Source organism: Bubalus kerabau, chromosome 1 (genome assembly GCF_029407905.1).
Source record: "Bubalus kerabau isolate K-KA32 ecotype Philippines breed swamp buffalo chromosome 1, PCC_UOA_SB_1v2, whole genome shotgun sequence".
In the NCBI taxonomy this organism is placed as follows: Eukaryota; Metazoa; Chordata; class Mammalia; order Artiodactyla; family Bovidae; genus Bubalus; species Bubalus kerabau.
Window position 1 is genome coordinate 168,840,500 of NC_073624.1, and position 144,179 is coordinate 168,984,678.

Genomic DNA, 144,179 nt, shown 5'->3' on the forward strand with positions numbered 1-144,179 from the left:
AGGTAGAACTTCTTGGACAAACCTGGACAACTGACTACCTGGCTACAAGTCTCCCTAAAGCACCAGGTCCAAATCGGGTTTCAGGCTCATTCTCCTAAAAAGAAATGAGATTTATGTTGTCTGTTAACATTCAGATTATCACTCCTTCAACTGCTTCTAACTGGGTCTGTTGTACCTACATCAATATCACTGGTTTAATAAAAAAAAAAATTAAAAATGTATATGACCATGCCAAATGGCTCCATTCTTTGGAACAGGGTAACCCAAATGTTGACTCTATCTGGACCAGGGTCAAAGTTCCTACCAAATGTAACCTTGTTTTTACTCCTGCTTGAACCTGGTTATAATAATTTTTTTATTCATCTTTGGTACCCATCTTTTTAATCAACTTGTCTAGTTTGTTCTTTCTAAGGACACGACGATTTCCCAGACAAGGTAATGGTGATGCAGAGATTCCAACCACTCTTGGGAAGAAACCCTGCTGGAACAACAACAGAAGTTACCCTGGAGCCCACTTAATAAGACAGCATGAAGGCTCTGTGACCCCCACTAGGTAGGGTCTACGAGTCCCTTGCCAGCTTGAAGAAGTTATGGAAGTCAGACCTTTGCTCTTCATCTGCCCAGTAAAGATTTATTAGGGCTCATATCTCTCATGGGGGGGGGGTGGTTAATGTGGGAGATAGATGGGCTATAGGTTAGACATTTACAATTAGCCTCTTGTTTGCATTTCCTGAGATAAGAGTTAGGTGGGCTCCAGTTGAGGCATTTACAGTCAGCCTCCTGTTTGCCTCCAAATGGATATAACAACAGAAGCAGGGTAAATATCCAGTCTCTACCTCTTGTAAACATCTCAAGGAAACAATCATGGCAAGGACAAAGAGAGGCAGAGGCAAAACCCTGAGTAAAGAATTAAGGGATCTCCTCCCCCTCTTTTGGGACAAGGAAGACACTAAACATGCTGAGAAAGGCCCCTTGTGGGTCAAAAGTCAAGGAGTAAGGCCAGACCGTAATGAGTCTCGCTCCTCCCAGAAGCCTTCACTTAGAGATCCTTCTTGGTTGAGGGGTGCATGTGCAACCCAGAGGAGAGTACCAGGGTAGGTTAGGTGTGGGAAAAGAAAAGAAGAGCTGCTCCACATGAATGACTTAATTGGCTCCTTCCTGCGCTCCCTCTCACTAAGGAGGACGCCCGCATCCTTTCTCTCTGGGTGCGCGTCTCCGCCTTGCTTCAGTCTCAAGTACAAACATTTCTCTGTGTGCTCTCCCATGTGTGCTGTGTCTCTAATAATAAACTTTGTACCTACGTTTACAGACTCTGCCTCCGGGATAAGTGCATTTTTCACTGGGGCAAAGATCCAGGGGAAAACAGCTTCTAGCCTCTAACCCTTGCTGGTTTGGTGGCTAGGATTCCCAGTTTTCATCCAGGCTACCCAGGTGCAATTCCTGGGCAGGGAATTAAGATCTCACCTCATGCCACCACTCACTGCTTCCTCACCGAGATTACCCAGCTCTTAAGAAGATCAGGCCCTTCTCCTTTGTGGCACTCTTACATTTATAACTAACTTTGTTGCTTTGGCCTCACACAGGACCCAAGTTGGTCCTGATTTTGTACATTCTGTCCTGTTATCAGATCTGAGCTGAAGGTACTTCCTGATGTTTGTGTTACCTGGGAAGGAACCAGATTTTAGGGGCGTATCTGTGAAGAATGCTTTGTGAGAAACACTTTGTGGCCTGGTGGGATGTAGGCTGCAGTGGCCATCATGTGCAATGGACAGCTGAGCCCTAAAGACTCAAAGTGTCCTGGCAGTGATAGCCAGAGGGTTAGGAACGCCACCTGGAGCCTCTCCTTCATGAAGGAAATGGATATAAGCTAAGACGGACTCACTGGTGTGGATTCAGTCTACTGGTGGCAAAGCCAGAGACAGGGCCCCAGTGACAGAGGGGCACATAAACTGTGTATCCTAACCCTGGCTCCAAACCATGGGATGAATATGCCCTGCCTCTTCTGTGTTAACTGCCATCTGAAAGCCAATATTAGAGGTTTGGGAGCTTGCCACCAAAGTCATATATAAGTCTGCTTGGCCAGAAAGTTGGCCAGAGGCTGAGGCCTTCAGGGGTTAGGCTAAGTTCATCCTTAATGGATACACTTTTAACATCCCTGCCAATACTGTGCAGTGATTTAAAACATGTGCTCTGATCAGAGTAAGCGTGTCCTGAAGCTGAGGCTGGGCTGAAGCATCAATTCAGGTCAAAGTCCAGCCTCTTTTCCAGGCCATGAGAGGCAAGTGGCTTCAACAGACAGTACCTGACCTACAGTCAGCTTGAAGTTGGCAGCCCAGGTTTTCTTTACCTGCTGCTTTCAGGGCAGTCCGCAGCTCATAGGAGGACATGGTGCCGGATTTGTCAGCATCAAACTGAAGGAAAAGGTTCTGTAGGGAGAGAGCAGAGGTACTAAGAAGGAAGAGCAGAAGCCACTTCTGAGGCTCTTTTGATGGCACTAGTGGGGCCCACGCAGGAGGGAGATTCCTCACCAGGAGAGAAAGGGCAATGCTTGGCTAAGGGCCTCCACATATGTGCGTCTCTTTGCTTTCCTTTTTGGGGTGGAAGCACTGTGGTCCTTCCATAAGTACTAGAAGTAAGTGTTGGAATTCCACCTTGACTTCCTTACTTCCACCCTTTCAAATGCCCTTCTGGCTGGCAGCACAGCTCTAGGCTTGTATAGTCCCCCTGGCACCTACTGATTACACACTGTCCACTTCTTCAACTTGTCCCAGAAAACTTTGAATTCACCAAACTCTAGCTTCGCATTGCAACTGGTCTGTGCCAAGTCCATTAAGAAAGAAAGGAAGACATAAGCATCATTTCAACCCATGCTCCTGAGGCTGAAGAGGGGGAAGGCAATGGGCTGGCATGGGTGACATGACTGACATAGATTCAGGGCTCTGAGAGAGGTGGTTTAATTATTAAGCCATGAATCTCTGAAGAGGGATTATGGCAGGGGTGAAGGGGGATGGCAATAGAACAGTTGAAAACATGCACAACACACACACAAAACTCACATTCCCTTCAATAGGATCTCAAAGTGGCACCAAGATTCCCAAGTCCCTACACAAACATTTTCCCCACTGGCCAGTCTGTGCCTCTTGATTTTGTTCCACTTCTGGCACCAGCGCCACCAGGCTTTGGTGATTCTCTGTGAAGAAGACTATCCACATTCTAGGGAAGTCCGTATTACGGAACAATTCTTAACATCTATTTGTGGCCACATATTTGGAAGCATACATCCATTAGAGAAATGATGTTTTTACAGGAAATCAGGCTTAGCTTCTTGAACTTTACGTCCTTTTCTGAAATCACAAAAGAAAGCAGAATTCAGTTGACTCCTGATAAGGTAAACACATCCCCATCTGCTGAAACTCCTCCAATAGGTTGGTTAGATAAGGGGAGGTGAGGGTGGTGATGTGGTCACCCTTAAGATACAGGTGAGAGTAGAACATAGCCTTTGGGAGGAGAATATTGAAAATATGAAAAAAGCTTTAAAATGGGGATATCTTTCCATCCTTTATCTGAGTTTTAAAAATCCCAGCCAAAAAATATAAATTGTTATCATCAAGTTACTTGTAATGGCAAAAACTTAGAAATGATGTAAATGACCAATGGAAGGGTATAGACAATAGTTAGGTTATACCCACAGGATGGATTATTACACCATACTTAAGAAGCAAACTTTGAGAAGCATATATAATGACCTAGGGAAATGCACATAAAAATTAAGTTTAAAAGACAAGCTGGTTTTAGAAAAGGCAGAGGAACCAGACATCAAATTCCCAGCATCCACTGGATCATTGAAAAAGCAAGGGAATTTCAGAGAAACATCTATTTCTGCCATATTGACTAGGCCAAAGCCTTTGACTGTGGATCACAATCAACTGTGGAAAATTCTTCAAGAGATGGGAATACCAGACCACTTGACCTGCCTCTTGAGAAACCTATGGCAGGTCAGGAAGCAACAGTTAGAACTGGACATGGAACAACTGACTGGTTCCAAATAGGAAAAGGAGTATGTCAAGGCTGCATATTGTCACCCTGCTTATTTAACTTATATGCAGAGTACATCATGAGAAACGCTGGGCTGGAAGAAGCACAAGCTGGAATCAAGATTGCCGGGAGAAATATCAATAACCTCAGATATGCAGATGACACCACCCTTATGGCAGAAAATGAAGAGGAACTAAAAAGCCTCTTGATGAAAGTGAAAGTGGAGAGTGAAAAATTTGGCTTAAAGCTCAACATTCAGAAAACTAAGATCATGGCATCCAGTCCCATCACTCCATGGCACGTAGATGGGGAAACAGTGGAAACAGTGGCTGACTTTATTTTTGAGGGTTCCAAAATCACTGCAGATGGAGTGCTGACTGCAGCCATGAAATAAAAAGACGTTTACTCCTTGGAAGAAAAGTTATGACCAACCTAGATAGCATATTCAAAAGCTGAGACATTACTTTGCCAACAAAGGTCCGTCTAGTCAAGGCTATGGTTTTTCCAGTGGTCATGTATGGATGTGAGATTTGAACTATAATGAAAGCTGAGTGCCAAAGAATCGATGCTTTTGAACCGTGGTGTTGGAGAAGACTCTTGAGAGTCCCTTGGACTGCAAGGAGAGTCAACCAGTCCATCCTAAAGGAGATCAGTCCTGGGTGTTCATTGCAAGGACTGATGTTGCAGCTGAAACTCCAGTACTTTGGCCACCTGATGCCAAGAGCTGACTCATTGGAAAAGACCCTGATACTGGGAAAGATTGAAGGTAGGAGGAGAAGGGGACAGCAGAGCATGAGATGGTTGGATGGCATCACTGACTCAGTGGATGTAAGTTTGGGTAAACCTTAGGAGGTGGTGATGGACAGGGAGGCCTGGCATGCTGCAGTCCATGGGGTCGCAAAGAGTCAGACACGACTGAGTGACTGAACTGAACTGAACTGAAAATTACTGGAAAATTTTAAACACTCACATATTGCTAGTGAAAAGGCTAAAAATCACTTTGGAAAATAGCCAACTGTTTAAAACATTAAAAATAAAGTTGTATTAACCCAGCAATGTCTTAGCTAGATACACAAAAGAAATGAAAACACATGTCACATAAAAATTTGTACATCTTATTTGTAGGGCAAAAATAGAGACACAGATGTAGAGAACAGGCTTGTGGATTCAGGGTGGGGAAGGAGAGGTTGGGATGAATTGAGAGCGTATCATTGACCTATATACACTCAGTTCAGTTCAGTCACTTAGTCATGTCCGACTCTTTGCGACCCCATGAACCGCAGCACGTCAGGCCTCCCTGTCCATCACCAACTCCCGGAGTTCACTCAGACTCACGTCCATCGAGTCAGTGATCCCACCCAGCCATCTCATCCTCTGTTGTCCCCTTCTCCTCCTGCCCCCAATCCCTCCCAGTGCTATATACACTACCACGTGTAAAATAGCCAGTGTGAAGCTTTGTAAGCATATTGAGTTCAGCTCAATGCTCTGTGATGACCTAGAGGTGTGGGTTGGGGTGGGTGTGAGGGAGGTTCAAGAAAGATGGGATACATGTATACATATGATTCATTCACATTGTTGTACAGCACAAACTAACCCGACATTGTAAAGCAATTATACTTCAATTAAAAGATAAATAAATATAATAAATAATAAAAGAAAACTTGTACATGAATGTTCATAGCAGCATTATTCATAATAATGAAAAAATGGCTACAACCCAAATGTCCATCAATGGGTGAATAGATAAACTCAACCTGGTATATTCAGACAATGGAATATTCAGTTCAGTTCAGTTGCTCAGTCATGTCCGACTCTTTGCGACCCCATGAATCGCAGCACGCCAGGCCTCCCTGTCCATCACCAACTCCTGGAGTTCACTCAAACTCACGTCCATCGAGTCAGTGATGCCATCCAGACATCCCATCCTCTGTTGTCCCCTCTCCTGCCCCCAATCCCTCCCAGCATCAGAGTTTTTTCCAATGAGTCAACTCTTCCCATGAGGTGGCCAAAGTACTGGAGTTTCAGCTTTAGCATCATTCCTTCCAAAGAACACCCAGGACTGATCTCCTCTAGAATGAACTGGTTGGATCTCCTTGCAGACCAAGGGACTCTCAAGAGTCTTCTCCAACACCACAGTTCAAAAGCATCAATTCTTTGGCACTCAGCTTTCTTCACAGTCCAACTCTCACATCCATACATGACCACTGGAAAAACCATAGCCTTGACTAGATGGACCTTTGTTGGCAAAGTAATGTCTCTGCTTTTTAATATGCTATCTAGGTTGGTCATAACTTTCCTTCCAAGGAGTAAGTGTCTTTCAATTTCATGGCTGCAATCACCATCTGCAGTGATTTTGGAGCCCCCCAAAATAGTCTGCCACTGTTTCCCCATTTATTTGCCATAAAGTGATGAGACCAGATGCCAAGATCTTAGTTTTCTGAATGTTGAGCTTTAAGCCAACTTTTTCACTCTCCTCTTTCACTTTCATCAAGGGCTCTTCAGTTAGTCTTCACTTTCTGCCATAAGGGTGGTGTCATCTGCATATTTGAGGTTATTGATATTTCTCCCGGCAATCTTGATTCCAGCTTGTGCTTCTTCTAGCCCAGCATTTCTCATGATGTACTCTGCATATAAGTTAAATAAGCAGGGTGACAATATATAGCCTTGACATACTCCTTCTCCTATTTGGACCCAGTCTGTTGTTCCATGTCCAGTTCTAACTGTTGCTTCCTGACCTACATATAGGTTTCTCAAGAGGCAGGTCAAGTGGTCTGGTATTCCCATCTCTTTCAGAATTTTCCACACTTTGTTGTGATCCACACAGTCAAAGGCTTTGCCATAGGGTCTCCCTTTAGGTCCCACCCTTTGCCTTGCCCACAGCATCCTGGCCCCACATGAGATGCTCTCAGACAAGGACCCATCCCGAGGAAAGGAGAGCCATCCAGTGCCTGGTCAGAGGTTGCTGCTGTTGCTGCTGCTGCTAAGTCGCTTCAGTCGTGTCCGACTCTGTGCTACCCCATAGACGGCAGCCCATCAGCCTCCCCCGTCCCTGGGATTCTCCAGGCAAGAACATTGGAATGGGTTGCCATTTCTTTCTCCAATGCATGAAGGTGAAAAGTGAAAGTGAAGTCACTCAGTCGTGTCCGACTCTTAGCGACCCCATAGACGGCAGCCCACCAGGCTCCCCCGTCCATGGGATTTTCCAGGCAAGAGGACTGGAGTGGGGTGCCATTGCCTTCTCCATGGTCAGAGGTTGAGCCCTGACTAATCCAGCATGGCAAACATTGACTCCTGGTCCCAGGCACCAGTTGGTTCCACTTGTGACCGTCACCTCTGGACTGCTGGTGTGGGGTGGAGCGTGGCACAGACAGTTGCTCCCCTCCTGAAAGGGAAGTGGTTCAGGGAGAGAACTCCTGCTGCACATGCCGTCTGTCCATCACACGTCTTAAGTGCTTGCTGAGTGATCTTCCGTCCACACTGAACACAGCCCAGGCATCACCTCAGTAATAGCATGAAGGAGCTGCAGGGAACTGCCTCCCACCCGTTTCTGCATGTGTACTCTTGGGCTGTAGTGGGACATGTCGCCTGACACTCCTGGATAAAGGTTTGCTTGCCACTCACCACCTACTGACAAGACCGTCTCTGACCCTGAGTCCCGGGTCTCGAGGAATCACGGGGCGGGGCACAGGGGGCAGGGGGCACCCCCAGAGCAGCTGGTGGCCCCTGAACACCGCTGCAGCCGTCACACCACACAACTCCTTGGCAGTGGGCTCGGCAGCTGTGTCTCAGTCCAGCTTGTGTATCGCCCGCCCCCTTGCCCTTTCCTCACTGCCCATCCTGGGCACCGAACTGCATACCCCCTCTCTATTGCCCTGACCCCTCCTGTCAGCACTCACCCCTGGCCGTTTCCACACAAGGGGGATCTGGGGCCCCTCGCTGTAGAATAGAGAGGTGCTGTTGGCTGAGAAGCCCACGTCCTCAAACAGGACGCCCTTCTCCAGACACGCCTGCCTCAGCTCCTCGAAGTTCTGGCCGGAAGAGTAGATGATGTGGGCATCTTTGGGGGTGGCAGGCTCCTGAGGCCCTGAGGCCCAGTAGAGGTAAGGTATGGCTGTCCTCAGACCATGGACTCAGGCTCAGTGATGGATGGGAAGAGATGAGATGTATGTGCCATGCAAAAGGAGTCAGCACGGCAGCACCGGACTGACTGGCCCTTGACCTCAACCTGCTTTTCTGGGAACCTCCCCGTTAGACGGAAATGGGGCACACCCTGATGGCACACTGTCCCAGAGCCCTCCGCCCTCCCGGAGGCTCCCGAGGCACAGGGGGAGCCCTGAGGCTGGGCCAGTCCTGGGTGGAGCAGTGCTCTCTGCTTAGTGAAGGGAGAGACCTGGTGGGAGAGAGACTGCTTTATGGAGAAAGAGCGTGCCGTACCAACTTGCTCCAGCAGGTGGCGGCAGAGCTGGCTTTCCTGTGGGGAGAGGGCACGGGGTGATCTTGACTCACTTCTTAAATCAGACAAACGTGGGGTTCTGTTGGCGAAGGGGAGCTCAGTGAGTCACAGTAGTCCATGGTACATGGACAGATTGCTCATAGTCTCACATTTTGATGTAGAGCAGGGCTGGCGAACATTTTCTGTGAAGAGCCAGAGAGTAAATCTTTCTGGCTTGGTGGACCATGCGGCCTGTGCTGCAACTACTCAGCTTCGGGCTGAAGACCAAATGCAGCCACGACGCTGTATGGATGAAAGAGCAGGACTGTGGCCAGGCCGACTCCGCTTACCCGGCAGAAGGGCTGACTTTCGTCCACCCGGAGCTGGGTGGGTCTGACCCTGATGTGGGTCCGCTTGCAGGTGACATCCGTCCACCTCCCCTCTCCCAGGACATGGATTCTTCTGTCTCCGTCATCCACTGCAGCTGGTCTTGGAAAACAGCTGCAAAGACAGACATTGCATTAATGAAATTCCTTCCCCTGCCAAACTCTACAAAAGGCTCTCACATTTGAGGAGAAATGATGGTCAGTGGCAGCAGTTTAATAAAAATCCCAGCTGCCGTGTGAAACCCTGGGCTTATAAGCTCTTTACTGTGGAGTCAAGGTGTCTGGAATAATAGCTGTGATTAGAAAACTGTGGCATGAGTTTTCATATGACCCCTTCCCCCCCATTCCCAGGAACGGTCACTTGACTTCACACACTTTCTGTCAAGTGAATCCTGCATATAGTCCTCAGGGATGTACAGACACTGAAGCTGGGGACATCCGTGTTGGATGCCCAGGTTCGCCTGAGGTGACCTTGGGCAAGAGCCCTCTGCCCCCAGTTCTGCAGTGAATTGAACAACAGGTGACTCTGAGGGCTGAGATGTGTGGCTGGGAGCAAAGCAGCCAGCAGAGTGTGTGGGCTGGTCGGGAGCCGCAGGTGCCTCCTCCCCTGCCCCGTCTGTCCCCTGTCCCGTCTGTCCCCTGCCCCGTCTGCCCCCTGCCCCTGCCCCATCCTAGACACCAAATCTCAGGACGCCCCTCCTGAGCCTCCTTTGCTGCCTCTAATAAAGACTTCTTCCGTTTCTTTGACCAGACAATAAAGGATTCTGGACTGAGATGGTAGGGCTGCAGGCATCCTGTCGGGCATCTCTGTTTCCAGGTAATTGAGGAGAAGAGCCAGGGAGACAGATGCGACAATGCGAGGTTGGACAATGTCATCCATTCTGGTGACACCTTGGTCTGGGAAATGATCATCAGCCCAGATTTTTCAGAATTTCCCCTTCAACCCCCCCCCCCCAAGACTGGGGGAAAGAACCTTGAAGTGAAATTCAGCACAATCTGAATGTCATAAAGGGTTTACGGGATACTGGACTCTCCCCAGGCTCTAGGAATGTGTGTCTGAATACAGTGTCCCTAACTCTTCAGGTGAGGGGTCCTGCCCTTCCGTGTTGGTCTCTCCTGTGGACTGGATGAACACATCTTTTTATTTAAAGCTTATCTTAGGTAATCAGAGACTGCATTGTCATTTGTGACTAAGGAAAAATGTCCAGGAGTGGGAAATTCACTAAAAGGACTGAGCAATGCCCTAGCCCCCTATAGGTCATCCCGCCCCCTTGCTCTCCAGGACCATCATCTCAGTGCAAGGGACAGGCCTGCTGCCAGGACTCCGCCCTGGCAGGTCTGCTTGCCTGCCCCTGCAAGGGGCTGCTGGGAGGGTCCCTAGGAGAGAGTGGCCGCCTTTCCCCCCTCCCTCCCCTCACCGTGTCGCAGGCACGGGCACTCAGCAGAGCTTGTTGCCCCAACTTAGGGCTGCGTCCCTGTGCTCTGAGCCCCACTCCACTCAGCCCAGCAAGAGTAGCTGGACGCACATTTGCTGTGGGAACATAGAAAGCAGACACCATACCTGAGCCTCTCAGTTGAATGTTCCAAACCTTTGCTTCTTCACTGGGTGGAATATTTAGAGGAACTCAAGCCATGCCATCTGGAGGCCCAGGGGGATCTCAGCCTCCTCCATGCAGCCCCAAACATACGCTGGGAAGAGCAGTGCCCTCTGGAAGGCAAGGCCCAGATTTGCTCACAAACAGGGCAGGACAGTGCACGTTTCCTGTCACAAGCTCTACCCACTTGGCAGCAACCAGGAGGTGGGAAGCTAGAGGTTTCCATAGGGACCACTCATCATTTTAGCCGTGCTCCTCCCTTAAAGATCAACTGTAAAGTACCCCCCAGGTTAACTGACCCTCACCCTGGCCCTGGGGACTTCCCATCCTTTCTTCCTCTCTCCTCCACACCCTTGGCCTGCAGAGGCAGCTATGTTTCTCTTTCTCCAGCAGAGGCCTGAGTAAGCCTGTGTGTGTGTGTGTGTGTGTGTGTGCAGCAGGGCAGCGGGATTCAAGAAGCTCCCTGGGTAGATCTGTGAGGCCTCTGGGCAGAACCCAAGAACAGTGCTCTGAATCTTCACCTGGGTGCAGAGACCTTGTCCTGGGACTCAGGTGGACCCGGAAGTTACAGCAGAGCAGACAGGTGTGCACAGCGTATGAGCCTGCAGTGGGAAGCGCTCTGCTGTGGCTGCCTGTGGGAAGGGATAAGGAGCTGCCTGTGGCTCTGGGTGAGGTGTGCACCCCGCTGCCTGCATGTGGAGAAGAGGTGGAGGAAGGTACAAGCAGGAGGGGGTTGGGAGGCCCACACAGGTGCCCAAGTGAGTGGGGCCATGGCTCACACCAGGTGTGGTAGGAGAGAACGCAAGAGGAAGAGGCAGATTCTCTTCAGAAAATCACTTCTTCACTGAGGGCAAGATTGGACCTGAGCAAATGGAGAATGGAGGGGCAGACCTGGAAGACAGCTTCAAAACTTTGAGACAGAAACTCCCTCCTAATAGCTGGTGGGAGTGAAATGGGAATAATTTTTTTTGGAGAGCAGTTTATTAATATCAAAATTACAAACGCACAGACTCTCTAATCCAACCACTTACTGCTAGCAACTTATCCTGCAGACAAACCTGCACCCCTGAAAAGTGAGGATGTTCAAGTTAATCCATTTCATTGCATCATTGCTCACTTTAGAAACAAGTTGGAAAGCACTCAGTACACACCTCTGGGGGGATGATAAATAAAACAGCTATGGTCCAACCAGCCATGAAATGGGGTACCAGGCAGCCACAGAGCAGAACCAGGGAATTACACGAGGCACAGTGAGAGGGGTGGGCTGAACACAGGGGCAGTGTTTTCACTCGTAACTCCCTAGGCTTATTTGGTTGAATTTCTTCTTACATTGAGATGTCCATGAAAGGGTAACTCCCAGCGGTGGTTAGACAACAGGCAAATTTCACAGAGGAGGAGGCCCTGCCATTGCCCTATCTTCCTCTTTCAGACTCCCAGTCCCCCTGCCCTCGGATCCTGGTGGCTACCTTCCCGCAGCACGGAACACCCTGCACTTTTCCCGTACTGGCTGTCCTGGCCACCTCCTTCAACCTGTGCCCCAGTACTTGGCACTCACAGCAGGCACAAAGGAGCTCCACACACCCAGGGTGAGAATCGTCAGTTTCTGCAGTAAGCCGGGTCTGGTGTCTCAGAATTCACACCCTGCATCCCACGTGTACAGAAATGCTATTCCCTCCTTTCTAGCACCTGCTTTCCCGCTAGCCCTTGAGCTCCAAAACTGCATGGAAGACACAGACATCCTGGCCCTCTACAGAGCGTTCAGCCCAATGCAGTAAGTTTTCCGTCAGTTTTAAGCATGACTGTCTCAGTTACTCTCACAGCAAAAGCCGAGTCATCTCAGAGTGAGCACCGTCTGCGGTGTTTCTGTTGCTGCGGGCTCTCTGTCAGCTTACAGGTGCAGGGAGCGGGCCTCTGCTCAGCCCACCCGCTGCTGCGGTCCTCCCCAAGTCCTCATGGCTCCCAGCCCCAGGAGGCTTTCTCTCTTAGGTGGAAATGACTTTTACATTATAACTGTTGTCCCTTGGCCATTTGCTTTACTCTCCAGTTACTTCTCCAAGATTTGATGTTAAAAAAGTGTCACTTGTGGGTTTTGAGAAATCCTTTGCTCTCAATCAATAGTCCAGCTGTCCAAAACCTTGTCATAGACTTAGAAGTCTAGCTTGAAGCGCACAGCTGAGCAGTGATGTCCTTGCTCTGGCTGAGCTCTGCCCCCTCCTGGGGCCTCCCCCAGAAGTCTGGGCTTGCACAGGAGGCCCAGTTGTGGGCATGCACATCACGGTGTGCCCTGTGAAGTGAGGGCTTGTGCGCCGCCTCTTACCTCCCAAATTCATACAGCAAACCTGGCCACCAGACAAGGCTCCCACTTCTCTTCCCTGCGGCCTGCCATCCCTCATTGGGCTGTCCACCCCTCCCCCTGCAGGAGTCCATCTTCTCTTGGGTGGGAATGAGCCTGGCTAAGGCATCACATCACAGAGCGAGAGATCATCTTCAGGCGTCTGCCCACCACCCCCATGCCCTCCTCCCAGTCATGGGCCTTGTTGGCTCCAGAGTGATTCCAGTTTGGAGATACAGATCATGAACTTCCCTCCCACTTCCCAGAGCTGAGGAAGCTGCCTGAAGGCTCTGTTGTGGAACACAGCTTCCTCTGCAGGCTTACTTTCCCCAATAAACTCTAGGCCTAACCTGACACTGTTGAAATTGCCCTTGCATCCCTGAGAAGGAGCTCCACTCCTCAAAACTCCTATGTTGGGATTGACAGACGCATGCTACCATGTGTAACAGAGATAAATAGCAGGATTTACATTCAGTGTCATGTAAAGAACTGCAATTAAAAAAATTAAAAAATCATTCAGATATATACATATATATGTGTAACAGAATCACTTTTTCTGTGTACTTGAAACTAACACAATATTGTAAATCAACTATGCATCAATAAAAAATAGAAAAAATAGATAAACAGCAAGGATATGTTCTATAGCACAGGGAATCATAGTCATTATCTTGTAATAACTTTTAATGGAGTATAATCCATAAAAATACTAAATCACTATGCTGTAAACTTGAAACTAATGTACTATTGTAAATCAACTATACTTCAATGAAAAAAAAGTAAAAAAAAAAAAAAAGTGTTGCAGAAGATAAATATTCCCCAGCTCCTTCTCCTGTCCCAGCGCTTCTCTCTTTGCCACTTGATCTCATTCCAGGGGCTGTCAGGGGCCCCTGTGCACAGCAATTGGGGTCACTTGAACCCTGGGTGTTTACTCCCCATAATTTAAGGGCAAACACTCCAACTTTAATTTTTAAGCTATATATTTTATCTCCTCTTGCTCTGAAGCTCCTGTTCCATACAGTGCTAAAAGTTCATTTCAAATTTTGCTGTATGTCACAATCTTTCATTTTAAAATAATCTCTCCCTCTCTGTCCGTCTGTTTGTAAATTAGCAGTCAGTTGAAAGTTTAAACACTCTATAAGGTCCATTTCTCCCACTCATCGTCTTCCTTTCCCTTTCTTTCCAGTAGTGGCATAGGAATGGGGGATGGATCTTATGTATCCAGGGCACCAGGGTGGGGCCTCGGGGCCTCGGGGGAAGGACCAAATCTGGTGTAACTGTTATCTCATTTTCTCATCCGGGACCATGCATTGCCCTTTCCCAGGGCTCAGCCTGAATCCAACATTTTCCCCCAGTGAGAAGCCTCTGCCAGGCCTCTCCATCAGTCACTTCCCCAGCTCTTCAGTCTCAGCCATCCCCTCCCTAATAGTGGAAATTGTTGTGTTTGGGCTGCCTGGCATCCTTCTTCCTAACTAGAGAGTTGCTCATTTTATAAGCCCCGTATCTCATTCCTGGGTCTCATTGGAAGCAGATCTCATTCCTGGGTCTTCCTGGTGGCCCGGCTTCCTGACTCAGGACCTGCTCATCAGATGCTCCTGTGTGAGGCTGATCCAGAGCCGGTGATGAGAAGAAAGAAGCAGGAAGGAAGGACCGGCTGGAGAGCAATGTTTCTGTGAGCGTCAGTGACAGCAGCATTTCTCTAAGGCAGCCTCCTTACAGGCAGTTGTGGTTTCTGGCTTTGTTCTTTCTGAGCCTGAGTCTCAGACTCCCCTCGGAACAGTCAGCTCCCGAAGATCCCTTAATACATAATTTTTTTAAACGGGCAACTGTTTGCCACTGGAGGCGATCTGCCTGCCTGCCCTGGAGGGGCTAATCTCCAGAGCCTCTGACCACCTACAATTTTTTTCTGCCCCACCAGCAGACTCTAAGGTCATCTGTTCTGTGAGAATCTTGCAGGTAAGGGTTTCTGGTTGTCACTCACAGCCCTACTGGTTAAGCTGAGTAAGGGATAGCTAACTAGCAGCCCTGATACTATTGATGGTTGCTACTCATTTTTCTAGCCAAAAGTCTACATTTTTCAGCAGATTCCCAAATGAGCTTGTTTCCCCTTGGGTTAAAAACTACTTATTTCCCATATAGTTTTCCGGTTCTGACATTTTTGTGATTTTTGAGATTCAGTAACACAAAATGCTAAGCAGAACGAAAGAGATACTTTCTCCTCACATGTGTCCTATTATTAACAATATTAATGACTGGGCATTTGGTATTTTTAATTACTGGGAACAGCAATGAAGTCATTGGTACTTGCAAACAGGGCACAGTAGCAAGAGCATGACTAACATGAATTACTGCTGACAAATCAGGTTCTTTGCTACTTGAGATAAAAATTTGTGAAGTTTTTCTATAGCTGAAGGAGACATAATAAAAAAATCCTCTCATTATAGAGAATTGTTCAAGCTGGATTTAGAAAAAGCAAAGGAACCAGAGGTCAAATTGCCAATATCCATTGGATCATAGAAAAGGCAAGAGGGTTCCAGAAAAACATCTACTTCTGCTTTATTGACTACACCAAAGCCTTTGACTATGTGGATCACAACAGACTGTGGAAAATTCTTCAAGAGATGGGAATACCAGACGACCTGACCTGCCTCCTGAGAAATCTGTATGCAGGTCAAGAAGCAACAGTTAGAATCAGACATGGAACAATGGTCTGTTTCCAAATTGGAAAAGGAGTTTTTCATGGCTGTATATTGGCACCCTGCTTGTTTAACTTCTATGCAGAGTACATCTTGTGAAATGCCAGGCTGGATGAAGCACAAGCTGGAATCAAGATTGCTGGGACAAGTATCAATAACCTCAGATATGCAGATGACACCACCCTTATGGCAGAAAGCAAAGAAGAACTAAAGAGCCTCTTGATGAAAGTGAAAGAGGAAAGTGAAAAAGCTGGCTTAAAATTCAACATTCAGAAAACAAAGATCATGGCATCTGGCCCCATCACTTCATGGCAAATAGATGGGGAAACAATGGAAACAGTGACATACTTTATTTTGGGGGGCTCTAGAATCATTGCGGATGGTGGCTGCAGCCAGGAAATCAAAAGACTCTTGCTCCTTGGAAGAAAAGCTAGACTGCATATTAAAAAGCAGAGACATTACTTTGCTGACAAATGTCCATCTAATGGTTTTTCCAGTAGTCATGTATGGATGTGAGAGTTGGCCTGTAAAGAAAGCTGAGTGCCTAAGAATTGATGCTTTTGAACTGTGGTGTTGGAGAAGGCTCTTGAGAGTCCCTTGGATGGCAAGGAGATCAAACCAGTCAATCCTGAAGAAAATCAGTCCTGAATATTGTTTGGAAGGACTGATGCTGAAGCTAAAGCTCCAATACTTTGGCCACCTGATACGAAGAACTGACTCATTGGAAAAGACCTTGATGCTGGGAAAGATTGAAGGCAGGAGAAAGGGTCAACAGATAATGAGATGGTTGGATGGCATCATCGACCCTATGGACATGAGTTTAAGCAGGCTCTAGGAGTTGGTGATGGACAAGGAAGCCTGGTGTGCTGCAGTCCACAGGGTTGCAAAGAGTTGGACATGACTGAGCAACTGAACTGATCTTAACTGATGTATTCTCCAAGTATAATACTTCTGGGTTATTAAATTAATTAAAGTAATTGGAAACGCCTCATTGGACCTCTCTCTTACAGCTACAGTTGCATAGTTAATTATGTGACATAGATCTTATTTGATTCTTATCTTTTTGTGGTAAAGGTTTATCTTCAGCATCTCCTCCTGTGCCTTCTCTTTTGTCACTATTTCCTCTCTTTAATATACCATTGTCACATTCTCATAAATCGTGTATCCTCTTGATTTGGGAAGGCAGCAGTAGGCAGCAAACATGCTACATTTGTGTGGATGAGTGACTCAGGGAAAGAACTGTCTGCCTCCTTTAGGCTAGGGCTTCCTAGGTGGCTCAGTGATAAAGAACACTCATAAACTCTTTTTTAAATTAAATTTATTTATTTTAATTGGAGGCTAATTACTTTACAATATTGTAGTGGTTTTGCCATACATCAACATGAATCCACCACGGGTGTACACGTGTTCCCTATCCTGAACCACCCCCCACCTCCCTCCCCATACCATCCTTCTGGGTCGTCCCAGTGCACCAGCCCCAAGCATCCTGTATCCTGCATCAAACCTGGACTGGTGATTCTTTTCACATATGATAATATGCATGTTTCAATGCCATTCTCCTAAATCATCCCACCCTCGCCCTCTCCAGTTCAGTTCAGTTCAGTCACTCAGTCATGTCTGACTCTCTGCGACCCCATGAACTGCAGCACGCCAGGCCGCCCTGTCCATCACCAACTCCCGGAGTTCACTCAAACCCGTGGCCATCAAGTCGATGAGTCCCAAAGACTGTTCTTTACATCTGTGTCTCTTTTGCTGTCTGGCATACAGGGTTACCATTACCACTTTTCTAAATTCTCTCTATATATGCATTAGTATACTGTATTGGTGTTTTTCTTTCTGGCTTACTTCACTCTGTATAATAGGCTCCAGTTTAATCCACCTCATTAGAACTGATTCAAATATATTCTTTTTAATGGCTGTGTAATACTCCATTGTGGAGAAGGAAATGGCAACCCACTCCAGTGTTCTTGCCTGGAGAATCCCATGGACGGAGAAGCCTGGTAGGCTGCAGTCCATGGGGTCGCACAGAGTTGGACACGACTGAAGCAACTTGGCAGCAATACTCCATTGTGTATATGTACCACAGCTTTCTTATCCATTCATCTGCTGATGGACATCTAGGTTGCTTCCATGTCCTGGCTATTATAAACAGTACTGTGATGAATATTGGGGTACATGTGTCTCTTTCAATTCTGGTTTCCTTGGTGTGTATGCCCAGCAGTGGGATTGCTGGGTCATAAGGCAGTTCTATTTCCAGTTTTTTAAGGAATCTCCACACTATTCTCCATAGTGGCTGTACTAGTTTGCATTCCCACTAACAGTGTAAGAGGGTTCCCTTTTCTCCACACGCTCTCCAGCATTTATTGCTTGTAAACTTTTGGATAGCAGCCATTCTGACTCGCATGAAATGGTACCTCATTGTGGTTTTGATTTGCATTTCTCTGATAAAGAGAAAACACTCATAAATTCTTATAGAACTCTTTATGATCCAACTTTCAAAGGGAATGCATTAGCTTAGGTTCCTATGAGAAGATAATTTAAAAGTCACTGACTGTCAGTCATAGCTGTAAAGACACAAAGTAACATAATAATCATTTATTCTTTGATAGGACTTATTTTTTCATCTGAGTACTATGGTATGAGCTACCACAGTAACAAGTTCAGTTACTATGACTGATTATGAATATAATTTCCTATTTAATTTAAGTAATTAAAAACATGCAAGCAGGTAGGAATTTAAAATGAAACAGTCACTTTGTAAAACAGTCTGGTGGTTCCTCAAATGATTAAACAGAGTCAACACAAAATTAGTCAGTCAATTTAAAAAAGAAATGAAACTTTTTATTTGAACCGAATTTGAGGCTTATAAACTGAGAGGAACATCTTGAAAAGCGTTGAGAACTGTTCTGCCCAATAGCAGTCCAGGCATAGTTATATAAGTTTTCTGAGACAGAGGGCTGGACATCAAATGACATATTGACAGTTTACACAATAAAGATCTAAGTGGCTCCTTAAGAAACCAAGAAAGGATGCTATCTTTAAGGAATTGTTGATACTGGGAGGATGTTGCTCCTTATGGTTGGGCAGGCATTTCTGCCCATGGAGAGGGCTTTGGTCAGTGCCTGGTGCTGGGAAAACCCATGGACAGAGGAGCCTGGTGGGCTGCAGTCCATGGGGTCACAAAGAGTCAGACACGACTTAGTGACTGAACAACAGACAGGCACAGAATGGCGAGAGGAGGTCAAAGGGCAGAGAAGAGGTTTTATGATTAAATTTTGTTCTCTTGCCATAAAATGTGAGTTTTATTTCACAACATATGCTGTATAACCTGGCATTTCTGCTCCTAAGCATTGTTGTTGTTGTTGCTCAGTCACTAAGTCATGTCCATCTCTTTGAGACTCTGTGGACTGCAGCATGCCAGGCTCTGCTGTCCTTCACTATCTCCAAGAGTTTTTTCAAATTCATGTCCACTGACTCCATGATGCTATCTAACTCTCATCCTCTGCCACCCCCTTCTCCTGTTGCCTTCAGTCTTTCCCAGCTTCAGGGTCTTTTCCAATGAGTTGGCTCTTGCATCGGGGAACCAAAGTATTGGAGCTTCAGCATCAGTCCTTCCAATGAATATTTAGGGTTGATTTCCTTTAAGATTGGCTGGTTTGATCTCTTTACCATCCAAGGGACTTTCAAGAGTCTTCTCCAGCACCACAATTTGAAAGCATCAATTCTTCACTGCTCAGCCTTCTTTATGGTCCAACTCTCACATCTGTACATGACTACTGGAGAAACCATAGCTTTCATTATAAGGACCTTTGTCAGCAAAGTGATGTCTCTGCTTTTTATTAGGCTGTCTAGATTTGTCATAACTTTCCTTCCAAGGAGCAAGCGTCTTTTAATTTCATGGCTACAGTCACTGTCTCCAGTGATTTTGGAGCCCAAGAAAAGAAAATCTGGCACTGCTTCCACTTTTTCTCCTTCTATTTGCCATGAAGTGATGGGACCGGATGCCATGATCTTACTTTTTGTGAATGTTGAGTTTTAAACCATTATTTTCACTCTCATCTAGAGGCTCTTTAACTCCTCTTCACTTCCTACCATTAGGGAGCTATCATCTTTGTGTCTGAAGTTGCTGGTATTTCTCCCAGCAGTCTGAAGTCCAGCTTGTGATTCATCCAGCCAGGCATATTACATGATCAGCTTAGTTCAGTTTCTCAATCATGTCTAACTCTTTGTGACCCCATGGACTGCAGCATGCCAGGCTTCGCTGTTCAGCACCAACTCTTAGAACTTGCTCAAACTCACGTCCATTGAGTTGGTGATGTCATACAACCATCTCATCCTCTGTTCTCCCCTTCTCCTCCTGTATTCTATCTTTCCAAGCATCAGGGTCTTTTCAAATGAGTCAGTTCTTCAAATGAGGTGGCCAAAGTATTGGAGCTTCAGCTTCAGCATCAGTCCTTCCAATGAATATTCAGGACTAATTTCCTTTAGGATTGACTGGTTTGATCTTCTTGCAGTCCAAGGGACTCTCAAGATTCTTCTCCAACACCACAGTTCAAAAGCATCATTATCCAGTGCTCAGCTTTCTTTATAGGCCAACTCTCACATCCATACATGACTACTGGAAAAACCATAGCTTTGACTATATAGAAGTTTGCAAAGTAATGTCTTTTTTTTAATGTGCTGTCTAGGTTTGTCATAGATTTTCTCCCAAGGAGTAAGCATCTTTTAATTTCATGGCTGCAGTCAGCATCTGCAGTGATTTTTGAGCCCAAGAAAATAAAGTCTCACTGTTTCCATTGTTCCCCATTTTTTTGCCATGAAACGATGGGACCAGATGCCAGGATCATCATTTTCTGAATGTTGAGTTTTAAGCTAGCTTTCTCATCTCCTCTTTCACTTTCATCAGGAGGTACTTTAGTTCTGCTTTGCCTTCTGCCATAAGGGTGGTGTCATCTGCATATCTGAGGATATTGATATTTCTCCCGGCAATCTTGACTCCGGCTTGTGCTTCATCCAGCCTGGCATTTCACATGATGTACTCTGCATAGAAGTTATATAAGCAGGGTGACAATATACAGCCTTGACGAACTCCTTTCCCAATTTGGAACCAGTCCATTGTTTCATGTCTGGTTCTAACTGTTGCTTCTTGACCTGCATACAGATTTCTCAGGAGGCAGATCGGGTGGTCTGGTATTCCCATCTCTTTAAGAGTTTTCCACAGTTTGTTGTGATACAGTCAAAGGTTTTAACATAGTCATTAAAGCAGAAGTAGATATTTTTCTGGAATTCTCTTCCTTTTCATGATGTTGGCAATTTGATCTCCAGTTCCTCTGCCTTCTCTAACTCCAGCTTGAACAACTGGAAGTTCACAGTTCACATTTTGCTGAAGCCTGGCTTGGAGAATTTTGAGCATTTCTTTGCTAGCATGTGAGATGAGTGCAATTGTGCAGTACTTTGAACATTCTGTGGCATTGCCTTTCTTTGGGATTGGGATGAAAATTGACCTTTTTCAGCCTTGTGGCCACTGCTGAGTTTTCCAAATTTTCTGGTATATTGAATGCAGCACTTTTGCAGCATCATCTTTTAGGATTTGAAATAGCTCAGCTGGAATTCTATCACCTCCACTAGCTTTGTTCAAAGTGATGCTTCCTAGGGCCCACTTGACCTCGAACTTCAGGAATTGGGCTCTAGGTAAGTAATTACTCCATTGTGATCATCTGGGTTATTAAGATCTTTTTCATATAGCTCTTCTGTGTAGTCTTGCCACCTCTTCTTAATATCTCCTGCTTCTGTTAGGTTCATACTGTTTCTGTCCTTTATTGAGCCCATCTTTGCATGAAATGTTCCCTTGGTATCTCTAATTTTCTTGAAGAGATCTCTAGTCTTTCCCATTGTATTGTTTTCCTGCATTTCTTTGTGTTGATCACCGAGGAAGGCATTTTTTCCCTCTCTCTTTGTTATTCTTTGGAACTCTGCATTCAGGTGGGTGTATCTTTCCTTTTCTCCTTTGTCTTTCACTTCTCTTCTTTTCTCAGCTATTTGTAAATCTTTCTCAAACAACCATTTTGCATTTTTGAATATCTTTTTATTGGGGATAGTTTTGATCACAGACTCCTGTACATGACGGACCTCCTTCCATAGTTCTTCAGGCACTCTGTTTATCAGATCTAATCCCTTGGATCTGTCACGTCCACTGTATAGTCGTGAGGGACTTGATTGAGGTCACACCTGAATGGCCTGGTTGTTTTCCCTACTTCCCTCACCTGAAGTCTGCGTTTGGCAATAAGGAGCTCATGACCTGAGCCACAGTCAGCTTTGTTCTTGCTGACTGTGTAGAGCTTCTCCATCTTTGGCTGCAAAGAATATAATCAATCTGATTTCGGTGTTGACCATCTGGTGATGTCCATGTGTAGAGTCGTCTCTTGTGTTGTCGGAAGAGGGTGTTAGGTATGATCAATGCATTCTCTTGGGAAAACTCTGTTAGCTTTTTCCCTGCTTCATTTTGAACCTATCAGGTTGACTCTAGTGTTAGGGAAATTAAATAGATAGTCTTGCTTAGGCTTCAGAGACAAGCAGAGCAGGCCTCTGACCTTGCTTCTAACCTATCTGGACGCTGCCCTGACTACTGCTATAGGTGCCAGCCACGCCTGCTGTGAGTGTCAGGAGAGAAACACAGTAGATAGTAGGGATCTTGGAATTTTTTAAGTCCCTGGAGGAGATCTGGCCAATGACTCCCTGGACTTAGCAACAGTCCAAGATTTCAGAACAAAGCAAACAACATTATAAAATTTAACATAATACCAGAGCTGCAGTTTTGCTCAAAGATTGATGATGATATCTGTTTGCTTCCTGGGATTATAAATGGGAACATTGAGTGGCAGTCTTTGAAGTCTCACCCACAGAGTGGAGTCACTGCCTGGGACCTTTTCCCGGTTGGGATTCCAGATGTGCTGCGACACAGGACTTCCCAATGCTGATTGAGTCTGGATGTTGGTCAAAACCCAATTTGGTGATGTATCCTCTGCTGTTTCTGTTTCTCTTTTCTTTTCATGTTAGTATATTGAAATTAAGCTAAATAATTCTATGATAAATACTTGTATTATTTATTTGTATATCAGTTCAGTTCAGTTCAGTCACTCAATCATGTCCGACTCTTTGTGACCCATGAATCGCAGCACACCAGGCCTCCCTGTCCATCACCAACTCCCAGAGTTCACCAGACTCACATCCATCGAGTCGGTGATGCCATCCAGCCATCTCATCCTCTGTCATCCCCTTCTCCTCCTGCCCCCAATGCCTCCCAGCATCAGAGTCTTTTCCAATGAGTCAACTCTTCACATCAGGTGGCCAAAGTATTGGAGTTTCAGCTTTAGCATCGTTCCTTCCAAAGAACACTCAGGACTGATCTCCTTCAGAATGGACTGGTTGGATCTCCTTGCAGTCCAAGGGACTCTCAAGAGTCTTCTCCAACACCACAGTTCAAAAGAATAAATTCTTCAGTGCTCAGCTTTCTTCAGAGTCCAACTCTGACATCCATACATGACCACTGGAAAAACCATAGCCTTGACTGGACGGACGTTTGTTGGCAAAGTAATGTCTCTGCTTTTGAAAATGCTGTCTAGGTTGGTCATAACTTTCCTTCCAAGGAGTAAGTGAAAGTGAAGTCGCTCAGTCGTATCCGACTCTTTTCGAACCCATGGACTGTAGCCTACCAGGCCCCTCCCTCCATGGGATTCTCCAGGCAAGAGTACTGGAGTGGGTTGCCATTTCCTTCTCCAGGGAATCTTCCCAACCCAGGGATCAAACCCAGGTCTCCTGAATTCCAGGCAGACTCTTTAACCTCTGAGCCACCAGGGAAGCCAGGAAGCATCTTTTAATTTCATGGCTGCAATCACCATCTGCAGTGGTTTTGGAACCCCAAAAAACAAAGTCTGACACTGTTTCCACTGTTTCCCCATCTATTTCCCATGAAGTGATGGGACCAGATGCCATGATCTTCATTTTCTGAATGTTGAGCTTTAAGCCAACTTTTTCACTCTCCTCTTTCACTTTCATCAAGAGGCTTTTTAGTTCCTCTTCACTTTCTGCCATAAGGGTGGCATCATCTGCATGTCTGAGGTTATTGATATTTCTCCCAGCAATCTTGATTCCAGCTTGTGCTTCTTCCAGCCCAGCGTGTCTCATGATGTACTCTGCATAGAAGTTAAATAGTCAGGGTGACAATATACAGCCTCGATGTGCTCCTTTTCCTGTTTGGAACCAGTCTGTTGTTCCAAGTCTAGTTCTAGCTTATTTTGTCAACAAATCTTTTGAGCCTGAGACAAAAGTGAAAACTTTCAGCAAAACAGTTCACCCACCAACCTCAAGAAAATTTCCATGCCACAGATACTCTATAAAATGTTACTCAGCCCCCAACCCCTCAGGCATAATCTTGATTCCAAGAAACCCAAGACCTAGGCAAAGCTGTTCAAGTGCATGTAAAAAAAACTGGATGAAATTTTCCCTTCTGTCTTGTTCTATGTCCCTAAGAGTTTGACTGGTTAGCCAGGGCGGATCTGGCTAACTCTCTCTGGTCTCTGCCCTCTAGAAGGTGCACTTAGAGGGGCTGCATTTCATGGCCAGTTGAGTAGACCAGCGTTCTGAGACACAGTCACAAGCAGCACTCTCTGTGTCCAGCCATTCCAGCCCCACAGCTGGCTCCTGTATGTTTGTTGTCTCAACATTTGCCTCTTGTTACTGCTGGAAATGTCCCATTCCAGTAGAACCTGCCCAGTGCCATAGCTTAGCAGCTTTGTAGGCAGAGGTACCCCACAATTGGGGCTTTCCTGGTAGCTCAGACAATAACGAATCTGCCTGCAATGCAGGAGACCTGTTTGATCCCTGGGTCAGGAAGATCCCTTGGAGAAGGGAAAGACAACCCATTTCAGTATTCTTGCCTAGAGAATTCCATGGACAGACCATGGGGTCACAAAGAGTAGGACATGACTGACTAAGACTTTCTTTACCCCGCATTTCTGCTGGAGACCAGGGGTACTGTTTTCACTATACCATCCTTACCACCTATGCAATGAAGGTCTTTACTTTGTTAGACTATTTCTGGAAGTATACCTTTTTGAATCATAGGGTCTACCTCTGCCGCCTCACCAGGGATGCCTCTTGCATCAGTGGCAAAGATTTATTCTAAACCTGGAAAATTACCTCTGCTTATTTTCATAAATAGGCTTATTGAAATTGATCCTGAAAGCTCAACCTCTGTGCAGTGGTGCTGAATCAAATCTCAGAGACAGAGTTTTAGCTGAGGTAGAAAAGGGTCACAGCAGGCTTGTGACCCTCAAAAACTGTTTCCTAACCTGGGAGGTTTTGTCAAGGAGTTTTATAGCAATAGTTCAAGGGTGGGATTGCTGATAATATTAGGGTATGCGCAGAGCCTGTACTCCTTTAATCTGGTCTCAGGTGGTCTCCAGATAAACTTCTCTTGTCCTCACGATTATCAAACTGTGACCTTCTCTCTGGAATGAGGATTGGTTCATCTTCCATTCTCTGGGGCTTTTAGTTCTATAAATAGCCCAAAAGTGTATCCCTTGAGGAATATGCCTTGTGTATATCCCTTGAGGTGGAACCAGGACTCTGCCTCAAGGCTGCAGTATTGTTTCTTAACTGTTCCTCCCTTGTTTGTGCATCCCTTCCCTTCCCTGATTAGCGACTGTTCTAACCTGCCCTTTGGAACTCAGGAAAGATCATGGAAGGTGGAGTCTGTCCCCTACAAACAAGTAACAGGGGACGCAGAAAGGCTTCTATGCCCCGGAGCCCCGTAGGGTCTGGCTAATTTTCAGATTGAGTTGCTATTGGAATAAATACTCTAATGGAGCTCTTACTCATCAGTGGCCAAAAGACAGATCTTTTGAATTGAAAAGAAACTGGAAAAAATTTCAGGGTTAATGTGAAATAAAAATTTGTATTTTATGGCAAGACAAGAAATTTTAAACATAGAAAAATCTTCTTTACACTTTGGCCTCCTCTCTCTCCATACTGTGCGTGTGTATCTGCATTAGGCATTCACCAAACCTCTCCTGTGGGCAGAAATACCCACTCAACCATAAGGAGCAACATTCTCCCAGCATCAGCAAGACAACTCCTTGAAGGTTACATTCCTTCTTGATCTTCTAAGGGGCCACAATGACCTTTAGATCTGGATTGTGTAAACTGTCAGTAATATGTCATTTGATGTCCAGCCTTCTGCCTCAAAACACTAACATAACTGTGTCTGGACTACTAATGGGTAGACCAGTTCCCGTGGCTTTCTGAAATGTTCTTCCCAGTTAGTAAGCCTCAAATTTGGCTCAAATGAAGATTTTCCATTCCTCTCTTACATTGACTGACTAATTTTCCATCAACACTAAGCAGCTGCCTTACTGGTATTTTGGGAGGATCAAATTGAAAAGAAAACCCAAAGAAGGGCTATAATACCTAGGCTCAGGGACTCCCTTAATAAAATGAAAGAACACAGTCAGACTTAGAACAAAATTAAAAACTAAATCTGATATAAATCCCCCTTTTCAACAGAAAACAGCAAAATTCTGTAAAGCAATTGTCCTTCAATAAAAAAAAAAAAAAAAAAAAAAAAAAAAAAACCCTTTTCCTCCTTCCTATACTCCTGTATGTTCCTAACTCCCTGATTCCCCAGAAGGTCTTCTGGATCTCTCGGTCCCTGGTTTAACCCCCATTGCAAAATCCTCAAACAGTTCCCTTAGATCCTAAGACCCCAGCTTCTACAGAAAACGTCTAACTGCTAGCTTCAACCTCCTTTCCTCAAGAAGACTTGCAGAGGGCATTCAGGCCTGGCCTCTAGCCAGGGTCACAGAGGTTACCTGTGTCAATGCTGAAAGTCAGACGTGAGCTTAGCAGAAGTAACCAAGAAGAGCAGGGCAGCTCCTTTGGCTGTCCCTGTGATTCCTCCTACTCTCCAAGGCTCTGTGGTCATGCCCTGAAATGTTCCCCACGCCAGAGAATTCGAGTCCCCTGGATAGCAGTTGACTTTGAAAATCTAAAATGCTCTTACTGCCACTTAGAAGATCCAACAAAATTCATAGAGGAATTGGAAAGATTAATTGCTATTCATTATCCCACCCATAGACCCCTTGACTGGCTAATAGCAGGCATTCTTTCTGCCCACAACTACACTGTAGCTTGATGGTGCTTGTGGTAAAGAATCTTCCTGTCAATGCAGGAGACCTGAGAGGCACAAGTTCAATCCCTGGGTCAGGAAGATCCCCTGGAGTAGGAAATGGCACTCCATTCCAGTATTCTTGCCTGGAAAATTACATGGACAGAGGAGCCAGGTAAGGTACAGTTCGTGGGGTCGTGAAGAGTTGGACATAACTGAGGGACTGAGCACACATCCTATAGTTATCAGACAGTCTAGGCAGCCCCTGAAGAAGCCCTCTACCCAACCAGAGGTAATAGATGGCCACACCCTCTTCCAGGCCCTTTGTCAATGACCAGAAAATGACTTTAGTGTTAGTTGCATAGTCGTGTCCAACTCTTTTGTGACCCAGTGGACTGTAGCCCACCAGGATCCTCTGTCCATGGGATTCTCTAGGCAAGAATATTGGAGAGGGTAGCCATTCCCATCTCCAGGGATCTTCCTGACCCAGGTATTGAATTTGGGTCTCCTGAATTGCAGGCAGATTCTTTACCTTCTGAACCACCAGGGAAATCCAGCGATGGCTTTACTGCAGGCTAATATTCAAGGTTTCAATTCAGTTCAGTGGCTTAGTCATGTCCGACTCTTTGCAATCTCATGGACTGCAGCACACCAGGCTTCCCTGTCCATCACTAACTCCTGGAGTTCGCTCAAACTCTTGTCCATCTAGTCGGTGGTGACATCCTACTGTCACGAGAGTGTATGTTCCTCAGTTCTTTGTCTCATCACAACAAAGATTTGGAGCAACAGACATTAAAGCCCTCAGCGCGTCACAGCTCTCGGGTCTTGGACAAACCGTGCTACAGCTCTTAGGCAAATCAGTGTTACAGCTCCATTTTATTTAGAAGATAGCAGGAGAATCCAAGACTCGAAGAGAAGAGAGTGGAGGAGTGTGTGGGGAGGGAGGGAGGGAGGGAGGGAGGGAGGGAGGGAGAGAGAGAGAGAGAGTGAGAGTGAGAGTGAGAGAGAGAGAGAGACCATGAGAAAGCGCTTTGGCTCCTCCTTTTATATGTTTTTTCCCTCCACCTGGGCCTGCCCTATGCAAATTGGGCTTAGCCCGGAGTGCTGTTTGTTCTGCCTGAAGTTTTCACTCTGGTCCTCGGACCTTCCTTTGACCTTCCTTGTCTTTTAGCCACCGCCATTTTGGACTCCTTTTCCCTATTCTACCTACCTAACACTACCATCTCATCCTCTCTTGTCCCCTTCTCCTCCTGCCCTCAATATTTCCCAGCATCAGGGTCTTTTTCCAATGAGTCAGTTCTTCACATCAGGTGGCCCAAGTATTGGAGTTTCAGCTTCAGCATCAGTCCTCCAATGAATATTCAGGACTGGTTTCCTTCAAGATTGATTGGTTTGATCTCCTTGCAGTCCAAGGGACTCTCAAGAGTCTTCTCCAACACCACAGTTCAAAAGCATCATTCTTCGGTGTTCAGTTTTAATTATGGTCCAACTTTCACATCCATACGTGGCTACTGGAAAAAACCATAGCTTAGTAGGGGCAATTTCAGAGGCATTTCCTCCTGAGTTAATTGGTCAGAGATTGAAATTGTGCACTCTGAAAAGAGAACATCCAAAAGCCTTTGTTGAACTTTAAAAAATTTTATTTGTTGAACCTTTTGTACAAACTTTTCAAAGTCTCACTGCATTTAAATCTGGAAACCCTAGCAGAGGCTTCAGAAATTAGTCTCCTAATTTCTACTTAGTAGGAAATTCTCTCTTTGATAATAAAAAAGCAAATTCAAAATAGCATGGTTAATTAGTCAGGACAGCCATTAAACCTAATAGTGGAGACTGTCATGTAATTCTTTGGAAACAGCTTATAGGAAAGCAGGAAGGAAAGGAAATTAAAAGCGACCATTCTTGCTTTGCTTTCAGGTGGATTCCCAGGTGGCCCTAATGGTTAAGAATCCTCCTGCCAATGCAGGAGATACAGGTTTGATCCCTGAGTTGGGAAGATCTCCTGGAGAAGGAAATGGAAACCCACTCCAGTATTCTTGCTTGGGAAAATCCCATGAACAGAGGGGGCTGGCAGGCTGCATACAGTCCTTGGGGTAACAGAGTCAGAGATGACTGAGCGCACAAACACACACATTCCTGCTTTGCAACTTGAATCCTTAGGAAAAATAAGTATGACTCTGAGGATAATTTAAAGGTCAGGCAGTGCCTTCTCCATGTACCTGCATGCAATTGCCGGTTTTCAAGAAGGCAGAACCTTGGGAGAGAAATTGCCCTGAATTTACAAGAAAGGAAAGTTTAAAGAAAGACCCTCCTAGGCCTCAGCATCCCCAGAATTTTCATTGTCTCCACCTGAGGGACAGTTTTCTCCAAAGTGAGGGTGTCAGCAGATCCTCGGTCAAACCCCAGAGCCTGCCGTTCGATTTAAGATGGAGGCCCGGGGACTGGACAGCGCAGTTGACACTGGTGTGACTTTCTTTTTGCTCAGAGGATTTCTCTCTACCTGTCACTTCTGATACGATCTGAGCTGTTGGAGCCTCTGGGCTGGGTCCCTGCACACACCTCAGCTCTTCCCCACAATGTCAGGTCCTCTGAGCACCCACGTTTCTACTTTCTAACTGCTCACCAGCAAATCTTTTCAGCACAGATTTGTTGTGTAAATTTAATGCCACTGTACATTGTAATGAGAAAAACATTTTTTCATCCTTGCTCTCAGACCAAATCTCAAATCTTCTACTTTCCTTACTAGAAACTCATCTTGTATACCTGTGGCAGATTCATTTTGATATTTGGCAAAACTAATACAATTATGTAAAGTTTAAAAATAAAATAAAATTAAAAAAAAAAAAAAAAGAAACTCATCTTGACTTAAATGTCTCTGAAGAGATGAGTTCTTTAAAAATAAAAAAAATTGTCCCAGTTAGACTCTGAGCTTCACAAGCAAATGAAGTAGGATTGTTACTGAGTGTAGAACATATTCATGCTACTGAAAAAAGAAGAGACCATTTCCAAGTGTAGTTCAATGCTCCTCTCTAGGGATGCAAAGCCAGGAATTGAATCTATATAGACTCCCCTCTCCTTTTTTTTAACTGAAGTAGAGTTGATGTACAATATTAGATGTTACAAGTGTACAGTGTAGTGATTCAGAATTTTAAATCTTAGTAGCCATCAGCAGTGGCTATTGCTGCCAATGAAATTCTAATTTTGCAGCCTTTGCTAAGCCTCTGCATGGATGCCTCCCAGAGACCACCCCAGAGCCCATTTCCTGACCTCCAGAGACATGGACCTCCTTTGAAAACTTAAAATAAGCTTTATCCACACCCCCAGCTCTCGACTTACCTAATTTTGACAAACTTTCTCATCTGTGTTGCTGTTCAGTTGCTGAATTTGTCTGACTGTTTGCAACACTATAGACTTCAGCATGCCAGGCTCTTCTGTCCTTCAGTCTCTCCCGGAGTTTGCTCAAGTTCATGTCCACTGAGTTGGTGATGCTATCTAATCATCTCATCCTCTGATGCCCCTTCTCCTTGTGCCTTCAATCTTTCCCAGCATCAGGGCTTTTTCCAATGAGTCAGTTCTTTGCATCAGGTGGCCAAAGTATTGGAGCTTCAGCTTCAGCATCAGTCCTTCCAATGAAATTCAGAGTTGATTTCCTTTAGGATTGACTGGGTTGATCTCTTTGCAGTCCAAGGGATTCTAACAGTCTTCTCCAGAACCACAGTCAAAGCAGGGATTCTTCGGCTCAGCCTTCTTCATGGGACAACTGTCACATCTGTACACGACTACTGGAAAAACCGTAGCTTTGACCATACAGACATTTGTTGGGAAATTAATGTCTGCTTTTTAATATGCTGTCTAGATTTGTCATAGCTTTTCTTCCAAGGAGCAAGCATCTTTTGATTTCATGGCTGCAGTCACCATCTGCAGAGTTATTGGAACCCAAGGAAATAAATTCTGCCACTGTTTCCATTGTTTCACCATCTATTTGCCATAAAGTGATGGGACCAATGCCAAGATCTTAGTTTTTCTAATCTTGAGTTTTAAGCCAGCGTTTTCACTCTGTTTTTTCACCTTCACCAAGAGGCTCTTTACTTCCTCTTTGCTTTCTGCCATAAGGGTGGTGTCATCTGCATATCTGAGGTTATTGATATTTCTCCTGGCAATCTTGACTCCAGCTTGTGCTTCATCCAGCCCAGCATTTCACATGATGTACTCTGCATATAAGTTAAATAAACAAGGTGACAATATGCTGCCTTACCATACCCCTTTCCCAGTTTGGAACCAGTCCATGTCTGGTCCTAACTCTTGCTTTTTGACCAGCATACAGATTTCTCAGGAGGCAGGTCATGTCATCTGGTATTCCCATCTCTTTAAGAATTTTCCAGTTTGTTGTGATCCACAGAGTCACAGGCTTTAGCATAATCAATGAAGCAGAAGTAGATGTTTTTTCTGGAATTCTCTTGCTTTTTCAATGATCCAAAGGATGTTGGCAATTTGATCTTCGGTTCCTCTGCCTTCTCTAAATCCAGCTTGAACATCTGGAAGTTCTCAGTTCATGTACTGTTGAAGCCAATCTTAGAGAATTTTGAGCATTACTTTGCTAGTGTGTGAGATAAGGGTAATTGTACAGTACTTTGAACATTCTTTGGCATTGCTTTTTTTGGGGATTGGGATGAAAACCGACCTTTTCCAGTCCTGTGGCCACTGTTGAGCTTTCCAAATTTGCTTGCATACTGAGTGCAGCACTTTCACAGCATCATCTTCTAGGATTTGAAATAGCTCAGCTGGAATTCAATCATGTCCACTAGCTTTGTTCATAGTGATCCTTCTTGACTTTTTACTTCAGGATGTCTGGCTCTGGGTGAGTGGTCACAGCATCGTGATCATCTGGGTCGTGAAGGTCTTTTTTGTGCAGCTCTTCTGCGTATTGTTGCCACCTCTTCTAATATCTTCTGCTTCTATTAGGTCTATACCATTTCTGTCCTTTATTGTGCCCATCTTCGCATGAAGTGTTCCCTTTGTATCTCTAACTTTCTTGAAGAGATCTCTAGTCTTTCCTATTCTATTTTTTAATCTCTGTTTCTTTGCACTGATCACTTAGGAAGGTTTTCTTATCCCTACTTACTAGTCTTTTGAAACTCTGCATTCAGATGGGTATATCTTTCCTTTTCTCCTTTGCCTTTACCTTCTCTTCTTTTCTCAGCTATCTGTAAGGCCTCCTCAGGCAACCATTTTGCATTTTTGCATTTCTTTTTCTTGGGGATGGTTTGATCATGACCTCCTGTGCAATGTCACAAATCTCTGTCCATAGTTCTTCAGGCACTCTGTCTATCAGATCTAATCTCTTGAATCTATTTCTCACTTCCACCGTATAATTTTAAGTGGTTTGATTTAGCTCATGCCTGAATGGTCTCATGGTTTTCCCTACTTTCTTCAATTTAATCTGAGTTTGGCAATAAAGAGTTCATGATCTGAGCCACAGTCAGCTTCTTCTCTTATTTTTGGTGAATCTATAGATCCTCTTCTTTGGCTGCAAAGAATATAAACAATCTGATTTTGGTATTGGCCATCTGGTTATGTCCATGTGTAGAGTCATCTCTTGTGTTGTTGGAAGTGGGTGTTTGTTATGACCAGTGCATTCTCTTGACAAAACTCTGTTAACCTTTGCTCTGCTTCATTTTGTACTCCAAGGCCAAACTTACCTTGGAGTATCTCCAGGTATCTCTTGGCTTCCTAATTTTGCACTCCAGTTCCCTATAATGAAAAATGCATCTTTTTTTTTTTTTTTTTTTTTTTTTTGGTTTAGTTCTAGAAGTTCTTGTAGGTCTTTATAGAACCAGTCAGACTCAGCTCCTTCAGCATTAGTGTTTGGGGTCGTGGACTTGATTACTGTGATACTGAATGGTTTGTCTTGAAAATGAACAGAGATCATCCTGTTGTTTTTGAGATTGCACCCAAGTACTGCATTTGGACCCTTTTGTTGACTACGAGGGATAATCCGTCTTCTAAGGGATTCTTGTCCACAGTAGCAGATATAATGTTCATCTGAATTAAATTCACCCAGTCAGGTCCATCTTATTTCGCTGATTCCTAAAATGTTGGTGTTCACTCTTGCTGTTTCCTATTTGGTCACTTCCAATTTATCATGATTCATGGACCTGACATTCCAGGTTCCTGTGCAGTGCTGTTCTTTACAGCATCGGACTACTTTCACCATGAGACACACCTGCAGCAGGCGTTGCTTCTCCCTTGGCTTGGCCTCTGCATTGCTTCTGGGGCTGTATCCCTGCTCTTCTCCAGCAGTATGCTGTGCACCTACCGACCTGGGGAGGCTTTTCTGTGTCATATCTTTCTGTGTGCATGCGTGTATGTCATATCTATTTTTCTGTGTTATAGCTTTTTGCCTTTTCATAGTGTTTGTGGGGTTCTCCAGGCAAGAATACTGAAGTGGTTTGCCATTCCCTTCTCCAGTGGAGCACGTATTATCAGAGCTCTCCACCGTAACCTGCCTGTCTGGCGTGGCTGTGCCTGTCATAGCTCATAGTTTCATTGAGTTAGACAAGGCTGTGATCCATTTGATTAGTTTGGTTAGTTTTCTGTGATCTCTAATACTCCAAATAGGGAACATGAATTGATGTCTTTTGAACTAGTATTTAGACAACCAATGCCTTCTGGCATCTGTAAACCTGCCATTCTGGGATTAAATGTGCTATAACTCACTAGATATAAGAACTAACAAGTGTAGCTGAAGCCTAACATTGCCAGCAGGTAAATGGGGTGTGCCTTCCACGGACTGCCAAGGCTTCCATCCCTTTAGACCAGGAGCCTGGGCATACAGCAGGGCCTTTAGCAGAAAACTCACTCCAGGAATGGTCCAGTGTCATGCTTTGTCTTCTCTCTGGAATGTCATTTGGGCCCCAGAAAACTCCACAGAAGCCCTAGGGTGGTCTGTCACTTACTCAGATAAGGACAATAGAAACTTTCCCTTCTCACTGAAAAGGAACATGTGACATTCCAGGACAACATTGCAATCAAACCCTGAAGTTTGAGCCCATGGGTGGCATCCTCAAACCTCTCAATAAAGATGTGAGCAACTCCAGCACCTCCCTTTTTGGCACAAATGTCTGCCAAATCACATGTTCCGAAGGGCTCATAAACCATCCTTGTACAACCTGGAGGAACTGTACCTACCTTGCATAATTAAGCTGACCAATACCCAGACTATATATGGGTGGATCAAAAATCTGGACTTAGTTGGTTAAGTGAAAGAACCAAACCATACATTTACCAAAACCAAATGACAGGCCTCCTGTACCAGCTATTTTGCAAATATGTTTTGTTCTCAAATATTGGCAGAAGCACATGGGAAATGGAGGTCTGGGGACACCAATGACAATGGCCATAGAATGCTCCAGACCCTGGAAATTACAGATTCCATTCTAAACTTGTTGACAAGCACACTTTTTGTAAAAAAAAAAAAAAAAAATTATGTGGAAACTATTTAAAGAATTCCCATCTCAATGGTCTGGACAACATAGACTTGGGCACTTGGTTTCTTCTGTCACCAAATTCTTCACCCCAAATGCCAACCAAGTTATAAACCTGGGCTTCTTTGTTCATAATATTGGTGCCATATAATTGCGCCAGTTAAGAAATTGTAGAGAATCCGCTTGTGTATCACGACTCCGAGTTCTTTTCAGTGTTGAAGATCTTGCTCCCAAACTTCAGAGGTTATGAATTGGAAAAAGTAATCTTAAATCTTTCCATAGTAACAGAACAAGAGTTAAAAACCAGTATGCAAACTCTGAAAATACTCCAGTTCAAAGTTAACAGCCTGGCCTCTGGGGTGCTCCAAAAATAGCTTGCCCCAGGTACACTGCCCAGCAAAGCACACCCTCATAAGCAAAGGAACTGAGATTTGAGTAGTGAGGAGCCCTTGCTTCGGATCCAGAAAGAAACCTTGCTGTGGTGGGGTGGGGAGGGGCACAGAGAGGTGGGGAGATGGGCAGCACTGAGATCCTGTATTCAGGGGACAGAGAAAGCATGGCTGGAGTCCAGAGGACAGGGATGGGCTCAGGGCGAGGTGTAGAGACAGGCAGCAGCTGGCTCGTGGGAAAGCTGCCTTTGGGGGACTTTAACTCTGGGAGGCTTGATCATACAGAGCTTTTGTGCAATAGTTTTATTAAAGTATAAAAGGGATAGAGAAAGCTTCTGACATAGACATCAGAAGGGGGCAGAAAGAGTACCCCCTTGCTAGCATTAGCAATGGAGTTATGTACTCTCACTCTCTGATGTGATTTGATTTCCACTGAGAGCCTCATAAATAATAGATGGAAGGGGCAGCAGGGAAAACAGGAAGCCTGGTCAGAAGGCCTGTGGAAGGAGCCACGCATACGTCAGACAGAGTTATGAGACAGTCATTTCCTAGGCAGGTTGATAGGAAGTCTAGGGGTCCCCAAGGAGAGAAGGGTCTGGAATTCTCAAGGAGGAAGAAAGGACAAACTTTTTTTCCCCTCTACATTCCTTAAGATTATATAACAATAATGTATCCTGCTTGAGGACAGTCTATGGAAAAAACCTTCTGGCTAATTCTGTTATCTCAAAATGTAAATTAGGGGAGTAGGTCTGGTGAGGTCTTTACAACCTCCAGACATTCTTTTGATTCACTGTAATAACTAATTTGAGAGTATATAACTCCATTGCTAATGCTAGCAAGGGGGTAGTCTTTCTGCCCCCTTCTGATGTCTGTGTCAGAAGCTTTCTCTAGCCCTTTTATACTTTAATAAAACTCTATTGCACAAAACCTCTGAGCGATCAAGCCTCGTCTCTGGCCCCAGATTGAATTCCTTTCCCCGGGAGGCCAAGAATCCTGGTGTCTTTTCATGGGTTCAGCAGCAACCTTGCAGTTACAGGGCACCGCTGGGGCCACAGTCATCTCCCAACCCCCAAAATCCTCTCCACAAAGTAGCTGGGAAAGGAGACACTTTTATTACTGAATAAACATTACCCCAGAATGTTGTGGGTATCACAGGAAACCTACTAAGGGACTGCAAAAACAAGAAGCAACCTTACCCTTTTTCTACAGACAAGCAAATATAATCAATCCCATGTATGTTCTCATGATAAACAGTAATCAGACCTCATGTGAACAGACCTGATTGCATCTTGGTCACACAGAGTTCATCCAGCTTTACTTGGTAACTGGGGAACATCTGTGCTGGCCACTTGGCCTTGCTAGTGTTTAGGTGCCCAGTCACACCTGGCTCTTCTGAGACTCCATGGACTGCCTCTGTCTCTCACCATCTCTAAGTTTGCCCAAGTTCATGTCCATTGCATCAGTGATGCCATCCAGCCATCTCATACTCTGATGCCCTTTTCTCCTTCTACCCTCAATCTTTACTAGCATCAGGGACTTTTGCAATGAGTCATTCTTCCCATCAGATGACCAAAATACTGGAGTTCCAACTTCAGCATCGTCCTTCCAATGAGTATTCAGGGTTGATTTCCCTTAAGATTGACTGGTTTGATCTCCTTGCTGTCCAGGAAGCTCTCAGAAGTCTTCTCCAGCACCACAATTCAAAGACATCAATTGCCTGGTGCTCCACCTTCTTTGTGGTCCAGCTCTCACAACCATAGGAGACCACTGGGAAGACCATAGCCTTGACAATACGGACCTTTGTTGGCAGAGTAACGTCTCTGCTTTTCAGCACACTAAGTTTGTCATAGTTTTCCTGCCAAGAAGCAAATGTCTTCTGATTTCATGGCTGCAGTCACCATCTGCAGTGATTTTAGAGCCCCAAAAGAGGAAATGTGTCACTAGTTCCACATTTTCACCCTCTATTTGTCATGAAGTAATGGGACTGGATGCCACAATCTAAGGGTTTTTTAATATTTAGTTTAAGCCGGCTCTTTCACTCTCCTCCTTTACCCTCATCAAGAGGGTCTTTAGTTCCTCTTAACTTTCTACCATTAGAGTGGTTTCATCCACATACCTGAGGTTGTTGATGTTTCTCCCACCTATCTTGATTCCAGCTTGTAACTCATCCAGCCTGGCTTTTCTCATGATGAGCTCAGCATATAGGTTAAACAAACAGGGTGACAGCAGACAGCCCTGTCATACTCCTTTCTCAATCTTGAACCAATCAGTTGTTCAGGGTTCTAACTGTTGCTTCTTGACCGGCATATAGGTTTCTCAGGAGACGGGTAATATGGTCTGGTATTCCCATCTCTTTAAGAGCTTTCCACAGTTTATTATGATCCACACAGTTAAAGGCTTTGGCATAATCAATGAAACAGAGATAGATGTTTTTCTGGAATTCCCTAGCTTTCTCTATGATCCAGTGAAGTTTCGCAATTTGATCTCTGGTTCCTCTTCCTTTTCTAAACCCAGCTTGGACATCTGGAAGTTCTTGGTTCACATAACGCTGAAGCCTAGCATGAAAGATTTTAAGCATGACTTTACTAGTATGGGAGAAGAGTGCAATTGTCCGATGGTTAGCACATTCTTTAGTACTACCCTTCTTGGGAATTGGGATGAGGATCAGCCTTTTCCAGTCATGTGGCGATTGCTGGGTCTTCCAGATTTGCTTACATACTGAATGCAACACCTTGATGGCATCATCCTTTCTGGTTTTGAATTGTTCTACTGAAATTCCATCACATCCACTAGCTTTATTAACAGCAGTGCTTCTGAAGGCCCACCAGACAGTCACTCTTCAGAATGTCTGGCTCTGGGTGGCAGACCACACCATCGTAGCAATCTGGTTCATTTGGATTTTTTGTACAGTTCTTCCATGTATTCTTTCCATCTCTTCTTGATCTCTTCAGCATCTACTAAGTCTCTACCATTTATATCCTTTATTGTGCCTTGGGCAAAATCTTCCCTTGATATCTCCAATTTTCCTGAAGAGATCTCTAGTCTTTCCCTTTCTGTTGTTTTCTTCTAGTTTTATACACTGATCACTGAAGATGGGCTTCTTGTCTCTCTGTGCTGTTCTTTGGAAATCTGCGTTTAGTTGGATATACCTTTCTTTTTCTCCATTGCTTTTCATTTCTTGTCTTTCTTTAACTATTTGTAAGTCCTCCTCATACAGCCAGTTTGCCCTCCTGATTTTATCTTTCTTTGGGATGGCTTTGTTCTCTGCCTTCTGTACAACATTAGACCTCTATCCATAATTCTCCGGGCACACTGTTTACAAGTTCTAATCCCTTAAATCTATTCATTACCTCCACTGCATATTCATAGGGGATTTCATTTAAGTTATACCTGGCTGGCCTAGTGGTCTCCCACTTTCTTTAGTTCAAGCCTGAATTTTGCTATGAGAAGCTGATGATCTGAGCCACAGTCAGCATGATGTCTTGTTTTTGCTGACTGAATACATCTTCTCTATCTGCAGCTACAAAGAACATAATTAATTTGATTTAACTATTGGCCATTTGGTGATGTCTATGTGTAAAGTCATCTCTTGTGTTTTTGGAAAGGATATTTGTTGTGTCCAATGCATTCTCTTGGCAGAATTCAGTTAGCCTTTGCCCTGCTTCATTTGTTCTCCAAGGCCAAACTTGCCTGTTACTCCTACTTTTGCATTCCAATATCCAATGATGAATAGAACATCTTTTTCTGGTGTTAGTTCTAGGGGGTCTTTTAGGTGTTCATAGAGCTGATCAACTTTGGCTTCTTTGGCATTGATGGTAGGGGTACAGACTTGGATTACTGTGATGTTGAATGAATTGCCTTGGAAATGAACCCAAATCATTCGTCATTTTTGAGGCTACATCCAAGTACTGCATTTCAGACTCTTTTTGTCAATTATGAGGGCTACCCTGTTTCTTCTATGGGATTCTTGTCCACAGTAGTAGATATTATGGTCATTTGAATTAAATTCACTCATTCCTGTCCATTTTAGTTCACTGATTTTTAAGACATTGATATTTATTCTTACCATCTCTTGCTTGACCACGTCCAACTTACCTTGATTCATGGACCTAACATTCCAGTTTCCTATGCAATATTGTTTTTTGCAGCATCAGATTTTACTTCCATCACCAGACACATCCACAACTGAGAGCTGTATCTTCTCTGGCCTGGCCACGTCATTCTTTCTGGGTTATTAGTGGTTCTCCTCTGCTTCTCCCCAGTAGCATATTGAACACTTTCAAACCTGTGGGACTCATCTTTCAGTGTCATATCTTTTTTGATACAGTTCATGAGGTTCTCATGGCAAATATACTGGGGTGGCTTGCCATCCTTCCATGAATCACGTTTTGTCAGAACTATCAGCTATGACCCATCCATCTTGGGTGGCCCTGCATGGCATGGCTCACAACTTTATCGAGTTACACAAGCCCCTTCACTGTGACAGAGCAGTGGAAAAACAAACTCACATATTTATGACAGGAGGTGGTTTTGCAACTTGGAGCCAGGTGCCCACTGAACTGGGAGATAGGGTGCTGTCTCATTTAACATTTATATTTCAAAAGGAAGAGAAAGTACTTACAGTGAGGCATTTTCTAAGATGAATGCTCTGAGAAGAAGGATGGGAAGGGAATCTCTTTTCCACCCTTAACAGGAAAGATTTTAGACTTATATCTGTCCTTACACAGGTTCCACTGTGTGTTGGAAGCCCAGGAGAGCAGAGGGCAGGCATAATCAGGCTTTTGCTGAGTGTAGGTGAAAGTCCAGGGAGCAGGTGGAAAGTGGTGGCCAAAGGGCAGTGGGGTCTGCAAGGTAGTTGGTGGAGAAATTGCAGAGGCAGTGGGCTGCAGGTCAGGAGATCGTCAGCCTGCCTATGCATTGCTGTTGCTGTGAGCCTAGACAAGTTAGCTCTGGGGGGATCTCCTCTCTTTCCCCAGCTTGCTGGCTGAGAATCAGGCCACCAGCTGACCTCTAATGAGTGAGTGCAGCTCAGCTAATGCTTAAACTACACTCACTGCAAGCCAGGCCCTCTTCCAAACCCTGGCATATGTTAACTAATTTTATCCTCACAATAAACCATGGAACAGGAATTTTTCTCCTAGGGATTTCATGGAATGCCAAAATGCACCAGATATGTTCTTTGACTTTATCTAAAGAATATATGATGCAAAAGCAAAAATAATTCCTGCACCGAAAGAACCACAGTGCAAATAGTACATGCCACCCTGTGCTGCGTACTGTATGATGGAGAATGAAATGAAGAAGTGGATGTAAAGTGTTTGACAAAGATGTCAGGATATCAAAAGTGCCTAGTAAACGACAGCATCTTATTACTGTTGCTAATATTTCACTGGTTATATTTTCATGTGTATAAATATTACCTTTTCAGCTTGGCATAAGACAGGAGAAGGCTGGAGAATTTCCTATTTTGTATGTGTCCTTAGCACTAGGTCAAGACCTAACATAGAGTAGGTGCTCAATAATGATTCACAAAAGATGAGAATTATTGGTTCTTTACAAGTGGAGAGAACTTGTCATTTTTCCACTCCAGCATGGTGTCTTAAAAGGGGAGAATTTTGACTGAATGTTTTATGTTCTGCTCATTTACTTAGGATTTCTATTTCATCTTGAACCTGTATTGATTATATGGATTATGCATGCCACTTAGGTTTTCCCCCTTCATGGCTTAGAGCTATATTTAGAATTTCTTCTCAGTTTTTCTGATTTCCCCGCAACTGTGGTCTGTCCATGTGTGCTTGGTAAATGCTTGTTGACCGTTGACTGATAGTTTCAGCTTATGGCTGTGGAATAACCCAGTGAGTGCAGTTGGATATCTGCGTCCTGGTGAAGACATCTGGGATTCCCAATTTGGTTGCTTGGTGTTATGAGTTGCTCTCTCTGCCCTGACCTGGTGGGTCACCCAATTGGATTCACATATGAGAATCAGTTCCTGGCACAGGGGATCTCTAATGTCTGGAGCAGAGAGCTAAGGGAAGTTGTATTTTCCTTTTGCCTAGAATCTTGAGGATGAGAAATAGTCTTTTCTGAGCATCAGAGTCACACCTGGGTACCACTGGTATGAGTTTAGGGCTCCCCAAGGCCTGCTGGGGTTCCCAAAACTCCCACCACTCATCAATCATGGTACAGATATGACTATGATTATGAAATGGCAACTTTGACTTGAGAAGGACACCAAGACATGATTATCTAGAAGAGAGGGAGAAGGGAAGACTTCTGGGTTTTTCATCCAAATTCCTTATTCCTTACTCAGATAGCCCTGGTATCTTCTTGGAAAATATTTTGAGATCCAAGGGAACGGTGAGGTGGGAAGAGAAGGGTCGGGAGCATGGTACCTGGGCTCGGTGAGGCCCTGTTGAGAGCTGGGGAGTGAAAACAATCTGAAACTGAGGAAGAATGGGATGGCTGACCCTGGGTCGTGTGGACCTTTGTGAGTCTTTCAGGTTGAAAAATATATACAGATGACTCTTTACTGAATTATGGAACAAGGATATTTAGAAAAGATGCCAGAAGAGAGTCACATCATCTACTATGATTAAGGATATAATAAAGTAATATAAATAGTCAATTAAACCTTTTTTGTTTCATTATTTAAAATATTGCAAGTACAAACCAAATAGAGCTCTCTCAGCTTGGCTAGTAGTGTGACATGTAAGGCCAATCTTATGTCCAGTTAGCTTGGCCATCTGCTGTTGAACCAGTTATAAGGCAGCTGGTCCCTCTTATGGTGAAGATGACCAAAGCGACTCTCATGGGTACTTCTCACACAGATGTTCAGACAGGAGGGGCTATTCAGCTCTCTGCACAAAACTGTGGGGGTGGGGTGTTGAGGGACCCAGACTCCTGTTGGTGTCCTGGCAGTCTTCCCCGCAGTCCGGCAGTGTCAGATCCCCCCACACTCTGAGTCCTCTGCTCCTTCTCATTTACAGTAGGAAGGCATTAATTTTTCTCTTTCCAAATTTCTTTGCCATGATTCTCAAAGAAGAGAAGCTGATCATTAAATAAATATTTCTGGAGCTTGGTTTTCATAAGAGATAGCATCTCAGGCCCACAAGCACAGAATTTCTATCATCACAATGCTGGGCTTCAGTGGGAAAAGGGTGATAACATTTTTTCCATTTCGACAGCTGCTTCTTATCTAAACTTATTAAATGGTGAGCGGAACTGTCCTTGGTAGACTTTTCCCAACTGCATGTGTGCCAAAGCAAACACGTGGAGTTCAGCCACCTCACTTGCAGTAGTGTGAGGGCAAGAGAGTCTGAATGGAAAAATAGACTTGGAAATAGTATTTCTGTATCTGCTTTCACAGCACCTCACTCTACTGACACAGAAAAGTTTCTTCAGGTCTGTTCAGGGCCATTTCTGAACTAGGGAGGCACCCACAAAACAAACAGGATATGTGAGAATGTGCCATTTTAAGTAACACTGTACTCACAATTATATGACTCCTAATGAATTTTCATTGAAAAAAGCATAGTCTGAAATAAATTCCCTCATAGCTCAATTGGTAAAGAATCTTCCTGCAATGCAGGAGACCCTGGTTCAATTCCTGGGTTGGGAAGATCCACTGGAGAAGGAATAGGCTACCCACTCCAGTACTCTTGGGCTTCCCTTCTGGCTCAGCTGGTAAAGAATCTACCTGCAATGCAGGAGACCTGGGTTCGATCCCTGGCTTGGGAAGATCCCTTGGAGAAGGGAAAGGCTACCCACTCCAGTATTCTGGCCTGGAGAATTCCATGGACTGTATAGTGTCGGACACAAAGAGTCGGACACGACTGAATGACTTTCACTTCACAAGCCAATTTAATTCCTTAATTTCTATATACTGTGGTTAAATCATTTTTATTTTTCTAAAATTAATTAATGAAAATTTTCCATTTTTATTTCTCAGAAGTGCCTTTCATAAGGATACATTATTTTCCATTTAGAGTTTATAATGAAGAGCTGGTTAATCAATAAGATTCTGTCATCATTCAGTTTTCCTGATAATAGCTTCTGCGATTGAAAGTTTTCTTTTATGGCCAGATACACAATTTCCTTTTGTTTTTCTTTGTTTCCCCACTTTGGTCAAATCCAGTATCCAAGGCTTAAATTTTTCAGCTCTAAATTTTACCAACTGTATTTTTTAAAATCAAATTTCATCTGGTAACTAAGTTTATAACGTGATGTTCTAGCCATTCTCAGTGGATAGGCTATGTAGACTATTTCTACCTGTCATATTCATTATGTTATCTGTTTTTTGTTTGTATCATTATATTCAGAATTCTCTGGTTAGTAATCTCTTCATCTAGAAATGAAATGATGTGAATTATACATGAAATAAGGGCTATAAATATAGGATACTTTTACAAAGCTAATTTTTAACTAAAAGGAGAGAATATGCAAGTCTTTTATTGGCAATCTGAATTAACAGATTAGGTTAGAGTCAACAAGCTTTTTCTAAAAAGGACCAGGTAATAAATATTTAAGACTTTGCAGGTCATGTGTTGTCTGTGGCAACCAGTCATCTCTGCTGTAGTAGCTTGAAGGCAGTCATAGACTGTATGAAAACTAATGAGTATGATTGTGTTCCAATAAAACTTTATTTGCACATGGTCCAGATTTGGCCCATGGGCTATAGTTTGCAAATTCCTGGAATGGATGTTCATTCTATTTGTTTTATAAAAGTATCCTTTACTTGCCAGGATTGACCATGCTGCTACTGCTGCTAAGTCGCTTCAGTCGTGTCTGACTCTGTGCAACCCCATGCGGCAGCCCACCAGGCTCTGTCCCCGGGATTCTCCAGGCAAGAACAGCGGAGTGGGTTGCCATTCCCTTCTCCAATGAATGAAAGTGAAAAGTGAAAGTGAAGTCGCTCAGTCATGCCCTACTCTTAGTGACCCCATGGTCTGCAGCCTACCAGGCTTCTCCGTCCATGGGCTTTTCCAGGCAAGAGTACTGGAGTGGGGTGCCATTGCCTTCTCCAGGATTGACCATCAGTTCAGTTTGGTTCAGTTCAGTCACTCAGTCGTGTCCGACTCTTTGCGACCCCATGAATTGCAGCACGCTGGGCCTCCCTGTCCATCACCAACTCCCGGAGTTCACTGAGACTCACGTCCATCAAGTCAGTGATGCCATCCAGCCATCTCATCCTCTGTCGTCCCCTTCTCTTCCTGCCCCCAATCCCTCCATAAAGCATCAGAGTCTTTTCCAATGAGTCAACTCTTCGCATGAGGTGGCCAATGTACTGGAGTTTCAGCTTTAGCATCACTCCTTCCAAAGAAATCCCAGGGCTAGATGACTATAAATAGGGAGCTCCTAGAATACACATTAGAGATGGCTTCTTTTCACTTAGTCATTCAGGATGGCCGCTGTGATTGGAACATTGCACACCAACAATGTGTGTATCATGAAATCATACCTACTTTCTTCCAAGAACTCAAAACCTTGCAGCATCACATTAAGGACCATGACCCTCCTGTGAATGGATATAGGGATGGTAATCATTTTCCAATCTTATTGAAAATGGAGGCAGAAACATTGTCCAGACCCTCATCACAGGGCTAATTATGGATGAAGCATATTATATGATAAAATAAAAACTAATAGCAAAGGAAGGTATAACACTAACCTTGTTATTCATTCAAGGTTTAGAGTCATTAACCTCATCTGGGCATAGCAGATTAAGTCCTGAGCTTCATTGGGAAATTGCTATATACTTCATTATATTTTGCATGTTCCCTTTAAAATAAAACCAACTGAAACAATGTAAAATGGAAAACCCATTACAAAGAGGTTGAAATTTGACAGGACATATACTGTATCAATGGAATTGAATTTTTTAAAAATGCTCTTCTGGCCTCTGGATGGGATTAAAATTTTTGTAATTTAATTACTTATGGATGTTTTCAGCTTCATGTAACCATCTAAAAATGCCCCTAATTGTGTCCAGACAAGTAGATGTTAGAGATGAGCGATTGTTGGTACTAGTTTAGCAGCTCTACGTGTCAATCAAAAGCCCAGGTTTTTATCTGTCCCTCCACTCTAGTGTTCTTGTTGGCCTTGGTCCTTAAGTTTGTTGTTTTATGGTTGCAAGATGACCGCTCTGTCTCCAGACATTACATCAACATTTGAGGGAGGAAGAAGGGGTAGATAGAGTCTGAGCCACTGATTCTGCTAATAAAAGGAAAGCAGAAACACCTCCAGAAGCCCTCGGCAGATTTCTGTTTATTTCCCATTGGCCACAAATCTCTTACTTGGCTACTAATGGTTACAGAGGAGGCTAGGAAAGTGAGTGCTTATTTTTCTCAGTTTTTACGTGGATGTGGACAAAGGAGAAAAGTGTAGGAGGAGGATTCAGTATCCATTTGTGTTTGGCATAAAGTTTATCACCACTTTTCACAAGAAAGTGGAACTGAATTCACGAATTTTGTCATCTAATGTTAAAATTAACAGGGATAGATAAACCACTTCTTATTTATACAACTGCACTCAGTGACCAAGAAAAGCCATCAGTTTGGCTATAACTCCTGAAACATGATCCAATCACATTTGCCAGAACTTGCTATGCCAAATTACTATCTTCTCCAGTCCATGGCTTGCTGCATCCGAAGCAGCAGCCACACTTCTGCCAGCAAAGGCTGCACACAGCAGTCTGCAGGTGCGGCCCCAAGCATCATTATACGGATGATGACTGTCTTCTCCCCCTACAGATTCCTCCTGGGGGAATGGGAGGCTGGGACAATTTTGTTTTATTTACCAGAAATCTAAAGCTCGTTGAGCCAACTGAGAAAACTCTTTGTATTAATATGTTAGTGCTCTTTATTGGAAAGAAATGGACTTTCCCCTGATGAGCCTTTTTTGCAAAGGCAGACCCTCGGGTCTGTCCCAGCTCACTTGCTGAAGGTGAGCAGCAACGAGGGCTCAGAGAGGGTGGGAGTGTCCTCATCACAAACAGAAAAGCTTGGATGTAGGACAGGGAGCTTCTCCCTGTCCCCTGGTTCCAGTAAATAATGAGTTTAGTGCTTATGTGTCTTGAACAAAGCATGTAAGACTGTCTGATTCAGGCAGAGACAAATCCTCTGTGAAACAAGCAGCTTTGTCCTGGGTGTAAAAATAGAATCCCAGTCCTTGTGTTTACCCTTCTTTGTTTCCTTACCTCCTGCAAGCTGCTTCCAAGTGGGATTGCCTCACATGTGTAAATAAATCACTTCTTCTTTCCTGGATTGGCTGTTTTACTTCGCAGTGGTTCTGTGTGTGTTTGTCCCATGACAGGATGTTTGGTCAGGAACTGGGAAAGCTGGAATTCTGGTTTGGATTAAGGCTCATCTCACAAGCACAGAACAGACTTGATCCACAAAGACCTGAACATCATCAGCCTGAGGGACATCTTTCACCACTACGTCACTGCAGCCCATGACTGCTGACTGGCCCCACGCTGGGTCTGTGGATCCAACTCTAAGTGAAGTTGTCCACAGCCACCACTTACTTTCATTCAAATCCTTATCACCCAGACATAAACTGTCCCTAATGCCCACTGCTGCAGTGAAAGCACAGGAAATAGCACCTACCGGAAAGAACGTGTCCTAAATCGTGCATGCTAAGTTGCTTCAGTTGTCTGACTCTTTGGGACCACATGGGCTATAGCCCGAGAGGCTGCTCTGTCCGTGGGATCCTCCAGGCAAGAATACTGGAGCAGGTTGCCATGGCCTTCCCCAGGGGATCTTCCCGACCCAGAGATGGAGCTCGTGTCTCTTGTGTCTCCTGCATTGGCAGCAGGGTTGTTTACCACTAGCACCACCTGTCCTAAATCTGCATCAAAATTTTGTGGTTTGTTGGAACAGGTGCTCCAAGGCAATGGCACCCCACTCCAGCACTCTTGCCTGGAAAATCCCATAGATCGGAGGAGCCTGGTGGGCTGCAGTCCATGGGGTCGCTAAGAGTCAGACACAACTGAGCGACTTCACTTTCACTTTTCACTTTCATGCATTGGAGAAGGAAATGTCAACCCACCCCAGTGTTCTTGCCTGGAGAATCCCAGGGACGGGGGAGCCTGGTGGGCTGCTGTCTATGGGGTCGCACAGAGTTGGACATGACTGAAGCGACTTAGCAGCAGTAGCAGCCAAGGATAATTTACATTCTTGATAAAATGCTGATAAAGTGCTCTAGCAGTTTTCTGATTTATTTTAATGAGTTTAAAAGCCTCACATAGGAAACCCATCCAGCTGATAGTCACCCTTGAAAGTTGATCAAGGGACTTGAACCAATCCTGCAGAAAGTGTAAGCAGATATAATTTATTGTGTTCTACCTGACAATGATTATTTCCTTATTTTTTCCCAATAACATATCATTACCAAGACAGAAGCTTCTTCATTGGTTTAGAGCCTTTCTCATCATGACAAAGCTGGAATGAACTTTGGTATGAGTTGTGATCCCTGAGAAGCTGCTTCAAATATACTAAAAGATGTATGATCATGGGCAGGCTCCCTCCCAGCTGAGAGTGAGCAGGACTCTCCAAGGAGAATTACTCAAGGGTAGGGTTTGCAGAAGCTCCCAGAGGAGATGGAGGTAACCTGGGTGTGGTGGGCATGGCCAAGGCTAGAGATGGGGAGGAGAGCCTTTGAACTGAGCCCACAAAGGAGTGGCCATCCAGCAGAGTCAGGGGCTAACCTGGGCATGAACTGGGGAACCAGTGAGTCCCCAGGAAGATGGGTAGAAGGGGTCAGGACCAGCAACTCGTGGACTCAGGGAAAGACTGGAGAACAGAGGAAGGAATTGGATATTCTTTAGGAGTAAACATGGTGTTTATCCCCCTCCAGTTTAGAGAGTACTGGGTGAAAAGCCAGGAGCCAAACATCTGGGTGAGTCGTCCGGGGAGGATGGGCTCACAGAAGAGCCACATGGCGTTTGTGTGGGCGGGGAGCTATCGGTCACTATGCCCAGCTCCCCACCACTGCCCAGACCCCACCACTGACATACAGACACACATCACACTGCAAAAAGCCTTTTCTGCACACCTATGTGTATATACCACATCACACACACACACACACACTCCCCACCACACATGTACATACACACAAAAACATACATATACATATACAACACAAACAAACACACTACCTAGTGCACATAAATGCACACAGAATACACCACAAACATATATATATCCCACCACATACATACAGGGCTTCCCTCATAGCTCAGTCGGTAAGAATCTGCCTTCAGTGCAGGAGACCTGGGTTCGATTGTTTGGTTCCTGGGTTGGGAAGATCCCCTGGAAAAGGAAATGGCAACCCACTCCAGTATTCTTGCCTGGAGAATCCCATGGACAGAGGAGCCTGGCAGGCTACAGTCCATGGGGTCACAAGAGTCAGACACGACCTAGTGACTAAACCACCACCACCGCCACCACATACATACACAAACACTGCCACACATACGTAGATAGATTACACACACACACACACATATGCACATACATGCCACCACACACACACACACACACACACACACACATACCCCATATGTATATACATGTACCCTGTGCACCTACATATATACCACACACACGCATCACACCCTAGCATACACTTACATACACGTAGCATCGGTCAGTAAGTGCAGTTGCTCAGCTGTGCGCCACACACACTCTTCCAATGAGCCAGTGCTTCTCACCAGGTGGCCAAAGTATTGGAGCTTCAGCTTCAGCATCAGTCCTTCCAGTGAATATTCAGGACTGATTTCCTTCAGGATTGATTGGTTTGATCTCCTTGCAGTCCAAGGGACTCTCAAGAGTCCAACACCACAGTTCAAAAGCATCAATTCTTTGTCACTCAGCCTCCTCTACAGGCCAACTCTCACATCCATACATGACTACTGGAAAAATCATAGCTTTGACTAGATGGACATTTGTCAGCAAAGTAATGTCTCTACTTTTTAATATGCTCTCTAGGTTGGTCATAGCTTTTCTTCCAAGCAGCAAGCATCTTTTAATTTCATGGCTGCAGTCACCATCTGCAGTGATTTTGGAGTCTCCCAAAATTGAATCTTTCACTGTTTCCATTATTTTCCTATCTATCTATCATGAAGTGATGGGACAGGATGCCATGATCTTAATTTTCTGAACGTTGAGTTCTAAGCCAGCTTTCTCATTCCCTCTCCTCTTTCACTTTCATCAAGAGTGTCTTTAATTCTTCTTCACTTTGTGTCATCTGGTGGTGTCACCTGCCTATCTGAGGTTATTGATATTTCTCCCTGCAATCTTGATTCCAGCTTGTGCTTCAACCAGCCCAGCGTTTCACGTGATGTACTCTGCATATAAGTTAAATAAGCAGTGTGATAATATACAGCCTTGACATACTCCTTCACCAATTTGGAACCAGTCCATTGTTCCACGTCTGGTTCTAACTGTTGCTTCTTGACCTGCATACAGATTTCTCAGGAGGCAGGTAAGGTGGTCTGGTATTACCATCTCTTTAAGAATTTCCCATTGTTTGTTGCAATCCATGCAGTCAAAGACTTTGGCACAGACAATAAAACATCAGTAGATGTTTTTCTGAAATTCTCTTGCTTTTTCTATGATCCAGTCGATGTTGGCAATTTGATCTCTGTTTCCTCTGTCTTTTCTAAATCCAACTTGAATATCTGGAAGTTCTCAGTTCACGTACTGTTGAAGCTGAGCTTGGAGACTTTTCAACATTATTTTGCAAGCATGTGAGATGAATGCAATTATGTAGTAGTTTGAACATTCTTTGGCATTGCCTTTCTTTGAGATTGGAATGAAAACTGACCTTTTCCAGCCTCTGGCCACTGTAGAGTTTTCCAAATTTGCTGGTATATTGAATGCAGCACTTTTACACCATCCTCTTTTAGGATTTGAAATAGCTCAACTGGAATTCCATCACCTCCACTAGCTTTGTTTGTAGTGATGCTTCATAAAGCCCACCTGACTTCTCATTCCAGAATGTCTGGCTCTAGGTGAGTGATCACACCATAGTGGTTATCTGGGTCATTAAGATCTTTCTTGTATAGTCCTTCTGTGTATTCTTGCCACCTCTTCTTAATATCTTCTGCTTCTACACATACCATACTACATACATATACACATGCACAGCCTACCACACAGATATACACATACCATGAACACATCACTTCCCCTCACACACATACATACACACACCGTGCTACACCATACACATACATCACATACACACGCACACCTCATCACTCATATCACATACCACATCACACACATAAACCATCGCACACCACACTACATCCACACCCAAACATAAATACACACATTACACCATACATACCACTCATCTGTACACACACCACAAAGTATGCACACATGCACACACCCCACATCCTGCTGCACACAGACAGTGAAACCAATCTTGTGCCAGCCAGCAAGAGTGATCTCATTAGTAGACAGCCTTCCTCTAACTGACATGTTCTATAGGCACGAGTCTCAGAGCTACTTGGACATATGATCAACCCTGGTACCATTTGAAGAATGAGTGCCCTGAAGGGGAGAAACAGGAACCAGGGACCACACAGGTCATGGTCCTCCCACTCCACAGGTCCCAGGAGTCAGAGAACTTAGAACATTTAGAGGAATGTGCCTGGAGAGTGGCTTGTGGGATCTAAGGGTGGAACTTTTGGGAGGCCTTTTCTAGTTCTGGTCCCAAGATTCAGCTCTTCAGGATTCAGTTTCTCCACTGCTGTTGAGCCATTTTGAAATGATGCAGCAAAATCTAGTAACACACATATTTGCGGTTCAAGGCCCTTCCCCAAATTCACTAGTTCAATAAACATGTGTGCGTTATGATTTGTCTAGATAGCAGATATCCCCCCACAACCTAATACTGTCATTTTTGTGAAACATTCTGGCCCTTTTGAGAGCGAGGCTAAGACCCGTTTCAATTCTACACTGACGAGCACAATCTAAATTTCATTTGTGATGCCCACACCAAGTGCCTGAAGGGAAAGCGGACTGCCAAGTGGGAGAGCACCCTTCTCAGCCAAGACCCTCCCCTGGGCTGAGTGCATCTTTTTCTCAAGATGCAGGGCCAGGTGAGTTTACTAAACAGACAGTAAGGGAGTCCTAGGGCTAGAAGGGCACTCATGGTCACTCAGGGCAGAGAGAGGAGTGAGAAAACACTCACAGCCCAGCAGGATAGAGACCTGCCCAGGATGGTATGGGACTATGTCATCCCTTAGTCTGACCCATCTCTGCAAGAATCACAGACTGTTATCACAGAGAACGAACTGATGGTTGCAGGGCGGGAAGGATGGGGGAAGGGGTAGTTAAGGAGTTTGGACATGTATACACTGCTGTATTTAAACTGGGTAACCAACAAGGATCTACCATTTAGCACATGGAACTCTGCTCAATGCTATGCGGTAGCCTGGATGGGAGGGGAGTTTGGGGGAGAATGGATACATGTACAAGAATGGCTGAGTCCCTTCATGTTCACCTGAATCTATCACAACGTTGTTAATCGACTACAGCCCAATACAAAGTAAAAGCTGAAAAAAATCATTGACTGTTAGATGTGGGTCCAGGTCGACCTGGGCAGTGCGGGCCCAGCCCCCCCAGCACTGCTCCTGGGGCCACTCCACCCATCCTCAAGGTCTTGTCCTGACTTCTCCCTTCTCAAGTGAGTCTTCCTGACTATACAGGCTAGACCAGGCTTACTGTTACATCCTCAGGTTGCTCACGATTCTTTTTCTTCCTAACATTTATCCAAACTGCAAATAAATCATTATTTATGTGACTATTGATTAATCCTAACACCTTGCAAAACTGTAGGTTTCATGAGGATGGTGATCATGCCTGATTTGCCTCCAGTTGTCACCTCAGAGATGAATTCCAATCTTGGCATGTAACGGGTTTTCAATAAATAATTGGTGGACAAATGAACAAAAGTGATATGAAAAGAATGGGTGTTGGTTTCAAGCAAACCTGGACTCGTTCTGGGTGACATTTAGAAAGTAGCTGAGCCTCTCTGGACCTGAGTTTTCTCTCCTGGAAAGTGGGTATGTTGCAGGAAGGGGGACCCCTTCCAGGGCCCAAAAGTGGGCTCCTGCCCAACACTCAGAAGTGAATTGTCCGAGGAGACACATGTGCTGACAAAGCAAGAGATTTTATTGGGAAAGGGCACCCGGGTGGAGAGCAGTAGGTAAGGGAACCCAGGAGAACAGCTCTGACACGTGGCTCGCAGTCTCGGGTTTTATGGTGATGGGATTAGTTTCCAGGTTGTCCTTAGCCAGTCATTCTGACTCAGAGTCCTTCCTGGTGGTGCAAGCCTTGTTCAGCCAAGATGGACACCAGCAAGAAGGACTCGGAGGTGGTTGGACACACAGTGTTAGACCTTTCCTGAACTCCCCCGGTGGGTGGTGGCTTATTAGTTCTGTGTCCCTGACCAAGACCTCCTGTCGTAAAACAACTCATCAAATGGTCACTATGGTGCCTGGCCGGGGGGGCGGCTTCAGTCATTGTGCATCCCCTGAGAGGTACAGTAAAATCTATATCGCAGCCATGTTGAAAGATTTATATACCCAGCATGTACCAACCACTGAATAAATGTTAATTCCTTCATCCTTCTATTTTAAAGTTGAAAATACAGAATAACCCTCTTCTTTCATGATCACATTTCAATAAAGAGCAGCTCACTGCTCCATCTACCTGCTTCTCTTTCCGAGGTCTTATCAAACCGTCTCAGCCTGGGCCCTCCCTCATCCTTCCCTGAGGCTGCTCTCCAACTTGCCTGTGATCCCCACTCAGCTCCTCCTGGCCTCTGGTGAGCAGTGAAACATTAGTAAATGATTGATCCAAAATAGTCTGGGAGGAGACATCTCAGTACTAATGACTCTGCCCCAAAGACCTCTTTCAGGCCCTAAGTCCTCACCTATCGAAACTACCTCCTGGCTTCTTGAATACCACTTCCTGTTTCTTTCACTGCCCCCTTGGATCCCTCCTGTGGTGGCCGACTCCTTTCTCATTCCCTCTCTCGCTAGATTTTCCTCTCCCTTCTTCCCCTCTCCTCTCCTCTCCTTGCTTTGACTCTCCCTGGGTAAAACACCTCCTAACGCAGGCCTTGGGTTACACGGTGGTGCCTTGGCCTTCCACATCTGTGTCCCCAGCCTGGATCTCCCTCTTGAGCATTGGAACCATCTAAGCAAGTATTCAGCACTGAGTTCCAATGGACACCTTGAAAGAATACCATCCAAACTTAGCTTTGCACAGTCCTTCGCCAGAGTTCTTGTACCTCCTGTGTCCCTCTCGGGGTTATTGGTTTTATCATTCTCTCAGGAGCCTGAACTTGGAAATGTGGTGCCTGGACCCTCTCCATCTTTCCTCATGACAGTATTGCTATCAGAGAACATTTTTTAAAGCAGAAGTCAACATCATGCCCCTCGCCTCACCCAGGCATCTTCAGTCCCTTCCTCAGCATCGTCTCTCCCCTCCCACATGGTGTCTGGCACTAATCAACATCCTTCCTTCCCTCACTCACTTTACACGGCCCAGACCCAGCCTGGCATCCTGTGCAGAAACTCTACTTCCTGCAGAGCCCGGCCTGCGGCTCGGCTCTGTGTCTGGGGTCCTCTCGTCAGGGCTGGGGAGGAGGAGGGAGCCCAGAAACAGCTTTGCTGCTGCCACTGCACCTCCCTCTCAGCCCCTGGGCCTGCTGGTGACCCCCTAGACACGCCCCACGCTTTCCCACCTCTGCTATTGCCTTATCAGCCTTGACCTCTGAAAAGCCCTTCTTTAACCTCAAAGAACCAACTTATTTATCCTTCAAGGTGTGACTCAAATGACAGACAGAACTTTGAAATCTTCTGCAGCTCTAACAGACTAAACTGTCTCACAATCTGAAAGCATTTGTGAGCACCTTCCCGTCTCCCTACTCTTGGTGTCTAGTGGTCTCCCCAGATAAATCACAATCTCTAGAGTGTGCTTTGCTGGGTTGTGTGTTTCTCCCCATCTCCATCAGAGGCCTCTACATGGAGTGGGTACCCAATGGCTATTTGGACAACCACTGAGCCACTCAAGGCCATCGGTCAGGTACCCAGGCTACCTGAGTAGGGCTTTCCCCTTCCTGCTGGGCCCATGAGCCCACATGTTCTTGGGGCCTCTCAGAAGCACACCCCAAGGGGGCTCAGTCTCAAGGCTTGGGTGGCTGACCTCTGGCCATCACACCCGGGGGGAGAGACACATCACAACCCACATGGGATGCTCCCGTGTCCCATAACAGCAGTCCCAACTCAAGCAAACTTCAGTAAATGTGTAACTTGACTGTGTGCCAGTTCCCTGTCAGCGGCAACAGTGCATCGATCACCCTGGATTCCTGGAAGCAGGCCCATCCTAAGAGTCGCCTGGCCTGGCATTTGTCCCTCTAGTTGGGAGGCTGCTGAGGCCTCCACCCCCACGGCCTGGCCAAGTCATGTAAACACCCTCCCCCCGGCCTGAGCACAGGACGCTCTGGGAACCGCTCCATCCCCACCCCTCAGACATAAATAGGGCCTCAGTGGCCCAGCCAGAGGAAGAGGCCATCCTGTTTTGAGGAGGAGAGCAGAAGGTGAGTGGGGGCCCTCTCCACACACACCCCTCCCCAGCTCTCTTCATGCGGCTGCCTTGTTTGCTGGTAGGAGAAAGCTGGGCGCTGTGGTCGACAGGTATGGGAGAGAGCTGCTGGAAGCCGGTGGCTAAATTGCACCCAGGAACCAGGGGACAGTGGTGACCTGGGCTGCAGGCGACATTACCACTGCAGACTCAGAGGGTGCCTCTCCCCTAGGCACGGGCTGTCCCTCCCCTGAGCATATCATGGGTCTCACCAGAGGAACTGCTCCCTTCAGCAGCAGGCAGGCTGGCCAGGTCCTCCGCTCTCTCTGAGCAGGACTGGGTGCTAGGGGGCCAGCGCAGAAGGAGTCCCCTGGGTCCTCCTCCAGCCAGAGGACAAGCAAGGCTTGTGCAGGCAGTGGAGCTGGGGAGAAGGGCAGGCTCAGTGAGCCTGGGTCTGCGTCCCCACAGGGCTCAGGGGAGCAGTGGTCTATTTTCCTGCCACTCTTCTGAGGCAGCGCTGGCTCTGGTCCTGGGTTCAAGGCCCGGGTCTGAGCGGTCAACCTCATCACTCTGTCTCCTGAGCCTTGGTTTGCTTATCTGTAAAGTGGAACCAACGGCAGTGCCTGGTCTCCCTTCCTCGGGAACTATGCTATAAATTAAGGGTGCCAGTACAACCTGAGAGTGCTTTCTAAGCTTTAGAGTAAACTAAAGAGACACAGTCTTGTTCAAAAGTCGTATAGATCAGTGCTTAAGTGTGTGGAGTATGGAGTCAGGGGCTCTAGGTTCGAATAGTAGAGTTCGAACTTGCTGTGTGAACTTGAGCAAGTCTCCGAACTACTCTCTTCATGTGCAGGACAGCATCATCTAGCCACCACTTATTGTATTTTGGGGAATGTGGGACACATCAGTAAGCAAAACAGAGCAAGAACCTCAGTCTTACAGGATTTGCATGTGTGTGGAAGGAGACAGGCGATAAATGCCAAGCATAAGAAACACATGAGTAACTCAGTGATCAGAGCTGCAGGTGGCTAGCGCCACAGGGCGAGGAGAGGAGGGCAGGAGGAGTGAGTCCAGAGTGCCGGGCGTGGAGGGCCAGTGGAAGGGCGCAGCCGGCGGTGGGGAGGCCCAGACAGGAAGGTAGGCTGCTGTGAGGGCTCAGACTTGACCCTGACGCCCCTGAAACCGTGAGCAGCCTTGCACTTGGTTTGCTACCGTCCTCATTAGCCTTGAGCACAAGCCCTGAGATGTAAGAAGCCTCGCAGGAGAGGCTGGTCGAGGGGGGGGCCAGGTGTAGGCGGGTGGAAGAGAAAATCCAAGGCGTGGCTGTCGGGCTGGGAGGCTGTGTCCTGACTTAGCACCTAGGCCAGTGAGACCGATCACAACTGAGAGCAAACAACAGCCTCTGTTCTACCTGGCAAATCTCCTGAAATGGGTCTGGGCCTGAAGGCAGCTGGGAGGCAGCTGGCCCAGGCCCCTTAGGCCTGCTCCTGAAGGATTCTCCACACTCAGGCCCTGCCAGTCTCCCCAGGAGTGGTGTCAACGGGAAACTTAGGCCTGCCTGACAGGAAGGCCTTTAAAGAGAGAAGTTTCTGTCCTTTTCTTCCGTGTTGTGTAACTCCTTGTGGGAACAGTGGGTGGAGTCATACAGCTTGTAAGGGGAGTAGGTGGGGGTTAAGATTAGAGGTCAGAGTTCCCTTGGCAATTTGACACTTAGAGCAGAGTGAGTACACACGCGCGTCAGCCAGAGGCCCTCGCCAGGCAGCTGCAGTCACCACACCTGACCAGGCGTGCGTGGGTGTGCAGGAACCAGCTAGGCTTCGAGGTGACCTGGAATTGATGGTGATGTACTGTAGCTCCAAGGAGCCCTAGCTCTGGGAGGGCAGGGGAGAGTGAGGAGGGAAATGGGAAGGCCGAGCGGTTACCTGGTAGTACGGCACTCCCCTCCCCTCAAAATGAAGGAGGTGTCATATAAAAACTGCTAGAGCTGAATGAACCCATAAAGGGCATATTCATCTCTCAGGGAGAACCATCACAGAAAAAGCCAGCAGAGCTGACCCAGGAGCCTTTTCTCCCAGGAGCTCAGCCCACGCCCGTTCTTTTGGCTGGAAGTGAGGCTGAGGCAGAGGTGCCGAGTCCCACCCCACCTGCCCCAGGTGAGGCAGGCGGAGGTTCTACTCTGCCGCGCCTCCCGGGAGAACTGGGCACAGGCCAGTGAAATCTGACTGTTGATGGATGGGCTTGGGCACAGATGACTTGGAGTCCCTCGGAGATCTACTCCGCAAGGCGGGTGCGAGCTAGCGAGGGGTTGAGACAGGCAGGGATGTCTGGGCTTCCCCAGGTTGAGTCTATGGTGCTTAATTCCAGCTGCATATTAGAACCACCGGTAGACTAAAAACCCTTTCTCAGACCCTTCCCAGGGTCAGTTAATTGGCATCTCTGGAGGTGAGACTCAGATTGTTGGTTTCTCAGGCTTTCTGGGTGAGTCCTGTGAGCACCGGGATGGAGAATACCCTATGAGAGTAAAGTAGGTTGGAATCGGATCTCTGTTACATCCTTGCTGTAACATGAGCTTGGGGATGTTTCTCTGTATCTCAGAACTCCCCTTTCTGTGTCTGCAAAGAAGTGAAACAATCTTAGCTTACGTGACACGTTAGACTGGATAATCTTTGGGAAAGAGCTTTTGTGAACTGTCATGTGCCAAACAAATGTGAGATCTCCATTCTAAATTATACACCTCAGCTGGGGAAATGGGAACATTCCCCACACAGCTGGGTTATTTTCTTGTCAGGCTAATTTGTAACACAGGACAAACCTCTATGAGAGCTGGTCTTGTATCCCAATGATTCACCACCTACCCTAGGGCTTGGAGCCCCACAAAGACCCCTGCTGCCCCGCATTTTGTTCTTTGGGGAAAATTTATAGCCTTGAACAGGTGGGCATATTGGTGTTATGGGCTGCCACCACAGAGCCACAGACTGGAGTCTTACACAGAAGAAATCTGTATTCTCATGATTCTGGAGGCTGGTAGTTCAAGAACAAGGTGTTGACAGGGTTGGTTTCTCCAAGGCTTCTTTCCTTGGCTGCAGGTGGTCTCCTGGCCATCTTCCCCTTGTAATTTCATGCGGTTCTCCCTCTGTCCTGATCTCCTCTTCTTATAAGGACACCGGTCAGCCTGGATTAATGCCCATCCTAAAGGCCTCATTTAACCTAAATTACCTCTTTAAAGACTGTTTCCAAATACAGTCACATTTTGAGGCACTAGGGGTCAGGACTTTGTTAACAAAAATAATCAATAAATAATCTATAAGAATAGACAACTGTTCTACTTGAGCCACACTGAGGCCTGTTGCAGAGAGACAGAGATTCAGGAAGCACTTGAGTCGTGTTCCACAAGACAGCAAAACAGAAGAGGCTTATGAAGGCGAGAACTGCAAAATTAGGTACGTTGTTTGTCAAGAACTAGGACTGGAACTGGCAAGAAGTAAGGGTGTTTGTTAAGCAAGGATTGGTTGGGGTTCAAAATGGTTGCATAGTTACAAGGGGAGACCTTGAGACCAGAAGGCTGCAGCTGGCAGCTAGGACTATGGTCTTGACTTTGTTATGGTTCAGAAAATTCAAGTTCTCAGTGATATATGAACATATCTGAAACAATATCCACAGTGGCCACCAGCTCCATTTTGGATAAACCAGAATGATTTCTCCATACTTCAGTATGTAAAAATTTCTTCCATCAACTTTGACATATGAATTTTTAAATTTCTGCATAACAACTATCATGATACTTTTTTTTTTACTCAAAGTGTTCCTTTAAAAATAAATTAAGATGCTTCCATATTTCTCTTTTGTTACATGTTTATGTAATTATTTACTGAAGCATCATACCACTAAAGTAAAAATGTATCAGCCGCTTACATATTCTTGACAAAAACACCTGCAATATTTTGTGAAAACATGTGTTTACGTTAAAAATAACCCCATTTCGTATTTTTCTTTAAAATCCACAAATGTCTTAATATTCAGACATCCTTACCACTTTAAACTTTAAACAAAATAAAACCCAAACCCAACCCTGAAATAAAGCCCCACAAAAGCACAGGTCAGCCCACGATGGTGTACTCACAACTGGAGCGTATCTGTAGATTCTTTTGCCCACTTTTCTCTTTGAAATTTACGAGACAGGGATGGATGTCTCATGTGCTGACTGGTTGCAGGGAATATTGCTGGAAGACACATAATAATCCCTTTTAACTCTTCACAAAATATTTCAGGATAGCAGAAGCAAGTGCCTGGTCAGAGATGGCTCCTGCTGGCCTGAGCCTAGGGGCTGCCATCCTTTGCCTCTTGGCCTGGGCTGGCCTGGCTGCTGGCGACCGGGTGTATGTACACCCCTTCCACCTCCTCGTCTACAGCAAGAGCAACTGTGACCAGCTGGAGAAACCCAATGTGGAGACACCTCCAGACCCAACTTTCACACCTGTACCCATTCAGACCAAGTCATCCGCAGTGGACGAACAGGCCCTGTGGGAACAGCTGGTTCGAGCCACTGAGAAGCTAGAGGCTGAAGATCGGCTGCGGGCCTCAGAGGTGGGGCTGCTGCTCAACTTCATGGGCTTCCACATGTACAAGACACTGAGCGAGACATGGAGTGTGGCCAGTGGGGCTGTGTTCTCCCCAGTGGCCCTCTTCAGCACCCTGACCTCTTTCTATGTGGGGGCCTTAGACCCCACGGCCAGCAGACTACAGGCATTCCTGGGTGTCCCTGGAGAGGGTCAGGGCTGCACCTCCCGGCTGGATGGCCACAAGGTCCTGTCCTCCCTGCAGACCATCCAGGGTCTTCTGGTCGCCCAGGGTGGGGCCAGCAGTCAGGCCAGGCTGCTCCTGTCCATGGTGGTTGGCCTGTTCACAGCCCCTGGCCTGCACCTGAAGCAGCCCTTTGTGCAGAGCCTCTCTTCCTTTGCCCCCATCACTCTCCCGCGCTCGCTAGACTTGTCCACGGACCCAAATCTCGCTGCTGAGAAGATCAACAGGTTTATGCAGTCAGTGACAGGGTGGAACATGGGCAGACCCCTGACAGCGGTCAGCCCAGACAGCACCCTGCTCTTCAATGCCTACGTCCACTTCCAAGGTAAGGTCAGCCCTTGGCGGGGCTCTGCCCCTGGCCACTGCAGGAGGGTGGGAGTTCTTTCTGTATGAACTCACTGTGTAGCATCTCAGCTCAGCTGAGCAGGGCCATGCCTGGAGATGGGCAGGGAGGCAGATGAGCAAGTACCTGGGGCCAGCCTTACAGAGTACCAAGTGGCTGCCCCACTGGGCTCCTTGGATGAGCGTTATCTGAGCACTGGCCTCCCCATCTGCCACCCTACTATGTGCAGCTGCTATGCTGAATCCTTTTACTTTCATCACTGGATCCCCATGAGATGCAGTGAAGAGGTATGATTGCCCTTGTTTACCAGCGACGAACAAGACATAGACAAACAAAGTGACCGCTCCTGATGGCACAGCCACAAGCAGGGCCCTGGTTTCCAAACGCATATCTTGTGGCCCAGCTCCACACACAGAAGGGATGGGTTCCTGTCTGTTGAGGTCAAGGGATCTTGTCCTTGAGAAGTTCACTGTCCCATGCAAAAATAACTAGTTTGTCTGCTGGGATCATTTTCATATCATTCATTTGGAAATAATGATTGCGGACGTATTACTTGCAAGACTCTGAGCTGATGTCTCAGAGGGGAGAATAGGGAGACCGCACAAGCCCCAACTCAGCTTGCTGACTGTGGTTAACCAGAAAGCTGGATCCCACAGGCCAATGCCTCAGCCCCAGAGCTGAAGGCAAGCTGCTTTGTGCAGGTGCCTGGGGCTCAGAGTGCTTGGGGAAGAGTGTCACCTGGGAGAGGACAGAAGGAAGGCTGGGGAATGCTGCAAGACTGCAAAGGTCAGGGCGAGGAACCAGAACAGGGGTGATTTTGTTTGGCCTGAGTTCAGAGGGACAGAATGGGATCAGTGTTAGGCAAGGCCAGAGAGATGGGTCAAGGCCAGATTTTGAGACTTTGAATGTGTTAATGGGAGGTTGGAGTTGTGGGTGGCTGGGAGCTGGGCGCCAGGCATTCTGCTTAGAGGTCCCTGGCCTGTGCTATGGGGACTGGAGGCAGGAAGAGTGGTTGGAAGGTTATGCAATTGCTCAGCAAATGGTTCCAGGAACAAGACTCTGAAGTTCTGTGAATGGCTGGGTGGGCCAGGGAAGCTGTGTGTGAGGTCCCATCAATATATGCAACAAGTGGAACTGAGAGACAAGGACATCGGCGGCCGGAAGGCAGAACTGTGGGGACAGAGGAAGGTTGACCAGAATACAGTTGTTTTCTTACTCTGACAATAACCTGGAAGTCTGAAAAGCTACCAAGAAGAGGCAGCAGGTTGCCCCCTGGAGCAAGAGGAAGGTGACAGCCCAGGATCGCACAGATCCTGGCACTGACAGGTCTTGGGAGCAGCGTCCAGTCAGGGACCCTGTAGCTGAGGGTGGCTGCACCCCACGTAGGACCAAGGCGGCCCCTGGGCTGACCCAAGAGTCACTAACAGGTACCCAGGAGGAGAGCTCATTGAGAAAGGCCTACTTCCCAAAAGGCAGAGTCAGAGAGAGCCACTGGCCTCAGAAATGGGCCACCCCTGTTGTCCTAACCTGGCGAGATGTTCTTAATCTCTGGATGAGGACAGGATGCTGTGTGATGAGATGAGCAGAGTAGGCGGCAGCTACCCTCGTTTCAGACTCCCGTATCTTTTTGGAGGTAGCATCTTTTTCCCCATAAACTAACAAGCCTCCTGTCAGTCCTGTGGGCCAGCTTCTTGTGTGCAGCCCTCCTGCGAGCTGAACTTGCCTGAAGACACAGGGATCCCAGGCTAGAGGACAAGGTGGGGCTGGGGACCCTGCTACTCCTGTCTCCCAATACCTGGGCACCCTTCCCCAGCTCCCTACTCCCGCTCCTCGGAGAACTCACGGCCCTGACTCACTTAGTCACCTCTGCTCAGACCTCCAAGTGCCAGGTGCCCAGGGGCCACTCTGTGATGGGCTCATCCTCAACTTCACCTTGTTCTCCCAGGAACAATCACACAATGGGCCTTTCAAGGAGCTGGGCAGGCTGCAGAGGGAGGGGTGTGCTTGTGTGCCCAGAGGCTGCTATGGAGACAGCCCGAGAGACAGTGCTTTCAACAGTTTGCTCAATAGCTGAGTCAGCTGGCAGCTCAGCTCCATGACCCCAAGGCCACAGCCTACTGGCAGGGGTGTGAGGTGACAGAAGCCTTGCCCCTCCCCTCAAGGCCCAGCACAAAGGTTTTACACAGCTCACATCCACTGGTCATCCTGGGTCTCTAGCAGTGAGGGGTACCAAGAAATGTGAAGCAATTCTGTACAATGGCTTAATGGTGGATACGTCATTGTGTGTTTGTCTAAACCTGTAAAATGTCCAAGAGTGGACTCTGATGTGAACCATGGACTCTGGGTGATGACGATGTTCATCAGTGTTAACAAATGTGCCATTTAATGGAGCTGGTTGGGGGGAGGCTGTGTGTTGCTGGGGAGTAGCGGGTATACGGGAAATATCTGCACTTTCCTCTTAATTTTGCTGTGAACCCAGAACTTCTCTGAAAAATAGTGCGTTTTTTTTTTCTTCTTTTTTTTAAGTGAGCAGGGCAGAGCCCAGGTTTGGGGCCAGGACAGCTCTGGGTCTGAGTTTACCTGGTCTGTTAATAGTGGGGTAGGATTTTCCTCTGTGGGCCTCAGGTTGGGGCCTGGCGTGTTCTATGTTTTCAACATTGGCAGTTGGTGGATTTTGCAGGAGGAAGGCTTTGTTGGATGCCCTGGGGCTGGTGAAGTTGAGGGGCCAGGAAAGGGCAGAGCAGCCTGGGGCAGGGGGAGGGAGAGCCAGGAAGGAGGCTTTGGTGGTGGTGGAGGCTTTAGGGGCAGCCCTGCCCCTCTGCTCCACCAGAGCCCCGTGCTCTCCCTTACTCTTCCCTTCCTGTCTCCTGCCGGGTCCCTAGGAAAGATGAAGGGGTTCTCCCTGCTGCCAGGGCTCAAGGAGTTCTGGGTGGACAACACCACCTCGGTGTCAGTCCCCATGGTCTCTGGCACCGGCATCTTCCACTTCTGGAGCGACAGCCAGAACAACCTCTCCGTGACCCGCGTGCCCCTGAGTGCCAACACCTACCTGCTGCTCATCCAGCCGCACCACACCCCCGACCTGCGGAAGGTGGAGGCCCTCACCTTCCAGCACAACTTCCTGACCCGAATGAAGAACCTCTCTCCTCGGTATGGCTCCTGGAAACTGCTTGGACCCTCCTGGGCTGCCCCCCCCACCCTGGAGAGCGGGGATCTGCCCAGGGAGTGGGGGCGCTTGGGTGGGCAAGGGCGCAGTGTCGGCTGAGCCTTGGGTGCCCAGCAGGCAGGGGGCGGGCTGGTGGGAAAGGTGAGTAGAGGCCTGCGCACCCCCACAAAGCACCCCCTCCAGGCACGGACTCAGCTCTTCTCATCTTCTCTCTCTGGGCGCAGGAGAGGTAGGGAGGACGATCCACCCGCCTTGTGCTGACACTGAGCTGCAGGCTTGGGAGGCCCACATCCAGGGCCTGCTCTGAGACAGGCACTGAGGCGCACAGGGGGCCTCCAGAGGTCAACACTTTTTAAGTCATTCAAAAAGACTGTGATAGACATGTAACATAAAATCGATCACCTGAGCAATTTTTAAGTGTTCATCAACATGACATCAATACCTTCATGTTTTTGTGCTATCCACCATCCATCTTCAGAAACTTTTACCCTTCCCAAACTGGAACTCTGTGCCCAGTAAACACTAACTCCTTATTTCCCCTCCCCTGGCCCGACAGCCACCCTTCTGCTCTCTGTCTCCATGTGCTGACTCCTCGGTGTACCTCCAATAGTGGTATGCCACGTAGTATTTGGCCTTTTGTGTTGGGTTTATTTCTCTTAGCGTTGTGTCCTCAAGGCTCATCCATATTGTATCTTGTGTCAGATTTTCCTTCCTTTTTAAGGCTAAATAGTATTCCATTGTGTGTATCTGCCACCTTCCGTGTATCCATCCATCCACTGATGGGACACTTGGGTCCCTTCTACCTTTGGGGGCTGTGAATAGACTGCTATGGACATGGTGTGCTGACAGCCACGTACAGTCACTGGAAACATCGATGGGCTCTCAGGGATGCCCAAGGAAGGCAGGGCTTCTGTGTGGAGGTGAACTGGCCTGACCTAAGTGACACAGCCAGAGGCTGACCTTGTGCCTGCCCCGCCCCTTTCCCTCCCACGGGGAGCTCGCCACTGCACTGGAAGGTAATGAGACAGGACGTTATTTTAGAGGGCAGCATTTGGGGATTACCCACTGAGTGTGCTTTCAGTGCAGCCAACCGAAAAAAGGAACAGGAGATAGAACTCACAACTATTCACATCAATCCCTCAGAGAGCCCCACTGTTGAATTTTGTACCTCCCTTTCATAGTATTTCAAAGAAAATGAAAGCTCATTAGTGTATTTATTGCTGAAAGTTTTCCCAAGACACCCTAGCTGAGTGAGCATGGCAACAGGTCCTTGTTCAGGAGCACATGCTTCCCATGTCTTCTGTGAGCCCAGCGTGCCCCAGGGCCTCACACTGTGAGACACCCTTGGTAACCATGTGTCGTCTCCCCAGGGCCATCCACCTGACCATGCCCCAGCTGACACTGAAAGCGTCCTATGACCTGCAGGACCTGCTTGCCCAGGCCAAGCTGCCTACCCTGCTGGGCGCTGAGGCAAACCTGGGCAAAATCAGCGATGCCAACCTTAGAGTTGGAAAGGTACTGGGCGGGTGGCATCCATGCCTGCCGTGGGCTCTGTGTGCTCGTGGAGTGGGAGGCACGGGTGAGAGGGACACAGAGGAGGTGTCACTGAGGGGGTGGGCTGGGGGGTTGGGTAGAGGCAGTTAGGATGGACAGGTGTGAGCGCGTGGCCAGGAGGCTGTTGGCCCAGGGTGGGGGAGAAGTGACCAGCGCTCTCTGGGTCTTCCCAGGGACAGCTGGAGAGCAGCGAAACCCTCCCCTGCATGTGTTCGCGGCTCTGCACAGCCAGGCCTCGCCTTGGGTCCTCTCCAGATCCTACAGCAGGGTCAGGACTAGGGCCTGGAGAGCAGAGCCTTTAGGCTGGCCGCTGGCCCTGGCACTCAGCTCCTGGCTTCAGGGAAGCACACAGCAGTGGACGGACTGTCCCAGGAGCACAGGGGTGATGCAACCCCACAGCTGAGAAGTGCTTAATGCTGGGAGGGTGGGAAGTGGGGCTGGCTCACAGTCCTGGCCCCGGAGCCCTCTGTGCTCTTAGCAGAGGGGAAGCAAGCCCTGGCGGGCCAGGCGCCAGGGGCCAAAGACTCTGCCTGCCCAGGACAGCAGGGGAAAGTGGAGACGGGTGGGTTTTAGGGACACTTCGGAGAGGAGCTGTTGCATCCTGTGAGTTGGGTCAAGTGAGGGTGGGCAGGCTGGAGAATGGTCCCCCCTGGGGCCCAGGCCTTCAGGAATGACGCCTAGGCTCACTGCTTTGCAGGTGCTGAACAGCGTTCTTTTTGAACTAAAAGCAGATGGAGAGCAGGCCCCAGAGTCTCTCCCACAGCCGGCTGGGCCGGAGGCCTTGGAGGTGACCTTGAACAGCCCGTTCCTGTTGGCTGTCCTGGAGAGAAGCTCAGGCGCCCTGCACTTCCTGGGCCGCATGTCCCGCCCGCTGAGTGCTGAGTGAGGCCGCCACCCGCGTGTCGTGCCCCCGCTCGCTTCCACGGGTCCACCCGGAGCTGAGAGCAGCCGCTCCTCAGGAAACGTGCGTTGTGTACTGTGAGCAGCCTTTGGGTGGTAGTGCTGGATGCAGGGCCATGAGCCCCTGTTTTGCACGGGCCACTGCTTCTGATAAGAGTTTGAACACATCAGCTTGACTGTGAAACCAAAAATGGTTTCCTTTTTCACTGAGAACAAAATTGGGCATTAAAATTAAAACACCCCTTTCTCATTGCCCCAGGTTTACCTTTGGCTTATTGACGGTGCCGATGCCCTGCAAGTGGTCCCCCAATGCCTTCCTTTCTCTGGGTTTCTCTCTTCTCCCTTCCCCTGATACTTGCGGTTTCTGAAAAACACATTATGAAAAAAACACACGAGTCTGAATGTATGTTAATCCGTAACCCCTGGCTGATTATCCCTGTGCTACTAATGAATGTCTTGCAACAATAAACAACAAGAAACTTCCTTCACTTGGCAGCAGCAGCAGCATGTGAGGTGCAGCCGCTGCGCCAGCACAGGGCCTCTAGGACCTGCAGCCCTGCGTGCACGGGCTTTCAGGGAAGGCGCAGGCGGTCCTCAGCCTTGTCTGCAGAAATTCTGGGCAGTGCTGACCAGCTGCACAGACCCCGCTGGGCAAAACTGGGCGGGGGACAGCTGTCACTCGTCTCCTGGACCCCCCCATGGAGTGCTGTTCACACTGTGCCTGGAATCAGAAGGTGGAGAGAGAAATCGTCACCCATGAACATGGGCACATGTCCCCCTCAGTGGGGGCCCCAGCTTCTAAATCCTGGGGAGGAGGTGGGCCCCTGCTGTCTTGCCCTGACTGTGAAATGCGCAGAAGGCGCCTTCTCTCCCTCCCCTCCGTGAATACTCAGGGGCTAAGCGGGCCTGCAGTGCAGCGGCTACCGCAGGGCCCAAGGCGCAGGGCGGGGCAGGGCCGCTGGGAGGCAGGAGGGCTGGAAACGGGTGCGGTCGGCTTGTAGGAGCTGCTTAGTCTGGGCCATTGCAGCTATTCGAAGGGTTTGGCTCGTCCAGAGGGAGCTGTGAGGAGGGAAGCAGGGTCTGCAGCTGCACCAAGGCCAGCACAGGCCAGCATCTCAGGCTCTCTCCCTACACACCCAAGGGCCCCTTCTGCAGCTGAAAACCCTCTGCCTACGTTCCGACGTCAGGGGTGATGGCTGTCCTTCCCAGCCATCACCTGGGAAGCCTTTGAGGTGGCCCTCAGAGGCTTCTAGTCTGCTGCACCGGGAACGCGGGGCAGCATGGGATTGCTTAGGTGCAGGGATTCCAGAGACAGCGGCTGGCAGGAGTCCAGCTCCAACTTACTAACCCAGATCCAGTTATTAAGCCTCTCTGGGCCTCCCCATCCTTATTTGTAAAATGGGCAACGCTTGGGTGAATCAATGAATAATAACCACCAGTACATCATTGGACCTTAGTCCATGCAGAGTTCATGACCTCCACCCTGTCTACAAGTCCTGTTCCACAGAGCCACAGCAGGGATTGGGGTGCCTACCTGTGGGCAACTGTGGCGAGCTGAATCATGGCACGCAGACAGCCAGGCCCCCGGCCCTAGCATCCATGAACGTGATCTTAGATGGCAAGGGCGGCCTTGCAGCTGTGACTCAAGGCCCTGAGATGAGCTCCCCTGGGCTCTGGCGCGGCCTTAGTGCAGCCACAGCCACACTGTTAAGAGGGAGGAACAAAGAGACTGGAAGAGGACAAAGCAGTGACTCGGGGCCTCAGCGCAGGTTGTGAGCACAGCCCCAAGCCGCTTGGAAGGCAAGGACAGGACCCTCCCGTAGAGGCTCGTGGGAGCACTGCCCTGGGAGCCTGTGAGAGAGGCAGGCCCTCAGGCCCCACCCAGACCTCCTGAGTCACGATGTGTATCTTCACAGGAGGCCCAGGGATCACACTAGAGTTTAGGGAGCACTGCTTTAAGTGATGCTCAAAAGCTCCCCCCCAAACACAGGCTTCTAGAAGGGAATGTGGCCGCAGCCAGTCAGGACTCACCTCTTGGATTTAGGATCTCAAGGGGACACATGTTCAAACCAGAAACATAACCTTTGCAGTGTCTTCTGTAATTTCTAAGACAACTTCAAACATAAAATGGTTATTTTCAAAATATGTGATTACTGGATTCAGAGCTGCTTGCCAAAAAATATCCTCCCAGGAAATGCCTTTCTTCCTTTGACATATATTTGTGAGGGGCCCACTGAAAGTCCAGCTTTGTGTTGGGTGAGGGGACCCAGCCGGAGAAGAGTTATCCTGAGTCGTAACTGTGGTTCTGAAGTTGTCTGCATAGACCTGGGACAGCACTACCGCGGCAGCGGGAGGAAGAGGAATGTTGGTGTTTTTGACTTTATTTCAGAAAGCAACTGGAAGTAGACTAATGGACTTGCTGTCCTTGTTGTGAAGCTCTTTTATTCTGACAAAACGAAAGTTGGTCAGGACACTCAATAGCAGCATGTTCTAGATCACTGAACACAAAAATATTAATTGTAGAGATTTCTCTTCAATATTTCTGCAGCAAATCCTATGTCTTCCTGGGCTTGCACAGTGCTTATCCAGTAGATAAGGTCATCATCCAGCAGCCACAGTTACCCTCAATCTGATATTCCTGGTGGGCACGAGCCCTGGCCTGAGGACAGCCAGGGGCAGTCATCTCAAGGCCCCATGAAGAACGGCATCAGATCCCAAATCTCTTCCTTATTTCACTGCTTAATTTCTGCTCCCTCTTCTGCAGACTGGGAAGAGCAGCGCTGGTGGCGAGGGCCTGGCACCCCTGACTGCTGTCGGCGCATTCAGGAACAGTCGAGAGGCCAAGTGGCCGCAGACAGTGCTGGAGCCTACCTCCGCCAAGGCCGGATGGCACGGCTGCCGGGGCAGGCTGTGCTGGTACAGAGAGCTTGGCGTGGCCTCAGGGAACACGTGGGACTCGAAGATGTGGCGATGCAGGGCAGGGTGTGCACGCACCCTATTACGCTGTTACAGGCTCACCTTGGAGCACGAGGCTGCGGGCAACGCAGGCCTTTCCCTTAGCTTCTTCAGATCCTAGGTCTGTGTGCCAGGCACCCCAGAGGTGAACATGGAGTCCCAGGGCGACCAGTGTCCCACTCAGTCTGCAGGTGCCAGCTCAGCAGCTCTCTTCCCTGTCCTGCCCCTGCTGCCCACGTGCCCAGCACCACACAAGGAAGCACAGCCCAGCCTGGCGAGCTGGCTCCTCGGAAGAGGGCTCACGCCCTTGGGGTGGATCCCTCCTGCCGTCTCAGTGTTGCTCCTCTCACCAGCTTCCTAAAACTAAGACACACATCTATCCAAGGGCAGGGCCCTCCCTGCTAAGATGAGAGGACCTGTTCTCCAACAGAGAGCAGAGATGCCAGAGCACGCCCCACTGGAGGCTGGCAGCCTGGACAGGGCTCGTGCCCCGCCTGCAGTGCTCACTGCTCTCTGGGGCCCCGCTCCTCTCCCTCCCGCTTCTCCAATTCCATCTCACCACTCCTGCCAGCTCCCAGGCCTGCTCGCTTCCTTCCCTGTCACTGATTCTTTCTCTCCCCTACAGTTAACCCAGAGGAGGAGGTGCACCTGCTCTCATGTCAGTGTCGGGCTGAAGGGCAGAGCCAAAGCCACGCACAAGCACTCTGCACTCCTGTGTGAATATGGGAGGAACAAAGCAACCACATGCTTCCAGTGCCACCTGCCAACACTCCCCCTTCTCCCACATGCAGTCAGTAGGGGTCCTGCTGACTTCAGTGGGAAGGTATGTTTGGTCACCCTCCCATAGCCCAGATCTGCCACATATCTGAAGGGCACTCCATGATGGATAGGACCCTGCAGGTGCAAAGGAGAGGGGACGTGGCATCTGACTGTGCTGAATTCACAAATAAGAGGTGCATATGTTCTGGCAGACTCTTTTATTTAGGAAACGGATCCCCCTGCTGCTTCTTACTGTTGACAGAGGTCTGGGCGATGAGCCCTGCTCTGAACACCCAGTGGGAGGACGGAGAGCCGCCTGTACAGCCTCTAGAGAGGCAGCGAGTCATCACAGAGAAGGGCGTTGGTACCGTGTAGGCACCCTTCTGCAGCCAGCCACTGCTAACTGCCGGACCAGAAGATGACTTTTTATTCACACATACACATATTTACTTCAATCATATTTTAGAAATCATCTCTTCCACGCTAAGATTTACAATAAAAATAAAATAATTTGCTCTGTAAACTATAGTAGAAAGTTTCAAACATCTTAAAATTATCTTCCATACAACGGAAAAAGAGTTTTGTATTCTTTTTGGGTGAAAGAAGACCCAAAGACGCTGAGGGAAGCTGCCCTGGCACACTTTTGGGGACGAGTGGATGTGCGTCCTTGTTGCAGCCTGAGAGAGAACAGAGCTGCTTTCTTCCCTGCAGGCGTGAGGTCCAACTTTCTATTCCCCTGGGTTCTTCCAAGATGCTTAAGGCTGCTCCGCCGTTGCCTGGTCCTTGGCGGCAGCAACGAGCTCTGCAAGAGCTGGAAAGCTTCTTATGTCTTTTGTTTGCAGGCCCATCTTTTCTATCTGTAAAGGCCACAGGAATGAATCAAGTTAGCTAAATGTGGAAGAGACCCTTACAAAGCAGAAAACAAGATATCCACCCTCACCTTACCCTCCACTAAACCAGAAAAAGGCAGCTTCCTGAAGACTGGTACAATAATTTTTTACTTTCAAATAAATGAAGTTAAAAAGTGTACTTATTATAACATTTATTTCTGGAGGTCATTCTAAGAAGTCAGTGTCAATTTATCTCCATTCACTAAATCATACTCTCACCAGGATAAGAGCCTCTCTTATAGGCTGAAAGAGAAAATTCACACTAAGAAAAGGAACTTTTTAAGTGCAGAATTCTCAAAAAACGACTCGCCTGAGGTCTTAATCTGGCATATCATTAACAACTTTTTCTTAGAAACAACTCTGGCACAGCAGCCATATGGTGGCAGAGACGCAGCACAGCGTCCTCACCCTTTATTCACCACCGCCAAGCACACGCGCACGCGTGCGCAGCAGAGTCTGGAGAACGCAGGCCGACTGTGCAGCCCCTGCGGGCATGCTGCGGCTCGCCTGGGGGCTGGGACGGACCCACCTCCCTGCTCTTTTGCTTACTTGCTCTTCATCTGTTTATGGCCAACTTTTTTGCCCATAAAAAGACTTTAAATCTCTTGTGAAACAGAGTACATAAACAGAAGAAGGTAATAGACTTTCTGCCAAGATGTCCCTGTAAATTCACCTGAAAACGGAAAAATCTGGATTTTCAGTGATGACACTGAGCCGTAAGAAAGAGCGACTAGAAAAGCAAGCATCTTTGATGGGAATGTTATGGTATCACTTTTTCTCTAGCAAAAATCTCTTCCTGGTGGCCCAGTGGTTAAGAATCTGCCTGCCAATGCAAGCGACATGGGTTCAATCTCTGATCCAGGACGATTCCACACGCCTCAGAGCAACTACGCCCACAGCACAACTCCTGAAGCACCACGGGCCTCAGAGCCTGTGCTGGGCGACAAGAGCAGCCGCTGTCTGCGGAGCGTGCACTACGACCAAGAGGAGCTCCGCTGCCACAGCGAGGGAAAGCCCACGAGCAGCCACGGAGACCCAGTGCGCCAAAAATAAATAAATAGGAATTTTTAAAAAGGTCTTTCTTGAGCATTTATTGCTACAGAAAACCTAAGCACTTGAGAAAGCCAGTTTCTGAACCTTCAGGAGTTTGACACTAGTAAGGATGGAAGGCCCGCGCAGGACCCACGCTTGCCCGTAGGTGACGGTGCCTGCGCGGGTGCCGCCCCTCACTGTGTGACACCAGACTTTGTGCTTTACAGAAACCTAAAAACCGCAGGCAGGGAGGCAAAGAAACTGTGCTGAGATGATTTCTCAAGCACCACACAGAGAAATCAATGGCCTAATGCTTCTCTAGTTATTCTAAAGCCAAACTAACAGATATCTCAAAGGATCCTCAGCCAGCCAGCACCAATGCCGTATCAAGCACGGTTTAGGCACTGGACCAAAAGGACACCATCTCTGCCTATGGGCTCATGTCCCAGCAGCTTTGGGAACATTAAATGCCAGCAAGCCAACAGAATGTCAATTCAATGGACCTCAAAAAGTCTGCTTTATCCTTCTCATATTCGCTGGGTGCACATCCTTTTCCTTCAAGTGTCTGGGGCCCTGGTCCTCTTTTCTAGCACCGGGAATGAACTTTTGGTCCCTCCCAGTCATCGCCGGGTGCCTGCTGGGCCCTTGGAATGCAGTCAGGGCCCTTGGAAGGGCAGCGGCGCTCGGGTCACCTGCTCTCCTAAATACGCAACGTCCAAGGCCAACTGCAGTCGGATCTTGTCATCATCACTCATGCCACTGCCACTGAGCCCAGCCGGGCTGGCGGGAGTGGTTTTCCTGGCTTGTTTGAGCCTCTTCAGGCTCTCCTCCATCTTCCGCACAGAGTTCAGGACGTCCGACACAGTCTCATAGTACCTTGAACATAAGACACAGCGGTCAAAGAGACGTAGTACCAAACACACCCACGAGCTTTGTGGACCAAAAAAGGGATTTTTTTAGTTAAAAATTCAATTCCAATAAAAGATCAGCCATGGTAAATACTGTTTAAGACTGAAAGAAAAACAGGGTCTCAACTCTCTAGTATTGTATTCCCTCAGAATTTAAGAACTATGTGTATGAATTTTGTCTAAAATGTCCGTCCTGAGCACTAAGAGAAATCACAGGCCAAAGTCTTTCCTATATCAAGGCTGAACAGCAGCTCATTTCCCAAATGTAATTAGCAAATTCATTTACAATCAGTTCTAGGAACAGCTCATCATTTTTAAAGAGTAACAGTATTTCAAAAATTTTAAATAAAACTAATTGCCTTCAAAATGATTTCCAAATTATAAATGAACTATATTTAAAAATTTTATTTACAAGCTGGTTACCTGGCATTTAGAATACATTTGCCAACAGAAACTGCATTATAACTCATTGCTGTGTTCTAAATTAACTCACAAATGCTGCTTAATTCATAAGCAGTAGAAACAAAATATTATTGCAAAATTAATAATTAAAATTCAACAACAAAATCAAATAATATATTTTGATGTAACTCAATGCTGGATTCGGGGAAAATAGTTGGTTGAATTAGAACTGAAGAGACATTCAACCAGACATTCAACCAGACTGAAGACCTCCTCTAGTCTCATTAGCTTGAGGATTTGACAGCAATCCTGTAAGAGTTATTATAACACTCCACAATGAACATGTTTGCTTCCTTGATTACCCTGGTCTCCCCAGTGCAAGTCTGCTGACTATCAACATGATTGGAGCCATTATGGAAGAAGGAAACAGGACCTGAAAGGAGAAGTGTGCCTAGACCTGCAGAACATCCCTACATGGAGTGACATTAAGGACATCAAAGGCAGCGCGCTCAGGGGCCTGTGGAATATGCCTGGGTCCCTAGAGGTGTGTGAGCTGTGGGAGGCGGGGCTGGCGTGGCTGCAGGCCAGGCAGAGCCTTGGCTGGGGTGGAGTGAGCACAGATGGGAAGAGACTGGGTGCCCACATCCAGCCTTGTCCAGTGATGAGGCCACAGACAACAACTTGTGATGGCCCCAGTGATCTCTGACTTAGGAGTTTTCTAAGAAGGTCCAGAAGTGTCTACTTGTAAGTTACTTACTTATGCGTGCTCTCAGAGAGGGTGGCTTCTAACCATTGCTGAATCGTGGCTTGCTTGAGCTTGTCCTTGTGCCTGCTCTGAAGCTGGTACAATGGCTTCAGAGCGCTGTCCACGTAAGAGGAGGCTGTCACGGGCACCTCCTGGGTAATGGTGGTAGAGGTTACAGATGAACAGAAAAAGAGAAAGTAAGTTACTCAAACCTCATGTTCAAAAGGACATTACTAAGGTACCAGTTTTGAGACACATACAAGTGTTGTCTACAGAAAGACCCTGGAGACCAAGAGGGAGCCACAGAGGACGATGCCCGGAGCTGACTGGATTCAGGTTCCCTAACCTTGTGTTCACACAAATCACCTGGCCACTTTGTTAATTCTAGGTCTGATTTTGTGTGCGCGTACTGGGCAGGAGGTGAGTGGGGCCAAGTTTTGAGACCGTGCATTTATAACAAGCTCCGACCGGTGACCATTTGCTGCTGCTTAACAGACCTCTTTTTAAGAAGTGAGGATCTAGTTTTCTTAATTTTGGTCTCTTCATGTGTAGATCAGGACACTGGCACTCACTTCATGAGACAAAAGGCAGTGTAAAGTGTTTAGTACAGTGTCTGACCCACAAGGCAAGCCCTTGGTAAATATAACACCACCCTGCTGATGACAAAGGGAAAGCTGGTAGACTCCTAAAGGAAAAGTAATGAATTTGGCAAACTAAAATAGGTCTGTCTCTTCCACTTCAGACCAGAACGTCAGGAGATTAGATGCTCTTGCTGACGTTCCCAGAGGTGGACGTTCTGCTGTATGTCCTAGATTTTAAAAGGAAAAGGAGAATAGCCACAGAGATGAGCTCATCTCGTCTCAGGATGCAGCCCAGCTGCTCCCTGCATTCAGAGCAGGGGCTGGATGGGAGAAGTAGCCCCAACAGCAGACCAGGCCCCGCACTGGGTGTGCGTATGGAAACTCCAGGATATTCCAAAACAGCACAATGCTGTGGGACATTTTCACAGCTCCTGGGAATAATTTTAGTTGTAAATTAAAATCCAACTTTTACAACCAGGAGAAAAGAAAATTAGAAGGAAAATAAGAACTAGCAAGAATGGAATGAATATAAACACTTGAAAATGAGAGTTCAAGAGAAAAACTAAAACACTGCTAAAAACAAATTCCCCAATTCCTATTCTATAAAGTGAAGACAAAGGAGAATTTGACTTTGAATACCAGTATAAGCTCAATTTTTCACTTTATAAATAACTTTAATATCTTTTAATGTAACTTTTTTATACCATATCCAGTAAAAGACTGAAGCAGGTCTTTCCAATGGCAATATAAAAGAAATAAGGTAAATTCAGATCTTCTCAAATATAGAATATGAAGACCAAAAGAAGGGCAGGACTTAAAATGTTTTATTAAAATGCTTTCTTTGAAAATACTATTTTCCCTCAAGGCCCAAAGTCCACACTGCCTAAGTCCAGCTACCTAAATTATGTCTGTGCCCAGTCCCTGGCCATCTTCTCACAATTGAATGAGATGGAGTCTCCCCTGGAGAACCTATTTCCGTTCTCACTTAACCATTTCTTCCCTCTCTGGCCTTCCTGATACGTATTTCCCCACCTCAAAATTCTTGTCAATGAGTGCACTGACCTTATTGGTTCTTCGGTACAGCCTGGGAACCTCCAGGGCACTTTTCAGGTGACTAAAGCAAGACTCACTTAAGTCCTGGGTGATTTTCTCACTCAAGGCGGGTACACAGGCAGACAAAGACAGCTGGGAGTCCTCCAGGGCTGCTGCGGAGATGGAAAGATGTGTTTTATCACTCTATTCAGGCCCAGGCCTAAAGAGAGTATACAATAAACCAAATCAAATCAAATTATTAGAATTAAAATATTTCATTCAGAGAAGTTAAAAATCACAGAACAGAATACAGAAACAACCAAGGATTTACAACTAGAGAAAACTGTTAATTAAATATATCCTAGTCTCCAAAATTCTATTTTAAGTTATTTCTTATTCAAAGATTTGCTTAATCTAAAGACTCATTTTTACCTGAGATGGAGGAAAAATTCTTAAAGCCCATCACTTCAAGTTTTGGCTTGATTGTTTCTAAGAGTTCTGGAAGCTGAAATAAATACGCACTTTATATATTCAGTTACTTTTTATTAGTCAAAGGAGGAGGCAATTCTATATGCACCTACAGCTCCAGAATGTTATTAATTAATGATAAAACTAAACTCAGAACTTTCAATAACTTTCATTGGAAGAAAACAAAATTCTTAATTAATGCTTTCACTAGAAAATAATTCAATGACAAGGAAAATCATATTTTCATGGCTATTAATGCTATTCTGTAGCTTCCCTCAATACCAAAAAAACCTTATGATAAAGACCATGTTTTTGCTTAACACATACAGTATATGTCCAAGCGCCACAAAACACTTAAACCTGAAAAAAGCAGAAATAAGTATCACAGCACTTAAACACATTCTGTTCTTAAACAAAGTTCTGTTAATGGTAAAAGCAAGAACATGAAACCTATGTGGAGGAAATAGGAAGACGTTTTAATCGTTCAGCACTTTTAAAGTATAAGTACTGGGTAAGTAAACTAGAAATAATTAGAATCCAACCCATTAAAGACCATGGCTCCACAGAGTAAGCTGAGCTAATGAGGGCCTGTCTTGCTCCTGGCCTGTGGTGTCACTGCTCAGGGGAAGCCAGGGCTCCAGGCAGGCACGCTGCAGACAGGCTGCTACCCAAGGAGGAGAGCATGCCAGTCACGGGGTGGAGGCAACACCGGAAGGGAAGTAAATGGATGCTTTCTCTCAGAGGCCCTGGGCCCACAAGTCTAAACCCCATGAGGCCAGACAGTGAGAACACTGAACCCAACACTTGGAATCCTCTGCAACACAGGCTCACCTGCTCCTGAAGCCTGTGCAGGTCTGTGACCACATGGACAAGCTGAGTGCTGGAAATGGAGGTGATGGGCTTTGTTTCAGAAGGGCCACTTGCTTGGTCGTCACAATTTCCTTGGGTGATAGAAAGATCTTTGCTGCCAGTTACCAAAGGCTTTTTAACATCCTTAGCACTTTCATTAGAGATGGGCCTGAGTAAAAGCTGAAAAAGGATTTCAGTGATAAAATGTTTCCACCTGCAAGATACATGAGCATGTAACTCAACACAAAAGTGTTAAGTGAAAGTTAACTCGTGAAAGGACACCACATCCTGTCTCTCCAGGCAGGTGTGAAAAACAGGAACAGGACACACTTTGGCCCCATGTGCATCTCCCTCCTTGACTTAAGTGACAGTCAGAAATAGAGCAAGAGGTCCCGAAACTAAAGGGAAATTAAGATCTGGAACCTCGAAGGTTTTAAAAAGTAAACAATTTACTGTATTTACTTGATAAATTATCATCATAAGGGTAAAAAATAAAAGTCTCAACCTCAATTATGCTTCAAATAATACAAATGGCATAATGTTCTCTGCATAATGGATTGCTACAAGGGGAAAAACCTAAGAGAAGAGCACTTGCATCGAGAAAAGAATGGAATATTCTAGGTGTAAGAATAATCACTGGCTGGCATCTTGCTGGGGGTGATGAAGAAAGCCCACGCCTCACAGAATCATATCAAGTTCACGGGGTCCCAGGAACTGCACAATCTCCGTGAACAGCTGCACAGGGCAGGGGCTCTACTGAGACTCCTCTGAGTAGAGGGAGGCAAAGGAGGAAGAGGAGAGGAACGTGGATGGAGCACCATTATCTGCTGGGCACCTTCGTTATCAGTTTGCTGGGCAAGAAATCTCTTTACTCCTCACAACAAGCACATGTAGAAGCTGTTTTCCTATTTTACAGACGAAGAATCTGAGATTCAGCCAATTTCCCTAAGACCATGAAATTAAAGAGCAGCAGGGCCAAGGTCTGAGTTTGACTTGAAGCCTGTGCTTTTTCCATGAAACACTCTCCTCCAGTTGACAGAGTGCTTTCGTGTCCGTGGGTGATGGCTTCTCCATGTCATCTTTCCTAAACTTCTGCTCATGCTCTCTTATACTCATCACCTTGCACTGGCCGGGGTGTGTGTCTGTCCCTGAGCTGTCTGTGCAGGCATCCCTGAGACCTGGAACGGACCAGGTGGGGCCGGGTGCTCAGCACTGGACCACAGGAATGTTCCTGTGGCTTTATGCACAAAAACTAATCAATCATCATAGGCATGTGAATACCTAATACATCCAAGCTGAAAAGGGTTTCTGAAACGAAGGGAAGGTGTATCAGTTTTACAACCTTCTAATCTCAGCCATTTGGTGTTTTTAAATTTCCAAATATTAAGGAAAAAAATGCATATTTTTATCATCTTCATTAAAACGATCATCTGTTTTATGGTGCCTCTGTATTGGAGGCACCATACAAAGATTCTGTTTTCCTCAAGGAAAATAAGGTCAATGTGGTGCTTTTCAAAAAGACGAAGCAATGACTAGGTGACGACTGATGCCCCTAAAGGTCACATAAACAAGAGTGAAAAGGATGGAAACTTGGGAATTTGGACTATAGCCCTTGCATCAACCTCTCATGACCACATGGGCTTTAAAAATCTTGGCACGTTTCCTTAACCTATCTTTAATTCATTTCAGTCTTGGTTAGGGATGAGCGCCAGCCAGCCCTCACCTCCTTGACAAATACGGAGTACCGCGCCAGAATCTGCAGCGCCAGTCTCCAAAGACGGTGCGCCAGCGGCGGCAGGAACATCTTGTCAGACCAGCACCTCTGAAGGCTGCTCCACGTCCTATGAGAAGCCAAAAGGCGATACGGGCTCCCAGCTAGAGGTAAAAACGCACAGTTAGGGAGTCGCAGCAGACGGGCTAACAGCTAAAATCTTCAGCGGACAAGCCAAGAGTGAAGCCAATGACCTCCTGAAGAATCCTATGAGGTCAGCAAAGATTTGGGGAGGTGGCATGCACAGCCAAGATGCCACAACGTGGACATGTTACTACATCTCTCCTATAACGCTGTTTTCTAATTTTACATGACTCCTCCCAGGTATTTGATACATATTAAACATATATAACAATCAGAAATAATCAGTTAACAGGTACTTTATAATAAATCAGCAAATGCGAATTGGAGTGGCAGTCACTTGCAAGGGTTTAATCTTTGGTTTTAGACGTGTCCTGTCTTCTCTTCCACTCTTGAATATGCTATTTACATATAGGAAGTCAATTACACATGGCTACTTTTGCAAAGACAGCTGAAAATAAACTTTTGAGGCTAAAAGAGCTCAGTTTAGATGGAACTTGGCTGCACAAAAGGGAGCACAGTGGAGTGGAGCTTTGTGGCTACAGGAACAGCCACCCAGGTGAGCAGTCAGCAGGGGCGCCTAAAGCATGACTGGATGCAAACGTGTCTGGAACGTGTAGGCTGAGCCCAGTCCCTGCCCGCTGTCCCAAGACTGGCCCAAGGGTACTGGAGGCCTGAGGCAGCAGTCCGGGCTGAGTCATCCTCTGGAGGGAAGGTCATTCTGATCCTTTACCTTAGCTTGAGAGGGAAGTGGAGGATGGCCACATGGCTACAAAAAAGGCTGTCACTTAAGCACAGCAGGGGTTATATCCCCTTGACACATTATATTCAGAAATGAAAATATGGTCTCCTTCCCATGTTCTTAAAGCATCCTTTACATCGTCTCTGTACAGCCGGAAGCTCTATAAACCTTTTTTTAAAAAAGAAGTTAAACAATATCTTCAGGGTCTATGGTAAATAATCTGCATGCAATGCAGGAGACCTGAGTTTGATCCCTGGGTCAGGAATGGCTGCCCACTCCAGTAATCTTGCTTGGAGAATTTCATGGACAGAAGAGCCCGGTAGGCTACAATCCATGGGGTTGCAAAGAGTTGGAAACGACTGAGCAAGTAACACTACTGGAAGATAGCAAAAGTTCAAAGTGCTCCCAGGGCGCTCAGGCCACCAAGAAGACTTGGTGAATGGAATCAATCCACTTAATGATAGCCTTTGTCACTGTGAGGATGTTACCTGGTGCATCTTCCAGGACATCTGTAAGTGCTGCTTCTAAGGATCCCGCTATTTCTCTAAATCTGAGAGAAAAACAAGAGTGTAAACTGCTGTTTTCTCTGCTTCAGGTCCCTCTCCCCCAACCTCCCCCGCCCCAGGCAATAGGACCCTTCTCCTGCTTGCTCACAGGGCCAGTGCCTCAGAGATGCCCCAGCAGCCCTGGTGCCTGGCCTCCACAGACTTTTTTTCTTACTGAGCAGGAAATAAACTTTTCTGAATTACTTGACCAGGAAGCCATTTCTGGCAAGTTCCACCACCTATAATCAGGTAATCACTTCCGGGCCATAAGACTGGATTTTCCAGTCCTCTTACCTCCACACTATCAAAGAAAGTAAATGTCCCTCAAACTAAGAAATGGAGAAGCTATATTCTGTATCTTTGTTTGCAGCTTGAGACATATCACTGAAAGTAGGCAGTTAAACTAGAACAAGTCTCTGCCTGGCGCTCATCAAATGTCTGCTGCCTGCACACCCACCCTGAGGCTCAGGATCTGCTTTCTCGATGGGTTTTCTGTTTTCTCTGCTGGCTATTTGCCATTGCATACCATCTTCTCACAGACTTCTGTTTTAACATCTGATGTGGACACATTTTTATGACTGAAATGGAACTGTGTGTGTATTTATTTCCTTAATTAGCTGCCTATGTAGCATCCTCCTTCCCACCTGTATAACCCTTCCATGTTCATACTTTCTCTACCATGTATTCTTCTGTCACCCCCTAGTTCCCTTGCTACCAATAAATTCTGAACATACTTAACATCAATTTACCTAATCGATAATTTTGGTTTTTTTGATAGTACTTATATGCTTTTTAAAAGCAGTTCAGAGACTGATCTTCAGGAAACTGGAGAGTAGATGGAGCAGCACTTCATACAAAGAGCAGCAGCCCTGCCCTCAAAGGCACGAGCGGCTGAGAGCAGAGGGCTCTGGGCCACCCTGACCGCTGGAGCTGGCTGTTCCCCACACGGAGGGAAGAACTCAACAACTGCCCCGTGAAGCCTGTGAAAGGCGAGTTTCTCCAAGCAGCAGACAGAGGCACAGAGGGAACAAGTGACAGAAGAGAAGTGGAGGAAGAGAAGAGAGCATTGGAGAACCGCAAAGGAGCGGTGCTCCTGAGCACAGTGAGGGGGAGAGGGCAGGGGCTGCTCTGCAGTGGAGAGAGCAGGCCAGCTCCTGCATTAGCCTCAGACCCCTCATCCCACCTTTTGCCCAAATCATTTAATACATAAAACACAGGAAGTAAGCTTCAACGCGGAAAAGGCCTGACACTAACGCAGCATTGTTCAGAACGCGGAAAGCCAGAGGCAACCTTCACAGCCCCAAGGAAGGGAGGTTTCTGTAACATGCGGCACACTTCCTACTGAATGCAGCGTGAAGAGAGGTCAGCTTGAAGCTCTGTGGCCATCAGAGGAACAGGTATAATTCAGTGTAAGTAAAGACACAGGATACAACTATTTGTATGCTACAACAATCTGAAAATCACACAAACGAGAAAGTGCAAGAAACAAATGCAGCAGACCCCTAACATTAATGCCTTTTGCACAGATGTGCAGGTTATGTGTGACCAGGTGCCCCCTCGCCCTGCCCTCCAGGAGCCCAGCACCAGCCCCTCAAGTAGCTTTGCTGGCCAGTAACTTCCAGGACTGAAATGTTAGGTTGTACTTCTTCTTAGAAAATAAACAAAGTGAGATGTTACTTTGGTGAAATTTGAAAAGTCATGCTGTTTTCACATGTACATGGGATGCCATCCTACTCTTGATAGAGGATTTGTAAGAAAGGCAACCCCAAGTACAAACACTCCTAAACTCTTGCACTGGGGCATGGGCATGATCTGGAGACACACACCCGCTTCCCCACGCACGGCTCTACTTGTGCATGGCCTCAACCTGAGGAGGGTGGAGGCGAAGGAAGGCACATTAGTGCCACACAGACTCCACGCTGTGAAGGAGCTACACTCTGTGAAGCATGTGCTGAACAGAACAGACAGAGAGCACACGTGACCGTCCTGGGAGCATGGAACATTCTAGCAAGAGTTCAGTCAAAAAAGACCTAACACTGCCTGTAGCATTTAAGGGGCTAACACCCAGCTTCCAGGCAGCCACTGACTTGCTACCATTTGAGACTGTTGGGGGCCCATGTGCATTTAATCTCTTTCTATGAAAACTAATTCCTAACCCTACTTTCCAAAACTCCTGTAAGAACAAATGAAGTGCTGGCACAACAGGGCACCAGAGACAGAAGGGGTGCCCGTGTGCTCCCAGAACGGTGGTGGCGGGGGGCGTGCCTTCTTTCCTGAAGATGATGGGGATGTAGGCCGAGGGTCAGACCCGGGGCTGTCTGATTGCTACTGAGAGTGCAGTATTAGTACTGATACTCCTTCCTAGGAATTTGTTGAAACATCACCACCCTACTGGCGTTTAGGCTTACTTTAAATGACCCTGAAGTGAATCAAACAGCAATACAGCTTTGACACTAGCCATGTCTGCAGAACATTCTGTTATCTCAGAGAATAAATAACCCAACCACTGACAAAAATCAACAGAATGGTGTTCTATAAAGTATTACTTGAATTTCTTTTTAAGTGGAAGAGCAAATGCACTGAAAACAGGTTCCACACTTCATAACTCAAACGTAACTGTTTTAATTTCATAAATTTTAAATAAAACTATTTACAAAGAAAAGTTAAGCAATTCCTTTTCATGCTTATGGCGAAACTCTGGTGAAGATTAAAAATGTCTTTCACGGGACTGGCTGAGTTTCAGCATAGTTTAAGACTCAATTACCAGCTTTGAGAGAACCTATGATGAGAGGAGAATGAGCTGAGGCCAGGCTGTGCCACCCTGCAGGGCCCACGACTCCAGAAGGCAGAATGATGTGACAGGGCAAGATCACCAAGTGTTGGGGGTATGGGGCCTGGGGAAATGACTAGATAAGCGGCGTTTGGAGGCAGTAAACAGGAGTATGGGCTGTGATGGTTATTAGATATCTAAAGCAATCTAACCCAAAACGTAGACTACAGGAGACACAGAAAGTTTAAATATTATTTCTCTATTGCACTCTTACACTATAAAATGATGCTTCACCATTCTAAATGTTTCTCACAAACCAAAAGGGCTTTTTGCCCTGGCTACATCTTGATCAGCACATAACGATTACTTCCATGAGTATCTCAGACAGACAAATCCTTCATTTCTTACCTACATGATAATATAACCTTGAAAGATTAAGTACAAAGCTCAGTGTTGTATGTAAAAAAGCACCATACTAACAGTCTGACAGCTTTGATTTCATCATCAAAAGATGATTATATAGATCCTCAATCACGGCAAGTAATTACAAGTCAAGGTATTTAATGTATTTCCCTTTCTGTAATTATTCCTCAGAACTCCAGGGAAGGACTGCGTCATAATTAATGAAAGCAACCAGCAATTTAAACAAAAAGCTTCTAAGTCTTTAAAAACCACTCTAACTAAAATGCTCTACTTAACACCATTCTATGGAGGAACTTACTGTGATCTTATTCAAGAGAATCTGCAAAAACGGCTATTATCATCATCTATTTTTCTAGGGGAACATACATTGTTAAGAATTTATCCTAAATTGTCCCAAATTGTCTACAGGACCACTTACTGACACTGGTGAGATCATATGCTGTCTTGAAGGCAAGTGTCACCATTTTCCAGAATACTCACCAAGATTATAAAGGAAGCCAAAATAATAACTACAATTCTTATAAATTGATGGATGGAATCAGCTACAAAGAATATTTCAAGAAAGAATACTTTTCCTCATTCCCTCTGAGGATAAAAATGCTACAGATGAGCAAAACTACAGATGAAGGATAGGTCTGCTATTTGAAGCAAGTGATGAACGAGGAAAATGGAGAGGAAGAGCTGCTAGGTGACCAGCTCTCTCTGTCTCTTCGTGGCGAATGGAGACATAGTACCTGGGAATGGAGCTGGGCCTGGTCTCGCTCCCTTGGAGTCTAGCGTTCTCAGCTTGCTAATGACAGAAGAGTAAAGTTTAATCCTTTTGTCATAAAAGCCAAAACTTGGACAATCATGATACTTCCTGTACATTTCTGCTCTTAAGTTCTTTCCCAAGGAATAATATGATGATCTCCAGGAAGGGGCTGTGAGATGGAGTTCAGTCCATCTGAACTGGTGTTCACATTCTATTTCAGAAGGGTGGAGGAGATGGGAATAAATTACTGACCTTATTTGAAAATAAACAGGCAAGTTCCACTTATTATTGAAGCTGTGATAGGCAGGATGTGCTCTTAATCTTTTTACACTGGCCTGTGATCCACATTGCCGTTCAAATGTTCTTACAAAATCCATACTTATGGTATATTTCTAAAATAAGAACAAACAGGTGGAATTTTCATTTTAAGTAAACTAACCAGAATCGGGATCATATACTGAAAAATGGAAATCAAGATACAGATCAACACACAGAATCATAGGTTTAAGATCTCATTAGCACCTTGCAGGATCTTCCTTTGAAGATCCCCACACTGAGTAATGCCCAAAGTGGTTCTATGACTTGTTCAAGGTCTTAGGTGGCAAGCCCATCAAGACACCCAGGTATTCTAAGTCCAGTGGTCTTCAAGTGACAGCTCTCACTCATCTTCTAGGGCATCCCTAACTGTCCACTGGAACCACAAGAGATCACAGATTAAGCGGTATAATTTTCACTGCCTTTCAAGAAGAAGTAGAACATTTTAAAAAAGGAAAGAAAGTGGGGGGGAAAAAGGAAAGAAATTACTCAAACTATGTGAGTAATTACATCATTTTTATAGATGGGACAGCATGAAGACTGACAAGGGGAATCTAGCAACACCACTAAGAGCAGCAGGTAACACTTAACATATATCATCTGGACATAGTGCTTACAATTGTATTATTTAATTTAACCTAGAAAACCACATGACTAGGTTAACTGCTTTTATTATCATCTCCCATAGAGATGACACTTCCTCTTCTGCTCAGGCTCAGAGAGAATTTACTCAGAAACAAAGCAAGGAAATAGAGGAACCAGAAGCCCAGACAGTCAGCAGTGCAAAACTGCAGCTGCACATCCTTTGGCAAGGGCTCTCAATCCCCAGGCTCTAGGGAGAGCACTGCAGGATTTCCCATGTACTTCTCGCTTAAGAGAAGCTCTATTCTGGGTCACCAAACCAATCACCTAAATATGATGTCTGTGATTGCATGGAAACTGTAGTACAGTAAACGCTACTATTGGAGAAGGCAATGGCACCCCACTCCAGTACTCTTGCCTGGAAAATCCCACGGATGGAGGGCCTGGTAGGCTGTGGTCCATGGGGTCGCTAAGAGTCGGACACGACTGAACGACTTCACTTTTCACTTTCACTTAAACACTACTATAGTGTTAAATTCCTTTCAGCTGGTTTTGAGCTGCTGCTGCTGCTGCTAAGTCACTTCAGTCGTGTCCGACTCTGTGCGACCCCATTGGCGGCAGCCCACCAGGCTCCCCCTTCCCTGGGATTCTCCAGGCAAGAACACTGGAGTGGGTTGCCATTTCCTTCCCCAGTGCATGAAAGTGAAAAGTGAAAGTGAAGTCGCTCAGTCGTGTCGGACTCTTAGCTACACTTACTGAATTCCGTAAGTGTGGTCTAGATGTGAGGAGCTGAGACAAAGAGAAGTATTACTCATCCCTTTTGGGATAAAACTACACCTCTGCATATAATGGACGTTAAAGGAATGCAAAAATACTTCTCTCTTCTCAAAAGCATGTCCCATTAACACTGAAAACTGAAAGCATTTCTTGCAAGAAATGTAACCACGAACATTAAGTATTGGTTTAGAATTCTAAAGTCAACATTTCATCAGAAAGCTTCATTTCTGAGCTGAAAAATCTCGAGCCTAACATGATCAATATGATTCTCTAAAGAGGGATGTAAAGGGTCTAAATTGCTAATGCTTAAGACCATTACTTCATTCTGCTTATGGTATCTATTTTTAAAAGCCCTACTTTATTTATTTATAAAGGTCTATTTTACAAAGTCACAAAACTCAGTGTCACACAACTTGTTGAAAATCATATTACTTAATTATATGGTTCAACACATTGTAAAAAGGGCCAAGAGAACAGATAAGTGGTATTTCTGGGATAATAAAGTTCCAAATTCGGTTTCTTACCTGTTGTGAAGTTATTAGGCCCAGGCTCACCACACCCAACTTCTGCCTCTCTACACTTTAAAAATTAGTAAGCAAAGCGATCAAGCACAATTAGAAAAAGAGGCAAATAGAGCTTCTAGAAATGAAAATAATGATAAATTTGAAACAGGTGAAAAGGAATTTAGACACAAATGAAGAAGGGATTCTTAAACTAGAAGAAAAGTCCCAAGAAATTACCCAGAATGTAGCACAAAGAGATGAAAAATAAAAAAGGAAATTCAGGAAACAAGAAAGATAAAGTGAGGATAATTAATCAAGAGTTCTAAAAGCAAATGATAAAGGAATGAGACAGAAGCACAATTGAGTTAATGAATAAAAATGATATAGAAACGATTTAAAAAACCACCAATCCTCAGATTCAGAAAACCCAACAAATCTTAAAGTCAGCAAATAAAAAGAAGTCCACACTAGATATATCGTAATGAAACAGCACACCAGTCACTGGGGAAATTTTAAAAGGAGCCAGGGGAAAAGCCATCGTAACTCCCAAGAAACAACAGCAACTTCTACTCTCAAGTGACAAAGTTCAAAGTGCAGAGAATTCCACTTCCAGCAAAACTACCTTTCAAACATAAAAGGTATAAAGTTATTTCCAAACAAATATTAACTGAGGGTTTATCATAAAAAAGTGAAATTTATTATCAACAGAAATTTGTAACAGATGAATTTCAGGAGGAAGGAAAATGATCCAAGAGAAAAGGTGTAACATCCAAGAAGGAACAATAAGCAAAGGAAATGATAAACATGTGGAATAATTTTGAGAGGAGGATGATGGCCATGTTAAAGCAATAAAATAATGCCCAACTGGGGGGCATAAAAATATCAAAACAGAAATAAGACCCTGATATGTACTATGGAATAGCATGGTTGGCATCTAAGATCCTGTACTGTTTGGGAGGCTGAAGAACACCAGTAACTTTAAATTCTGTTAAGTAACCACTAAGGTTACTTAATACACAAATAAATAGAGGGCAGAACTTCCAAATTAGTAGAGGGGTAAAAGAGAATAAATGAGAAAAACAAATTCCCCAAAGTGCAAAATACAAAGAAGGTGGAAAAGAAAAAAAAAAAAAAAGAAGAAAGGAAAAGAAGGAAGAAAAATGGGACAAATAGGAAGAAATAAAAAACCCGCAAATATATCAATCACTATGATCATTGTAAATTTAATAAATTACCTAATTATAAGACAAAGATTGTCATATTGAATAAAAAAATAAAAAAACAAAAATCAAAATCCAGAGCAGGAAGAGGAGAGGCACCAAGAGGCTGAGCAACAGGGCACTGAGCAGGAGAGCACGGCAGACTCAGGCCACTTGGCCTAGAGTCTTCATTCTTCTCTAGGACACTGCGTAACATCTTTAAAAGCAGAAAGTTAACATATGGGTTTACTTTTGATCTATCAACCACGAAGTCTTTTAAATAAAAAACATGATTATTTTTTTAAAAAGAAATATGAAGGCCTCCTAATCTTTCAGATTACATAGGACATTTTTATACTACATTAATAATTATAATATTAATTATATAAATCTCTTTACAGTTGTTTTCTATGAAAATCAAGTTTGTAGAATTCTGCTGTATCACTTTGAAGGAAAACAAAAAGTAGTAATTGGATATAATATATACTGACCCTAATATATACTACAATCCAATTACTACTTCTTGTTTTCCTTCAAAGTGATATAGCAGAGTTCTACAAACTTGATTTTTCATCGAAAACAACCGTAGAGATTTGTTTTTAATGGTCCTTAAGATCTTTTTTAAAATTTAGATAAAAAATATCCATATCTAGTCATAATTGCTTCTCGACTGAATTCTACCTTACATTCTTAAAAATATTCTTAGTCCCCCAAATATCAGAGACTATGACTTGAATAAAACAATGTATGTATTTTTAAGGTAAGTGCTGGCTCCGCAACTCAGATTGTGATTTTCAATAAACCACAGAACCAAGACTGTGCAGAAAAGACATGATTATCTTAACACCGTCAAGAGTCCAGACAGCAGAGGGGAAGGTACCTGGTGAAATGCATCAGGATCCCCAGGATTAAACAGCGACGGTAATTTTTCTTCTAATCCTCGTACTATTTCTGGCCAGACAGAATTCACCAAAAAATCATAGCCGGGAACAGTATTGCCCTTTTCACTGTAAGATAAGAGAAAAATTTCAGTCAAATACAGCAGAAACATCTACTTACAAAAAGCAAAATTCCATTGTGGTGTTTTATTAAAATAAAAGTTCCTCAGCCTAAAATTTACTTCAACCTTTTAAAAACAACTATATTTGTCAATTATTTTGTTTTTAGGCCCAAATTTCTATCTCACTCCTGATCTCATTCTCACCTAGAACCTGACACATCCCGTGTCCTGACTCCTACAATTATCTCAGAGCAGACAGCTGGGGTCAAGGATAAAGGAAAAGTGTGCGGACTTGCCCTGGCGCAGTCTTCTCCCCTAAAATGGGCTGCCATGTTTATACACTACCCTGAAAAAGCAGCAATCTAATACCACAAGAAAAGCAATCTCTGCATTCAACCTGAACACCACTCAACGCTGAGACGCTGTAAATCACACTGCCTTATCAGTCACTAACAGCTTTGTGACTCAGCTATCTCTGATTATCTTCAGGTCTAATGTTGTATGACTATGTCATATAAAATCTGGATTACAAATCTCAATACAAAAACACTGATAACATTCATGGTTTTCATATGCACATGTTTTATTTTGCATTGTCAGCAAAAAGGCCAAATTCTGAGTTTCTAATTCACACACTTAGGTGAGAGAGAACACTGAGATAAAATCATGCTCTCAGGAGCCACAGCACCTGAGTTCAAATCTCGGGTCATTTAACTTCTCTGTGTTTTGGTTTCCTCATCTTTAAAATCATAGGGCCATTATATGGAGTAAGATTTGTGAAGCATTTAGGGTGGTGTACGGTTTGTAAAGCATTTAGCACTGACTAGCATATGGTAGTTAGCAGTGTTATGCTAACTTATGCTATGTTAGCAGTGTTAAATGCACAGCACATAAATAAAAGGTGGGCTCCGTAGGCTTCTCTGAACTTAAAGATCTGTGAGTACCTTTAGGCAGCATCATCTTACTGACCTACCCACTCTGCTCATTGCTAACATGCTCTATATTAAGGTGATTTTCTTTACATTCAATGAGGGAAAGGAGACGCCTATGTCCCACATAGCCAATTCTACGTATCATATCATATACTTTTAATCACAATAAGAACTAGCTCTAATAAGGCATAGGAAGAGAGAACAAAATTGAAGATTTTATAATACAAATGCACTAATATGAGCAACAATGAATCACAAGATCACCTCATTTCCAAACTAAATATACAATTAAAGCCTCAAAAAGAAAATTTAAATATGCAAGATCAACAATTAGAAAAGCTAATTTACGTTCTCTGGAAAATAACTCCTGAACATCACTGGTGTTGCCGGGTATACGGAGCACCCAAAGGCAGATGCTGAGCAAGGGAGGGTCCAGGGCAACAAGACGATGGGACGTGAAGCAAAGGCAGATGACCTACCAAGGTACAGTCTAGATACTCAAATTTCTGAGCTTTCTACATGAGTTCTGCCACACTGAAAACTGTGGAAAAGAACAAACATGTGAGGCATGAAACTTGACATTTCAGGACCAAGACTAGGCTTGTCAAATCTAATGATAGGTTGTTTCGTTACTGTGGCCTCTTTAATTTCACATGATGACTTCTATTAAATTCTTACCCCAAATCCAACTAAATCTTCATGATTATTAAAAAGTGGCAAAACAAACCTTCATCTGAAATCATCTAGTGGAAACAGAGAGGGTACTTCACAGTCAATCAGCACATTTATTCCCCAGGTTTCTCCTTTCAAAGAAAAAAATCTTAAGACTAAAAATAACTTTTACTCCATGAAGAAAGGGACTTTATTTGCCTTTCTAATGCTTCAAACTGACTGAGTGTTTCATTTCACAAACATTGGATAGTTGCTGTCTGTTAAGATACTGTGCCAAGGGTGAGGAGTATGGGTTGTGCAGGATGGGAGCAAGCTGTTAAGATGGAAATTAGTCCTCAACAGAAGTGAAAGCAGCATGCAATCACCTGCAGAGAGCAGGATTAAAGCTAGACTTCAGGATGCAAGGTGGTCTCTTGAAGGAAGTGGCATCTGAGTTGGGGCTTCACACAGAATGACAAATCAACAAAAAGAAAGGGAAAGGCAGAGGACTCTGAGGAAAAACACAGGCCTGCCAAATGTGTGCTGGGGACCAGCGGAGCAAGGGAAGCCCACCGAGTGCCGCACACAAGGGCCACTGAGGCCAGAGTGCGAAGGGCCTCGTATGCCGCATCAAGAAGCCTGGACTTTCCCCGATAAGCAACAAGAAGTCACTAAGACTTAGGAAGAAGGCAGTGCCTAAAGATCAGAATTGTGGGTAAATGTGACAGCTGAAGGGCAGAGGGAAAGGCTGAGAAGGGAGAGGGTGGAGGTAGGGAGAGGAGGTGGGCAGATCTGTTATTCTGGATAAAACTATGACAAAAGCCCGGATCAGGCCAGTGGTGATGGTGAAAGGCAGTCAGGTGTTTATGAAACAAAGCTAAAAGTATGGAAACCAGGCAAGAGGAGGGAACACTGAAGATGCCTTTAACCACAATTAATATAAAACTTGTTGAATTAAACTGAATTGATATTTATAAACAGATTACAACATTAGAATAATGTAAGGAAACCAACTTTTATTTCACATGTAATTAGGAAAAAGTATAGAAAAGGGGAAAGTATGGGTTGTGAATTGAGAACGATGTTCCATTCACCTCCGCCCTACTCATTACAGTTTCCTTCTAAGACGATGACCTTCTGGGGCGATGACCCACACCCACCTCACAGTGCCATGCTAACAATTCACCAGGGGAGTGCATAGGACCCCGACCCAAACGAGGCAGCAGCAATCAGCAGGCGCAAGTTCTAAGTATAGCTGCTTAAACTACCTTGAGATGGCTCCTCCTGTGACCTCTCGAAGAAGGCGGCAGTGATGGGGAACGAACTCCAAGAGTTTATCATACATGAGCTGGAGACCACTCAGATGACTATCAACAATCTGCTCTAGGATCACCTATTAAATGAACAGCATTTTTTAAAAAGCATCTAAAAGAGAGGTATGAATTACACATTACAGGAAAAATAGAGAAAACCTCAAAAGTATGCTTCCTCATGCCCCCTTCTCCCCAGCTAACATGTTTTCTAACAGTAACAGCTATACTCAGAAGTCGTTTCAGGATTTGGAAGCACAGCTCTGACCCAGGGGAGACACAGGCTGGGTGAGAGACTGGCCTGAAGCTAGAAAGCCAAGCACATTTGCCTCCTCCCCTCCCGAGACTGAAAACAAAATAAAATGACAATTTCCCATGACAACAGCCCCTCCCTGTACTGACCTCGGCCTTTTCTTCTACCATAATTTAGATCAGGGGAAGGTGTGAGACAGAGAAAGATGGAAATATATATTTTACTTTATTATTTTATCTTTTGTGTTAAGGTTGAGAGTCAAGAGGTTAATGACAAGATAAGCATACGAATTAAAAAAAAATTAAAATGTGGCCTTGGTTTATTTAATATGCCACTGAAACATCAAATGTTTCTCTAATTTAGCACATTAGGTTCAGTTCAATGAAAAACAAAGGCATAAGTTATTAACGATTTTCACTTACTGATAAAGAAATAATGTAGGTAATTTGTCTTGTTCATTCTTATCAAGTTAGATATGAAATATAACAGGATAGGAAGAGAGGAAACTGACAGATCATTTATTTTTAGTAACTCTAACAAAAGCTGAAAGGACTACTGAAGTTAATCCTTACATTTCATTTTTATCAATGAGATTCAACTTCCCCCCATTTATAAATGGGAGACTTTCATCCCAAAGTCAAGGTGAACGGGGCTGTGGACTTACTGGACAGAAAGAGCATCCACGCTGACAGCGGACTGATGAAAGTCTGCCAACACCGAGGATGCGCTTGTGACTTTTATCGTTTGAACCAGATGAAGCTGCCGTTTTTGTGCGTCAGAAAATGTTGAGTATTGGCAACTTCATATGGTACAGTCTATATTCTGGCTGCTCAAAGGCAGAATATGCTTACTTTCCAAACTTTAACTGTATCCTTGTAGATGAAGGACACTGGATAGTCAAGTTCTGGACTTAGGGTATTATGCTGCTAATTTGCCTATGAAAGTCCTGCATCAGTGACTATTTCCTCCCTCCCACCTTCCTGGCTAAAAGACTCCTCAGTATTCAAGACTTAGACCACATCTCTGTGAAGACAACCTTCAGCACAGACTTTCCATGGTCAGGGTTTCAGCAGGCTCCCTTACCAGGAACACTGCAGTTTTGGTATCTGCTTACTTGTTCCATTTTACCCACTAGACCAGTAGTTAAAAATTCATTTTAAGAATTTAGTGGCAAATAATTTACATACCATAAAACTGACCTAAAAATGTTTTGATACATTCCTTCTCCCTAGGCAAGACCCTCCTCCCACTAAATTAACATGATCCCTGGGCTATAGCATCACTAAAAAACACTTGAGAAGGTGCCTGACTCCTGCATGCTGGTTGTAACCACCAGGGACCAACCTTTTCTTACAACTGATAGTACTACAGTAACTGAGAATCTTTACAGAAAGGCCTCTAAACTACCCCTTACACCCAGTAAACCATCCAAGACAGAGCAGATGCTCTATGAACATCTGCTGGATGAAGGCCTTAGTCGTCAGTTCACAAACCTCATCTACGTATGGTTTCACGAGGACTTGACCAACTAACGCCTCTGCATCCCGTGTCTTGTCAATTGTGGCGTAAGTCCGTAAGCAGTGCCGAATAATATCGACACTGGAAGTCTGAAGACCTTCTAATAGGAGGCCTTCCAGTGACTGCTGTAACATGGCTGTAATACCAGCTATACGCTGCAAGAAAGACAGGTTAAAAAGCTCCAGTTGTGATAATTTCTAAAGATCCAAACAAACACATAACACATTTCTTATTCCAACAGAAGATATGTAAAATTAAATATTAACATTTTCTGGAGAGTAACAATGAATCTCTCCTCCTCCTCACATCTCTTTGTAAGTTAATCTTTGCTGTATCAAAGGAGGATCTAGATATCACTTCAGAATGAGGTTCTTTTAAGCTACAGAGTGAATCTGACAAACATCATGATTCTAAAGTCCAGTCAAGAGTTTTGGATAAATTAATTCTGACTAAATCATATAGTGTGTCAAGTTACATGACATTTACAATTAATTTTACCCTTATAATTCAGAGAATATGCCTGTGTCTTTACACAAAATCTATAATGTGCGACACTTAGGAGGCAGGAGCCTAAAAAACAAAAACTGAAAGAGAAAATTCAAAGCTAGTTTCAAAATCCTGCAGATCAACGACTGTCAGAACAACACAGGCACAGCCTGGCGGTCCTGCAGGCGCTTCTAGGCCACCACGACCACGACGAACCGACTGCTGCCCCAGTACAGCCAGTTACGGGGCTTCTGCGATTCTCAGCAGATATAAAGGCGATGTTTATACTGTACTATGTACAGGATACTGAGTTTGCCAAAGCATTATGTGTAAAAAAAGACAAGATATAGACCTTAATTACTCTAATTAAAAAATGCTTTACTGCTAAAAAATGTAATCATCATGTGAACCTTCACTAAGCTATAATCATTTTGCTGGTGGAGGTTTGAAATACTGTGAAAACTACCAGAATGAGATACAGAGATCACAGCACTTGAAGTGAGCAAGTGCTGTTAAAAGGGTACTAGCATGGTGATAGCAGAGCTGCAATAAACCTTCAATTTTCTTAAAAAAAGAAGTGCAACATCCGTGAAACACCATAAATCTAAGGGCAATAAAACAAGGTCTGCCTGTACTAGGTAAACTCAAAATTATTTAGCAAATTCCTAAATACTAAAGCGTGAAAATCTGAAACAACACTTACTGGTCTTATTTTGTCCAAAAGAGGCAAGCCTTTGCTTTGAACAGCATGAAACTGTAACTGATTAAATTCTGTGGCAATTCTCTCCAAAATTTGTCCAGTCAAAAGCGGGCTAGTGGAGACAATTAAAAAGAGTTAATTCCTGAAGGTTTTTAATTTCCAAGAATACATCACACGATCAGCAATCCTGATGCTTTCACTGTGCTTTGCCATAGCCCCCTGTTATAAGGTAGAAGCTGTAGCCTCCTTTGTGCCATGAGCTTCTACAGCATGCTCTAGGACAGTGGGAAACTATGATAGTTAAGCACAAGCCCTGACCCTGCCAGGCCGGCCACAGGGCCCAGCCGAGAAGCAAGAGCGGCCAGGCCAGTGTGGGTGTTTGCATCTCCTCCCCAGGCTCTCCCGCTCAGGGCCTTCTTCACTGTGAACTTCCCTTCCCTCTATAGCTCTACCCTGTTATTGACATTACACTGCCCTGGTTGTCTCTCCTCTACAACTCAAAGTTGCTGATCTGAATTTTTAAAAAGTCCTCGAAGGTGATTCTGAGCAAGAAACAGCATATTATCTATTACATTAAACATGGAATATCACAAAGGAACAGTATTACAGAAAAAGTCATTGTGATGCATTTCTATCAAAGGAAGAGTAGGAATGGACAAAACTGGAAAGAAAACAGGAAGGCAGGTACGGTAGATGTCGAGTGAGGATAAGCTGGCAGGAGCTGCCAAGGCAGCTGAGGGCAAGAGACTTGGAACAGTTGGAGACAAACAGCTCCCCTGGATGGGTCAGAAGGGATGACCCATCAAATGGGGTCACAAACAGTCGAACATGACTGACCAACTGAACTGAACTGAGGGCCTACTACATGCCAGGTGTGGGCTGACGGCATCTCAGTGTTGACAACCCTGCCAGAGGAGTGCCCATTAGCCTTCCACTGTCAATGACCCCAGGAGTGGAGTTCCATGGCTCAGGCTGCCCCGTGGAATATACAGCACAAATCTGTCCACGGCACCACGGTGCTTCCCATGGTGGTGGTATGAGCTACTTATTTTCTGAGTCACTCACCTACCTGGCTGATTTAAAATTCAGACTAGAAAGATAAGACAGTTGCAGTATGTAACAAAGAAAATGGTCATCCTTTTCTAATTTCACAAGCTTTTTTCTTCTTGTTGACAAATGTTAACTAAACGTGCCTATCCTGTTTCTTAATGATGTAATGCTAGGGTAAGATACTTAAGTGGCAATACTCTGGGCATTACTCTGGTCTAAATGACTTTAGGAAAGAGGAAAGCTATTTCATATCTTGAAGATCAACAAAATTTTGCCAGTGCTTCTATAAAGCAATTCCAAAGATAAAATTCTTGCAATAAAAGCACACTCCTCTGATTCCCTGTGAAGTGATGTATTGGAACTGTGGCCCATAACCATAAAGGCTTTATAAGCATGTATTATAAACTTTACCATCTCACACCCTCCACTTTCCACAAGCTACACTCAAAAACACTGAACCATAGACTTGGCTTTTCTCCTTTTTCAGAAATGAATTTTAACTAAAAAAAAAAAAAATTAGGCTAGATGTGAAGTATTAATTTATGTAATATTTAGTAAAGAAAATACTTACCTGCTTGCTTCTAGTGCAGATGTTTCTTTAGAATGTTGAGAATTTAAGATTTTTTCAATTTTCTCAACTGATTGAATAACCTGTATAAGCCGCAACACACATATCTATAAAATAATAATTAAGGGAAAAAAAAGTTATCACGATATTTAATCTTAATCATCTTATTTTCCCATTCTAAATACAGGGAAATACAAAGCAAAAAGTCAACTTAGGGTATGTAGGGCATTCTATATTTTGAATACTTCTACATAAAACTGAATTCCCAAGGATGCAAATCTTAATTTTAGGAGTCAAGAAGCACATTTTCAATATTCTACTGCAAGTTTATAGTTAAAAAAAGAAGAAAACTAGACTTCTTGTTTTCTCATTTCCCACACTTTTATTCCTTTCTTTTCCTATCTTAAATGAAACTCTCTACGGGTACTACATTTATTTTCTTATGAGCCTTTTTCATGTTATAACTGTAGCTTCTGATCACCTTTATCCTATTTACATGTATATGACATAATTATATGCTTAAGCATCAATTCATTAATGACATTATTACACAACATTATCAAAGAAGTTGAGCATTATAAAAAAATCCCATCCTTAAAAGAACAGAAAGATATAAAGTCACACATTAAACAAATAGTTACCAGAACCTACTGTACAGCACAGGGCATTCTATTCAATGCTCTGTGGTAACCTAAATGGGAAAGAAATCTGAAAACGAGGGGATATATGTGTATGTATAACTGATTCACTTTGCTGTACAGCAGAAACTATAACATTATAAAGCATAAAACATATATAAAGCAACTATACTCCAATAAAAATTGATTAAAAAAAAGACAAAATAAAATATGTAAATAGTTACTGAGCACCTATTAGACACCAGACATTGTTCCAGACGGGGAGGACACGAGGGAATGGAACAGGCAGAGTCCCTGCTCTCACAGAGCTGACAACCTTTCTAGAAAGGCGCTACATGCTTGAAATCTCTGGACAAAAGCTGATAATTGTCTCAAATTCTAACCCTATTATATCCAATATTAATGGATATATGTAATATATATTATATATTATTATAATATATACATAATGGACATATAATATTATAATGTATTATTATATCCATTAAAGTCAGAAAATAAAATCAAAACATAAGACTGCTAAAAATTAAAAGTAGTGCACGCAGAGGTACAGTTAAGAAGCGGAAGCAAAAGAAGTAAACGTGGCAGAATGAGAGAGGAACACACTAGTCTCTCAACCTGCAGCACAACATTCCAAGAGTTGGCCTTACAGGCCTACTTGCTCCCTAATCACTAAAATTTGAATATCTTCTTTACAAGGGTGCTGAGAAATTAGTTTTATGCCTGTTAAACTGTAAAATGCTTCACTGATACCATTATTACGGTTTCTTGTTCTGGAAAAATTGAGGAATGCTAATTTTGTGTCCATTTGGGTACCTCTAAAATTCTGCTTTATTTCAAATAGTTAACATGACATTATAAGCACAGAAACACTTTTGGGAGAAAAAAAAAAAGGTTCATATGGTGAGTTGAGAAGACATGAGGCTTTTAGCTGGCATGCAGTGTAAGAAATCTATATTTAAAACTTTTAATGCTATCATTAATAAAGCACAAGAAGGATATGCAACGTTCTTTGTCTTTTTCTTCAGTTAGTTAGCACATCGTTCTTATTAACAGAACTTTAACCAGCCACGGAATGAGAAGACCTGGGCCCCAGCTCTGGCTGAACCCCTCAGGAGCCTGGCTGAACGCTGATACCTAAAGAGAAAGGAAGATCCCATACTCCTCTCTGCAAAGGTACCAAGAGGAGTACATCACACCGCATCCATGTAAGTGCCGTTAGCTCCTAGGTGCTACCATAAGCCCAGGTTTAACAGTCTGACACTCAAGGATACCTTTTTTTTCCTAATGTCCTCTTGTTTAGACAGTCGTTCATCTACCGCCCGAATTCCTTCACTGACAGATGACCGAAGACTCTTTAAAAGAATAAAGAAAACGTATTACACAAATTGTTTTGTGGCATTACGAAGCTTATACATTAAATTCCATGTAACTTCATTATCTTTGGGCCAGTATTATGTAGATATTGACAAAAATACATAATATCAAATACAACTAGTGTTGAGGGTACTCATGATTTGAGAGCAAAATGACGTATAAAGCCAAGATCACAGAGGACTAATGGCCAAAAGAATAATAATATTGGGTTGGCAAAAGAGTTACTTTACTTTTTACCATAAGGTGGCTCTAGTAGTGCTTGGCTGTCTTTACTTTCATCAGAAATAATTTTGTAAGACTGTACTGTGACAGCTGTCATATCAGTGTGCATTTAAAAAAAAAGACTACTGAATTTGTGTGTAGTCATTTTAATATTAAAGGAGAAAAAAAATCAACATTTTCTGTGTATTATGTTTTATTATTTCAAGAAAGGTAAAAATACAACTGAAATGCAAAGTAAGATTTATGCAGTGTATGGAGAAGGTGCTCTGACTGACTGAAGTGTCAAAATGCCTTGCAAAGTTCTGTGCTGGAGACTTCTAACTGGATAGATTTCGCCACGGTTGAAATGAGCAGTTGAAGTTGACAGCAATCAAATTGAGACCTTAACTGAGAACAATCAATATTATACCATGCAGGAGATGGCCAACATACTCAAAATATTCAAATCAACTGTTGAACACCATTTGTACCAGCTTGGTTATGTGAATTGTTTTGATATTTGGGTTACACAAAACTGAAGCGAAAAAAGAACCTTCTTGACCATATTTCCACAGGTAATTCTCTACTTAAACGTAACAAAAATGTTTAATTTTTAAAACAAATTGTGACAGGAGAGAGAAAAGGGGATTGCTGTTGTTCTTCAGTTGCTCAGCTGTGTCCGTCTTTGCAACCGCGTGGACTGCAGCACGCCAGGCTTCCCTGTCCTTCACTGTCTCCCAGAGTTTGCTCAAACTCATGTCCATTGAGTCGATGATGCCATCCAACCATCTCATCCTCTGTGGATACTATACAATTATGTGGAATGGAAGAGCTCGTGGGGCAAGCAAAATGAACCACCGCAATCATATGTAAGGCTGCTCTTCATCCAAAAGTAATGCTGTGTATATGGTGAGATTGGAAGGGAATTCTCTATTATGAGCTCCTTCTGGAAAACCAAATGATTAATTCTAACAAGTTCTTACTCCCAATTAGACAAACTGAAGGCAGCACTAGACTAAAAGCATCTGGAATTAGTCAACAGAAAACGCATCAGCTTGCATCAGGATAACTCAAGACCATGTTTCTTTGATGACCAGGCAAAAACTGTTACAGCTTGGCTGGGAAGTTCTGGTTCATCCACCATAGCCACCAGACACTGCACCTTCAGATTTCCACTTATTTTGGTCTTTACAAAATTCTCTTAATGGAAAATTTTCAATTCCCTGGAAGACACCTGCAAGAGTTCTTTGCTCAAAAATATAAAAAGTTTTGGGAAGATGGAATTATGAAGCTGCCTGAGAAACACGGCAGAAGGTAGTGGAACAAAACTGTGAATACACTGTTCAATCAAGTTCTTGGTGAAAATGAAAACTGTGTCTTTTATTTTTACTTAAAAACCAGTGGAACTTGCTGGCCAACCCAATACATATACAATCACCGTCAAACATGGTCAGAGAACAGAAAGAATCATCTGAATCAAAGAACAGGAAAATCTGGCACAGGGGATGGAACTCGAGTCTGACTTGGAGAGCCTGTGGAGGCTGACAGAGGAGGGGAGGAGTCGCTAGAAGACAGAGGGTGTAGAGGCACGGCTGACAGGGCACAGGCGGGGCTGGAGGGTGCACCCGCGTGCACAGCAGCTGTGTTTTGGACAGAAGTAGAAATAAACGGGTGGGGGGTTGATTTAGGAGAATTTTAGACTAGATTCTATCAGGAACTAAACAATCCTTAAGTACTGATACATCACGATGCCATGCTGTTCTAAGGATATTACGAATCAAGGAGTAAGGAACAGAATGGCCAGGAAAAGGCAGCTCATAGGTGGAGAAACATGTCCAGAAGCTAATAAATTAAACAAAATATGAAGAATCAGGCCAAAACAAAGGTAAAAGAAACGATTAGAATAAACTAGACATAGCAACCCACTCCAGTACTCTTGCCTGGAGAATCCCATGGACAGAGGAGCCTGGCAGGCTACAGTCCATGGGGTCGCAAGAGTCAAGACACGACTTAGCGACTAAACCACCACCACCAGACAAATCACAAAAATTTTATAAAAAGTGAATTAATTCATTCAACAAACATGAAATGTCTACTAACTGTCAGCCAATGAGGATACAATGATGAATTAGATAGAAACAGTCTTATCCCTCAGTGATTTTAGAATCTCAGAGAAGCTTCTTGAGTTGAGATTAAAAAGGCAGGTGAGGTCTATGGTTGATGAGGAGAAGGATGGTTATAAAGACAGCTGCAGAGTAAGGGATGGGAGGTGGTGGTGGCAGCTGGCAGTGTAGGACAAGAACCTGAATGCATGAGAGCAGTCGAGGAAGTTCAAGAACAGGTCAGCAGAGTGGAGAGAGTTCAGAGAGAAGAGTGGAGGGTTAATCAAGGATGGGGTTCAGGAAATGTCATGGCTACACGTTGGGAGAAGTAAGAGGAGTCCTGAAAAGGAGGCAGGAAGGCCATGCAGAGGCTGGTGTGGAATCCAGCAGCAGACCAAAAACTTCTTTCTCTTCCATTCCAACAAAAGGCACTTTAATAAGCTTTGTGAAATTCAAACAAGACACAAACTTTCAAACAATCTGCTAGTTCAAGGCATAGCTCACAACTTAACCTCTTTTACGAATTTTTTCTTGCCTACCCTCCTCCGGACTTGTCAGCCCTGACATTCCCATTGTCCTGCATTTCCTACAGCTTTTATCCAAGCAGAACCTCTGTACTACGCTATCTACTGAGAGCCTTGCATGTGCCAGGTGCTGTCTCGAGGCAAGGTGCGTAAGGCCACTTGGTCTGGCGTGGCGCAGTGCTGACCCGCGCGGAAGTGACGGTGCAGTCTCCACAGCTGAGGCGGGCTGGGGGTCCAGGTGCCAGCACAGCCCGGAGGCCGAGGCGGACGGGCGGCACAGCTTTCTGTCGGAGGTGATGCCAAAACTCCCTCTCCACTGTTCACCCGGATGAAGTCCTTGTTCTCAGGGCTTAGAGGCAGACAGTTCCATTCCCAAGGGAGAGATTTTCTCAGAGAAACTAAGTATTACATGACATTTATTTTATCCTTCAGTTACATCAGGGGTTAAATGGCTGGTATAAACTGGTCCACGAATCTAACTACATATAAAATATTGTCTGGGAAAATACTTGTAAAATGACAAATTTTAAAATATAAGTAAGGCAGTTCTAAGCTGGAGACCATTTACACATGGGTAAGGTGGTATTAACAAATTTAAATTTTGAAATATCCTTCTCCTTCTCCCCGACATTTAAAAGTGTCTACTCTTGAGAATTTGCCATCTTCAAACCAAATATGTTTCTTAGGTTGTAACAGCACATGCAAATCATTTACATTTTAAAAGTATTATACTATAATCATGGAACATTAAAAAACACCAACGACAACAATCACAACAATCTAACAGAGTAATAAAAGAATTCCTGGAGAAGGCAAACACGTGTAATATGCCTCACGGTAGATTGTTTACTGTTATTTGGGGACTGGACGGAGGAGCCTGGTAGGCTGCAGTCCATGGGGACGCTAACAGTCGGACACGACTATGCGACTTCACTTTCACGCATTGGAGAAGGAAATGGCAACCCCTGGAGAATCCCAGGGACGGGGGAGCCTGGTGGGCTGCCGTCTATGGGGTCACACAGAGTCGGACACGACTGAAGTGACTTAGCATAGCATAGCATAGCATTTGGGGACTTACCAGAACCTCTTCTCGTAACTGTCCCAAAGGCACAGAAAGCTGATTGAGGGCCTTGTCCATACCAACCTAAAGGCAAAATCACGTTGGAACAAACACATCAGGGCCAGGATTAACAGTGAAGCCTGTGCTTAATGATCACAGCAGTATTAGACTTAGGTTATTCTTTCTGCACAATTATATGCTGGTAGTAACTACATAACAAAAACGTTACTTTGCCATAAATATTGCTCATTGAATGTGAGAAACCTGTTGATATATAAGAACTATAAAAATAAGGAAAGTCATAATAAATCAAAAATTTCTATGCACAATTTGTCTTTGGATGAAATTTTTTAAATGACTTAAAAAACTAACAGGAAAAATAGCTATCTCTGTTGTTTATGATATGAAAGTCTGATGGACTACATCTCTCCTAAGCATTATTACAACCCTTCAGAAAAATCCAAATTAAACAGGATGGAAATAAAATTTTCAGGGTTTCTAATCCTACTGGAACATTTATCTTAGTGGTGTATTTCCCAAAAGCAAATATGGCTCATTATTCTCAAGCTTCTTGAAATTCCCATAGAGAGGGCTATTTTCCATACCTCTTTTGACAAACAGACTTAAAAACAAAATATGAACAAGACTTTCACAACTATGAAAACTCAAGTATTTCTAAACAACTTTTCCAAGTAATTGACACGCTTCTTATAAACAATTCCTACATTTTTATAAAATGTATAAAAATAGGCTTCTTAATGATCAATACTGGCCAATGTTTTCTCAACCTATCTCTGGCTAGCACATGTACCTGAAAGTAAATTAAACATTTCCTTAAGAGGAGTTGGTATCTGCTATCGGAAATTAGTCTAAACTGGTGAGATTTCATGGTAATCAATTAGCAACTAACAAAAACAAACACTCTTGGTATTGCTATCCTTTACTTTTCACCACTTCTTAATAAGTCATTCAAAAAATAATCAAACTAAACTAAAAACAAGAAATATGTATGAAGAAAGTTTAGTTCCTTTATTAATAAGATTAGCAATCCCTTCAAATTTCTGGGGGAAAAAAATAACTAAAAGGTTTCTAAAAAGACTCAGAGCTGTTAAGAATAAACATAACTGAGAAAAAAAGTGTGCAGTACATGTGTAAATACACTGACAGGTAGAAGTGTGGATTTCAAGTTTACCAGGTTAGTTGACAGGTTGACAAAGTCTGCGTAGTCCTTGTTGATGAGCTCAACCATGGCTGTTTTAAGCAGCTTGTAGTAGAGCTCCAGGTCATCTCTAAGTGCTTCCAGCTGGACTCGCTTCCGACAGTCAGACACAAAGTGATCGACATCAAAGTCTTCCTGAAAATAAAACCAGAAAAAAAGAATTATTGCAACAATATCATGTTACATATAAAAATAAAAGGAGAGAGAATAACAGAGAAGCACCATTCTATTCATTTGAAAGGTTAACTGCTGTCAGGATAAAGCACTTTACAACACACAGGATGTAAAGGTGCTTGCACACCATCAAGGTGCCAAGAGGGAGGCCCTGACCCACAGCATTCTCTCCTGCTGCCTAAATCCTGAAAGGGATCCATTTGTCTTTAACTACACACATTAAATAGGCTCTTCTCAAGACACAAATAGTTGCTTTTCCCTTGAGTTTTAAAAGTAACAAATGTTCACTGTGATGATTTCAACCTATAAATAAAGCCATCCCTCAGCATCCACAGGGGCCTGTTTACAGGACCTCCAAGGACACCAAAATCTAGTATGTCCTAGTCTCTAATATAAAATGGCACAGTATTATATACACTTTAAATCATCTCTAGATTACATAATACCTAATAAAATGTAAATGTTATATAGATAATTGAAAATACTATGTAAATAGTTGCCAACTATTTGTTGCCGCAAATTCAGATTTTGTGTTTTGAAACTTCCTGTAATTTTTTTCCCAAATATTTTCATTGTGAGGATCGATGAGGTAACATCCATCACACAGTTACAAATTTCCTTTTCTTGCTATGATAAATTTTAAGATTTACTCTCTTAAACTTTCAAATATACTGTACAGTATTATTAACTATAGTCACCATGCTTCACATTGCATCCCCAACTTATGTAACTAATTAACCAGCAGTCTGTACCATTTGACCCCTCACCCATTTCGTCCATTCCCCAACCCCTGCTCTGGCAACCACCCATCTGTTCTCAGTACCTTTGAGTTAATTTTTGTTTTGTTTTTTAGATTTCACATAAAAGTGAGATCATGATCATCTTTCCCTAACTTATGTCATGTAGCGTTAATGCCCTCAAGGTCCATCCACGTTGCCACAAATGGCAAGATTTCTTTCTTTTTTAAAAATATTTGTATTTACTATTTTTGGTTGTGCTGCATCTTCATTGTTGCGTGCGGGCTTTCTCTAGTTGTGGCGAGCAGGGCTGCTCTGCGTTGCGGTTTGCAGACTTCTCACTGAGGTGGTTTCTCTCGTGTGGGCAATGGACACTAGAGCACAGGCCCAGCAGCTGCGGCTCAGAGGCTTATGTGCTCTGTGGCGTGCTGAATCTTCCCGACCAGGGATCAAATTCGCGTCCCCTGCATTGGCAGGCAGATTCTTAGCCATTGTCCTGTTGTAGAACCAGTAATCGAGAAACCAAGCACCATACTTGCAGAGTTGGAGAACTCACGTTTATTACGCCAGCGGGCCCCGAGCAGTTGACACTCTAAGCTCTGAGCCCTAAACAAAGGGGTTCCAGAGTTCTTATAGACAGACCATAGTGGGCAACACTAGCTCATTTAAACCAAATAGGCTGGTTTAAACTAAGCAGTTTCATGCGCACGAGAACAGCAGTCAAGATGGGGAGGGGGATGCCTGACCTTTACACGGATAGGCATGATTAAGCAGGTTTACAGGGGTTGGGGAACTGCAAAGAGCAGGACAAGGGTGGTGAGATAAGCTCCAGTTCCTAGTATTTTAAGTCCCCAGTTTCTGAGACTACATGACCTATGTGATCCAGACTTTGCAAGGAGCAAGCTGAGTTACAGAGGCAGAATGAGCAGGTGGTTATGTAAAATTTTAAATTTCCTTTTCAGTACCACCAGAGGAGTCTAGATTTATTTCCTTTTCATGGCTGAATAACATCCTGTGTGTGCGTGGTGTGTGTATATCATGGTTTCCTTATCTACTCATCTATCGATGGATACCAAGCCTGCTTCCATGTCTTGACTATTTCAAATTATAGTGCAGTGAGCACTGGGGGCCTCCAAGTGTAAGCCCCACTGGCCACCAAAGCCAGGTGACCTAGAGTTGTCTCTGGGCAGCAGCTGCAGACATCAGGGCATCAGACCAGTAAACAAGTTCATTTCTAGGAGATACTGTCCAGCTGGAATGAGGCAGAGAGAGCAAAGACAGCTCCTGCCAGCCTCCAAGCCCCCAGAGACTGTTAAATTAGAGGCCGGCCCCTCAGGCTGATGCTTTAACATAAACAAGCCTCTTTCACAGAAAGTCTGGGCCCTTTTCAGCTGCTGTCCCTGTGCCAGGCCCCAGGAGGGTGACCAAGTTCATGCTGCCCTTCAAAAGCTGTTTCTCAGATCATGAGCCTGGTGGGTCTTTCAGGTGCCCAAAGGTAGATGTTTGGGGCCTCATCTCCCAGGTAAAAGTCTTTAAAGGAGGGGTGCCAAGCTTAGGGTTCAGACCCTTCAGTTCTCAGGGAGCAGCTGGGGATAGTAGCTTCCTTCCAATTGTGGGTCACCATGCTGGGAGTGGGGTGGATGGTGAGCCTGTGTCTCAGCCTCTCCTATCCACTTTGATGTGGGCTGTTTGCCAGATGTGCAGGAGTTGCTCAGAGGAGGAAACTATGCCATGTGTAGCTACTGATTTCATGTGTCCATGGGAGGAGCTAAGTGTTGTAGGGTCCTCCTTGAATGAAAACCTTGACCTTTTTCCATGTTCACACACACACACGCACAGACACACACACAGAATCTTAATGAACCTTTTCAAAGCTATTTTTCTCCTTTTACATATAACTTCAATGTCTTTTCATAATACATATTAATTGGTATTGACATTTTATATGGATGTTGAGTATTCAACTGAACAGATGTTCAAAATCTTTCAAAACCAACTTCCAAGCATTGTTCACAGACTCATTATGCCCTATTTCCCTTTATAACATTCTGATGCCCCTGGTAGGCACACAGGCATATAGATAGCAAATTACTGTCTACTTATGACTTCGGTACTAACTGAGCTGTTTCGTTATCAAGTATCAGGTATAATGATTCCCAAACTTGTTAAGGCCACTTATACTTATCACCAAAATTACATAATTTTATTAAATATTGTATAAACCAACAAAATATAAGTACAAAATGATAACTGTTTTCATGAAAACTAAGGCAGATGCTTTGCAAAGACCTGATAACTGAGAAACTGATAAGCCAATTTTTGCTGAATTATATTAAATATACGAGATGACCATGAACCAGGTAGTACCGTGGGAAGGAGGATCACATAAATCTTGAAGGATTCTATACCAGATTCTCTGCAAAAGCCTTAGGGTTCTCATTCAACTTAAAGTACAACAAAACAATCTAATTCGCAGACACATTTTCAGTGAAGAGTTTCATGCCACATCAATGTAGAACAAATGTACACATATGTTAAGGACAACATGCACCATTCTGTAAGAGTACTTATAAAAACTGACTTTCTTAACTAATCACCCAAACACCTGCTATAATAGTGTCAGATAAGAGATTTCTTACCAAACTATCATTTCACAGCCACCTAGTGAAAAAGCATCTGTTTCTTTTACTTCTTGAGACTACCTCAGATAACACCTTAGACTCACAGTTACACAACAATCACAGAAAGAATGTGGGGGCAGGACTCAGCCTGACATCTTGGCCTTGGTACTGACCAGCCATATGACTCTATGCAGAGCACTCGGCTTGTTACTTTGAAAGTATGAACTTCAAATGGATGAAGTTCAGATCTGAACTTCATGATGGCATTCTAAATCATATAACTTGAGCTCTAAAAAATGCTATTAGGCAATATTAGTGCTCAATTTGACATTTATATATTTGTTCTTGGATAAACAAATGTTGCACTACACAAGAGAAAATGACTTAGAACATCTGTGAATATTGGATCAGGCAGCTTTTGCTATGAGAGAAAACAACTTCAAACTCACAGTGGCATATAATAACTGCCACATTTCATTTACCAGAAAGTTTCACTTTATACTGTAGATTTACTAAACATCCAGCAATTGATATTATTATCTAGAAAATATCCACATGGAAGAGAATGAATTTAGATACCAACCTCACACTATACACAAAAATTTAACTCAAGATAGATTAAAAGACAAATAGAAGAGCTAAAACAACAAAACTCTAAGAAGAAAACAGGTGAAAATCTGTGTGACCTTGAATTAGGCAGTCATTGATAGAAAAAGCATCAAGATAAAAGATAAACTGAACTCAATCAAAATTAAAACTTGTGTGTCAAAACACATTATTTAAAAGGTGAAAAGACAACCCAGTGAATGGGAGAAAATATTTGCAAATCATGTATCTGACAAGGGTCTAATATCCAGGGTATAAAAGCTTACAACTCAACAGTTAAAAGACAAATAGACCAATTAAAAAATTAGCAAAGGATCTGAATAGATATTTCTCCAAAGAAGATATACAAATAGCCAATCAGCATATACGAAAGTAAAAACAACTCAAGAGTTTGGCTGTGATGTGGAAGAGAGTGATATGAAAATGACTAGAGGCAGGAGGGTCAAGAGGAAGAGACCAAAGCAGGAGCATGTGTGAAAGCCACTGGGGCTGAGGTCAGAGGAGAGGTGAATCAGGGGGTGGGGAGAGCCCAGGGAGTCTGGGCTGCAAGCTCGGGGAGGAGTGGGGTGGGAAGGACCAACCTCAGGAAGGAAACCCCTTCCCAAACAGGTGAGGAGGAGAAAGGGGATGGGCACACATGCAAGAATGGCATTGTCAGCAGTGAGGATGAAGAAGTTCCCACCTGATGGCACTATTTTTTCTATAAAATAGAAGTCATATGCTGGGCTAGGACAGATTTCAACAGCACACCTAGGTGAATGGGTCTAACTTACCTTTGTAGCAGCCTCTTGTCTCCCGTACTGCTAGTATCTTACGTCCTATTTCATGTATTAGTTGGCTATCAGCCCTCGCTAAGGATTTTTGTATTTTTTAAGCTGACAAAACTAATGATACGATGTCATCACCACCTCTATTACCAAGTGACAGAGGTGGCAAGCGATGGCATCTCTACTACCATCTGCCACTCTTGGCTTTTGGTCACCTGCATCTTTCACAAATCTGTCCTGTGCTCTGTATTTCTCATTAGATCTTACAAAGGCCACTGAAGCATTTTAAGTAGCCTCTTTTTTCTCTGTGTTCAGAAAGGTAGTTGGTTGTTTCTTAAGCATTTATTAAATAACTTCCTAAAAGTCTGAGATACCACTATGACATTGAGTTAGGACTGAAATACACGTGCAAGAACGGCCCAAATCAAAACACTAGCTCATCAGTTCAAATCCAACATAATTTCCCCTTGAAATAGAACCCTATATTAACCCGAAGTAACCAGTGGCACGGCATCCTGTAACACGGGTTCAATGCAGCAAACACGACTACGTATTTCCTGCTTTACACCTGACTGCAGCTCATCAAGTGCAAACCCCTCAGTGCAGCGACAAGGGCAACTGGCGTCCCACCCAGCTGTCTTTCTACTTCTGCCGTCTCGATTCTGGTCATCCTCCCAGCCTCTCTGGACTAAGTCCAGTTTCTCAGCACACACTGTGGTCTTTCTGTGACCATACTCAAAAGCCTAAATCTTATCTACCCTTGTACTATCCAGTCTAGACCCAAAGCAGATGATCAATGAAGTGAAGTGATAGTCACTCAGTCATGTCCAACTCTCTGCAACTCCATGGACTGTAGCCCACCAGGCTTCTCAGTCCATGGGATTCTCCACGCAATACTGGAGTGGGTTGCCATTTCCTTCTCAAGGTGATCAATGAGTGCATGTTTAGTAAATGAATGACTGCTACCATTGTCCTAACAGGCCCTCATCATGTGTGTGACAAAGTTTCCAATGACTGGATTTTTTGAGCAACCTCCACTCTCCTAATGCAAATCGGACATTCTCTAACTTTCTCACAGACACAAATTACAATATGCATTGAATCAGACAGACTTAAGAAATATAACCCCAAAGGCAAACTCTCTACCTATCATTTCTGCCATGTGACCAAAACTTTTAAAATGTCTCTCTGAAGGAAACATAAATTGCAAGTAACCTTTATCTCCAAGTCTCACCTAGAAAATCAACATCTGACACAGGGCAGCTGTCCTTTGTGTTTTTCTTTTACACGTGAAGTGGTCACATGTATTAGCACTACAGCTTACAGAGCACATTGAGAGGTGTGCAGAGTGTGGAACTGCTGCCATGTCAGCCACCTCCCCAGTGCTCTCTCCTTCATCGAGTTCTACTTTAGAACTTATTTTGAGGTTTCTACTTTCTGAAGCCTCTCTTCCCAAAGGCATTCTATCAGTTCAGAGCAAGAAACATGGTGGGGCTAGCAAGTCAGAAAGAATGCTGGTGTTGAGCCTGAAGGAAGCCTTGAAGGCAAAAGTTGGTCACGTTAAGCTCTCTGTATTCTGAGATTCTCGACCAGAACAAAGCCCCTAATCTCTGCTTGTGCCCCGGCTTCTCTCAGCACACCTCGCCTCATCACGCTCTCTCCTTCTACCCTTGCTCCAGGACACTTCTCGGCCAGGAGATGGAACAAAGTGTTTGTGGATCAGCAAGTTCACTTTGTACTCCCTTTCAAATTACGCCCTTCATAACAGAGGTTTAGCAGAAACATCACTGTACAAGAACAAGAGCACATTATTCCTGGGTCTAGATGGCCTGCAAAATAAAAATGACGTGGCCACACTGGAGAAGATCCAGATGGAAATGCTTTTTTTTAAAAACTTCATCACTTAATGTTTTTTTTTTATTATAGGTGACATACAGTGTTGTGCTAGTTCCAGGTGTGCTGCAAAGTAGGTCATTCGTGTGCATACATGTATCCACTCTTTTTTGGATTCTTTTCCCATGTAGGTTACTACAGAGTGCTGAGTAGAGTTCCCTGTGCTATATAGTAAACCTATGCTAATCTATCTTATATAGTGTGTATATATTAATCCCAATCTCCTAATTAATCACCTCTCCCCATGTTTCCCCTTTGGTAACCATAAAGGCCGTCTAGGCAAGGCTATGGGTTTTTCAGTAGTCATGTATGGATGTGAGAGTTGGACCATAAAGAAAGCTGAGCACTGAAGAATTGATGCTTTTGAACTGTGGTGTTGGAGAAGACTCTTGAGAGTCCCTTGGACTGCAAGGAGATCCAACCAGTCCATCCTAAAGGAGACTGGTCCTGAATATTCTCTGGAAGGACTGATGTTGAAACTGAAACTCCAATACTTTGGCCACCTGATGCAAAGAACTAACTCACTGGAAAAGACCCTGATGCTGGGAAAGATTGAAGGTGAGAGGAGAAGGGGACGACAAAGGATGAGATGGTTGGATGGCATCACCAACTCAATGGACATGAGTTTGAGTAAACTCTGGGAGTTGGCGATGGGACAGGGAGGCCTGGCATGCTGCACTCCATGGGGTCGCAAAGAGTCAGACACAACTAAGCAACTGAACTGAACCATAAATTTAATTTTGAGATCTGTGACTCTGTTTTGTAAATAAGTTCATTTGTTATCACTTTTCAGGCTTCCCAGGTGGCTCTGTGGTAAATAATCTACCTGCCAATGCAAAAAAACATGGAAGACATGAGTTTCACCCCTGGGTTAAGAATATCCCCTGGATAAAGAAATGGCAAACTACTCCAGGATTCTTTCCTGGAAAATCCCATGGACAGAGGAGCCTGGCAGGCTATAGTCCATGAGGTTTCAAAGAGTTGCTTAAGACTGAGCATACATGCATGCATGTATCATTTTTATTACAGTCCAAATGTAAATGATATATTTCTTTCTCTGTCTTATTTCACTCAGTATGATAATCTCTAGGTCCATCCATGTAGCTGCAAATGGCATTATTTTGCTCTTTTTTATGAACATTATGGAAGCTCCTTTAAAAACTAAATATAGAACTACCATATCATTCAGCAATCCCACTCCTGGGCATATATCTGAAGAAAATCATCATTTGAAAAGATACACGCACCCTAATACTCACTGCTGCACTATGTGCGATGGCCAAGACATGGAAACAATCTAAAAGTTCACAGGAATGGATAAAGAAGATGCGGTGGTGTTCAGTCCCCAGGTCACATCTGACTCTTTGCGACCCCATGGACTGCAGCACACCCGGCTTCCCTGGCCCTCACCATCTCCCCAAGTTTGCCCAAGCTCATGTCCAAGTGGTACATTCTGCTGCTGCTAAGTCGCTTCAGTTGTGTTCGACTCTGTGCGACCCCATAGACGGCAGCCCACCAGGCTCCCCCGTCCCTGGGATTCTCCAGGCAAGAACACTGGAGTGGGTTGCCATTTCCTTCTCCAATACATGAAAGTGAAAAGTGAAAGGGAAGTCGCTCAGTCGTGTCCGACTCTTCGCGACCCCATGGACTGCAGCCCACCAGGCTCCTCCGTCCATGGGATTTTCCAGGCAAGAGTACTGGAGTGGGGTGCCATTGCCTTCTCCGGTGGTACATATTACTCAGCTATAAAAAAGAACAGATGTAAATACTTTTTAAAACCAGAAACTATGAACTGAATGCAAGTATGAAAAAGATAAACTAATGAAGCTAAAAAGAAAAAAAAATACTATGACTTGAAGTCATCAAAAAAACAAAAAAAGTAAGACTTAAATTCAGTTGCTCAAAAGTTTAAGTGTCTACTGAGCCAAAACGTTTAACTTTTTAACACTGAAAGCAGCCGCTAAGTGATATCAAAACCCCCAATCCTTAGAAATAAAGCATAACTGTATTTCTTGATGGTGTATGGACAGTCCCAGAGCATTACACCAAAAAAATATGCAAAGTTTCTCCCAGCTCTGATTCAAATCTTGGACATTTTCAAGGCTGCGCCTGATAAAACCTTTAATATTCATAATATTTCTATTCTGTTTATGTAACCTTATGTCCTACATTTCCTGCAGACCAACTTCAAGTTCACCTTATAAAAAGTAGAGTAACTTTAGAAAAGCAAAATGGTTTGCTTTGTTGTACTGCAACAAAATCAGTAATAAGATTCTAATCTTTTAGATATCCCATTCAGAAACTTTAGGCGAACGTTAAGGAAAAACTTTCGATTGCCTTTTCCACCCACCTAATCCCTGGGTAGGGACGTGGGTCCAGAGATTCGGTCAATACATTCGTACTGGGTTTCTAGGTGCAAGGCGGCGGTCGACAAACTTCTGTCTGCCCAGGATCTGGCAATTCCGACTGCACTGCATGGTAACGGACTCGGGTAGTAACAGGAACTTTTACACCTAGCTCAAAACCACTTGCTCACAACTTCAGGCCTTTTCGTCAGTATGCACAATTTCACAGAAGTGCCTTCTCACAGAAGGCTGCCCCGGCCACACCTGAGGCCAAAAGACTCACTGCGAAGGCAGCGAGGTCCCGCCGGGGGCTGATTCGGGGCGTGCGCGGCCCAGAACCCAGCAAGAGCAGCCCGAGGAGGCCCCGGAGGGAAAGGAAGACGGGCCACCCGCCTCGGCTCGGGGAGCGCAGCCCCGGCGCGCACCTTCATGAACTCGTCCTTGTCGAAGCACAGCGTGTCTGGCCCCTTGGGCAGGTTCATCCTACTTGTCTCCATCCCGCCGGACGCCGCCTCTCAGCGCCAACCCCGGGCGAGGGGAAGAAGGAAGACCCTGTGCGGACCGACCGTGCAGCCGGAGCCACAGCCACTTTCCGCGGCACAGAGAGCGCCACTTCCGCCAACATGGCAGCGGCCGCCGGGGCCAATCAGCGAGGGCTCCGCGGGCCGGCCTCCGCCCGCCGCCGCCAAGAGGGGCGTGGGGATCGGCGCTGCCACCGCGCTGCAGGTCATGCTGCCTCCATTCGGCGGAGGGCGGCACTGCAGCTCAGGCAAGCTGGGTTGGGCAGTCTGGCTCCCAGTGAGGTAGGTCTGAGGCTGAACAGCACTGGCTGGAGGAGTCGGGGGCTCCCTCTCCAGCCACCGTTTCCACTGGGAAAAATCTGCCTGCAGCATTCTTCCAAGATCTTCTCCCTGATCTTGCTCTAGGGTCTGGCTCAGATCCAGGTGGGAGGTCGGAGTAACCTTGGGTCTTCACTCTTCTTAAGGGAGCACTTTTGAGTAACTTTGGTCTTCACTCTTCTTAAAGAGCACCGTATCACCTATCTGGTCAGAACATAGCACACAAAATACATGTGCATACATATTTATTTTTAATCTAAGCCAGTGTCTACTTTTAAAACCATTCACAACCTAAAAGTTGAGAGTTATGTTTTATTTGGTGAGAATTTTTAGGACTTCAAGTCCAGGAGATAGCAGCTCAAGTGACCCTGAGAGAACTGCTCTGAGGAGGCAGGGAGGTGGGGCACAGGTTATATAGAAGTTTTGCAACAAAGTGTAGGTAGTCTGAACGTCAAAAATGTTTTGTAACTTAAAGAAAACCAGATATCCCAAGTTGAGAAATTTAGTGCTTTTCTATATAAAGGAAGATGCAAGGGACTAGGCTTACTGAGATTATTCCTTTGATATGCCTCTCAACTATCTGGGGCCAGTAGTCTGTTTTCACATCCTGAGCTTCCTCAGGACTCACCATAGGGAATGGCTGCAGTTTGATGGCTACTAGATGGCAGGCACTATTTCCGTCCTGAATACCCTCAGGGCTCACTAGCTCCCCTTCCACGGTGGCTGCAAGTGCTGATGACTGTGGTAGCCTTTGGTTATTGATATGGCAGAAACTGTTCCATATCTCCTTCCTCCGTGATCATTTCAAAGAAAAGAAAACCTTCCTCAGTGATCAGTGCAAAGAAATAGAGAAAAACAATACAATGGGAAAGACTAGAGATCTCTTCAAGAAAATTAGAGATACCAAGAGAACATTTCATGCAAAGATGGGCACAACAAAGGACAGAAATGGTATGGACCTAACAGATGCAGAAGATATTGAGAAGAGGTGGCCAGAATACACAGAACTATACAAAAAAGACCTTCACGACCCAGATCATCACGATGGTGTGATCACTGACCTAGAGCCAGACATCCTGGAATGTGAAGTCAAGTGGGCCTTAGGAAGCATCACTACGAACAAAGCTGGTGGAGGTGATGGAATTCCAGTTGAACTATTTCAAATCCTGAAAGATGATGCTGTGAAAGTGCTGCACTCAATATGTCAGCAAATTTGGAAAACTCAGCAGTGGCCACAGGACTGGAAAAGGTCAGTTTTCATTTCAATTCCTAAGAAAGGCAATGGCAAAGAATGCTCAAACTACCACACAATTGCACTCATCTCACACGCTAGTAAAGTAATGCTCAAAATTCTCCAAGCCAGGCTTCAACAGTACATGAACCATGAACTTTCAGATGTTCAAGCTGGTTTTACAAAAGGCAGAGGAACCAGCGATCAAATTGCCATCATCCGCTGGATCGTCAAAAAAGCAAGAGAGTTCCAGAAAAACATCTATTTCTTCTTTATTGACTATGTCAAAGCCTTTGACTGTGTAGATCACAATAAACTGTGGACAATTTTGAAAGAGATGGGAATACCAGACCACCTGACCTGCCTCTTGAGAAATCTGTATGCAGGTCAGGAAGCAACAGTTAGAACTGGACATGAAACAACAGACTGGTTCCAAATTGGGAAAGGAGTACATCAAGGCTGTATATTGTCACCCTGCTTATTTAACTTATATGCAGAGTACATCATGAGAAACGCTGGGCTGGAAGAAGCACAAGCTGGAATCAAGACTGCCTGGAGAAATATCAATAACCTCAGATATGCAGAGGACACCACCCTTATGGCAGAAAGTGAAGAGGAACTAAAAAGCCTCTGATGAAACTGAAAGAAGAGATGAAAAAGTTGGCTTAAAGCTCAACATTCAGAAAACGAAGATCATGGCATCTGGTCCCATCACTTCATGAGAAATAGATGGGGAAACAGTGGAAACAGTGTCAGACTTTATTTTTTTGGGCTCCAAAATCACTGCAGTTCAGTTCATTTGCTCAGTCGTGTCCAACTTTTTGCCATCCCATGAATCGCAGCACACCAGGCCTCCCTGTCCATCACCAACTCCCAGAGTTCACTCAGACTCATGTCCATCGAGTCAGTGATGCCATCCAGCCATCTCATCCTCTGTCGTCCCCTTCTCCTCCTGCCCCCAATCCCTCCCAGCATCAGAGTCTTTTCTAATGAGCCAACTCTTCGCATCAGGTGGCCAAAGTACTGGAGTTTCAGCCTTAGCATCATTCCCTCCAAAGAAATCCCAGGGCTGATCTCCTTCAGAATGGACTGGTTGGATCTCCTTGCAATCCAAGGGACTCTCAAGAGTCTTCTCCAACACCACAGTTCAAAAGCATCAATTCTTCGGCGCTCAGCTTTCTTCACAGTCCAACTCTCACATCTATACATGACCACTGGAAAAACCATAGCTTTGACTAGACAGACCTTTGTTGGCAAAGTAATGTCTCTGCTTTTCAATATGCTGTCTAGGTTGGTCATAACTTTTCTTCCAAGGAGTAAGCAGTCAGTATATCTTAATTTTCTTCCCTAATTCTTTGATCTATACTTTTTGTAAGAGTGTTGTAGCCACGCTTTCTGGGAAACAAACTCACTCAGAAGGAAAATGCAGATAGTGGCGTGCAGTTTATTAAACCGGCGGGCCCAAGGCAGAGTCTTCTCTTAGCCAAGGACCCCGACCAGCATTTGTGAAAGTCTTTTATACCCCATTTGTACATGTTCGAACTCACCACCCCAAATTCCTTGAGACTTACATAAACAAAGGAAGGGTAAATACAATTGCAATAATACCATCATTCATGTGTTATGTGTTCAAACAGTTAAACAACTGGCCAATAATCAATAAGACCGAGGTTACACTCTGATAGATACAGAAAAATTTATGGCCTGTCTGGAGACAGGGGTGATTAGTGTATGTTTTGTCTTAGGCGATGAGAAACCTGGATATCTCCGAGGTTCCCCTGTCTGGAGGGGGGTCTTATCCTTCTATTGCCATTTCCATAGGTACTAAGCACAGAGTTTAGAGTCCACGGGAGAGGTGGCTGAGCATGATCAGCATAAACAGGCCTAAGATGGGGTCCAGGCCCTATGAATTCCCTCTTCAAGAGTTGGACTTCATTTTGACATTGTTCTATCTTCAAGTTTCTATCTTATATTCCCTAATTTCATTCTTCTGCCCTTCATTTCATTCTAGAGGTTGTGCCTGCTGCTCCATTTCTAAGTAATATTAGCCCCCTTTGACTTCGAATCTCTGAAAAGTTTTTAGTTCCCTATTTTCAGTGGCCTCATGACAGGTTCCTATTTTTCCTTCCCACTCTTCCCTATTTATAGTTTTCACATTTTTGGCAGACTTGCCACGGAACGCTTAGAACTTGCAAAGAGAAATACTCTTCTGGGGGAATTCAAGGGAGCATTTTCTCCAGTAAACATTAAAGTGCTCTCTTTTTTGAACTGTTTTTCTAGAGTAGCCAAATCTTTCAACTAGAGTCATCCTGGTTCACTACTGCAGGAGACGAGGGTTTCCATTTTTAAATGGATTATATGCTTGAACTGGAGGCCAAGTATATAGTCTGACACTCTCTCATTCCAACAGAAAGAGAGCAGGGGCCAGTAGGGGTGGGGGTGGAGGAAGCCTCCTAGTCCAGGTCTCCACTCACTCGGCAAGCTCCCAGTGAGCCAACAGGGCTCTTTCAACATCTTCTGTATCTGATTTATACCCCTCTTCATTCCAAAGTGGATTTGAGGTGGTTTGGTTTGATTCTTAAAGTTTCCCATTCTAACCAGGAGACAGATTAATCCTTGTTGTTCAGTCTCTCAGTCGTGTTAACATCAACATCTCCTTTCTAACGGACCATTCCCATCAGCATACAAGCCAGCTTCCATCTAAAAAAGAGCTCCCCTTGACCCCACATTTTCTCCTTCACAATGAACTTCTAAAACGTTTGCCTATACCTGTGGTTGCCCAACTGGGGTAACATGTACTTGAAAACTCTCTAAAGAATCCTGTGCACACAGCAAAGGAAACCACGAGCAAAACAGAATGACAACCTACAGACTGGGAGAAAATATTTGCAAATGATGTGGCTGATAAGGGATTAATTTCCAAAATATACAAACAGTTCATATAGCTCAATATGAAAAAAACAAACAACCTAATAAAAAATCTAAACAGATCTAAATAGACATTTCTCCAAAGAAGACATGCAGGTGGCCAATAAACACATGAAAAAAAATGCTAAACATCGCTATTAGAGAAATGCAAATCAGAACTATGATGAGGTATCACCTCACTCCAGTCAGAGTGGCCATCACCAAAAGTCTACTGTTAGGACCTTCTCTGGTTGTCCAGGGCCTAAGACTCCACACTCTTAATGCAGGGGACCTAGGTTCAATCCCTGGTCAGGGAACTGGATCCCTCGTGCTGCAAGTAAGAGTTCATATTCAGGAATATAAAGATCCTACATGCTGCGACTAAGACCTCTTGCAGCCAAATAAATAAATAAAATATTTTAAATGTCTACAATGAATAAAAGCTGAAGAGGGTGTGGAGAAAAGGGAAGCCTGCTGCACTGTTGGTGGTAAATCGGTACAGCCACTATGGAGAGCTGCAGCGACATTCCTGAAAAACTGAAAATATAGGTGCATAGAATCCTACAATCTCACTCCTGGGCATTTACTCAGAGGAAACTACAATTTGCAAAGATACATGCACCCCAATGTTTATAACAGAATTAGTTACAATATCCAAGACATGGAAGCAACCTAAATGTCCGTCTACAAAGGAACGGATAAGGAAGATGTGGTGCACATGTACAATGACATAAATACTATTTCCCTGGTTCTCGAGCCTTTGGGCTCAGACCGAATCACATGACCTGTGTTCCTGGTCTCTAGGCTGCAGAGGGCAGATCCTGGGACTTCTCAGCCCTCTTAGTTGCATGACTCAATTCCTCATAATAAATCTCTCTCTCTTTGGTGAATATATATTTGTGTGAATTAACCTCTCTAGCTCTCTCTCTCTAATTATATCTGTCTGTCTATTTATCTATCTATCTATCAACTGGACCAAAAAATTCTAAGACTTGCATGAAAACCATGATAGTAAGTGGACGATAATGTCCCCTCCTCCCTTTTAAGATTCAATTTATTTAAAGTGGGGAACCTCCACCCCCCCCCCCCCAGTTTATGCATTTTTCCATCCCCTACTTCTGGCAATCACCAATCTCTGTATCAATGAGCTTGGTTTTCATACACACATATATGTACATATACATATATATATATATGGGCTTCCCTGGTAGTTCAGCTGGTAAAGAATCCACCTGCAATTCAGGAGACCCTGGTTCAATTCCTGGGTTGGAAATATTCTCTGGAGAAGGGATAAGCTACCCTCTCCAGTATTCGTGGGCTTCCCTGGTGGCTCAGATGGTAAAGAATCTGCCTGCAATGCAGAAGGCCTGGGTTCAATCTCTAGGTTGGGATGGTCCCCTGGAGGAGGGCATGGCAACCCCTTTCAGTATTCTTGCCTGGAGAATTCCCATGGACAGAGGAACCTGACAGACTATAGTCAAGGGGGTTGCAAAGAGTCAGACACGGCTGAGTGACTGAACAACAACAAACAAAAATGGCAGCCTTGCCAATTTGAGAATTTACCCTTGTGAACTGGTGTTGCAGGACTTTCAGCATTACAATGGTGATGTGCAAAGCATAGAAGTTGACACTCTTTTGAACAAAGTATAAGAAAGAATGAAAGAATTGAGTCAGGCAGTACAGAGCTGGTGAAGTGATTACCACCCATATTTTGAGGAGGGAACATTGAAAGATACTGGCCCACTGCCTGGCTGACTACGACAAAGAGACGTAGTGTATGATGAAGACTCACCTTATCAGAACACTGAAATTTTACACTTAAAACTATTTGGAAATAATCGACAGATGAATGGATGAAGAAGTTGTGGTACATATATACAATGGAATATTACTTGGCCATAAAAAGGAATGCATTTGAGTCAGTGCTGATGAGGTGGATGAACCTAGAACCTATTATACAGAGTGAAGTGAGTCAGAAAGAGAAATATAGATATAGTATTCTAATGCATATATATGGAACATAGAAAAATGGTACTGAAGAATTTATTAACAAAAAAACAATGGAGAAACAGACATAGAGAACAGACTTATGGACATGGAGAGAGGGGAGGAGAGGGTGAGATGTATGGAAAGAGTAACATGGAAAAGTGCATTCAGTCAGTTCAATTCTGCGGCTCAGTCGTGTCCGACTCCTTGCAACCCCGTGGACTGCAGCACGCCAGGTCTCCCTGTCCATCACCAACTCCTGGAGTTCACTCAAACTCATGTCCATTGAGTCAGTGATGCCATCCAACCATCTCATCCTTTCATCCCCTTCTCCTCCAGCCTTCAGTCTTTCCCAGCATCGGGTCTTTTCAAATGAGTCAGTTCTTCACATCAGGTGGCCAAAGTATTGGAGTTTCAGTTTCAACATCAGTCCTTCCAATGAATATTCAGGACTGATTTCCTGTAGGATGGACTAGTTGAATCTCCTTGCAGTCTCAAGAGTCTTATTCAACACCACAGTTCAAAAACATCAATTCTTGAGTGCTCAGCTTTATTTATGGCCCAACTCTCACAACCATACATGACTACTGGAAAAACCATAGCTTTGACTAGACAGACCTTTGTTGGCAAAGTAATGTTTCTATTTTAATATGCTGTCTAGGTTGGTCATAACTTTTCTTCCAAAGAGTAAGCGTCTTTTAATTTAATGTCTGCAGTCACAATCCGCAGTGATTTTGGAGCCCCAAAAATAAAGTCTGCCACTGTTTCCCCATCTATTTGCCATGAAGTCATGGGATCAGATGCCATGATCTTAGTTTCCTGAATGTTGAGTTTTAAGCCAATGTTTTCACTCTTCTCTTTCATTTTCATCAAGAGGCTTTTTAGTTCCTCTTCCCTTTCTGCCATAAGGGTGGTGTCATCTGCATATCTGAGGTTACTGATATTTCTTCCAGCAATCTTGATTCCAGCCTGTGCTTCATCCAGACCAACGTTTCTCATTATGTACTCTGCATATAAGTTAAATAAGCAAGGTGTACTCCTTTCCTGATTTGGAACCAGTCTGTTGTTCCATGTCCAGTTCTTACTGTTGCTTCCTGACCTGCATACAGGTTTCTCAAGAGGCAGGTCAGGTGGTCTGGTATTCCCATCTCTTTCAGAGTTTTCCACAGTTTGTTGTGATCCACACAGTCAAAGGCTTTGGCATAGTCAATAAAGCAGAAATAGATGTTTTTCTGGAACTCTCTTACTTTTCTGATGATCCAGCGGATGTTGGCAATTTGGCCCCAGGTAAATAGCAGAGAGGGAACACAGCACCAGCCATCAATAGAAAAATGAATTAAAGATTTACTGAGCATGGCCCTGGCCATCAGAAGAAGACCCAGTTTCCCCCTCAGTCAGTCTATCCCATCTGGAAGTGTCCATAAGCCTCTTATCCTTCTCCATCAGAGGGTAGTCAGATTGAAAACCACAATCACAGACAACTAGCCAATCTGATCACATGCACCACAGCCTGGTCTGACTCAATGAAATTAAGCCATGCCGTGTGGGGCCACCCAAGAGGGATGGGTCATGGTGGAGAGGTCTGACAGAATGTGGTCCACTGGAGAAGGGAATGGCAAACCACTTCAGTATTCTTGCCTAGGAAACCCCAAGAACAGTATGAAAAGGCAAAAATATAGGACACTGAAAGATGAACTCCCCAGGTTGGTAGGTGCCCAATATACTACTGGAGATCAGTGGAGAAATAACTCCAGAAAGAATGAAGAGATGGAGCCCAAGCAAAAACAACACCCAGTTGTGGATGGGACTGGTCTCAGAAGCAAGGTTTGATGCTGTAAAGAGCAATATTGCATAGGAACTTGGAATGTTAGGTCCATGAATCAAAGCAAATTGGAAGTGGTCAAACAGGAAATGGCAATGAAGGAGGAAACAGACAGAACAGGCTCCATCTTGAAAGCAGGACTCCATCTTGGGTCGGACCGTGGATTTTGAGCTATATTCCCAGTATCTATGGAAACGACATGCCAACTGGAAAACCAGGCCCCCTGGATGGAAGAGCCTCAGGGATCGTACCTAGACTCTCTGTTGCCTAAAGAATACCCTAATTATCTGTGTAACCTAATAGAATCATAAATTCTATTATGCTTATTGGGGTATGACCACAGGCCTATTGATAATTGTCCGCTGTTAACTACCTAAGCTTAAGGTTTATGAATCACGGGTTAACTTTGATTTTCTTTTGCTTTATTCAGACTAGTTTTAGGGAATTTGGGGAGGTGAGTTTGGACACGTACACTTAGGGTATATAAGGTTTTCAGAAAAACTGGTCAGGGTCCTTGGCTAAAAGGAGACTCTGCCTTGGGCCCACCAGTGTAATAAACTGCACTTCACTATCTGCATTGTCCTTCTGAGTGAGTTCGTTTCACAGAACGTATGGCTACAACAGCAAGAATGAACATAGAGTTGGACTATAAAGAAAGCTGAGCGCTGAAGAATTGATGCTTTTGAACTGTGGTGTTGGAGAAGACTCTTGAGAGTCCCTTGGACTGCAAGGAGATCCATCCAGTCCATCCTAAAGGAGATCAGTTCTGGGTGTTCATTGGAAGGACTAATGCTGAAGTTGAAACTCCAATACTTTGGCCACCTGATGCAAAGAGCTGACTCTTTGGAAAAGATCCTGATGCTGGAAGGGATTGGGGGCAGGAGGAGAAGGGGACGACAGAGGATGAGATGGCTGGATGGCATCACCAACTCAATGGACATGAGTTTGAGCAAGCTCTGGGAGTTGGTGATGGACAGAGAGGCCTGGCGTGCTGCAGTCCATGGGGTCACAAAGAGTCGGACACGACTGAGCAACTGAACTGAACTGAGTTTGTATTTGGGCCAGGCCTTTTGCAGGGTTAAATTTTCCAGTTTCTGAGAATGTAGCCAAGGGGTGACTCTGAGAGAGGCTCCCAGGACGTACCAGAGCTCACTCTTAGCCTATCTGCCATAGAATGGGGGTACGGAGAGTCACCGGCTGACAGAAAGGCGTCCCTTTTGTCCCAGTGATCTCCCCGTGTGACTAATGCACGAAAATGGCCGACCGACCCAACAGTCGCGCCCGACCATGAGAGGTGACCCCTGAGAACCATGCAGCTAGGGCACCGTGTGACCCAGGCAGAGATAGATTCCATACTTTTCACAAGTGCACGGGAAACATTCTCCAAAACTGACCATATGTTAGGCCAGAAAATAAGTCTACTCTAAATAGACTCAAATCATACAAAGGAACTTTTTCCTGTCACAATGCAATGAAACGAAGTTAATAGTAGAAGGAAAAGTGGGAAAATCCACAAGTATGTGAAGATTAAACACACTCTTAAATAACCAGTAGGCTAAATAATAATAATAATTAAAAAAGGAACTTAGAAAACACCTGGAGACAAATAAAAATATAAACAGAACATACCAACATGTATGGGATTCTGCAAAAACATCACCAACATTGAAATATAAAGCTGTTAATGCATACATGAAAAAGAAAGCTCAAATAAGCAACCTATCTTTACACCTAGGCAGAAAAGGGAGAGCAAACCAAACTCAAAGCTAGAAGGACTAATGAAAATAATAAAGATTAGCTCTCAGATAATTATACAGAAGAGGAAAACCAAAGAAATCAATTTTAAACAAAAGTTACTTCAACTAGGTTTACATAAGTAACAAATCTTTAGCTATATTGACTAAGAAAAAAGACAACTAAAATCAGTAGCAAAGAGGAGACATAACTGCTGACATGACACAATAGCACAGTAAGGGAGAGCTCTGAGCAGCTGAGCGCTGTGAGATGGGATACCCTGGTGAAATTCTGTTATTTAAGCCTCAGTCTGTGATATTCTATTCTGGCAACCCTAGCAAACTAGCACAGCTTTATCCTCTTTCTTGCAAATATGAAAATAGTGCCCAAACCCACAAAGTATATAAAGTATCTGAAAGGAGGAAAAAAGAAATGGACAAACTACCTAGGGTGTTGAGAAAAATCTTTTTCTTTGTTTCTTACCAAAGTTTAAATAAAAACGTCAAAACCACCATAAAAGACTCACGAATAGACATTTTAGAGAAGCCAAACAACAACCATGGTAAAACAACCAGAAAGTCATTCAGTTGGTAAAAACAGTAAAATAATATCATAAAATAAAAACAGTAAAATGCATTTTATTCTTTGGAGGTTTTAAAAAATTCAATTTATTGAAAATTCCAAAGAGGTTATAATACAGGTACATGATTCAAGATACTGAAAATATACTTGGCCTTAATCTGTGCCTCCTGTCATTTAGCCTGTGTGTCCAGGGCCATCTGCCTCCACAGGTAGTATTTTGTTTCTTACAGATCCTTCTAGAGTTCCTTATAAGCAAACATGAAAATATATTTCTCCTTCATGCCCTAATTAGAAGCACAAATAGTGGTGTATTAAGCATGGTGTTTTATTACATGTTGCTTTTATTTATTTGACAATGCCTTGTAAATTGTCCTCTATCAGAACATAATTTCCTGCAGAGCAGTGCACTGAATGGATGATGTACTATTATAATACACTTTGCCCATCCACATTGGGATGAACACTGATATGCAACAATCTGTTTATATTACAAACAATGCTGCAATGTAGAACTTTGACCTGTGTTATTCTGCTGCTAGCAAATGTGTATGATATATTTCCAAAGGATTTGTAACCTGGAGTATTTGTAACTGACAGAGCATTTGATAAGATGCTACCAGTAAGAACCTTCTGAGCCAGCAATGAGCCTTTCTCTTTAAACTGCAACTTCTCCATCACACCACTCCCCCACCTGTTTTTAAAACTGCTTTCCAACGTTTTCTAACCTTCAGAAACCCTCTATAGTCTTTCCTATCATCAGCACTGCCTTTTATTCTCAGTGCAGTTACAACCTCACCAGGTACATATCTGTTGTCTCCACTCTTCTCTGGGCCCATCAGTGCTCAACTCACTCCATTAGAGCTGGAGCCACGTGGCCAGATAACTCCTTGAGTGTAGAGAAATGGGTCATGGATGATTTGAACCAGGGAGCCTGGTGCCCAGGAGAGAGGGAGTGTCCGTAGGGGGTGTAACTGGGGAGAAGGAAAGGTATATTAGGTTTGATCCACGGTAATTATTCAGGTGAAGATTCTACAGAGCCCACACGTGGGATCAGGAGTCTCGGTTGGAGATACATACTTGGGAATTTGTCCCCAAATATCACAGCTAAAATGGGAGGCAGGGACTCCAAAGGGAAGATCGTGTGAGTGAGTCTGCTGTGAACCTGCTGTGAGTGCCAGGGAGAGACACACATGGGAAAGGACATAGCAGAGAGGCAGGAAGGCAACAGCAGGCATTCCAAAAGGAAGCGGAGCATCATGGCAATAAGGACGTGTCACAGAAGCATGTGCCACAGAAGGGTGGAGGTAAATGGAAAAGGGGATCACAAGTCATTAATAAGTCCTGGCAAGTTGTTTCATGAGAGACCAAGGGCAGAATCAGACCACAGTATACAATAAAAGACAGATAAAATCGGTAGGTAAAACCCACTCATGTTCAAATCGAGATTTTGTTAAAATGTTCTTTTAAAGAACATAGAAATACAATCTCAGATGGGAGGACGTTGAAGTTTAGGTGATGGCTGACAGAATGACTCCCTGCCTAAAAGAGATGCCATCAGCAACAGTTCTGTGCAGAGTCGGGCAGAGAGCCCATGACACCGGCGGACAGATGTGATAGGAGACACGTGTGGAAAAGGCTGGTGACTGGAGGTCTTCAGGGAAGAGAGGGTTCTTGCAGACTACATGCGCCACTGTACAGATAACATCAAGGGGGAGCTATTTGGGTCTTAGGAATTACTTAACCTGAAAAATATTACTTAAACTGAATTTTAAATTGGCACCATGTAAAGTGCAATGGCTTCCCTGGTGGTTCGGGTGGTAAAGAATCTGCCTGCAATGCCAGAGGCACGGGTTTGATCCCTGGGTCAGGAAGACGCCCTGGAGAAGAAAATGGCAACCCACTCCAGTATTCTTGCCTGGAGAATTCCATGTACAGAGGAGCCTGGCGGGCTACAGTCCATGGGAAAACATGGTAGGAATAAACCCAGCAAGGTGAGGAAGTGTGCTGTATGCTGGGTTTTTCACCAGGACAAAGCCTGCCGGCCTTGGATCAACCCCTTCTGTCTCTGAACTTTTCTTGTCTTTTAGTGTCTTTCTCTTTTATAATTAAAAGTCACATTCCTTAAACTTTCCAAGCAGTTTTCCCGGTGGCTTTCTCTCATGGAAGTAGGACTTCTAGGCATGGGTTCTATGTATCTTTTCTACATAAATTTATGAAAATCCCAACTTTTTTTTTTTTTTTGAGGCAACAGTTCTGCAAACTGTAGAAATAAATTCATTTTGGTTCATACTGGCCAAGACTACAAAAATTGCTCCTCAGTCTCCTGAGTTTAAAATAGGCTCTGTGGTACCATCAAGGTTCCTGCTGATCTCAGATCCTGTGATCTTGCTGGTGCCTTGACTACTGCATGCACTCTGTCTGACCGCCAGAGCCCTGCGACATCCATCCACGTGGCATCAATGTGCTGTATTTATGTGAGAAGTATTCAGAGCAGGATCAAATCCCGGGATCAGGGCCTGGCAGCACTGAGCTGGCACTGACTCCGCCCCCCGCCGTCCGCCCCGCCCCCCGCCCTCCTTCCCTTCACGACGTAGGTCCTCACTCATGTCAACTCAGCCCCCATGTGTTTCCACCCTCCAAGTTGGTGCCCATTTCAGGGCCTTTGTACCTGCTCTTCCCTCTCCTAGAATGCCATTGTCCTAGAGCTTAAAGTGGCTGCTGTTTTCTGCTCATCTGGATGGCAGCTCAGATAGTAACCTCTCGGATGAGCATTCTTGATCAGCCTGTCTAATGCTGGTGTTTCCCTTTTACCATCCCACTTGATCCTGATGTTTTCCATCAGTGTTGTTGTTTAGTCACTAAGTCATGTCTGACTCTTGAGACCCCAGGGACTGCAGCCTGCCAGGCTCCTCTATCCATGGGATTTCCCAGGGAGGAATACTGGAGTGGGTTGCCATTTTTTTCTCCAGGGGATTTTCCTGACCCAGAGATTGAACCCATGTCTCCTGCTTGGCAGGTGGATTCTTTACCACTGAGTCACCTGGAAAGCTCAGTTTTTTTCTTTATAATGCTAATCAAAACTTTTTCCCCGATTAGACTCCCCTGGAGTCTGTGTACTCCAGAAAGCCACATGAGAGCAGGGTCCCTATCTATCCCATTTATTAATGTGCCTCCAGTGATTACAATTCTCAGTTGATAAGTATTTATTGAGTAATGAATGTAAGAGCCTTAAAGTCCCTTTAATTTAAATTCATGGATTAGAAATGAGACGTGAGCTGCCAGGTGTCACACAGGTGGTCACCTCAAGCCAATCCAGAGATAGTGAACTGCACACTTTAGAGCAGAATGAACTGCTAGTGGCTGAAAAAGAAGATGGACACTGGGATTCAGGAGAAAAAAAAAATTCTCCACACTATAAGCTGTGGGAAAATTTAGTGTGACTTATTACACCAACAGATCTTATGAAAACAGGAGCAAAAACTGCCACAGTGACTTGATAGTACCTGAAGGATTCAAATTCAGAGACTCCTAAGACCTTACCCAGGATTTATTGGCACAAAGTTCTTCTAGGGGGTGGGGAAAGCCATCTAAGTGTGTCTCCTGATACTTCATTTTAACATGTTCAGGAGCAAAACAAAGAATATGAAACAAAAGACACCTTTCAAGCATGTGTGGTTAGGTGATTTTAAATTATTGATGCCAAAGTATAATTTTCTCTTAAAATAAAATGTGATTTCTGCTTCCAAATAAATACAATGAGTGTCTGGACTTCCTCACCAATATTAACTGGTAATTAGAAAGCTGAACAAAATACATGAAATGAACCTTGAGTCAGAATTCTTGGCCAGAGACATCCTGGAAACCAACCCCATGGCCATAAAACCTGAGACTGCAGGTCACGTGAAAGAGAAGTCCCCTGGGCTTCCTCACCCTACTGCTGTTCTCCTGGGTTCCCTTCCCAATCAATTCTCTTGCTTTGTCAGTATGTGTGAGCCCACTCTAGGGCCCTGGCAAGGGTTCCCCTTCCTGCAACGATAAGAAGAACAGTGTCTAGACTTGCTCACCTACCATTGGGAATTACAAAGCTGAACAAAATAGGAAACGGTTCTCAGACCCTGAACAGCAGGCAGTGTTAGGGTTCCAGGGCTAGGTTCCTCGAGTGAAGGTGAGCACACACATCAACCTGATGACTCCGCAGCTCTCTGCCTTCAGGTGGTTTTCACGCTGCAGCTGCAGGCAGAGGAACCATAAACATTCTGGCAAAAATCTGAATTGAGAACACTGGTGAGCTGGGAGGCCAGGGAGGCTATAATCTGTGTGGCAGGGCATCAAAGTGGAGTGAGCTACTCAGAGAAAAAGTTCCACAACTGCTTAATGATCCCTTTGAGTCTTTATCGAATATAATCTGAGGACACACAGGTGGGATTCCATAATGAATAAAAACACAAAACCAGAAAATATTGGTCTCACAAGCAAAAAATAAAACAATTCCTTCCACATTATTTTATTCAAAGTGTGGCAATTAAGTGAAGGCTAGTGAGCAGTACACACATACATAAATGTATATGTTTCTAGAAAGCAATTTTTAAAGATGTCAATAAACCTCTTGTCATGCCAATTTTAGAATTCTACTAAAAAAGTGTAAAAAGTAATGTGGAAATATGTCTTTGCAATCAAAAGGCATTCGAATAGCTTTAGTATTCTTTTAATTTTTTTTTAATTGGTGGAAAATTGTTTTACCATTTTGTGTTGGTTTCTGCCATACAACAATGCAAATTATCCATAATTATTTATATATACGTATATCACTTGCTTATTGAGCCTCTCTCCCCTCCTTGAATAGCTTTAGTTTTAGGATGGAAAAGTTATAAGGAGCCCTATATGTAATGTCTAAATAGTAAGGAAATCGTTAACAATGTCACACGTGTTCCTAACTCAACATCCTTCCATTACCATGTTTATGAAGATGTAAAAATACAGATCAGTTAGTGCATTGAGCAGCTACTATTTGCATTGCAAGGGGCCAGCCAGCACCACTTGCATTAGCTGAGACTAGGGGTACGCATAGGAGTGGTAGCAAAACAGGAAGGCAAGTCCTGCTTGGAGATTGTGATGTAAGGAAGCTGGAAGCAGGCTCATGGGAAGAGGGGCGCCCATGGGATTGCTTAGAGGAACCTGTTCCCACCGATTTGTTTCTAAGTGGAAAGGATACAGAAGGAAGCAGTCACTGACCAAGACCGGAACCTGAGGCCTATTGCAGCCGAGTTTGGGGGTGTGGATTAGCCAGAATGGTTGCTGCGGGATATGGCATCGTGGGTTGTAGAGTTCCCTCTGCTTTGAAACAAATATTTTAGACATACTGAAACTCCTCTTTGGTCACCTTCAACTGAGCAGCCGTTCTGTGGATAAACTTTATAATTACAGACAACAGTAATAATTACAGTAAGGTAGAGTAACAACGATAATAGTAATTTTCATTATTACAGATTTCAGTACTTTGATCTACTAAAACCTGCTGCTGCTGCTCCTAAGTCGCTTCAGTCGTGTCTGACTCTGTGCGACCCCATAGACGGCAGCCCACCAGGCTCCCCCGTCCCCGGGATTCTCCAAGCAATAACACTGGAGTGGGTTGCCATTTCCTTCTCCAATGCATGAAAGTGAAGAGTGAAAGTGAAGTCAGTCATGTCTGACTCTTAGAGACCCTTGGACTGCAGCCTACCAGGCTCCTCCACCCATGGCATTTTCCAGGCAAGAGTATTGGAGTGGGTTATCAGTACCTTCTCTCCACTAAAACCTATTATAGTAAATATTAAAGGACCAAAGTTGTCTGGCCATCTGGTCGACCTGTTGGCGGCCCAGCTACACCCAGCGTGAATGCCACCGGTACAAATTCGGATCGCAGGGAGAAGGCACAGCATCACCACTACTCCACACTCGTTCCCTCCGAGTACGCAGCAGGTTACATTTCTCTCCTGAGTCCTCCCTTTCACGCGTGTTCAGAGGCTCTTCTGAGACTGAAGACCGCGCCAGGCTCCGTTTCCACAGGACCCTCACCGGACAGCCCCGGACGCTGTCACAAACATTTGGCGCTTCTGACCGCCGAGCACAGGTAGGACTGGAGCCGCGCATTGGGCGACGTCCTTGCTCGCCCGCCGCGTTCCCTGTTGTCAACCCCGTTGAAGGGACCCGTGTGCGTGGGATCCACACAACCGCAGCTGCCGCAAGGGGAACAGAAGGGACCACAGGTGGTCCCCACGAAGACGCAGCCCGGCATGAGGACGATCGCAGAGCTTGGAGAAACGAGTGTCCGTACAGGAGCAGCTACCCCCTTCCGGGCCCCGGTCGGACCTGAACCACAGGCGGCGAAGATGCGGGCACGGGGACCGCGGTGCCGGCCGGGTGCGCAGGCCAGCGCCACCTTGTTCCGCGAGTTCGGCACGTCCCCACTCCAGGGGAGAGGGCCGGGATCCAGGGACGGCCGGCGGGAACTCAGCGCCGTCCGCCGACGTAGACACAAGGCCACTCCCAGCCGAGACGGGAAAACTGGACAATGTGGCCCCAGGACACTGCTCGGGGCACGGTCACTCTCAGTCGCAGGCTATAGCCCAAGCGGTACCCGCGGGCAGAGGAAACTTCCCGACCGCTCACCAGCTCCTAAAGACATGGCCCGGCTTCACCACGCAAGCCTGTCCGCTCAAGTCAAGCGGGAACAGGACGCGCCCGGCAACGAGCCCTCCAAGCAAGGACTCAGGCGGGTTGGCCAATCCCCGGAGCCTAGAGCGAGTGTACCGCGGAGGGGAAATGAACGCCCTAAACGGTGACCCAGGAGCACGGGCGCCGAGCCACAGGCGCTCTGGCACGAAAGATCCTCTCCCTGCCCGCTCCGAGGCCCCGGGGGATGAAGGGACGCGGGGAGATGCTGGTCGACCCGAGCTAGCAGCCGCCACCACCCCCGGGGAGCGCGGCGCCAGCCCGCCTCGAATTACTGCAGGTACAATCTTCAGCACGAGCAGGCGTGCCCAAGTCTCAGAAGCACCGGAGTTATCTCCACCAGTGATGCCGGCCTCTGGAGCTCTGCGCCGGGTTTGCCGGCTGAATCGCAGCCCTTGTGAAGGTCGCCGAAAGAAAGCACTCTGAAAGCAGCCGCCGGGGGCGCCCGACAACTGGTTCGAACGTCCCCGGGACGAGGCGCCGTCGCCGGCAGGCTGCAGCGGCGCCGAACGCCCGAGCTCGCCGGGGGCCTCTGCCTCGGAGGGGACTCCCCGCTTGGGACAGCACGGCGCCGAGCGGCCCAGGCGGCCCAGGGCGGGCGGAGAGCGGGAGGCCGCAGCAGAGAGGCCCTCCCCGCGAGATTGCAAGGCCCAGGCCAACCTGAGCAAGGGAGATTCTGCAGGAGGCTGGGCTGTGTGAACTGGAAGCTGAACAGTGAAAGCAAACCAGAAAGAAAGCAAGCATGGAAGACATTTTATTCTGTAATTTCAAAGTTGAGATGTTACTGAAGTATTAAAAAAACAAGGCTCAGAAGACATAAAAGAAAGGACTGAAAATTTGACTACATAATTGGTCTTTAAGTTTTTACCGAAGTCAGATGACAAGAAATGGGTGTGCGGGAACATTTGTGCAACTATACACATAATAAGGATGTTGATATCAGCATTGCTTAATAACAGAATATTTAGAAAACATAATAGGGGACCAGTTAAGTAAATCTTCAGTGCATTCACATAACACAAGACTATCAATTTGCTTTTTGATTTATTGCTGTTATTTAAATGAGTTATATCTATAGGTATTGGAAAGATGTCTACAGCAAACTGTTAAATGGAAACAACGTTTTCGTACTTCAGGTGGTGCATATATATTGCATTTACCTTTTTTTAAAATGAAGTGGAAAAATAAAGAGTTAGACTAGCTAAAGCGGTTTTAAAGAGCAAGAATCAAGTCTGCCTTGTAGCCTGGTGTCTGGACGGAAAGACGCGCCAGAAACAAAGATGGGCCACACTACGTGCTTCTCTGCTCCCTCCTGCTCTAGTCTTGGGAAGGCAGCTGGCATCTCAGCCCCTCCACCTCTCTGCTCCACTAACACCCAGAGCCCCTGCAGGCAATCAGAACTCTGACTCTGCAGGCCTGGGGTCCCTATGTCCACAGTCTCTTCCTTCACATCAGGAGCCTCGAGCAATTCACTTGGTTTGCCCAATCTTCCATGCCCAGAGCTGCTGGCTCTAACATACACGTGTGTAGTCCTTCTCTCCATAAGCTTTGAGCTGATATCCCAAGGGAAGACCATTCCCCTCACAAAACAGGTATGAACCACGGGAACAAGTGGAAGTTTGCACCTGGACCCATTATACAAACTCTGTGTGCACACTCAACTCCCAAAGACACTACCCTTTTCACTGTGCTGTTTGCATGGCATGGCCATTGCTTACTTGAAGCATCCAGACTCACTTATGTGGCAGGAAGAAATACGAAGTACACACACAAGCGCACACACACCCACGTACAAACATAGAGGCACACACACACCCCAGGAGCTAATCTGGACTCCTGCTAGGGCTGGCAATGGTGGGAGCAGAAAAGAGATAATTGTTACTGCTTCTCGGGTCCTCTGCGCTGGCAGACCCTGGTTGCTTTGCTGACTTCACCATGGGGGAGTGCAGGCTTGGGGCACCCTAGTCTGTAGTTTGCTGTCCAGCGGCCTGCGCTTTATTCAGTCCACTCTACCCTTTCTCCTCAATGCAGAGTCACCGTTAAGAAATAAGAATCAACACACGTTGCATTCAATTTTCAAATTTTAGCAAAGATTAAGAACACAGAGAGAAATTGAGTTATTGTGAAAAAGGTAGTGAGAAAATTTTGTTTATCTGTTTTGTAGCTACCAAAATGTTCAAATATAGTCTACAAAAGCTCAATATTTTTTAAAATTAGGAAAAGTAAACAATCCCTCATTACTCCTTCTTGCCCATCACCACCTCTGCCCCACCTTCTGTCACACTGGGCTCACCTGATGACATGCCTGTTCTCCTGGTTTGGAAACTTTTTTCACACTCATCACTATCATCTATGCTCACTACACACCTGAGGCCATGGTAGCCATTCACATGGTAAATCAGGGGGTTTTTCTCTAGTGAGCCTGAGGGTTGTATTTTCTTTCTTTCCTTTTTTTTTCTTTTAATAGAAACCTCTCCCATCTGTCCTCTAAAGTGACAACCTTTGCAGAAGCTGTAACAAGTGGGTGTGAATAACAGAAAGACGGTGTTTCCATATCAGTCCCTGAGCTGCCATATGCCTAACAGAGTGGTGGATGTTACTGGCATTAGTATTTCCTGGGTGGTGTTAGAAGATCCAGGCTGAAAGGAGAAACCACAAAATTTGGCAAGACACAGATCAAACCAGGAGCCAGAGCAAGTCCCTCTCATTGTTTCAAGGTCAAGAACTCAGCCACCACTGTCCTCCTCTGCATCCTCATGCAGGACAGTTGAAACTGACCAAATAAAGCTGAGGAGATGGAAAGAAGTCATGAGAGCCAAGGCTCTAAAGCCCTGCTAGATACTCCAGGCATGAGTCCCCAACCATTCACCTGGAGGTGACCCCTCCCACCAAACCACAGGCATGCAGATAAATAGGGAACCCTCCTCTCTCTTGGCTCAAGGGTAAAACACTATGGGCTGCTGCTACTGGGGCTAAGTTGCTCAGTCGTGTCCGACTCTGTGCGACCCCATAGACGGCAGCCCACCAGGCTCCCCCGTCCCTGGGATTCTCCAGGCAAGAACACTGGAGTGGGGTGCCATTGCCTTCTCCAAAAACACTATGGGCTACTCCCGCATAAACAATGTAGTAATATTTCCATTTTACACAGAAAAAAAATGAAAGTCATGAGCTGTTATACTCTGATAAGACCTACTTCTTCAGAGTTTTTTAATTAATATTCAATTCCTATGATTTACATCAAATCCCAGGAAACCCTCACAATGACCACTTGGGGAATCTTGACTCCACAGAAAAAACACCACTCTTAAACATTTCAATAACTAATTCTTGATCAAAACATCAGGTGGTGTTCTCCAGTACCCCCCCGAAGTGGTTTAGAGCTCCCCGTCCTTTCTGCTGTGCCCTCCCCTGAGCCTCTGGATGCAACTGCCTTCAGTCATCTTGACTCCCCGCCCGCCCCCCCCCCCCCATGTGGGAATCAGGCAGCTTTGGAGCCTTAACCTTAGTTCCATCATCCATGGCCTCAGATATGTGGCCAAGCAACTCTGAATCTTTTCAATGGTGGGTGAAACAATCTAAGGGGTCATGTCTTGGTGGAAGGTCAGGCACTCTGGCTGCACAGATAAGCTCTTAAACCCCCTTGCACAGGAAAGAAGCAGGAGCACGGACATCATGGGTCCCCTGGTGGGTGTCACAGTCCCACAGGGCAGACACGCTCATCAAATGCAGAGGAAGTTTACTTTGGGGTGAAATCTAGCTGACACCTTCAGAGACATGGTGAAATACTACATGGATTTCTGTCCTGCTAAATACTGTTGGCAAAACAGTCATCATTTCATAAATTTTGTATAGGAAAGAATTTGTCTCTAAGGAAGAAAAAATAAACTAATTACATTCTTCATTGAACAAATTTATGTGCCCACTCAAAACATATTCTAACATTAGTTGATGGTCTCCATCTTCTAAAAAGATAAGAAATATAATCATTTGTTTCATTTCACCCTGCTCATCTCCAGGTTTCCCATTTCCCCAGAAGGGTGTGCTTCCTCTGAGTACAAGTCCCACCTACTCTCTTGTCTTCATAAGAGAGCTCAGCCCTCAACCATAAGTTCGCCCTCAAAATAAATACCTCAGATGATCTAATGGCCACAGAAGAATGAGAAGCTGTCGCTAATGTGGTGAGAACTTGGGTTCCCTCCCCTCTGGGTTATTATCCTAAAGATGTCTGTGGGCAGCAGCTGATGTGAAAGAGAAGAGGGTCTCCAGAGGCCAGCACCGCCCCATCCTCTCCCCCAGCAGCTCTAATTCTGGGTCTGGTTTCTTTTTTTGTTTGTTTTACCATGGGTGCTCTTTACCATGGGCCCTCTTTCCAGCCATCCTAGGACTTCCTTTAGAGTAGTTCTTGAAAGATTTCCCAACCACTATTGGCCTTGTTTGCCACTGCTATACTTCCCTTCTGAAACTAAATTCAGTTCTTTCAAAAAGATTGAGTCCAGGGACTTCCCTGGAGGTGCAGTGGAGGGGACATAGGTTTGATCTCTGGTCTGGGAAGATCCCACATGCCACAGAGCAACGAAGCCTGTGCACCCCGAGTACTGAAGCTGCACAGCCTGAAGCAGGTGCTCCACAACAGGAGAAGCCGCCACAGTGAGAAGCCCAAGCACCACAGTGAGGAGCAGCCTCTGCAGCACGAAGGCCCCAAGCACAGAAAGCGGTGTGCGGCAGTGACGGCCCCGGGCAGCCAAAGACTTAATTAATTAGCTGAATTTTTAGAAGACTGAGTCTGGAAAAAAAAATTGAATGACATTTCATTTCTCTTTATGTTCATTCTTCTTCTGACATTCTGTACCTGGTTCTGTTAGATATTTAGGATGCTTACAAAACTCCAGGTCACAGAAAAGAAGGAGTTCCCAGTGTGTTCAGCATCTCAGGGAACAGGCACACATCACTTCTGCTGAATAGTCCAAGGAGATGTGAGGGGAGCAATGAATCAAAACCACCAGAAAACCCCAAGAGGAGAGCAGCCCATGGACCCTGGAGCAGCTGTCTGTGGGCTCACTCAGGGGCAGCAGAGGACCCGCAGGCTGGCCGGGCTTCCTGAGCCCCCAGACTGCTGGGGAAGGCTGCCGTCTTTCAATGATGATTCAGACTCCCCATCAGGAAAACCAGGCCTGATCTCAGCATCTCTGACTCAGTAAATACTTTCAGGACCCACCCCAAGTCCACCCTCTCCTCCTCTCTTTCAGGCAGAATGAATCGACTGCATTCAGTGCGGGCTAGGTCGCTGATCATCCTGGGGTGTGAAGGCCAGGGCTGGCCACATAACTCACCACCTGGGGATTCTCGGGGGTCATAAGAACTTACCTACTTCCTCATTCAGGGTGAGGAACAGCAGTGGCTGTGACAGGCAGGACGTCCCAGTAAGGCAAAGGGACAGGCAGAGTCAAGATGAAACGACAGGAGGCTGTCTGTGTGGGAAGCTGACTGGGGAAGTGTGGCCAGTCCCTCTGTTCGGGGACAGGTGGACGCCCTTCTCACCAGAAGCAAACACGAATCAGCTGGGGTCCCAGGGCTGTGACATGGCAGATAATGATGTCAGCTTTTCGGTCCCTGAACCAGGCGGGCACTTGTGAATCTGGGATGGCCAAGGAGAGCCAAGCCAGGTGGAAGGTCAGCCCATGGAGCCTGCAGACCTTGACACCCACTGGGCGGAACACAGAGAGAAGTGTTGACCAGTCACCAACTCTCAGTGAGGGGAGGTGGCAGGAAGCTTTTTCCTGAATCTCATTCCTAGGACCTACCTACAAGGTTAAAGACTGACCTGACCGTTACTATGCTATGCTATGCTAAGTCACTTCAGTCGTGTCTGACTCTGTGTGACCCCATAGACGGCAGCCCACCAGGCTTCCCCGTCCCTGGGATTCTCCAGGCAAGAACACTGGAGTGGGTTGCCATTTCCTTCTCCAATGCATGAAAGTGAAAAGAGAAAGTGAAGTCGCTCAGTCATGTCAGACTCTTAGCAACCCCATGGACTGCAGCCTACCAGGCTCCTCCGTCCATGAGATTTTCCAGGAAAGAGTACTGGAGTGGGGTGCCATTGCCTTCTCTTTACCTACAAGGTTAAAAACTGACCTGACCGTTACTAGATTCTTTTAACAGAAGCCCAGGGTTCCTACTATACCCAGTTTCTAATGGGCCAAGGTCAAGATGGAAGAAAATGTTAGCATCATTCCTTCTTGGATTCATTTGTAAATGCATCCAATATTTACTGGAATTTTTTTCACTAGTGATAAAGAACAAAATCTGTCTTTGAGAAGCTCATTCTCTGCTGGTAATACAGAAAGTAACCCCTATCACAGGGCAGTGGAGTGTCCACTCGCTCCGCCCAGGTGTCTGGGGGCCCTGACAGTCTCATAGAGGAGGGGAGGTTCAGGTGAGTCTTTAAAAGTGAGACTTTTTTTTACCTGGAGGTGGAGGCAGCTCGTGTGAAGAACAGGAATGTTTGTGAAAATGAATCTCATTCCCCACTTCTCCTCTCAGGTGCTGGACCACATGGCACCCCGGGCTGTTCTTTGAAATCCCCACAACCCCCTTCAGTCACAGAGCATTTCCCTTCTCTCTGATTCCTCTGAAATATGCTTCTCTTCCAGCAACAGACAGCTCATTCCTCCACTGGCTTCAGGCCTTTACTTAAACGCTCCCTCCTGGGGGAGAGATCCCACACTTCACATGGAAGCCATCAGCTCCATCCTTCTCTTCCACTTGTCCTGCTCTCTTGCTCTCTCTTATTTCTTGCATCTCTGATAGCCTCTAGGGATGGGGCTGTGGGTGAAGGGAGATGTGGGGAGAGGGTAGGATGGTATCTTCTCTCCACAGGCTTTGCTGGAAAAGAAGCTGTTTTTCTTCAGAGACAAAGCATGAATATAAACTGCAGGTAAATTGAAACTTAAATTGAAGGTATTAATACATAAAACAAGTGTGAAAGACAAAAAACATAAAACCTTTTGGATAATACCTAACAGAATGCTATTATGATGTCTGGGGGATGAAGAACTTCTTTAAAAAGCCAAATGGGTAAGCAAAAGATGGATAAATATGATCATGTTACAAGTAACAACTGCTGCTCATCAAAAGACATCATAAAACTAGGAAAGCAAAAGCCAGGGAGTGGGAGGTGAAATGTGCAACAAGTGTAAAGATCTTTCACCAATAAATATTTTTTAAAGTAGATGTCAAAAACACATTAACAGGCCTTGCATGGAAGGTGAAACATGGAATTCCAATGAACATTTAAAATGTGATCAATTTCAGTTGTGATAAATTAAATACTAGTTAAAATTGCAACAAAACACATCTCACAGCTCACAGTTGAGCAAACATTTGTGAGTGACTATGAAAGGCTGGCTCAGATGTGGAACAGAAGAAGCTGTCATTCCTTGTTAATCGGAATGGCAACTGTTGTAACACAGCACAGCTGGACGAGTGCACACCCTAGGCTTCATTTATTCCCATCCAGCTCATAAAGCAGATACATGTGAATGACATTCTTAACAGCAAAGAGCTGTAAACAGCTCCAACATCCAGCAACAATAGAATGGATAGATTTGGTACATTTAAAGTATGGACTACTATATAGCTGCTGCTAAGTCACTTCAGTCGTGTCTGACTCTGTGCGACCCTATAGACGGCAGCCCGCCAGGCTCCTCTGTCCATGGGATTTTCCAAGCAAGAGTACTGGAGTGGGGTGCCATTGCCTTCTCCTCAGATGTCATATGGCAAAGCTAAAATACTTACTCTCTGGATCTTTATAGAAGTTTGCCCACCTCCACTGTAGAAATATGGTAGGTTTTGTTTGTTTGTTTGTAACACATATGCTGAGAGGTATACTTTAGAAACATTGTGAATTTTGTTCATATTACAAATTAATATGAATTTAATTCACATTACACTGTGAATTTTGTTTTTTGAAACAAACCTCCTGTAGGGAGATGTAAAACTGCTTACATTGCTCTCAGTGATCTCAGCTAGAGTGAACACTGTGCCTGTGTACTCAGTTGCTACTCAGTTGCTAAATTGTGTCTCTTTGTGACCCCATGGACTGTAGCCCTGCAGGCTCTTCTGTTCGTGGGGATTCTCCTGGCAAGAGTACTTGAATGGGTTGCCATGCCCTCCTCCAGGAGATCTTCCCAACCCAGGGATCAAACCCGGGTCTCCCTCATTGCAGGTGGATTCTTTACCATCTGAGCCACCAGGAAAACCTCTCAGGAGAATGGTCAAGTTGAATTGAGTTCTCAGAGTGATGTTTACTCTACTTTCTGTCTCAAATGTCACCCCTTAATTGAATCCCCCTATCCTTTTCTGCCTTGATTTGTCAAATTTTCCATCTCTGCCTGCCCCCTGCCCCCAAAGGGTCTCTCTGCATTCCTTAAACCTATCCTTCCTACAGCAGAAAATGTAACTAAAAAAATAGAAACCCAAATCCTCCTTAAAAATTTCAGCAGTTTGTCACTACCACCAGACCCAAGATTCCAGGACCTTCCATGAGTGACCCCTGTGTTCCTCCTCACTCTAATCTCCCCACCACCCTGGACTTCTTTTAGTGCCTGGCACCATGTTTCCCCCGAGTCATTGCTTTATATACGCTGTTCCTCCCACCTGGGGAGCTCTTCTCCCTACCCCTTGTTCCACCAGCTCCCCATCATTTCATCTTGATGTCCAATACTCCTTGTTCAGGGGAGTCTTCCCTAAACCTTCCATTAGCTCCCAGAGAACCTGTATTGACCCTCTGTAACATTCATCAGATTGCCAGTTCTCATGTAATCTCCTGCTGGACTGAAAACTCTGCGAGAGCAGGGCTGTATCTTGCTCATGGTTCTTTCCTGGCTCCTGACACGAGTTGATTTTTGGTCACTGTTGAATGGATGGTTGAAGGATGAATGACTGGGGTGTGCTGGGACGGGCCTGGCTTTGCGATGATCTGGAGATGCCACACATCTTCGGAGGATTTGGAGACTGGACGAGGTAATCGCTAACGTTCATCAGCTCAGACATGTATTAATCTTTAGGCTTACCCCCAGCCTGTTCCATTTGCTCCTAGATATTTGGTTGAACATTCGTTGTAAGGAACTTGACATTCAAGATTAGGCTGTGGATAAAAGAGTTAAAAGTGACAGCTGCTTGGCACACACATAAAATAATCTGCATAAGTTCTGTGATCTTTCTCCAGTTACACAGTTCAGAGAACAGCCACCAAAATCACATAGTCATGCACTTGGCCATAGTTTCCTGGGTACTAAAGCACTGTAGCCAAAGAACCAAGTGTTATCTCTGAAGGTCTAGGAACTAGCCATGCTTGGACAATGGAGAAGGTAACTATATCTTCCGGAAAATACTAACACTGGAATTGGTTGATGATCAACTGGATTTAATTCCCTCACCCCAGGTCCCTCCGGGGGGACTAATCAATCAGGTTAAAACTTGTACTCTAGAAACACACGGGTCCTCCCCATGGTAATTTCACTTTATTTAAAGATTTCAATGATCTTTGAAATGGGAACTATACAGGGCAAAATTCTGCCAGCCATACGTGCAATTAAAATTTGAGAAAGGGTTAAGATCTTTGTTTGTGACTTTTATATGAGTGAATTCTCATTCCTATCTGTCCATAGATTCCAAGAGCACAATTAATGTTCCTTGAGTTACAGAAGTCAGTTCTGCATCACCTAGGATTAGGGCAGGTTCAAACCCACTCCTGTGGTTTAATTAATGTAAAAGCAACCTTCTGTAAAGGCCTATAGAACATGTGATGTTTTCATGGTTTGCTGATTCTGTGACTAAAATCTGGGGGAAAGTCTCCTAGGGAGTTGTTTTCCTGCCAGATGTTTGATATTTCAAAGGGAGAGATTCAAGCCTGGACTTGTGTTTCCAAACAGCAGTTGCCCTAATTAATGAAGCATTTATCAAAGGTGATGTCCATTATCAAGATTGTTGGAAACAGAGTCATTACTGAATGACCACACACTTTACTGATGTGGAGTGGAAGTGCCCCAGAGCCACACAGCAGGGCTGGGAGAATCTGCCCCATGACAGGTGGTGGGAGGAGATCACATTCCCATCTTACTGAGTTTTCCATCCACTGAATGATCATTCTCCACAGCAGCCCAAGACTCCACATGGAATGTTGAGAGAGTAACAGATCCAGGACCTACTAAGACCTGCACTAGTCCTACAGGTGCACAGAAAAAGGGTGAGCTCACTTACATGTGGCATCTTAAAAAATAAATAAATAAAATAAGAAGCAAAGCACCAAGGTCCTCAATACAGGGCACAGATTGGTGTTTGCAGAAGGTGGGCTGTGGGGGTGGGGGGGTGGGGGCGGTGTGAAGTAGGTGAAGGTGGTCAAAAGGTACAAACTTCCAATTATAGAAAAGTAACTCATGGGATAATCATGCATAGCAAGGCAACTATAGCTAATAATACTATTTTTAAAAATTATTTTGTATATTTGAAAGTTGCTAAAAGAGTGGATCTAAAAAGTCCTCACCACACACACACACACAAAAGATGTAACAATGTGAGATGATGGACATGAGATGAATTTATCATGGTGATAATTTCACAATACATAGAAACATTGAGTCATTATGTTGCTCATCTAAAATGAATATGAAGGGATATGTCAACTATGCATCAATTAAAAAAAAGAAAATGGTGGAAGGACGATATGCACTCTCACAATTGCTGAGAAAGATAAAGCACTGAGCTTTGCCTCAGGGTCTGCAGTCTCCCCTTCCTCTCAGTGATGTAAAGGATACTTACGGCCTTGGACGCAGCAGATGGGATAGGCCTGGGGCTCCGCATTTCTCACAAGCTCCCAGGAAATGCCAATTCCTGCAGACCCCTGGCTGCACTTTGAGTAGCAAGGTGCTAAAGCTCCTGAGGGTGGAGATTAGCTGGGCTGGTTTCTCAGGGATCCAGTTACACTTATGAGTACAGCACAGGGGCTTTTTTGGCCTCCATTCCTGACACTGTGAAATAGCTGCGGGGTGAGCCGAGGTGGTGTTTCCCTTGCAGAGAAGAGGAAAATGGCAACTTTCATCAGACTGGAGATGATGCTGTTTCATGTTCATACACTGATCTCCTCAGACAAATGGGGCCCACCAGCAAAGACCTTCAGAAATAAAGGCCAAAAGACCATAATGACTTTTACAGTATTATTTTGGAGTGCTATCCACAATGAATAAACTAGATTAAAGGAAATGATTGTATGTCACAGCTCAAGTGGTTCAATTGTCTAGGAGATTCTTTTTTTAAAGTTCTATCTTGAACCCTTCTTAGAAGTGTCTACAATTACATGAGGGCTTGACGGAGTGTGTCACTGCTTGTTCAAAGCTCTGGTGGCAAATAAAATATACAATGACAGGAAGGACCCTTCACTACACTTGTTAAAATATGGAAGGGCCCTCCTTGGGAAGCTATACATTCTTGGTCACCGTGAGGAATAGAAAGTGAGCTGCAGAAGACACAGCTGGGCCACAGGAGAGCAGCCAGCCGAGCTCCCGCCCCTCTCAGCCCCTCTGATAAAGGCTCTGTGTGACCCCCAGACCTCAGCCACGCCTCCCGAGGGTCACAGGCCCTGAGAGGCCTGTTGTGGGTCCCGGTCTCTCCTCTGTCCTGGGGGAGGAAGCGGTGGACTCAGGAGAGACCCTGGGCGTGGAGTGAGGACCCCGGCCCGAGCTGCGCCACGCGCCGAGGGACACCATCTACGCGCTCCGCTGGTGTCGGCTTCCACGTGTGTAAGACGAGCGGCCCGGCTGCTCTTGGGTGTTTCTTGATGCTTCAACGGTCCTTGGGCCTCAGCGAAGTTGGCAGAAGTCAGAAATGTGTAATCTCAGGCATCCCTGCTGACTCAGTGGTAAAGAATCTGCCTGCCAATGCAACAGACACAGGTTCGATCAAGAAAGATCCCACATGCCGTGGAGCAGCTAAGTCCGCGCACCACGACTATTGCTCCTGTAGAGCCCGGAGCCACAACCCCTGACGCCCGTGCCTCCCAGAGCCTGTCTCTGCAGCAAGAGGGCAGAGGGCTTTCTTGGCGTGAAAGCTGCTCCCCCACAGCACGGACAGTGCCTGAGATGAGACCCTGATAGCCCGCAAGCCTGACGGGGGAGCCACAGCCTTCAGTCACCTTGCAGGTGAGCAGTGAGCACCTCCAGATCTGAGAGAGTCGTGGAGACACATGGGGCCTGGATTCCTGTCCTCAGGAAGCCCTGGGCCTAAGAGGGGTGTCAGACAAGACCCCTCACCATGTGGCACGTGCTCACCGAGAAAAGGCACACAGGACCAGAAGAAAGACAAGGAGTTACGACACAGCCCAAAGGAGTCAGGAAAATCAGCAGAGCAGATGGTTTTCAAGTCAAGGCCTCGGAGGAATGCAGTTCAGCAGCCAGGAATCCAGAGCCAGGGGCTAGTGGTAGGTGCAACAGAGAGCAAGTTCCCCAGAAAGGCAGCTGTGAAGGCAGAGCATTCATCTCAACTCCTGGATGATGTCAAAGGTGGGGTGGACTGTGGGGTGGAGGCAGGGGTGAGGGCTGGCAGAGGAAGCAGGCAGGGGAGAGAGAGTGAAAGGCATTTAGAGCCTGGCCTGGGGTGCCACTATCCTTCCTGGGAAGTGGGAGCCACTCAGATGCTGTGAGTAGAGAATGCACATGTTCAGAACTGCAGTTAAAGCAGATCAGTTATCACAGAGAGAAAGCGAACAGGAGGGCAGAGAGGCTGCAGCCAGAGGGCAGTCAGGAGCCTAGCAAGAGTGCTGGTGAGAGGAGCCCAGACTGAACTTAGGAGGCAGAGCTGGAGGGAGGAAGCCTGTCAGAGAAGGGGGAGAAGAAGGAGAGGGGGTGGTAGGAACATGGAGAGCAGCTCCTGTAGAGGCTGAGGATCTTCATTGTTTGGTGATGAAGGGAAGCTCAGAGAAGTCAGTCCCTGAAGGAGGAAACCTGAATCCTCATCTCTGTCCAGATGTTTGTTTGCCTACAGACATTAGAATGGTGAGAACCAAACAAAACTCAGGATAAGATGTGTTTCTTGTGTGAATTCTTTTAAAAAACCAATCCTTTATCAATCACAATGTTTAAGTTGGAATCTAATTCCCATATCATAAAATTTACTCTGTAAAATGTGCAACTCACTGGAATGGATTGCCATTTCCTTCTCCAAATGATTCATCATCTGTTTGCAAAGCTGTGCATCTATCACCGCTATCTAAATCAGAGCACTTCATCTCCTCACAGAGAAAGCCACTACCCACTAAACAGGCACTTCCCCTTCCTCTTTCCCCCAGCTTTTGGCAATTGTCTGTGTGCTTTTTGACCCTAATGATTTGCCTATTCTGCATATTTAAAGTACATGGATTTGTACAACTGTGGCCACGTATGCTGGTTTCTTACACGTGGTGCTATGTCTTTGAGACTCATCTGTGGTTTAGCACACGATTCGATTCATTCCTCTGTTTAACTTGAAAATTTTCCTTTCTAGGTCATTATATTACATAACACACACCCCCGAGTTCTTTTCTTTTTAATTGTGAAAAACTCACAGAATATAAAATTACCATTGTTGCTCCATCCACGTCACTAGGAACCGACTTTGTGTAGGGATCCTCTTTGCCTCACTGACCCTGAGCCACCGGTGAGCACAGAGCAATCAGCCCAGCCATGACATGCCTTCTCGGGACCCTCTGTGCCACCCACCCGACCAGGACTCCATGCAGGCCTCCCCATGGCGGCCTAAGAAGAGAACTACATGGGGGGTGGTGGGCAGAGGTGGAGAAGGAGAAAGACCAGGAGAGAGGAGAGCAGAGGCGGGTGGAGGAGCCACCCACGCTGAGCTCCTGTCTCAGCCGTTTGCCTGCCAGACCAGCCCTGCTTAACTGCTGGGACCAGAAACGATCAGATGGCTGAGGGAGGTGTGACCACAGATGTCAGCAGCTTCAGCCAGACACTTGACAGTCTGCAATGCAAACCCGCCAGGCCCGGCTTCACTCCCCGGGCCAGCTTCTGAGCCCCAAAGCCCCAGCCTCATGTGAGGGGCTATCCCAGCCCCATCCTCCACAGCTCCACATCCCAGCTCTCAGGAGAGTCTTCTGAGCTCCCAGGAGGTTGTGTCCACTCAGAGTGTATGACAAGTGGCATTAGGCTGGGACCAGTTGGAAGTGGCCAGAGTGAAATCCAGTTTCTTTGTATCTCTTCTGCCCCTGAAGTGCCCACTCTCTCCTACTCGCTCATGCCTGTTTTGTCCAGGTGTTCCCTGAACACAGCCAGGCTGCAGGGAGGGGTTTCAGGGCAGGGCAAGAGCTGCAGCATCTCATGGTGAGCAGGGCTGGCCACCAACTCACACCTGACTCTGGGACAGCATCACTGTGGGTCAGAAACTGACCCTCTGAAGGCACAGATGACTGCTCCTGGATCACACAGGGGCCCCAGAACTTAGGTTTATCTTGTGACCTCTACAGCTGGCTCTAAAGGACAGAACATCTAGCAAGGAGACATTTGGACCCTGGTAATCACAGTCAGCTCAGTTAAGTACAAAGGGGGTGGGGCGGGGCAGTGAGAACCGGGGTGGGGGCCGCCTGCCTCTGCTGTTCACCGCCCCCCCACTCCCCTGACCTTCTCCTCCTCAGCATCCTACCCCCGGGGCGGGGCAGTGAGTATGGGGGTGGGCGCCGCCTGCCTCTGCTGTTTCACACCCACCCCCCCCTTCTCCACCTCAGCATCCTACCCCTGGGGTGGAGCAGTGAGGACGGGGGTGGGCGCCGCCTGCCTCTGCTGTTTCAACAACCCCCACCCCCCTGCTTCCCCTGACCCTCTCCTCCTCAGCATCCTACCCCCGTACTGGGCTTTCTTGGCCCAGACACAACAGAAGTGATCATTAAGTTACTCAGTATTCAGTGAAATAGTCATGAAGTGACTTCAAGTGTAAAAAGAAATAAAATTGAAAATAAAATCCACCTAGACTGATAATGTTTTGGATAAGATTAGTGTCAGAGAAGATCCTTGAGCTCCTGGTAAATCTCCCCCTGAAACTCTGGCTCTGGAAGGAGGCAGAAGAAGATGACCTTTGGTGAATGTGACCTAAGCCTGGTTTGTGTTTGACCAGCTCATTGATTTGATTATTGGTCATCTTCACATTTTCTGAGCCCCGTTCTGCATCTGTTCGAGGTCCTCAGAGGGCCCACAAGCTGGAGAGCTCATCGCAGTGTGCTTAAGGACTTGAGCGGTCCTGGGTGAGGCAGAAAATGGTGCGGGCAGAGCATGGGATCAAGAAAGGCGTCGTGGACCTGGTGAGGTCTGAGCCGGGTCTCCAAGGGTGAGTTCGGCAGGGCCTGGCTCTGAGCAGGACTCAAAAACATGATGAATGACTAAATGAATGAAAATGGAAATCATCGCAAAAAAGAGCAAGACTGTCAGCTCTTCTGTAACTGAGTCCAAGCTTGTCCTGCTCACCTCATGACAGGCCAATAAATTGAGAGATGAGTTCTTGGGGCAAGGAACAGCGACTTCATTCAGAAACCCAGGACTCTTGTCCCAGGACCCATCTCGCCTGAGTTAGAATTCAGGCTTCTTTTATCTTAATTCTCAAAGGTGGTGGGGGAGGAAAGTCAAATATTTCCACATT

General features: G+C 45.2%; 2 protein-coding genes across 4 annotated transcripts; one reads left to right on the forward strand and one right to left on the reverse strand.

Annotated features, from left to right (window-relative positions):
- The first annotated feature begins 54,080 nt into the window (after window positions 1-54,080).
- On the forward strand, window positions 54,081-65,362 carry AGT (angiotensinogen). Of its 2 annotated transcripts, none has more exons than XM_055539040.1 (5): window positions 54,081-54,136; window positions 58,389-59,245; window positions 62,146-62,413; window positions 63,800-63,944; window positions 64,681-65,362. In XM_055539040.1, exons 2-5 carry the CDS (start codon window positions 58,417-58,419, stop codon window positions 64,867-64,869), a joined length of 1,431 nt encoding a protein of 476 aa, XP_055395015.1. In that variant the 5' UTR covers window positions 54,081-54,136; window positions 58,389-58,416; the 3' UTR covers window positions 64,870-65,362. The 2 variants fall into 2 exon arrangements, with proteins under 2 accessions (XP_055395015.1, XP_055395014.1); XM_055539039.1 differs by lacking the exon at window positions 54,081-54,136 and adding an exon at window positions 54,143-57,560.
- A 3,434-nt stretch (window positions 65,363-68,796) lies between these two features.
- On the reverse strand, window positions 68,797-111,322 carry COG2 (component of oligomeric golgi complex 2). Of its 2 annotated transcripts, none has more exons than XM_055539038.1 (18): window positions 111,121-111,322; window positions 101,526-101,687; window positions 100,352-100,417; window positions 96,344-96,424; window positions 94,435-94,538; window positions 92,817-92,925; window positions 91,603-91,782; window positions 89,815-89,939; window positions 86,844-86,970; window positions 82,840-82,979; window positions 78,587-78,648; window positions 77,228-77,379; window positions 75,487-75,684; window positions 74,620-74,692; window positions 74,218-74,357; window positions 72,587-72,726; window positions 71,212-71,395; window positions 68,797-69,454 (listed from the first exon to the last, which is right to left on the reverse strand). In XM_055539038.1, exons 1-18 carry the CDS (start codon window positions 111,190-111,192, stop codon window positions 69,353-69,355), a joined length of 2,217 nt encoding a protein of 738 aa, XP_055395013.1. In that variant the 5' UTR covers window positions 111,193-111,322; the 3' UTR covers window positions 68,797-69,352. The 2 variants fall into 2 exon arrangements, with proteins under 2 accessions (XP_055395013.1, XP_055395012.1); XM_055539037.1 differs by having other exon boundaries at window positions 74,218-74,360.
- Between the last annotated feature and the right edge of the window lie 32,857 nt (window positions 111,323-144,179).

What these genes read in the sequence shown, in the direction of transcription:
- AGT (XM_055539040.1), top strand. Translation starts at nt 58,417, where the DNA reads ATGGCTCCTGCTGGCCTGAGCCTAGGGGCTGCCATCCTTTGCCTCTTG. An exon ending in ATGAAGAACCTCTCTCCTCG is followed by an intron (nt 62,414 to 63,799) that starts GTATGGCTCCTG and finishes TCGTCTCCCCAG; the next exon opens with GGCCATCCACCTGACCATGC. An exon ending in CCAACCTTAGAGTTGGAAAG is followed by an intron (nt 63,945 to 64,680) that starts GTACTGGGCGGG and finishes ACTGCTTTGCAG; the next exon opens with GTGCTGAACAGCGTTCTTTT.
- COG2 (XM_055539037.1), bottom strand. Translation starts at nt 111,192, where the DNA reads ATGGAGACAAGTAGGATGAACCTGCCCAAGGGGCCAGACACGCTGTGC. An exon ending in ACTCCGTATTTGTCAAGGAG is followed by an intron (nt 75,685 to 77,227) that starts GTGAGGGCTGGC and finishes ATCCTTTTTCAG; the next exon opens with CTTTTACTCAGGCCCATCTC. An exon ending in TGCACAGGCTTCAGGAGCAG is followed by an intron (nt 74,693 to 75,486) that starts GTGAGCCTGTGT and finishes TATTTATTTCAG; the next exon opens with CTTCCAGAACTCTTAGAAAC.